The sequence below is a fragment of the Malaclemys terrapin genome (genome assembly GCF_027887155.1).
Source record: "Malaclemys terrapin pileata isolate rMalTer1 chromosome 20 unlocalized genomic scaffold, rMalTer1.hap1 SUPER_20_unloc_1, whole genome shotgun sequence".
Taxonomy (NCBI): Eukaryota; Metazoa; Chordata; order Testudines; family Emydidae; genus Malaclemys; species Malaclemys terrapin.
Genome location: NW_026530188.1, coordinates 988,533 through 1,122,172, shown reverse-complemented (window position 1 = coordinate 1,122,172; position 133,640 = coordinate 988,533). Strand labels below are relative to the sequence as shown.

The window sequence follows — 133,640 nt, the reverse complement described above, 5'->3', positions numbered from 1 at the left end:
GACTACACAGATGGCAGATTACTTGTCCCAGCTGCCACAGGTTTTACAGCCCAGGCTTTCACCTGGTTTTTACATAATCCCAGGACTCCAGGAGCTGGAGATTTAAGAGAAAACACACCAATTACTGCACAGAATGAGATCTGCTGTACTAACCTGCAGTTCACACCAGGCTACCTCGACCCACGTCTCTGTGTCGAGCCCTTTGAAGACAGTTTTAAAGGCCCCTCGACCCAACTCGATATCGAATTTCAGGAAGCGGCCGCTGGGCGAGGTCGCCACTGCTTTCATCTCCGCCTCCTCTTCGATCTCCTTCTTGGTCTTCTCCTTGGAGGCCTCCGAAATCGCCTTGGAACCCAGCTCATTCCGGGCCTCCTGCCCCAGCATGCTGGCAGAGAGCTGGTCCACTCGGCGACTGCCCGCGGCCAGCTGCTCCCGCTCATCCCTGGGAGACGGCTCAGCGGTTCTGTCCTCCTCCATGATCTCCACGCTCTTGCGGAAGAACCGCTTCCGTTCCGTGGTGCCCCCAGAGGCCGGGGCGCCGGCGGGTTCCATGATCAAAGCGGCTTCGATGGTTGGGATCCTGCCCTCCAGAGAAACTCCATCAGGTTTTTCCGGATCCTCCGTGCTGGCCGGCTCGCCGGAATCTGTAGCCATTGGTACCTTTCGCCTGTGTCCTCCCTCCTCACACCCGGCAGGACGTTACTAGGACTTACTTCCTCTCAGAGCATCCCCATAGCAACCTGAAAGGAGACGGGGGGTGGGGGGGGCAAGAATAGGATTGTTTCAGAAGGTAAATCACGAAGCAGCCACCAGAAGTGCAAAATCTCTGGGGGCTTTTCTCCCCCAGCCCCCAGCCAGCGAAGGAACGAACCGGGGAGTCGCTCGGCAATACTAACCCGGCTCCCTGCCCGAGATGAAGGCCATCACTGTGCTGTATGCAGCGTTCCCCACCCGCACCCCGACGGAAACCACAGCCCCCTCATGGTACAGGGTCACCGAATCGATACCAAGGTCTTTTGTTCCATGGGGCACCATACAGGGCCTTGTGGCACCGGACAAGCCCTGACAGACCTGGGGGCCCCTCTGCGCCAGATGCTGGACAAACCCATAGCAAGAGATGGCCCAGGCCCAGAAGAACAAACAAAAGGTGGGAGGGGAAACTGAGGCACAAAGGCGGAAAGTAGTATGCCCCACGCATCAGCAGTGGAGCCAGAAAGAGAAACTTCCAGTCCCTCATAACTCAGTAAATGTCTCTTCCCTCTGGATTTGCTAAAATGCGCTGGCTCAGACATGCCGGCCTCTTAGCTTGGAAGTTCTCGTGGCCGAGGGGCTGTATTTATTTTCTGTCTTGAGCACATTATGGGTCTTTAATTAATCATTTCTAACCAAGCCCCGTGAAACCTGGGTTTCCAGCCAAGAGGACAGCACAACCACTGCAATACGCAAGGGTCTGGATGCGGTTTTGGACGTTTGAATTTTTAAAGAGCTCCCACGCACGCGTAAATTTCGCTGCTCAATGAAAGTGCATTTAATCACTGAGAACGCCGGAGCAAGGAAATGTGAAATGGAGAGATGAATTAATGGACTCCACTCTGATCTCTACGGATACCGCTGCAGTGTCAAGGGAGTGAACACTGCGTTACGCCAACGCCCCGACAGGAACACCAGGCTCACTTCTAGGGGCTGCCTTTTGAAAGGATCCCAGAGCTGGGGATAGAACCCATGAGTCTCGGTTCCCAGTCCCACCCTGCTCAAACCACTAGACACCACCCCTTTCCCAGAGCTGGGGATACAACCCAAGAGTCCTGCTCCCACCCCCCTGCCCTAACCACTAGACCCCACTCCCCTTCCAGAGCCAAGGATAAAACCGAGAAGTCCTGGCTCCCAGCTCCCCCGCTCTAACCACCAGCCACCACTCCTCTCCCAGAGCCAGGGAGAGAACCCAGGAGTCCTGGCTCCCAGCCCCCTGCTCTAATCACTAGACCCCACTCCCCTCCCAGAGCCGGGGAGAGAACCCAGGAGTCCTGGCTCCCACACACACACCCCCGCTCTAACCACTAGACCCCACTCCCCTCCCAGCACCAAGGATAAAACCCAGGAATCCTGGCTCCCAGCCCCCCCACTCTAACCACTAGACCCCACTCCCCTCACAGCACCAAGGATAAAACCCAGGAGTCCTGGCTCCCAGCCCCCTGCTCTAACCACTAGACCCCACTCCTCTCCCAGCACCAAGGATAAAACCCAGGAGTCTGGCTCCCAGCCCCCCTGCTCTAACCACTAGACCCCACTCCCCTCCCAGTACCAAGGATAAAACCCAGGAGTCCTGGCTCCCAGCCCCCCCGCTCTAACCACTAGACCCCACTCCCCTCCCAGCACCAAGGATAAAACCCAGGAGTCCTGGCTCCCAGCCCCCTGCTCTAACCACTAGACCCCACTCCCCTCCCAGCACCAAGGATAAAACCCAGCCCCCCCGCTCTAACCACTAGACCCCACTCCCCTCCCAGCACCAAGGATAAAACCCAGGAGTCCTGGCTCCCAGCCCCCTGCTCTAACCACTAGAGCCCACTCCCCTCCCAGCACCAAGGATAAAACCCAGGAGTCCTGGCTCCCAGCCCCCCCGCTCTAACCACTAGAGCCCACTCCCCTCCCAGCACCAAGGATAAAACCCAGGAGTCCTGGCTCCGAGGTAACAGAAATAATTTCCCTGGTTTGTGTTACACAGGAGATCATCAGACTAAGGCTCTAATGGTTCCTCAAGGTCTTAAAATCTGTGAATCTACTTAGCTGCCACGTGCCCCGGAAGCCACCCCTTGCACTCTGGAGCCAAGTGCTCCAATGGGGGGGGGTGTTTTGCAGCTACGATTCACTTCTGAAATTTCCCAGGCCAGGGCCCACGCTGCCACCTTATCAGCGCGGATCCCGGCAACTTAGGAAAGGGGGTCAGTGTCAGCGCAGGAGGCACTACACTCCAACCGCTGAGCACGGCACGGGCCCCGACAGCAGCCCCCTGCCACCGAGAAGCCAGGCACGGAGACCCCTGCTGCACCAATTCCGCTATGTACACAGGGTGAAATTAAGAAAGAGGAAGCGTAGGACTGACGATCAGGGAAATTGGCTCGCAGCAAGAGCTGCTCTGACTGTGGAAAGTGCTCTCATGGGACACTTACGACGACTCAGATTGCAAAGTTTCATTCTGTGTTCATATAGCCTCTCGCCGAACAGGGCCCAACAGGGGTTACTGCAATCCTTACTCATATGACCGTACCACAAAAGTCAGCTGAATACCCCCTCCAGAATTCGCTACTACTCCTTATAACGACACTGAATAGTCTCGATAGCCACATAAGTGTCCGGTCTCTTTTCTGAACCTCAGCACTTTCCTGTGGCAAGGAGTTCCACAGTCATGTGCTGCGTGGAAGAAGTCTTTTTGCCACCTTTCATGTCTCTTCTGGTGTTAGGACACACAGGGAGAGCAGAAGCTCTATGCCTACCTTCCATATCCCAGTCATAATTTCATCTCCTTTTATCATGCCCCTTCTTATTCGTAGGCAAGGAGGCCAGAAGGAAAAACTGACACCGTCTAGTCTGATCTCCTGTACAACACAGGTCCCTGAACTTCCCCAGACTAATTCGTGCTTGAACTACAGTCGATTTTTCCAAAAAACACCCCATCTTGAATTTAATATTGCCACCATGACCCCTGGGAAGTTGTCCCAGTGGTTAATTACCCTCCCTGGTAAAAATTCCTGTAGTAATAGCCAGCCCCCAGCCCAAAGCGCTTACAACCTTGTCACCGACTCCCAGGTCGGGCCTACTCTTGGCCCCGTGCGGTCCGTGGGGGGTGCCCCTTTCAGTGAGACAGCCCTTCTCGGGGGTCCACTCTCCCACTTCGTCACAACCCTAAACTGGAGAACCAGTCTGAATTCAATCAGGCGGAATTACTGTAAAGACAAGTGCAAAGTACTACCAAGTAAATCCACCACGGTCAGGCCGCAGTACTGCAGAAAAGGGCCCGGGGGTTTTACTGGGTCGTAAATTGAACATGTGTTAACAGTGTGATGCAAACAAGGGAAACGTCATCCTGGGACGTACGAACAGGAGAGTCGCACGGATGCCATGGGGAGTAATTGTCCCGCTCGACTCAGGCCTCAGCTGGAGTCCAGTGCCCAGTTTACGGCACTGCACCTTCAGAGAGATGTGAACGAATTGGAGTCCAGAGGCAAGCAACAAAAACAATCAGCGGCTTAGAAAACACGAGGCCAGGTAGCGAGCACTGGGCCTGCTGGGCCCAGAGAGGTGAAGCGGGGAGGAGGGACACAATAAGGATCTTCAAAGATGGAGAATGAGAAGGGGACAGTGATCAGGAGTATCCCCGTTTCCACGGCATTGTTAGCAGGCGGGAAGACGAACTAAGGGACCGAACTAGGGCTTTTTGTCATCTTCTATTTCTTTACAATCTGCAACTGCCCCCACCCTCCCCTGCCTCAGGCCTCTTCTCTGCTGGGAACATGCATCATGTTCGAAATCAGGGGAACTTCGGGGGGCCCAGGACCAGCAGGCCTCTATTTAAACATGGCTGTCCCTGAGAAATCCTGGGAGTGCAGGCCTGGCAGGGACCTCGAGGTCACCTGGTCCAGTCCCCTGCACTGAGGCAGGACTACGTGTTATCGAGCCCATCCGCGACAGGGGTTTGTCCAACCTGCACTTAACAACCTCCAGTGATGGAGACTCCACCACCTCCGTAGGGAATTTGTTCTTGTGCTTAGCTACCCTGACAGTCAGGAAGTTTTTCTTAGTGTCCAACCTAAATCTCCCCTGCTGCTATTTAAACCCATTGCTTCTTGTCCTGTCCTCAGCGGATAAGGAGAACAATTTATCACCCTCCTCTTTAAAACCACCTTTTATGACTTAAAAACTGTCAACATGTCCCCCCTCAGTCTTCTCTTCTCCAGATTAAACAACCCCCCCCCCCCCGATTTTTTTTTTATCTTACCAGTCGGAAGTCATGTTTTCTAGACCTTTCATCATTTGTGCTGCTCTCCTCTGGACTGTCCCCAGCGTGTCCACATCTTTCCCAAAGCGGGGTGCTCACAACTGGCCACAGTTCTGCAGCTGAGGTCTCATCAGTGCTGAGTAGAGCAGAAGAATTACGTCGCGTGTCTTGCTTACAACACTCTTGCTAAAACAACCCAGGATGATGTTCACTTTTTTTTTTTTTTTGGCAACAGTATTATATTGTTGACTTATATTTAGCTTGTGGTCCACTATCACCCCCAGATCCTTTTCCACGGGACTCCTTCCTAGGCAGTCATTACCCATTTTGTGTGTGTGACTGATTGTTCCTTCCGAAGTGGAGCGCTTTGCATTTCTCCTTATTGAATTTCATCCTATTTACTGCCGACCATTTCTCCAGTTTGTCCAGATCATTTTGAATTCTAATCCTGTCCTCCAAAGCGCTTGCCACCCCTCCCAGCTTGGTATCGTCCGCAAACTCTATCAGTGTACTCTACTCCGTTATCCAAATCACACATGAAGATATTGAACAGAACCGGACCCAGGACAGATTCCCTTGCCCACATTAAAGACAAAAGCACTGGTACCTCACGGGGGGGGGGGGTGGGGTTCTACTTCAGTGGAATTGCCCACATGCCAACAGACTGAAAATGAGGAAATACGTCCAACGGGGAACTACAGCACCATGCAATGAAACAGAAGAGCACAATTTCCACAAAAGGCCTTGACTTCAAAGGGCCACCCCATTCCACCGGTGGCAACGACAAAAAAATTCCAGCCCGGTGGTTTTCAACTTAGATGTATTTTATTATTCACACTGAAGTAGTTCAGCTGAGATCAGGGTCTCATTTGGCCAGGAACTGGACCAACACACAAGAAGATTATAAACTCTTCAGAGCCAGAGCAGGGCACATTTGTACAGCTTCTCACACAACGGGGACCCTGGCCTGGCTGGCCTTGTCCCACTACTGCAGTATAATTGTTCACCGAGTCAGACATGACCACTGGGATCCTCTCCTCGGACCACCGGTAGCCCAGAATTCACGCCTGGTTGAACCAGAGCAGATCTTTGAGAAAAAAACCACCCCATCTTCATTCAAAAATGGCCAGTGATGGAGAACCCAGCACAGCCTTTGATAAGGTGTTCCAGGCATGAATTCCCCGCCCTGTGAAAAAGGTGAACCTTAAACTACATCACAAGCTCATCTTTCTTCTCTTAGCTCAATCCTCATACACAGAGCAGTGACCAAAAATAAATATATCCGGGATATCACCTCCCTGAGGGAGGAAAAGATATACCACAACACAGAGAGACAAGGAGCCAGAAAGCACACCAGCCAACTTCATCTGGCTAGAAAGATCCAAGCTCTGCTAATGATGTGGGAGGGTGGGGAGGAGGGGGAAGACAACAACAATAACAACACAGGACTCATAGGTTTTAAGACCACAATGCACTGCTATGATCATCTACTCCGACCTCACGTATAACTAAACTTGACAGAATTCCTTTTTTATTAAAATTATTATTTTGACGGATATCATGGGTGTTCATTTTAAGCATTGTTTTCCTATTTTCATCTATTTAAATTTGCAAAGTTGTGCAAATTTATGCATTTTAAGCATTTTTTCCCTATATTTATCGATTTAAATTTTCACAGTTGCTGGAAATTAATGGGGGAGGGGCCAGACAATAATTATTTAATGACAGTAGATGTTGAAATTCAAAAAGTCAACACTTGATAGCCATTAGAATGCAAGCTGTGAACAACACCCGTCAAAATACATAAAGTAAATATGCGTAAATCAAAGTTCTCAAGCAGCATTTGTCTTACTTTGCCTATCGGTACGTTTCGATTACTAGCTTCCTGGGTGTGCATGTGGCCAGAGAAATCGATGTCTAAAAACACTTACTGATAAAAATCTAAGCCTTCCAAGACTACATATAGCATAGGCCATAGCAACTCATCCAGATTAGAGTGGGGTTCTCGTGCTCTGAGAAAAGCAGTGTGATCCATTGGGTAGGGGACAGGATCGGAGACAGCTACACGCAACAGGCCAGTGACAGAACCCAGGAGTACAGTACGGTGCTGTAGCCACTTCGCGCTGTAGTCAAACGAGATATAGACTCCCATCTGGGAACAAAGATTGTAGGCCGTATTGGTGGGATGGGGGACTCTCCCCTGGGAAGCTGTGACTCTGAAAAAGACTTGGGGGTCATGGTGGAGAATCAGCAGAACATGAGCTCCCAAAAAGGCAAATACGATCCCGGGATGTATAAACCGGGGAATCTCGAGTAGCAACAGGGAGGTTCTATGACCTCTGGATTTGGCCCTGGTGTGAATCTTGTGTCCAGTTCTGGTGTCCGTGATTCAAGAAGGATGTTGGCAAATTGGGGAGGGTTCAGAGAAGAGCCATGAAGATGATTCAAGAGGGAGACTCCAGGGACTGAATCTATTTAGTTTAACCAAGAGAAGGTTAAAGGTAGACCCGACTGCAGTCTAAGTATCTCCACAGGGAACAAATATTTAATAACGGGCTCTTCAATCTAGCACTCAAAGGTCTAACACAATCCAATGGCTGGAAGTTGAAGCTAGACAAAGTCAGACTAGAGAGAAGATGTGCATTTTTAACAGCGAGGGGACTTCACCATTGGAACAGATTACCAAGGCTAACCGGAGAAGATATACTCAAGTAGAACACTGCATTCTCAAAACACACACACACAAAAGGCACAGCACCTCACAAAACCACCCTGCAGACAGGAACATCTGAAATATACTGAATGGAAAACCAAAGCAAATGAAAGCCATTCTATCAAATGCTAGGCACAGGAACAAATGGGGGGGGGGGGGGCAAGAGAGAACACCACAAAAATGCTCTAAACATTTGCAGGGAAGAAATTCTAATTATTCCGCACAGCGCTTCAAAATGCAACACATTGTTATTATCAACCACCATGGCAAACGGAACAGACGACAGGGAAAATGTGTTATCTGCCAAGGCCAACAATAAAAGATGGGGTTGAAAAAAGAACTAGCTACGTTCAGGGAGGGCAGGTCCATCAATGGCTATTAGCTCTGCGTATCCCGAGCCTCTGAGCCGGAAGCTGGGAATGGGCGACAGGGGATGGATCACTCAATGATTGTTCTGCTCATTCCCTCTGAAGCACCTGGCACTGGCCATTGTCAGAAGACAGGATGCGGGGCTAGATGGACCATTGGTCTGACCCAGTCTGGCCGTTCTTATGGTGCTGAAATGATACACAAACAGATGTCGGCACACACCACATGCTCAACTGCTTGGCCTTCAAGCCAAACCAAGCTGTACGGAACTCTCTCTAAGTGACAAGTCACCCAGTTCAAAGACAAACAATCGCCATTTGGATTTTACCACGTTGGTCCTCATCTTGCTTGGTCACTATTATTTCTAAACATCCAGGAATCACGAGCCTGCATTACACACAAGAGAACAACACCAGTCCCTTCAAAATCCACCCTATCCTACAGTGATGAGTAAGTCCTCACAGTCAATCTACCACATACCACCATCAGTTAGACCCAAAGGACAAACTCGAGATAAGATGACTGACTGGATTTCTTTTTAAGCCATGCTCTAGTTCAAAAGGAATTCTTGTGGGGAAGGTCTATGGCCTGCGTTATACAGGTGAGACGAGGTGATCTTGGAACCGAGGAGTCTACAAATTTACAAAGAGGTCACCACTCAGAAGCAAAACAGTGACGAATCCAAGAATTCACATGGCAAATGAAATGCCAACTGCTACGACTTCGTGTTTAAAGGGCTAGCCCCAGGTCCTTGAGTCCTTCCCATGGCTGAACAATCAAAAGCCATGGACTGCATCAGCACAACAGGGTTTTGACTACAAGCTGTCATTTCTGGCAAAGTCAAAAGGTTCTTACAGACTAAGCCATTTTCTTTCACTTTAAACAAACATTTCAGCCTGGATAAAGGCAGAGAGACATCAGTGCCCATTTGTTTTAACAGTGCTCCTCAAAATGAGGTGCTTTTTGTAAGTCAGAAATACATCATGTGGGCATGTTTCTCAAATAGGAACAGCAACATTCACCAGTACTTGGGGGGACATTTCTCCACATAGGGAAAGTGAGGTCGAGATGTACTTTTTGTACACGGGTTGGGAATTGAAGCTAGACAAATTCTGACTGGGAACAAGCCGCTAATTTTGAACAATTAGCGGAATTAACCATTAGACCAATTTAACAAGGGGCATAGTGGAGTCTTTATCACTGACAATTTTTAAATCAAGATGGGATGCTTTTCTCAAAGCTCTGCTCTTGTTCAGCCAGAAATTCATTCAGGGAGTTCTCTGACCTGGGTTAGACAGGAGGTCACACCTGCGTAAGGACACCTTACACTGGTCTCCCTCGTTCCATTTCTTGTATGCTGATATAACCACATCCACCCTAAGGGCGGTGCACCACTTTAACCCTCCCAGTATACTTAGGTATAGTTAAAGCGGGGTAACTTGAACGTGTGAACAGGACCTTATACATTCAGGAAGTTGTATTCAGTCCCAGTTTGGGGAGGGGGGGAGGGTGAAGCACAGAGAGATTAAGTGATTTGGCCAAAATAACAGAGCTCATCAGTGGCAGAAAGAGAACCCAGGCGTCCTGGCTCCCAATGCTACTGACCTAAACACCGTACCATTACTCTTATGAATTTGTATAGGGAGACTGCCTGGGGCCCTAAGCATGGATCTAGATCCCATCTTGCTGAGCACTGTACAAACACATAATGAAAAGATCTAAATAACACTCCCCCCTCCTCCAAGTTAGGGACAGAACCCAGGAGTCCTGACTCCCACCTCCCCCGTGCTCTAACCCATTAGAACGCACACCCACCCCAGAGCCAAGGATTGAACCCAGGAGTCCTGACTCCCAGCCTCTACCTTGCCGCTCTAACCACTAGATCCCACTCCCTTCACAGAGCCAGGGATAGAACCCAGGAGGCCAGGTCCTCAGCTCTAATTGACTAGATACCCACCGCAGAGTTAGGGATGGAACTCAGGTGTCACGGCTCCCACACCCCCACCTCAAACCCACTGGACCCACTCCCCTCCCAGAGCCAGGAGTAGAATCCACTCCCCACAACACTACTAAATCCCACCCAAATTCTGAACCTTCCCTTCTTTAACGACAAGATTGTATCAATTTTCTGCAAAGGTTTTTTTCCCTTCTTTAGAAAACATGCCATGACCCAAATGAAACCCCCCGCAAAATATAAAAAAGTTCACAAAGGACTTGGTCAAATCCTTCCTCTTAATTCCCCTTTACGTCCCCGTGAGTATGATTCCCACTAACGCTACCATCACATTGGAAACCTCACCTTGCCAGCCCTTTCCAAGGGAACTTACCCGACGTTCCTCCCCCAGTCAACCCTGCCTGCTGGGAGATACAGGGGCTGTTCTCTGGACAGTCAAAAGCACGCGCACAGAAAAACAAAAAAGGCTGACTAGCAATTTCCCCTCCTCCTTTTCGAGGTGTCTGAGCTTGTGATTAACAGAGCACTGACACAGCCAGCTACATGCAATGCAAATAACTTCTGCTTTCACTTTTCGAGCAACCTATCGCTCACCATCGCTTGGTAGAGCAGAGGTCCAGAAGAGCCCATTGATCCTCTAGTGAGTCTGACTTCCTGTATAGCACAAGCCATGTCCCCCCTGTCCTGTACCCGATCCCCATGGGAACCTACCGCTAATGACGGAAATACAGGGGAAGAGGACGGTTGCTCCAGGCACCAGAGCGCTGGGCTGGCGCGTTGAAGCCACAGCCTTCCCACCTAACTCGAGGCGAGCGGTAATGACAGAGCCGCCTACAGTTTTTGTACTGGTGTAACTATTAGACACAATGGTCCCAGGTCCCTGCCTGGGGCTGTGAGCTGCTACCATAAGGCACCTAGTATAAAACATACAACGCTCAGCACAATGGGGTCCTGGTCGATCCCTGGGGTGCTGAGCTGCTACCGTAATACATCTAATATATAAAATACAGCGCCCAGCACAATAGAGTCCTGGTCCAGGACTTGCCACTCTCTTTACTCTGCTACCGTAATACATCTAATATATAAAATACAGCGCCCAGCACAATAGAGTCCTGGTCCAGGACTTGGGCTCTCAGGTTCTACTGTAATACACCTAACATATAATGTACAGCGCCCAGCGCAACGGGATCCTGGTCCAGGGCTGAGACGCTGAGCTGATACCGTAATACCTCCAATATATAATGGACAAAACCTAACATCATAGGGTCCTGGTGCAGGATGGGGGTTCTGAGCTGATACCGTAATACACCTAATAACAACATACAGCAACCAGCACAATGGAGGACAGGGCCCCTCAGGTACTACCATAATACACCTAATAAATAATGACAGGCTTGTCTACACACAACAGCTGTACCTGTTTAACTATAGTTCAAGCAGTACTACTCCTGCCCCTATGGTGGATGTGGCTATATCAGTACAAACGGATGGGAAGGGACCAGTATAAGGCATCTCTACACCAGTAGAACAGCTTCCCTGTACTGGTATAACACTTACGCAATTGTCACACACACACACACACACACACACACACACACAGCATCCGCTCAATATTCATTTATTTCTTTGCACTAACACATTTGTATTCCTGGTTTCAAATTCTTTCCATCTTGGTCATCTGATATGTGGCTGTCACCCCTACTGGCGAAGCTACTTTACCCAGACTCCCCGCAGCACTGCACAAACCACAATACCTTCCCGGCTTCCCGCTGCGTCTTTCCAAGGCCGGCGGCTACCAAGCAACCGAAATTCCAAGCCGTGGGAGATTTCGTCTTCACTAACGTGACCCAGATACCGACATCTGTGGAGTCCTGACCTCACCACTGGCAACAAGAAATAAAACGGGGGACCACAAGGATGACCTCAATCAGCTGTTTTTTACAGGACAGGATTTGCACAACTTAAGGGACCCAAAAAAAAAAAAAAAAAAAGAACAACCCAAAAGCAAACACGTAAGACAAATATCACTGCGAGAATAAAGAACGCCTGGCACTTTAAATCTTTTATGCAGAAGCAAGAAATAGACAAATCAATTTCTTTTCTGCGGTACGACACAGCTTAATTGTAAAGCAAGCCTCGTTCTTACAAAACCCTGTCCCCTAAAAATCTAGCAGGGATCCCCTACACAAACCCTGGCATGGGAGCATGGTATACATTACAAGAGGAAGGCACAGTTACAAAGAACGGTTCCAAGCAGCCATTCATAAACCGGTATTTCGTTTCACAGATCAGCTGAGCAGGGAATTGCAATCCACTTCCTTCACCCCCAAAATAAATCTACGTGAACGACAAACCCGAGCGAAAGGAAATTGTTTTTAAACAAGAAAACCCCACCTCCCCAGATCAGATGAATCCGGGTTGCTATAAAAACATTTAAAAATTCCAAGGAGGTGGAGGAAGAAAGCTACCAAGCCCCCCACGAAAGGTCTCACAAAAAGCTGCAGAATGAGGCACAATAGGGTACAGCCAGCGAAAGACAGAAACCACATTACAAAAAACGAGGTGTGGGGGGAGTTAACTCTCCAGCCAGTGACTCCGTGGCAACGTTTAGAGGCAGGGGTTAGAAAATTGAAGCAAAAAGTCTTTCCCTCCCTCCCCACCACCGTAAGGGTAACACCAGATTTCCACAGGCATCTCCCGGCAAATAACGCACCTACACACACCATCAATAAATACACCTGTTTCCCCAACACACGCTAAATAAGTATCCTTCACCAATAGCGTGCACACACTCACACACTAATGAATCATCCTGCAAACACATCCCACCCACCCACCCCAGCTCACAAATGGAGACCCATAAAGCCGCCACCCCCCACCCCAAATCCCTGGCTGTATCCGTTTGGCCCCAATTTCTAACCACGTTCAGCAGAAAGAGAAGCATTGCAGACAGCATGGAGTCCCATGCACAATGCACCCCCCAGACTACACACACCCACCCCTCCTCCCCTTTCCCTCACGAACCCCCCCTCCCTCCTACCAAGATTGCAGGACTTCAATTACATCCTTAAGGGGGTGGACTGCTCCATCCCTCCATCTCTGTGCCCAGGCTCCCCCCAACAAGGCAGCCAAAGGAGGGGCAGTGCATCTGGGGAGAAGACCCCCCCACCCACCCACACAGACACACTCTTCCTCCCAAGGAAGAACTTCCGGGGGACAGCAAAACCAGTCTGCCGAGCAGGTGAAGAAGCAATTCTTTCTCCTCCACCCTCTGTCTGGGCTGTGCGATTGGCAGCAGAGCCTTTGCCACAGAGGAAGGAGTTTGTAGGTGGGGTGGACCATCTGCCCCAGCCCAGGGGGAGAAGGATGGAGATGGGGAGGGGGGGGGAGATAAAGGCAGATTACCCGGATGTCTCCTCCCTCGGGGAGAATTGGGCTGTGATACCTCAGCAGTGTCAAACCTCTGCAAAGTTAAGAGAGAATCTGTCAATAGCTACTTTCCCCGGGTGCATTTAACTCAGCCCGCTAATGCTTTATGGGCATGGCGAGATGCCAAAGTGTGAGAGGCGCACACACGCGCACACAACAGGATTCCCAGACCCTTGGTAGCCACGCACACAACACCCCATCGGCTCCCACTCACACACACAACCTGATTCAGTGCACAGCTCCGCACATGCTTGACACCGGTACTGAGGGGAGCGTCTAAGAGCCAGGGTTGTGCAAGGGACTGTGCACACACGTAACAAAAAGATGTACAGTGTGCATTCCCTCCCAGATGTAGGGAAAAGAACCCAGGAGTCCTGCTCCCAGCCCCCACCCCCCATTCTAACCCACTAGACCCCATTCCCCTCCCAGAGCTGGGGAGAGAACCCAGGAGTCCTGCTCCCAGCCCCCACCCCCCGTTCTAACCCACCAGACCTCACTCCCCTCCCAGAGCTGAAGATGGAACCCAGGAGTCCTGGCTCCCAGCCCCCCCCCCGCTCTAACCACTAGACCCCACTCCCCTCCCAGAGCCGGGGAGAGAACCCAGGCGTCCTGGCTCCCAGGCCCCTCCCCAACAGCTCTAAATTCCCAGGGTCTCCCTATTGTTCTGACCATCAGCTACTATGCCCCAGGCAACACCTTGCCACTTGCAACCCTACACCCCTCTCTCCTGTTGTTCCCACAACCTACACCCCACCGCCAACCGCCAGGGACACATGGTCCCATCATATTGATTCCTGCATACGTGGAGCTGGGGGGCAGTTCTCTTCATTCACCCCCTCCAAATAATTGCCCACAGCTTCTGACCCTCCACCCAATCCTCCCCAGACACGTGTGCCCCCACTTCTTCCTTCCCCACCCCCTCCCTGCACCCCAATTCCCTCCCAGGCCCCTCCCCATCCCAATTACCCCCTCCCTCCATTTATCCCACTCCCTCCCTCATTCAGCCCCTTTATTCCACTCTCTTCCTCCCCCACGTACCCCATTCCCCTTCCTCATTCACCCTAAATCCCCCATGTCCCCCCCATTCACCCTCCTCCATAGGCCTTGTTTCCCCTCCCCCATTTACCCCATTCCCATCTGCATGTGACCCTGTTTACCCATTCCCCACCATTTACCCATCTTTCCGGGAATCCCGGTACCCCATGATGTCACTGTCACCCCCTCACCCCCCTTCCCCTCCATCCTCTTTCCCGCTTCCCCTCCCCCACTCACCCCCCACCCCTTTCTCCATTCACCCCGTCCCCCACTCACCCCCTCCATCCTCTTCCCCCTCAGTCACCCCAACCCCTTTCCCCATTCACCCCCTCCCCCACTCACCCCCTCCATCCTCTTCCCCCCACTCCTTTCCTCATTCACCCCCTCCCCCACTCATCCCCTCCATCCTCTTCCCCCCCACTCCTTTCCTCATTCACCCCTCCCCCACTCATCCCCTCCATCCTCTTCCCCCCCACTCCTTTCCTCATTCACCCCCTCCCCCACTCATCCCCTCCATCCTCTTCCCCCCCACTCCTTTCCTCATTCACCCCCTCCCCCACTCATCCCCTCCATCCTCTTCCCCCCCACTCCTTTCCTCATTCACCCCCTCCCCCACTCATCCCCTCCATCCTCTTCCCCCCCACTCCTTTCCTCATTCACCCCCTCCCCCACTCATCCCCTCCATCCTCTTCCCCCCCACTCCTTTCCTCATTCACCCCCTCCCCCACTCATCCCCTCCATCCTCTTCCCCCCCACTCACCCCCATCCCTTTCCTCATTCACCCCCTCCCCCACTCATCCCCTCCATCCTCTTCCCCCCACTCCTTTCCTCATTCACCCCCTCCCCCACTCATCCCCTCCATCCTCTTCCCCCCCACTCCTTTCCTCATTCACCCCCTCCCCCACTCATCCCCTCCATCCTCTTCCCCCCCACTCCTTTCCTCATTCACCCCTCCCCCACTCATCCCCTCCATCCTCTTCCCCCCCACTCACCCCCATCCCTTTCCTCATTCACCCCCTCCCCCACTCATCCCCTCCATCCTCTTCCCCCCACTCCTTTCCTCATTCACCCCTCCCCCACTCATCCCCTCCATCCTCTTCCCCCCCCCACTCACCCCCATCCCTTTCCTCATTCACCCCCTCGCCCACTCACCCCCACCCTTCCCCCACAGGCAAGGGAGGGGCGAAGGGAGGGGGAGAGGGGGAAGGCGCGAGACGCACCGTCTCCGGCACGAGGCGCCCCTGGGCAGGGGAGGGGGGAGCGGGCGCGTGCTCCCCGAGCTGTTGCGAGCTCGAGACTCATTGGTCCAGCCGCGGCTCCCCTCTCCCGGCCCCCCCCTCACCGTCTGAGCGCAAAGCCTCGTGGGAGTTGTAGTCTTCCATGGACTCTGTAGGGGAGAGGGGCTCAGGGACTCGCTTCAGGCAGCCATTTTGCCAGCCCTGTGAAATAGGGGGGAGGGGGAGGGGCCCCTTACACTCCCAGGGGCCCCCCCTCCACACACACACACACACACACACACAGGGCCTGTTACTGCATCTGGCGTGCTACGTAGCGCCACCGTAAGGGGGAGGGGCACAACAAGCCAACTCACGTCAAGGGGGCAGCCCAAGATGGCCGCCAGCCGGTGCCAATTCACTCCCCACGCAGCATGGCTGCCAACCAACATGGCCAGATGGTTCAGCCACCCCAACCTGCAGGCATGGCCATATTTGCTCCACGCCCAACATGGCTGCCAAGATCAGACAACCCACCGGCATGACCAACATGGCTGACAACCAACATGGCCTGAGTGGCCAATTCACTGCTCACCCAACATGGCTGCCAACTGACACAGCTGATCAGAGTGGCCAACCCACAAGCCCAACCAACATGGCCACTTGGTTCAGCCAACCCAGTCACAGTCATCCACTAATTCACTCCCACCTCATCCTCCACGTGGCTTTATGGAGAGGCCGAGTATGGCCAATTCACTCCTCACCCAACATGGCTGCCAACCAACATGGCTTCCACGAGCAGCCAACCTACCAGCATGGCCAATTTGCTCCCCATCCAGGATGGATCTTGAGAGCCCAGTCCAGACCCCAAGTGCTGATCCAGGACGAAGTAAACCTAGGCCGTTCCTTGACAGGTCTTTGACCAACTATGTGGATTCCACAACACGCCTTGGAAACCATTTCCAGCGCTTAGCTCCCCTTCAAGTTAGAAAGTTTTTCTTGATCTCTAGCCCCAATCTCCCTTTCTCCAGATGAAGCCCCTTACTTCTGCCGTCAGCAGACATGGCCTCTCCAAAACAGCCCTTCGCAGTGGTCTCCCACACCCCTCCAGTCTGCTCTCCAGACTAAACATGCCCAGTTTCTAACCTAGCCAGGTACTCCGCATTTTGTACTTGTGTGTGTGAATTTTCCATCCTAAGTGAAGTTCTTTGCACTTCTCTTCACCGACTCTCCTCTTGCGGAGTTCAGACTGATTCTCCAAATTGGCGAGGTTGTTTTGAATTCAAATCCTGTCCTCCAGAGTGCTGGCAACCTACCCCAGCCTGGTGTCACCGGCATGTCTAACAAGACCACTCTCCACTCTATTCTCCAAGTCATTCATGACAGTGTTGAACAGCACCAGGCCCAGGACTGACCCCTGCAGGACCCCACTAGAGATGCCCTCCCAGTTTGGCAGGGAATCCTTGATAACAACACTTCCAGGCCAGTCTTTCCACCAGTTATGCACATCAGGCCCACATCTCCCGAGTTGTCTCCATTCTCCGCCCCGGGGGGACAAGTTCAAGGGCATCCCGGGATGTGCTACGCCCCGGCCTTTACAGGGTCCCTACGCTTTTCCCAAGAGCTGGCTATGTGTTTTCTCCCCGTGTGCTCCCAAGCATCAGACAGAGGCTGTAGCCCCACTAATCCAGCTTGGATCTCTTCAGTTCCAAGTTCCAGTGTGTGTCACAAAGTTCGCACTCCGCTTCCCTGATGAAAGACTGTCTCTTCCAGTCCGTCACACTGAGTTCAGGCTGGGCTTTAGGGTCCGACTCAGCCAGGTGGAGGGGTGCTACCAGACTTGTCCTAAGGAGAGAGGCCAGGCTGATGGGGGGGGGGGGGCAATCGTACTGGGGTCCTGGACTCAGGGGCTGCCCCAAAATGTCTTAATGGAGATGAAATGACAGGACAGAGCCCCAGCAAATGATGTACCAGAGGCCCAAATTTCTCTCCCTGCCTCCAGCCCCACACACTCCCCCTCCACCCTGCTGCCCCCACACCCAGCTCCAAGTTCTCCCCCAGACAGGCGATCACCACCCCACCAGAGGCCAGGCAGATCTGGGATCTCCAGACCCCCTCCTCCTCCCCTGCATCTCTGCTGCCCCAGGAAGCACTGACAGTTCAGACCCTTCTGGTGCCCCCTGGCTCTGGTTTGCCCCAGGGGTTGCTGGTGCCCACCGGAAGGACCGCAAAGGTGTGTGTGTGTGGGGGGGTGTTAAAGCAGATACATGGGGTCGCAGCGCCACTCAAATTTGGTCTGGCCACCCCCTGTAATTGGGCCAAATAGGAAGGGTATCTAGGACAAATTTCCAGGTGTGTGTATGTGGGTGTCCCCTGCCTCCCTCCCATTGCATCCCTGCCTAGGTGAGATCCATCCCAATTGTGTCTTGCTTTCCCCCCATCCCCAGAGTAGGACTCAACCCAGTGGAGCGATAGAAAGTGGGTGGAGATTGCCCATTCTTCCAACACTGGTATCCCACCGCATCCACCAGAGTCGTCCCTTTGTGGAATGGTAGCCATGTATCCGGGGCCTCACAGGCCCTGCAAAGGAGAAACCAGATCTGTGACATGTGTCATTGACCCAGACACACCAAGCCTGGGACAGAGAGGGGTCAAACAGCATGGAGGGCGAACTCTCTGGAATAGCCACCCTTGTACCAGTGCCCATTTCCCAGGGAGCAATTCTGCCAAGACCACCTGCCATCCTGACCCGGGCAAGACCCAAGCGAACAGACCCCAGAGAGCCATAGGGAGGAAGATGCGGGTTTTGTTACGATTCCAGTTAGAACCGTCTATCGTCCATTATCATTTGCGTCATGGTATCACCTACAAACCCCATGCGAGATCAGGGACCCCCGTTGTGCCGGGCTCTGCACGGACCCCCCCAGACTGCGATGTGGGCGGCACTGAATCGGGGAAAGAGGGGGAAGTCCCCAGAAGGGGCTGGGAAATGATCTAGCCTGAGCCCCTCGCTGCAGTGTTTGCAACACAGGGCAGCGCCCCACGGGAGCCCGGCGGGGTCTCCGGCCCCAGGGCGGGAGAGCCGGACTCGAACTCGCGGCCCGAGCGCGGAGCCACCGATCGATCGACGAGCCCGGCGTGCGATTGTTGACGGCGGCCGGGGGGGGAATCGATGCTCTCCGCGCTCCGTTCCTGCCGCCCGCCCTGGCACCCCCTGTCATGGCGGCGCCCAGGGAGGAGACACGTGGCCTGTTCGGCCAGGGGGTCCGGGCGGTGCTGGGCAACTGGGCCGCGCTGCAGGTGAGAGCGGCGGGGGGGGAGCGGAGGGACCAGGCCCCCTATAGACCATCTCCCCCACCCTATAGAAACACGCAGAAAGGGGCAGGCCCCCTATAAACCTCCCATACCCTCCAGAAACACACAGAAGGGGAAGGAACTCCCTATAGATTCAGCTGACGCTATAGAAGGGGTCAAGGCCCCCGATAAATCCTCCCGCACCCTATAGAAAGATGCAGAAAGGGCAAGGGCCCTCCAGACCCTATAGAAATGTAGAGAGATTGCTAGGTCACCCTAGAAACACCGCCCGGCTCTATAGAAAACTAGAGAAAGGGGCAGGTCCCCTATAGACATTCCCTCCAGAAACAGAGATGGCAGGGTCCTGTATAGAAACAGGTCTCAAGGGCCCCTGTAGAACCCCCCCTGTCCCTACAGAAACACACCGCAAAGGTGAGGTCCCCTATAGGAATTCTCCCTCCCTGTCTCTATAGGAACACAGGGGGGTGGGGAGGCCCCCCCTAGTCCCCGCCCCCAAGCCCTGCCACAGAAACACAGCAAGGTCCCGTCTAGAACGGCCGGCGTGCCGGAGCCGAGCGATCCCACGCCCCGTTCGCAGGCGCGGGGCGCAGACGTTGTCTCTTCTCTCCCCGGTGCAGATCGCGGTGGAGCATGGCTTCGGCGGGGCGCACGGCCGGGAGAAGGCCGAGTGGATGGTGGGAGCGGTGGAGCAGTATTTCCACAGCAACGGTGAGACCCACCGACCGACGGGGCGGCTGAGCAGCGCCTGGCACCACGGCCCCCCCGAGATCACGGGGTCTAGTAGTTAGAGCAGGGGGCTGGCAGCCAGGACTCCTGGGTTCTCACCCCAGCTCTGGGAGGGGAGTGGGGGCTGGTGGTTAGAGCGGTGGGCTGGGAGCCAGGACTCCTGGGTTCTCACCCCAGCTCTGGGAGGGGAGTGGGGGCTGGTGGTTAGAGCAGGGGGGGCTGGGAGCCAGGACTCCTGGGTTCTCACCCCAGCTCTGGGAGGGGAGTGGGGGCTGGTGGTTAGAGCGGTGGGGTGGGGAGGGGCCTTGGAGTCTGCCCCCGATCCCAGAATCCTTCACTCCTTTTCTAGGCTAGAGGGTCCCGAAAGTCCACCCCCCCCCCACCCCAGCTCTGAGCTGCCTTCTCTCTGCAGCGTCCCTGGAGCCGGACGAGGTGGAGGATTTCCTCGCCGAGGTGCTGAACAACGAATTTGACACCATCATTGAGGATGGCAGCTTGGCTGAGGTATCCTGGTCGTGTGTCCTAGCCCCCGTAGCGCATGGCAGGAGGCGACTCCACCCATCTCTCAACTCTGCCCCGGGGGACTCTGGGAGGGGCGGAGCATGTGGGGGGGGGGTCGCCCTGCCCTGGGGGATTCTTGGAAGGAGGGGGGGACCCCCCGGCCTTTGATCCCATCTCTTCCCCCCCGCCAGGTGAGCCAGCAGCTCCAGTCGCTCTTTGCCCGTTGCCAGCGTGGCGAGGGGCCGGCCCTGACGGAAGCCATCGCCCGGCTCACGCGGCGGCAGCAGGAGGTGGGCAGGGCAGCCGCCCAGGCCCGACCGGCGGAGGGGAGCAGCAGCGAGGAGGAGGAAGAGGAGAGGCCAGAGGAGGTACGAGCTGCGGGGCCCGGAGCAGGGCCAGCTCTGCCATGGGGGGGGCAGGAACCCCCCCCCCCCACTATCCCCCCTGGAGCAGCTGGGATGGGAGCCAGGACATGTGACTGGCAGAGCCTGTGGGGCTGATCGGGGGGGGGGGGGGAATCGGGGAGTGGCAGAGCCCGTGGGGCTGATCGGGGGGGGGGGATCGGGGGCTGGCAGAGCCTGTGGGGCTGATCTTGGGGGGGGGTGGAGGTGAGGGTCTGGCTGGGCTCAGTCTTGGGGGGGCATTTTAGGGGGGATCCCAGCTCTGACTCCTGCACCCCGTCCCTGCAGGTGATGGACTGCAGCAGCCCCGGCCCCCCCCCGGACCCTCCCCCCGCAGAGGATGGCTGGACAGTTGTACGGAAGAAAAAGAAATGAGGAGGGACCCCCCCCCCCATGGCACGAGGGGGCTTCGCCGCAGGGATCTGGTCAGGGGAATAAACCTGGTGTAGCCACAATGTGTTGCTATGGCAACAGCTGGGGGGGAATCCCTGGAGTGGAGGGAGAGTGTTAGTCTGGTGGGGGGGGGGAGCCAGCGCCCCCAGAGGGGATGTGCCCCATTCCCTGCCCCCCTGAGGCAGCCAGTCCATGCCCTAGGGCCAGATGGGAGCTGGTGCCCCCTAGAGGGGATGGACCCCCCTCCCGCCCCATTCCCTGCCCCCCTGAACCAGCCAGTCCCCGCCCTGGGGCCGGGTGGGAGCTGGCACCCCCTCCCCCCCCATTCCCCGCACTTTGGTTGAAAATGAAACGACGGGAAGAAAAGGAAACCTGTATTACGAAATCCGCTGACGGAGCTTTAACAACGCCCGGCTCCCAAGGACGCTAGAAAATCTCGGGGGGGAAGTGGGGCGCCCCTGTGGATGCGAGGCCGCCCCCTAGTGGCCAGCCACTGCATGTCAGCAACAATAAAATAATGTCTGCTAAGCGTGTCCATCCCTGGCGAGCGGCGTGAGACGAGTGGATAGGACGGGAGGGAGCCGGCCCGTAGATCCCGCGGGGGGGGGGGGGGGGTTACACCGGTACCGGGTCGGCCTGTACTTGTGGGGGAGGGACAGGCCCCATTCCCTGCCCCCCGAGTCAGCCAGTCCCCGCCCAGGGGAGGGATGGGAGCCGGTGCCCCCTGGGGGGGCTTGCCAGGAGCCCAGACGTCCGGGGCCAAGCGCTGAGGCGATGCCCCGCGAGGGGGTGTCTCAAAGTGCCTGAGGACCGTTCAAGTATCGTTCGTTGGGGGGGGTCAGGTCCAGTCCAGCCCCCCGGCGCCGTCAGGTGCCCTCGGCCCCCTCCTCGGCCTCGGGGATGGGCCCGGGGGAGGCAGGCGGCTCCCCCCGCCCAGCCCGGCCCAGGGCCTCCATCCAGCGGCGCTGCAGCCCCTCGGACTCGGCGCTGAACTGCCAGCGCAGGTGGCTCTGGTGGATGGCGAACGCGTGACGCCGGTCGAGCCGCGGCCCCACGTCCGGGGCCCTCACCTCGAAGCCGATCAGCGGGAGGCTGCGCTGGGCCTTCACGTCCTGGGGGGCGGAGAGACGGGGTCAGGGGAGGGGGGCAGAGCTGGGCTGGGCTAGCAGGGGCTGCGGGGCGGGCGTGGGGGGCACGGGCTGCGGGGCGGGCGTGGGGGGCACTGGCAGGGGCTGTGGGGCGGGCGTGTGGGGCACGGGCAGCGGCTGCGGGTCAGGCGTGGGGGGCAGGGGCTGCGGGTCGGGCGTGGGGGGCACTGGCAGGGGCTGCGGGTCGGGCGTGGGGGGCACTGGCAGGGGCTGCGGGTCGGGCGTGGGGGGCACTGGCAGGGGCTGCGGGTCGGCCGGGGGGCACTGGCAGGGGCTGCGGGGCGGGCGTGGGGGGCACGGGCAGCGGCTGCGGGGCGGGCGTGGGGGGCACGGGCAGCGGCTGCGGGGCGGGCGTGGGGGGCACGGGCTGCGGGGCGGGCGTGGGGGGCACTGGCAGGGGCTGCGGGTCGGCCGGGGGGGCACTGGCAGGGGCTGTGGGGCGGGCGTGGGGGGCACGGGCAGCGGCTGCGGGGCGGGCGTGGGGGGCAGGGGCTGCAGATCGGGCGTGGGGGGCACGGGCAGCGGCTGCGGGGCGGGCGTGGGGGGCACGGGCAGGGGTTGCGGGTCGGCCGGGGGGGCACTGGCAGGGGCTGCGGGGCGGGCGTGGGGGGCACGGGCAGCGGCTGCGGGGCGGGCGTGGGGGGCATGGGCTGCGGGTCGGCCGTGGGGGGCACTGGCAGGGGCTGCGGGTCGGCCGGGGGGGCACTGGCAGGGGCTGTGGGGCGGGCGTGGGGGGCACGGGCAGCGGCTGCGGGTCGGGCGTGGGGGGCAGGGGCTGCGGGTCGGGCGTGGGGGGCACTGGCAGGGGCTGTGGGGCGGGGGAGGTGGCAGAGCAGGCAGGGCTGGGGGGCAGGGCCCTACCTGGGGGGCCCCGTAGACGTAGAGCACCAGGGGCTCGCTCTGCGGGACGACGAACCAGCCTCTGTGCCAGGCCTTGGCACCCGGCTCCATGTAGTGCAGGAAGCTGCAGATGACGCTGCGCTCGGCCGCCTCCGACGCCTGCTTCTGTGGGGGCAGAAACAGCCAGTGGGGGCCGCGGGTTCGCTGCCAGGGGGTGGGGGCTCACCTCGAGGATGGAGCAGCGTGAGGCTGGGAGGGAGCTGTGGGGCGCGGCGGGGTGGGGGGCCGGGGGGGACTCACCTCGAGGATGGAGTGGCAGGGGGCTGGGGGGGAGCTCGGGGGCACGGCAGGGGGGCGGAGGGAGCTGGGGGGGGACTCACCTCGAGGATGGAGCGGGGGTGGGGGGGGAGCCAGGGGGGACTCACCTCGAGGATGGAGCGGCGGCGGGGCTGGGAGGGAGCTGGGAGGCCTGGGGTAGGGAGCTGGGGGGGGACTCACCTCGAGGATGGAGCGGTGGCGGGGCTGGGAGGGAGTGGTGGGGTGGGGGGTTGGGGGGGACTCACCTCGAAGATGGAGCGGTGGTGGGGCTGGGAGGGAGCCGGGGGGCGGGATGGGAGGCCTGGGGCAGGGAGCTGGGGGGGGACTCACCTCGAAGATGGAGCGGTGGCGGGGCTGGGAGGGAGCCGGGGGGCGGGATGGGAGGCCTGGGGCAGGGAGCTGGGGGGGGACTCACCTCGAGGATGGAGCGGCGGCGGGGTGGGGGACCGGGGGTCCCGGGGGGGCCGTGCAGCGCAGCAAAGCAGCCCCCGCAGACCCGGTTGGGCCGGTTGTTGTCGTAGAGAAGCCGGGCCCGGAACTCGGAGCATTTCCCGCAGACCACCTGGGGGGTCGGGGGGGAGCATGAGACCGGGGGGGACCCTGAGGCGGGTACAGCCCAGCCAGGGGGCCCCGGGCCCCTCCCCCAGGCCAGCCCCCCCATCCCGTTCCCAGCCCCCGGACTCACGCGGCCGCAGGCCCGGCAGTGGTGGCGGCGTCTGGTGAGGGCGGCGAAGGGCTCCTGGCACCGCATGCAGAGCGTCACCTCCTTCTCCCGGATCGGCGTCGGCGCCCGGCGCCCCAGCTCCCGGCCCTGCACGGGGACAGCGTCACGGGGGCCTCGCCAGCGCACACTGGTCCCGCCCGCGCATGCGCACCCCCAGGTCCCACCCTTGCACATGCACACTGGTCCCACCTTCACACGTGCACACACAGGTCCTGCCCTCGCACACGCACCCCCACGTCCCACCCTCGCACGCACACCCCCAGGTCTCGCCCTCGCACACACACACCCAGGTCCTGCCCTTGCACATGCACACACAGGTCACACCTCCGCGTGCACAAGTCCCGCCCTCGCACGTGTGCACACAGGTCCTGCCCTTGCACCCCCAGGTCCCGCCCACACTCAGCCATCCACACACGCACACAGAGCCGCACGGACACACGTATACACGCGTGTGCGCTCACCGGCGATCCAGCCCAGGGCTCTTCCTCTTCCCGGGGGGCAGCTCCCACCGGCATCTGCTCCAGCTTCAGGATCGTGGCCCGAATTGCCTGGGGGGCAGGGGAATGAGAAGGGGAGGGAGGTGCCCCTTCCCCAGCAGCTCCCCTCCGCCCGTCCCCCCGGAGCCCAGGACCCTCCCCACTGATGGGGGGGCAGGAGAGAGGTGACCCTGAGCTGAATTCCCCCCTACCCCCCCGGATCGACCCCATGCTGGGGCAAGGGGGACGGTCCCAAAGCCCCCCACGTACCTGGATCCAGTCATGTTTCTCCTCCTCCGTCCTAAAGGGCAGAAACAGGAACACGGGGGGCGTTAATGGGGGGTGGGGTAGACGGGGGGGGAGGGGATAACCAGGCTGTGGAGGGAGGCAGAGGGGACACCAGGCTGGGGGGGACCGTGCGGAGATACCAGGCGGGAGGGCAGGGGGGATGCCAGGCGGGGTGGAGACTGGGGGCAGATACCGGGAGGAGGGGCGGGGGGGGAGATGATGCAGGGGGGGGACTCCCAGGGGAGCAGGGGGGATATCGGGGCGGGAGACGAGGCAGGGTGGTGGGGGAAAACCAGGGAGAGGCAGGGGGGATATTGTGGGGCACAGGGGGGATACCGGGGGGGTGAGATGAGGCAGGGTGGTGGGGGAAAACCAGGGAGAGGCAGGGGGGATATTGGGGGGCACAGGGGGGATACCAGGGGGGTGAGATGAGGCAGGGTGGCGGGGGAAAACCGGGGAGAGGCAGGGGGAATATCGGGGGGCACAGGGGGGATACCGGGGGGGCAGAGGGGATATCGCGGGGGGTCTCCCTACCTCGCCTGCAGCTCCAGCGAACGCTGCTTCCCAGACACCAGAAAGGTCCGGGGCAGGTTGACGCCACTGGACTCCTTCACCTGCGGGACAGAGATGCTGGGACGGGAGCGGCTGGGTCAGAAACCCCCCACCGACCCCCCCTGATCCGGGGAGCAGGATACCGGGGCAGTGGGGCCCAGGGAAGGGGGGATACTGGGGGGCAGAGGGGCCCAGGGGAGGGGGGGATAGAGGGGCAGAGGGGCCCGGGGGCGGGGATGCTGGGGCAGAGGGGCCCAGGGGAGAAGGACCTGGTGGAGGGGGGATATTGGGGGACAGGGGCCCGGGAGAGGGGGATACCGGAGCACAAGGACCCAGGGGAGGGGGGGATACCAGGGGACAGGGGCCCGGGGGAGGGGAGATGCCGGGCAGAGGGGCCTGGGGCGGGTACAGGGGCCCAGGGGTCCGGGGAGGGGGGTACCAGGGCAGGGGGATCCGGGGGGATAGAGGGGCCTGGGGAGGGGGGGATGCCGGGGCAGAGGGGCCTGGGGCAGGGGGGGATAGAGGGGCACAGGGGCCTGGGGGAGGGGGGGGATGCCGGGACAGAGGGGCCCAGGGGTCTGGGGAGGGGGGGTACCAGGGCAGGGGGATCCAGGGGCCTGGGGGAGGGGGGGATGCCGGGGCAGAGGGGCCTGGGGCAGGGGGGGATAGAGGGGCAGAGGGGCCCGGGGGCGGGGGGGGATGCTGGGGCAGAGGGGCCCAGGGGCGGGGGGGGATGCTGGGGCAGAGGGGCCCAGGGGAGAAGGACCTGGTGGAGGGGGGATATTGGGGGACAGGGGCCTGGGGAGGGGGGGATGCCGGGGCAGAGGGGCCTGGGGCAGGGGGGGATAGAGGGGCACAGGGGCCTGGGGGCGGGGGGGGGATGCCGGGACAGAGGGGCCCAGGGGTCTGGGGAGGGGGGTACCAGGGCAGGGGGATCCAGGGGGTACCAAGGCAGGGGGATCCAGGGGGATCCAGGGGCCTGGGGGAGGGGGGGATGCCCAGGCAGAGGGGCCTGGGGCAGGGGGGGATAGAGGGGCACAGGGGCCCGGGGGCGGGGGGGGATGCTGGGGCCCAGGGGGGAGGGACCTGGGGGAGGGGGATCCGGGGGGATCCAGGGGCCCGGGGGAGGGGAGATGCCGGGGCAGAGGGGCCTGGGGCAGGGGGGGATAGAGGGGCACAGGGGCCTGGGGGCGGGGGGGGATGCCGGGGCAGAGGGGCCCAGGGGCCCAGGGGGGGGATGCCGGGGCAGAGGGGCCTGGGGGAGGGGGATCCAGGGGGATACAGGGGTCAGGGGGCGGGGGGGGGCCGTGCTCCCCACGAACCTCCATCCCCTCCACGTCGATCCGGGCCCGGACCCCGAACTTCTGGCCGAGGAGGCGAAGTTTCGGGACGCAGCACAAGAGCCGGTCGTTGAACTGGGGAGAAGGGGGTAGAGAGGGAGTAAGAGGTCACCCAGCCCCCCCCCAACCACCCAGGGGTCAGAGGTCAGCCACCCCCCCAACCACCATGGGGTCAGAGGTCACCCAGCCCCCCCCAACCACCATGGGGTCAGAGGTCAGCCAGCCCCCCCCCCAACCACCCAGGGGTCAGAGGCCCCCTCCCAGCCCCAGGCAGCCTGCCCAGGGGTCTCTCACCAGGATCAGGTACCGGTCCTGCGTGGTCCCGTTCTTGGCCGACAGCTTGAGGATGTGGCCTTCCTTAATGAGCTCGTTAGTGGGGCTAACGATGTCCTCCTCCCCGCCCAGCAGCTCGTACACCTTCAGCAAGGAGTGCATCCGTTCCTGGGGGCGAGAACAGGGGTCGGTCCTGACCCACAGCCCAGCAGCCGCCCTGCCCCCCAGCTGGCATCTCGGGGCCAGGAGATCCTCCTGTGCGGCGTTATGTTCCCAGCCGCCCCGCCCCAGAGGTGGCTGCATCTCACGAGCCGAGCCGTCCCCCTGCAGCGTTGTGTGTGGCTGTTCTCAGCTGCCCCGCCCCAGAGGTGGCTGCATCTCAGTGCTGGACAAGCCGTCCCCGTGGTACCCAGTCATCTCCCTACGCAGCCCTGCCCCGTTCCCCGCAGCACAGCGCCCCCTAGCGCCCGGGCCGGGACTTGCACTCGGACCCCATCATACCATTTTGCAGATGGCGGCGTTCGAATGCTCCGCTGCTGTCGCGATCAGCTGCAGGGACTCTGCGATCGGGGCAGAGAGACGGGGTGAGTCCAGGAGAGAGGCCCCCACCCAGACACCCCCAGAGCCTCCTGCCCAGCCCCCCGAAACACCCCCAGAGCCCCCCACCCAGCCTGCCCCCCCAGAGTCCCCCATCCATCCCCCCAGATACCCCCGCCCAGACACCCCCAGAGCCTCCTGCCCAGCCCCCCGAAACACCCCCAGAACCCCCCACCCAGCCTCCCACCCAGACACCCCCAGAGCCTCCTGCCCAGCCCCCCGAAACACCCCCAGAACCCCCCACCCAGCCTCCCACCCAGACACCCCCAGAGCCTCCTGCCCAGCCCCCCGAAACACCCCCAGAGCCCCCCACCCAGCCTGCCCCCCCAGAGTCCCCCATCCATCCCCCCAGATACCCCCGCCCAGACACCCCCAGAGCCTCCTGCCCAGCCCCCCGAAACACCCCCAGAACCCCCCACCCAGCCTCCCACCCAGACACCCCCAGAGCCTCCTGCCCAGCCCCCCGAAACACCCCCAGAACCCCCCACCCAGCCTCCCACCCAGACACCCCCAGAGCCTCCTGCCCAGCCCCCCGAAACACCCCCAGAGCCCCCCACCTAGCCTGCCCCCCCAGAGTCCCCCATCCATCCCCCCAGATACCCCCGCCCAGACACCCCCAGAGCCTCCTGCCCAGCCCCCCGAAACACCCCCAGAGCCCCCCACCCAGCCTGCCCCCCCAGAGTCCCCCATCCATCCCCCCAGATACCCCCACCCAGACACCCCCAGAGCCTCCTGCCCAGCCCCCCGAAACACCCCCAGAGCCCCCCACCCAGCCTGCCCCCCCAGAGTCCCCCATCCATCCCCCCAGATACCCCCGCCCAGACACCCCCAGAGCCTCCTGCCCAGCCCCCCGAAACACCCCCAGAACCCCCCACCCAGCCTCCCACCCAGACACCCTCAGAGCCCCCCGCCCAGCCTGCCCCCCACAGACACCCACAGAGCCCCCCCATCCAGGCTGCCCCCCGATACCCACAGAGCCCCCAGGCTCCGGACACCGACAGAGCCCACCCGCCAGCCCCCAGCCCAGCCTGCCCCCCACAGACACCCACAGAGCCCCCAGGCTCTGGACACCGACAGAGCCCACCCGCCAGCCCCCAGCCCAGCCTGCCCCTCAGACACCCCAGCGCCCCACTCACTCTCTGCGTCCCGGCTGTCCGGGGCGCCGGGGGGCAGGCGCTGCAGATAATCTTTGAGCAGAAGCTCGTAACGGGGGATCCTCTGGACGGGTTCCAGCATGTGGTGCTGCAGGGTGAGATTCCCGCAGGCCTCCTCCATCTGCAAAGGGGGGCTGTGAGCCCAGATGCCTGGGTTCCCTCCCCGGCTCCAGGAGGGAAGTGGGGGCTGGTGGGTTAGAGCGGGGGGGGGGGGGGGCTGGGAGCCAGGACTCCTGGGTTCTCTCCCTGGCTCTGGGAGGGGAGTGGGGTCCACTGGGTTAGAGCAGAGGGGCTGGGAGCCTGGACGCCTGGGTTCCTCACCTGGATCTGGTGGACGATCAGCTTGAAGTGGGCGGATCGCTCCATCCAGGTGTTGACGAGCTCCATGGCGCGGTCGAAGTTCTTGACATACTCCCCGTACATCTTGAGAAACGGCGCCAGCTTCTGCAGTATGTCCCCGATGCGGGGGTGCCTGTCCCTGGGGGGGCATGGGGGGGATCAGAGCTGGCACCCCATGTCCCAGTCCCCACTCCCCGGAGCCAGCCAGTCCCCCATGCGGCGTTATGTACGGCGGTTCCCCAGCCGCCCCACCCCAGAGATGGCTGCATCTCGGCGATGTCTCACCCCCCGTCCCGTAGCTCACTCACCATTCCTGCATGCGCTTCTCCAGCTCCGGCAGCAGGAACTGCTGATGGAAACAGTAGATGGAGCAGATGTTGGAGAAAATCCCCATCACCACGTCACCAGGGAAAGAGCTTCTGCTGCGCGCTTCCTCCAGGAGACGGGCACAGAACACCTGCGGGGGGGAACCAGTGAGCACCACCAGCCCCCTCCCCTCCTCGAGCCGGGAGAGAACCCAGGAGTCCGGACTCCCAGCCCCCCCTGCTCTAACCCACCAGCCCCCGCTCCCCTCCTAGAGCCGGGAGAGAACCCAGGTGTCCTGGCTCCCAGCCTCCCCTGCTCTAACCCACCAGCCCCCACTCCCCTCCCAGAGCCGGGAGAGAACCCAGGTGTCCTGGCTCCCAGCCCCCCCCCCTGCTCTAACCCACCAGCCCCCACTCCCCTCCTAGAGCCGGGAGAGAACCCAGGTGTCCTGGCTCCCAGCCCCCTCCCCCGCTCTAACCACTAGACCCCCTCCCCTCCCAGAGCTGGGGAGAACCCAGGAGTCCTGGTTCCCAGCCCCCCAGTTCCTGGTACCTGATCCAGCAGGTGCAGCCGGGCGACGTAAGCCTTTTCTGTCTGCAGCAGCTCATTGGCGATGTGGAAGGCTTTTTGGGGGGCTGGGAGCTGGGGGTGCAGAGGGGGAGAGAGAGCTATCAACCCCATACATCCCTGCCCCAAGCCTCTGCCCCCCATGTTCCCACCTCACACACAGAGACCTGCCCTGCTCCAAGCCCCCACCACCAGCTCTCTCCCCTGGCAGTCAGGGGTGGGAGCTGTGGGAGCCATGGGGCGGGGCAGGGGATTGAGCGGGGGTGCTCTCCCCTGGCGGTCAGAGCTGGGTGCTGGGGGACACCGTGGGGCAGGGAGCAGGGCAGGGGGGCTCTGCCCCGCCAGTGGGGCCAGGCGCTGGGGGGCGCTGGATATCTCAGATCTCACCTCTGGCGCATTGTCTCCCTCGCCCTGGGGGGGTGCCGTGCCCGGCCCCAGCTCCCCGTCGTCCCCGCTCCCCTCGTCCAGGTCGCTGTCCACCTCGGAGTCAGGGCAGGGGGGGGACCCCGGGACGCCCGGCCCCTCGTCCCCCCCAAAGCCCAGCTCCTCGCTGGTGGAGGGGGAGCTGATGCTGTCAAAGCCGCTGTCCCGGTTGGCTAGTTTCCCGTTGGGGGCCAGGGGAGGCAGGCAGGGGGCCTGGTCCCCCCGCCCGGCTGACCCCAAGTCTTCCCCCCCCGGCAGATCCAAGAGCACCAGCAACTTGGGGGTTACATCAGCAGCGCCGGCCTCCCCAGGGCTCGGGGGATCCGGGCTGGGGGTGGGGGGTGGCTGCTCCGGGGTCAGGATTAGAGGGTCCCTGCGGGAGGAAGGGAAACTGAGTCAGGACTCCTGGGTTCTCTGAGAGGGGAGCGGGGTCTGGTGGGTTGGAGCGGTGGTGGGGGGGAGCCCAGACTCCTGGGTTCGCTGGGAGGGTGAGGGGTCTGGTGGGTTGGAGCGGGCGTGGAGGGAGCCCGGCCTCCTGGGTTTTCTGGGAGGGGGAGGGGGAGGGGTCTGGTGGGTTGGAGCGGGGGTGGGGGGAGCCCGGACTCCTGGGTTCTCTGGGAGGGGAGCACTCACCTCTCAAACTTCTCAATGAGGGACAAGACAGCCGTGGAGCCAGCTCCATCCTGGCTCTCAGGGCGCAGCGTTGGGGGGCTCCGGGGGCCCAGGCGGGGGTTGGCCGGGAGGGGGCGCGAGGGGGGTGGAGGGATGGGGGGAGGGGGCCGCAGGGAATGGGTGCTCTGGAGGTGACCTGGCTTGGGAGGAACTGGAAAAGGAAAGTAAGGAAAGGGTTAATGTGACCCCCCCAGCCTCTGCCCCAGCCCCCTCCCCCCAATACCCTACCCCCAATGTCCCCCCAGCCCCTGCCCCAGCCCCTGCCCCCTCCCCCAATGCCCCGCTCCCAATGTCCCCACAGCACGTCCCCCAGCCCCCTCCCCCCAATACCCCACCCCCAATGCCTCCCAGCACCTGCCCCAGCCCCCCGCCCCCACGCTGTGGGACTCACGCTGTGGTTTGGGGCCTGGGGCCCGCCTGGGCAGGGCGGTTCGGGGCTCCCCCCCGTCGCTGGGGGGCCCGGGGTCCGAGCGGAGGCACTGGGCAGTCTCTGGACGCCAGGGTTCGCGTCGCGGCTCCAGGGACAGACTCTTCACCAGCAACCGGGAGCCCTGGCCCAGGGGGCCTGGAAGAGAGAAGGGGGGTGGCTGGGTTGGAGGGGGCTGGGAGGGTCCTTCTGCCCCCCATCCCCTGCCCCAAGTATGCCCTGCCCATCCCCCACCAGTGCCCCCCCCGCAATTCCCCCTCCCCCATCTCTCCACAGCCCCCCGGCCCCTTAGCGGGGTCCCCCCCCCCGTAGGTTCCAACCCCCTCCAGCTGCTGCTGAGCTCCCCTCCCCCACCCACGGCGCACCCCTCGCCCACCCGGGGGAGACAAAGGTCAAAGGAGCAGAGAAGAAAACGTCTGAGCTTTAGGAAGGGTGGAAAAGGGGACCCAGGCGTCCGGGCTCCCAGCCCTTCCCCCCCCCTCTAACCCACCAGACTCCCCCTCCCTTCCCAGAGCTGGGGAGAGAACCCAGGAGTCCTGTTTCCCAGCCCCCCCTGTTCTAACCACCAGCCCCCACTCCCCTCCCAGAGCCGGGGAGAGAACCCAGGAGTCCTGGCTCCCAGCCCCCACAGGGGCACTCACCCCCACTGCTCTCAGCGCTGGGACCGGGGCAGGAAGGGGGAAGTTGGGGGACGGGGGGCTGGGATCCCAGATCTTAGCAACGGCCCTGCCCAGGAGACACAAACAGGCGGGATCCTGCCGGGCCGGAGCACAGCTTAAGGTGGAGGGAACCGGGCGCCAGCCCTGGGGGGGACTGGCTGGGGCAGGGGGGCGGGGAATGGGGCACGGGCCTGTCCCCTCTGGGGGGCGCCGGCTCCCATCCAGCCATGGGGTGGGGGGGCCTGGCTGGGTTCTATCCTGGGTTTTCTGTGCAACCAAATTTCTCTGTGCCTCAGTTTCCTTTCTCTATTCAGGCTGGCAGGTGAGGTATTGTCTGTCCGTGCTGGTGCCCCTCACACCCAACCCGCAGCCCGTCAGCCCGGCCCTGCTGGTGCCCCTCACTCCCGACCCGCAGCCCTACCTGGTATCCTGATGCCACCTTAACTCCACCGGGTGTTGGCAGTGACTTCACCCACCTGGCTGCCTAGTAAGAACCTTGTCAGCCTTGGCACCGCCCCACCCGCCTGTGCCTGAGGGTGTGGGGGAGAGACAGGGCTCAGAGAACCCCGCCCCCCGCCAGCGCCCCTCACTCCCGACCCGCAGCCCCTGCCAGCCCAGCCCTGCCCCCCCCCAGCTCTGCCGGTGCCCCTCACTCCCGACCCGCAGCCCCTGCTAGCCCAGCCCTGCCCCCCTCCACCCCTGCCGGTGCCCCTCACTCCCGACCCGCAGCCCCTGCCAGCCCAGCCCTGCCCCCCCACAGCTCTGCCGGTGCCCCTCACTCCCGACCCGCAGCCCCCTGCTAGCCCTGCCCCCCACCACCCCTGCCGGTGCCCCCGCTCCCGACCCGCAGCCCCTGCTAGCCCAGCCCTGCCCCCCCACAGCTGTGCTGGTGCCCCCCACTCCCCCAGCCCCCCCCCGTCTAGCTGCTCCCTGTACAGCAGTGACTTGAGGGGGTTAATGAACATCATCAGCCAGAAATGGGGGGGGGGCAGGAGGTTGGGGCAGGATATGATGCCCTGGGGATGGGCTCCTGGGGGGGAGCGGGGGCAGCAGGACAGGAGAGGCGTCTGTCAAGATTGCCCAGGACTGTAGAGTGGGGGGGGGGGGATGCAGGGGGTTGTGGGTAATATGCAAATATCACCACTGCAGCCTGAACCACAAATCTGAGCCATTCCATCTCAGCCCCTCCCCCAGCCGAACCCAGGCGTCCGGGCTCCCAGCCCCCCCCCCCCCCCCGCTCTAACCGCTAGCCCCAGCTCCCCTCCCAGAGCCAGGAGAGAACCCAGGAGTCCGGGCTCCCAGCCCCCTCCGCTCTAACCACCAGCCCCCACTCCCCTCCCAGAGCCGGGGAGAGAACCCAGGAGTCCTGGCTCCCAGCCCCCGCTGCTCTAACCACCAGCCCCCACTTCCCTCCCAGAGCCGGGGAGAGAACCCAGGCGTCCTGGCTCCCAGCCCCCTGCTCTAACCACCAGCCCCCAAACCCCCCCCCTCCGAGCCAGGGAGAGAACCCAGGAGTCCTGACCAAGCTTCCTCTGAACAATCACGGGTCTCTCGCATCCCGAATCAGCTGAGCCCTTTGGGAACAACAACATTGTGGTTGTTTTGTTTTGCTGGAAACGTGTCGCAAGAGGAGGGCGCCGCAGCCAGACAGACCCTGAGCCGAGCTCATCCCCTCCCGCTGGGTCCGCACTGCGGGACCGACACACACAGACACAGACACAGACAGACATAGACACCCCCCCTCCCGTGAGTCTTTATTCCAGACCTGGTAAAGCTGCCCTTAGGCCAGTCCTTGCACTCCTCTGTGACTCAGTTTCCCCTCCCACCTCTGTCTTTGGGGCAGGAATTGTCAGGCCCTGATCAGTCAGGGGATTTGTGCAGCACCTGGCATGACAGGGGGTTGATCTCGGTCAAGTGGGGAGTGAGGCTGGGAGCCCGGACTCCTGGGTTCTCTCCCCGCTCTGGGAGGGGTGGGGGGTCATAGAGCCTTTCCCCCAGCAATGAGACAGGGTCTCAGACCAGGGGCTGCCCACCCAGCACCCTGGGACCCTTCCACCGCCAGCCGTCCAGGGCAAGGAGCCGCTCTCCTGCCCTGTGCCCAGAGGCAGGACTGACTGGGTGGGGGCAGGGCAGAGTCCAAGGGAAGAGACAAATATCGAAAACCCGGGGGCTGAACGTCACCTGTCACCAAAAACTGCAGCACAAGGCACCCAAGTTTGGCATTGTCCATCCCGGCTGCCCCTGCTCTAACCCCTAGACCCCACTCCCTTCCCGGAGCCAGGGAGAGAACCCAGGAGTCCTAGCTCCCAGCCCCTCCTGCTCTAACCACCAGCCCCCACTCCCCTCCCAGAGCCGGGGAGAGAACCCAGGTGTCCTGGCTCCCAGCCCCCCTGCTCTGACCCACCAGCCCCCATCCCCTTCCCACAGCTGGGGAGGGAACCCAGGAGTCCTGGCTCCCAGCCCCCCCGGCTCTGACCCACCAGCCCCCACCCCCCTCCCACAGCTGGGGAAGGAACCCAGGAGTCCGGGCTCCCAGTCCCCTCCCCCACTTGACAAAGAAATCACCCCCCCACAGGTTCCCCCTGAATGCAGAAGATGCCCCCCCCCTTACCGGCTCGGTGCCCGCCGGCCCCGCTCTCCAGGTGGTAAGAGAACCGCGTGGCCTTGAACTGCTGGGCGAAGGATCCGGCTTGCTCCAGGCTGGGGATCCCGATCATACTGGCCCTCTGCATGTCTGCACCCCTCCCTCCCCCCTCTCTGGGCCTCAATGCCCCCCAAGAGCTGGTCCCAGGCCCCCCCGAGCCCCGGGGAGGTCGGGCCACATCGTCAGCCAGGGGCGGCCGATCCCCACCCGGAGGCTGGCAAGAGAGCGGAGGGCGAGTCTCCTTGGCCAGGGGGGCGCAGGGGCCTGCTCCCCCCGTCAGCGCGGGGCTGGAGCCATGGCGACGGCTGGGGGGCTGTTTTCTCCAAGGCTGGGGTGGGGTGCCTGGCTTGCCGCAAAATCCGCTACCCCCGTATCCGCCCACGAACCCCGAGCGAGGAGTGGGGGGAAACAGCCAGCCCACGGGAGATTTCCATCCACGCCGGCTGAGCCACGCAGCAAGGCCTCGGGCGGCCCCCGTCCAAAACAAACTCCAGGGGTTCCTCCGGGGCCGGGGGGCCGCGCTGCAGCCGTGGCAAGAGGCAGCCACTTCCCCAGCTCTGGTTTTGCCAAACCCCGACCTCTTCGCTCCCGGGAGGGTTTCGTCGGTTGCCAAGCGCTGATTTCGTGTGGGCTGCGCTGGAAACCGTTCCCAGCCAGATGCAACCTCCTCCTCGACTCCACAAGCGGGTCTCGCTCGCTGCCCCGGAGAACGGCCACAGCGCCCGGACGGCCGACTCCTGCCTCGGAAATTCTCCCCTCCGCTCTGCTCCTTGGAGGTTTCACATCAGTGGTAACCACCCATCTCCTCCAGGGAGAGGTCGCTAGCTGTGAGCCGGGCTTCACCCCTTTTTGTAGTCGGGCGCTGATTTATTTTCCGTCGCTTGGAAGGAAGATCAAAACCGGCTGGCAGCTCCGAATTCTTGTTTCGTGCCTTTAAACTCCCGTTTTCAGCTCCGGGCGCTTCCCAGTCATGAACGCCGATTTCTGGCGTCCTACGTTTCAAACCAGTCGGGATTTCTTGCCTCGTAAGCGTCAGCCTGGTTGTAAAGTCCCAAGTCACAAACGAGCCGTAAAGGCTGATGTTTGGTTTCAGTTCACTCGTAGACTCTGATCTCTGCCTTCGAAAGCATCAGACCAATTGTCAACTGGGGTTTCTTGGTTTCAAACCAGGTGTGAGCTCCGGTTCCTAAGTTCCAAACCAGGTGTGAGCTCCACTGTGTTGGTTTAAAACTAGGTGTCGGCTCCTGTTTCTAGCTTCGGACCCAGCTGTAAGGGCCGGGGCCTTGCTTAGCAGAGCCTGCGTTTCCGAGGGGTTATTGTCTAACAAAAGAGCCAACCTGGACGTTCGGCCGTTTCTTGGAAATCAGACTGGCTGGCTATTTGAAGCAGGGAACTCCACCTCTGGGAGGCCAGGGGGTTTTCTCCCAAGGAGAGGGGGGGAAACCTTCTCTGAAATCTGCTGCTAACTCCAGCCCACGGCTTCTTTCCCTGCCTGCACATGGTAAGGGGAAAAAAATTCCTCCTGCTCTGGGATAAAATGCTTCAAACCACAACAGATGGGAACAATGGGGGGAGGATTTAAAGGCACAGAGCCAGGCGCTGGAAAGAAACCACACGCGGCGAGGAACGCCCATCGATTACACACACGCCAGACTTGTCTTCGCTGCCACTCGGGCCTGGTGGGCCCCGTCGAAGGCTTCCCGGCTGGGCCCCCGTGCCCCGAGTCGCCAGCTGCCGGAGCATTGCCCGCCTGGCCACTTATACGGAGGGGAGGGGACTGGACTGAGTGGGAGCTGGGGAGAGACCCCAGGCGTCCTGGCTCCCAGCCCCCCCTGCTCTAACCACCAGCCCCCACTCCCCTCCCAGAGCCGGGGAGCAGGGGTTTCTGGGAGCCAGGACGCCTGGGTTCTCTCCCTGGCTGGGGGAGGGCAGTGGGTCTGTGAGCCCGGACTCCTGGGTTCTCCCCTGGCTGGGGGAAGGCAGTGGGGCTGTGAGCCCGGACTCCTGGGTTCTCTCCTGGCTGGGGGAGGGCAGTGGGGCTGGGAGCCCGGATTCCTGGGTTCTCCCCTGGCTGGGGGGGGGGGCAGTGGGGCTGGGAACCCGGACTCCTGGGTTCTCTCCCTGGCTGGGGGGGGCAGTGGGGCTGGGAGCCCGGACTCCTGGGTTCTCCCCTGGCTGAGGGGGGGGGCAGTGGGGCTGGGAGCCCGGACTCCTGGGTTCTCCCCTGGCTGGGGGAGGGCAGTGGGGCTGGGAGCCCGGACTCCTGGGTTCTCTCCTGGCTGGGGGGGGGGGGGGGGCAGTGGGGCTGGGAGCCCGGACTCCTGGGTTCTCCCCTGGCTGGGGGAGGGCAGTGGGGCTGGGAGCCCGGACTCCTGGGTTCTCTCCTGGCTGGGGGGGGAGGGCAGTGGGGCTGGGAGCCCGGACTCCTGGGTTCTCTCCTGGCTGGGGGGGGGAGGGCAGTGGGGCTGGGAGCCCGGACTCCTGGGTTCTCTCCTGGCTAGGGGGGGGGATCTTTGTTTCCGGGGCTTGGCAGGGCTGGGGAGGGGCCCCGCGGGTTTGCGGGGGACGCGCGGCCCCGCTGCACATTTGCACCATTTCACCCCGTGCAATTGTCCCAGCCCCCCCGCACCCCCCCGCAGCCGGAAATCGCAGCCGCGGTTTGCAAAGAGCCGCAACAACGGGGGAGGGGAGGGACGCGCGCGCGTGCACGAGACCCCGCCCACCGCGCGGGCGCACGAGGGGAAACCAGGAAGCGCCCCTGTGTCGTGAGCGCGCCACGTGGGTTCCAGCTGGTGCCCTGGAAGTGAAACTGCGACAGGCAGGAAAGGGGGCGAGGTGGGGGGCTGGATCTGGGGGGAGGGGGCTGCCGAGGGGGGCTGGATCTGGGGGGTGGGGGGCATACAGAGAGGGGGAGGGGTTGGATCTAGGGGGAGGGGGCTGCAGAGGGGGGCTGGATCTAGGGGGAGGGGGGCATACAGAAAGGGGGAGGGGTTGGATCTAGGGGGAGGGGGGCATGCAGAGAGGGAGAGGGGTTGGATCTAGGGGGAGGGGGGCATGCAGAGAGGGGGAGGGGTTGGATCTAGGGGGAGGGGGCTGCAGAGGGGGGCTGGATCTAGGGGGAGGGGGGCATACAGAGAGGGGGAGGGGTTGGATCTAGGGGGAGGGGGCTGCAGAGGAGGGCTGGATCTGGGGGGTGGGGGGCATGTAGAGAAGGGGAGGGGTTGGATCTAGGGGGAGGGGGCTGCAGAGGAAGGCTGGATCTGGGGGGTGGGGAGCATGTAGAGAGGGGGAGGGATGCAGAAGCTCTGGGAGCAAGATCAGAGGGGAGGCTGGATCTATGGGGAGAGGCAGGGATCTACCCCTATGCCTGTGTCTGGGATTCCCCTGGATTCTCTTCTCAATACTGTACCCTATAGGGATGGTTGTGTGATTGATCCTGAGGTGTCAGAGCCAGGAGAGAACCCAGGAGTCCTGGCTCCCAGCCCCCCCTGCTCTAACCACCAGCCCCCACTCCCCTCCCAGAGCTGCTCTCCAGCCCCCTGTAAACAGTAATTTCTTCCCAGGTGCTGCTCAGTGGAGACGACCCTGCGACCCGCTGCGGAACCATGACCCGGCCCAGTAAGTCCCAGCGCCGGGGACCAGCCCCAGTTCCAGCCTGGACCAGCCTCCAGCCCCCAAAATTATAACATCCCCTTAACTCTGTCCCCTTCTCCACAGAACACACTACAGCTGCGAAGAAACACCCACGCAAGGTGAGCCCCAGGACTCCTGGGTTCTTTCCCCGGCTCTGGGAGGGCAGTGGGGTCTGGTGGTTAGACCAGGGGGGGGGCTGGGAGCCAGGACTCCTGGGTTCTCTCCCTGGCTCTGGGAGGGGAATGGGGGCTGGTGGGTTAGAGCAGGGGGGGCTGGGAGCCAGGACTCCTGGGTTCTCTCCCCGGCTCTGGGAGGGGAGTGGGGGCTGGTGGTTAGAGCGGGGGGGGGGCTGGGAGCCAGGACTCCTGGGTTCTCTCCGCGGGGAGAGGACACGGGAGGGCAACTTGCTCTCTGTTGTGTGGTTATTAACAAGCTCTCCCTTTTACCCAGAGGAAGGAAGCAAAGGGTCATGGGAGAAAAGACCCAGGAGTGCCTCAGCTGTTGGGTTTCAAGGAATATGCGAAGAAGGAAGCTGAATTAAAGCAGAAAAGGGTAGGAGTGGGGGATGGGGGGAGCCCGGATGCCTGGGTTCTCTCCCCGGCTCTGGGAGGCTGAAGTCTGGCTGTGTCTCCAGGTGGCGGAGCTGAGGGCGCGGCAGGAGCAGGCCCGGCTCAAGGAGACCAGCCAGCGCCGCAGCCTGGAGTCCCTGCAGCAGGACGCCCTCCGCAAGCAGCGGGATTTCGAGCAGAAGGTAACGCAGCCCCGTCCCACACAGCCCCTCGGCTCCCAGACCGGCCTCCTGGGTTCTCCCCCAGCTCTGGGAGGGGAGCGGGGGCTGGTGGTTAGGGCTGGGAGCCAGGACTCCTGGGTTCTCTCCCCGGCTCTGGAAGGGCAGCGGGGGCTGATGGTTAGGGCTGGGAGCCAGGACTCCTGGGTTCTCTCTCCTCCCCCCCCCCCACTGTTTCATCCCCTCTCTCCACAGGAGGCCGGGCTGCAGCAGCTGCAGGGGCACCCACGGCTGGAGAAGGAGGGGTCCCGCAGGGCCTACTACCGTGAGTTCAGGAAGGTGGGTGTGAGCCGAATGGAGGGAGACCCCCATTCCCCTCCGTGGCGCTCAGTGGGGCCGGGCCATGGAGGGGACCCCCCACTCACTTCCTCCCCTGCTCCCCGCAGGTGATCCAGGCAGCTGACGTGGTCCTCGAGGTGCTGGATGCCCGAGACCCCCAGGGCTGTCGCTGTCCCCAGGTGGAGGAGGCCGTGCTGCAGGCCGGGGGCAACAAGAAACTGGTGCTGGTGTTAAATAAAATCGGTGGGTGTGTGGCGGGGGAAGCCGGATGCCTAGTTCTCCCCTCGGCTCTGGGATGGGAGTGAGGGCTGGTGGTTAGAGCGGGGGGGGCTGGGAGCCAGGACTCCTGGGTTCTCTCCCTGGCTCTGGGAGGGGAGTGGGGGCTAGTGGTTAGAGCATGGGGGGGCTGGGAGCCAGGACTCCAGGATTCTCTCCCCGGCTCTGCCTTCTCTTGGGCAAGTCCTGTGGTGCCTCAGTTTCCCTCGCTGGGGGTGTGAGCTGGGCTCCTAAGGGAGGAGGAGGGAAGCAGAAATGCTGGGTTAACCCTTCGTGCTCCTGCCCATCCCAGACCTGGTGTCCAAGGAGGTGGTGGCCGGGTGGCTGAAGTACCTGAGGAACGAACTCCCGACTGTGGCCTTCAAAGCCTCCACCCAGCAACAGAGCCAGCACCTGGTGAGGGGGGGGCGGCAAATGGGGCCTGGGACCTTTCCCCAATCTTGGCTTCTGGGATGGGAGGGGAGTGGGGGCTAGTGGCAGGGTACTGGGAGCCTGGATTCTCCCCCTGGCTCTGGGAGGGGAGTGGGGGCTGGGAGCCAGGACTCCTGGGTTCTCTCCCTGGCTCTGGGTGGGGAGTGCGGGCTGGTGGTTACAGTAGCGGTGGGGGGGGGCTGGGAGCCAGGACGCCTGCGTTCTCTCCCTGGCTCTGGGAGAGGAGTGGGGGCTGGTGGTTAGAGCAGCGGGGGCTGGGAGCCAGGACTCCTGGGTTCTCTCCCTGGCTCTGGGAGGGGAGTGGGGGCTGGTGGGTGAGAGTGGGGGCAGGGCTGGGAGCCCGAACCGCCTGGGTTCTCTCCCTGGCTCAGGGAGGGGAGTGGGGTGGGGGCTGGTGGGTGAGAGTGGGGGCGGGGCTGGGAGCCAGGACGCTTGGGTTCTCTCCCCCGCTCTGCAGGGGCGGGCAGGGTGGGGATGGATAGAACTGTGTGAGCCTTGTCCTGATCTGTTTGCTGCTCTCCCGCCCCCCTCAGCAACAGAGCAAGGTGCCTGTGGCCAAGGCCTCCTCCGAGCTGCTGGCCAGTGGGGCGTGCGTGGGGGCCGACTGCCTGCTGAAGGTGCTGGCCAACTACAGTCGTAGCCAGGATCTCAAGACAGCCATCAGTGTGGGGGTCGTAGGTGAGAGACACTGGCCCTTCGCTGCGGGGGACCAGGACGCCTGGGTTTTCCGCCCGGCTCGGGGAGGGCAGTGGGGGCTGGTGGTTAGAGAGGGGGGGCTGGGAGCCAGGACTCCTGGGTTCTCTCCCTGGCTCTGGGAGGGGAGTGGGGGCTGGTGGATTAGAGCAGGAGGGGCTGGGAGCCAGGACTCCTGGGTTTTCCGCCCGGCTCTGGGAGAGGAGGAGGCTCCAGTGGTTAGAGTGGCGGGGTGGGCTGGGAGCCAGGACGCCTGGGTTCTCTCTCTGACTCGTGTCCCCCGTGCTCTTGTTCCAGGATTCCCCAACGTTGGCAAAAGCAGCCTGATTAATAGCCTGAAGCGGAGCCGGGCCTGCAGCGTGGGGGCTACGCCCGGCGTCACCAAGTAAGCCCTCCTGCCCCACGCTGGGGTTTGGGGTCTCCCCGGCGCTGCCCTGCTCCTCGGCTGATGCCCCCTTGCTCCCCCCAGGTGCCTGCAGGAGGTCCAGCTTGACCGGCACGTCAAGCTCCTGGACTGCCCCGGCCTGGTCATGGCGACCGCGGCCACAGACGCCGCCCTGGTGCTGCGCAGCTGCCTCAAGGTGGAGCAGGTGGCCGACCCGGTGACGCCCGTGGACGCCATCTTGAGACGCTGCTCCAAGGAGCAGGTACAGGAGGGGGGCGGTTGGTGGAGCGCTCAGTGGGGCGATGGCACCACCAGCGGGGCCAATGCCGTCAACCAGGGGACAGGCCCTGAGAAGCGTCAGATCTGAACTCACCGGCCCGGGGCCCAAAGGAGCTCCAGTCTATTGAACCCCAGCCTTGAGGGTCCTGGGAGGACCCGTCCTGAGCTCCCGCTTTCCTGCCACAGCAGACATGGGGCTCCCAGCCCCCCCGTTTTCTCCCCAGTCTCCCCCCCACAGCTCCTTCTGGAGCAATGAGGAGAAGCAGCGCTGGTCTTTGAAGACCGGGGAGAATTGATTGTTCACCTGGGGCAGGTGGAGAGGCCTTAGGTCGGTGGCAGAGGCCATATGGTGGAGAGTGGGGGTCCCTGTCTCTCCGTTGGTCTGTTCTCACCTCCACGCACTCCTCACGTGGTCACCATCCCAACAGTTGAGTGTTAACGGGCAGGTTGTTGGCTCTTCCCTGGGTCGCTGGCTCCTCCATCGTCCACTCCAGCTCTTCCGTTCGTAGGTGTCGCTTCCAGCCAGTTCTTCACAGGGCTGGTTCCAACCCAGACGGTTTAGACTCGAAGCCCAGCCCCTCTCTTCCTTGTCCCAGGAAGGAAACGAACACTTCCTTCCCAAGGGACGAGATTGCTCATGGACGCCTTTCGGGTAGGCGGCCTGCTGCCATTTTCCGACTAAGAACGTCGATTAGACGAGAGCAGAATGGTTCACGGGCTCATCGGTGTTTCTTCCAGTTTGTCAAACTCAGTTACTGAGGCCTCACCCTCCCTGACTGAACTGACCTCGACCTCGTTATCTCCAGACTGAGTCTTGCCTGCATTTATACCGGCCTCTGGGCATTTCCACCACATGCGTCTGACGAAGCGGGATTCACCCACGAACGCTTATGCTGCAATATGTCGGTTAGTCTTAAAGGTGCCACAGGACCCTCTGTTGCTTTTTACAGATCCAGTCTAACACAGCTCCCCCTCGGCTACTCAATTACTGAGGTTTCCCTTTGATAAGTTCTAGTATTCCCGCTAGCCAGCGAAATGAAACGATGAATAGAATCTCGGGAGGAAGGGCTCAGAACGAGACGACTTTATCCACTGCGATCATCCAGATCAACACAGGCCAGAAAACCTCCCCAAACTAATTCCTGGAGCCGAGCGTTTCGGAGAACCTCTCCGCGTGCCTGAGAAACCACCAGCCATGGAGACCCCACCACGCTGCTGGGAAATTGTTCCGGACTCTCCTCGTTACGAATCTGTCCAGTTTCACTTGCCAGCCTGCGGATCGTGTTAGACCAGACTGAAGAGCTCGTTAGTAGCTCTTTGGGTACCTCCGGGGGTTCCTACAGACTGGGGTCAAGTCGCCCCTTAACCGTCTCTCAAGCGAAGTAGACCGAGCTCCTTGCGTTTCTCACTCCCGGGCCGGTGTTCGAACCCTTGACTTTTTCTCATGGCTCTTCCCTGACCCGTCTCCAGTTGAGCAGCAGGGTCCTGCAATGGGCGGGTGGGGGCCGCAGCGTGGGGGTGTCCGAGGGAAGGTGGAGAGGGAGACGCGACCGTGGAAGCGAAGAGGGAGGAGAGGGAAGTGGTTTGATGGGCGTGTCTGGCTGCTCCCCACCCCAGATCATGCAGCACTACGGTGTGCCGGCTTACCGGGACGTCACGGAGTTCCTAGCGCACCTCGCCCGGAGAAAGGGGAAACTGAGGAAAGGAGGCGTGCCCGATCACGAGAAGGCTGCCAAAGCTGTGCTGAGTGACTGGATGAGGTGGGTGGGGAAGGGGCAGAAAGGGGGCGGGGGGCACCAGCCCTAATCTGGCACCAGGGCAGGGGACTGGCTGGCTGGGGGGGTGGGGAATGGGACCCTTTAAGAGCCCCAGTTCTTTCTCCTTCCAGTGGGAAGATCAGCTATTTCACGCACCCCCCAGAGACCCACACGCTGCCCACCCACATCAGCGCCGAGATCGTCACGGAGATGGGCAAGGCCTTTGACTTCGAGGCGCTGGAGCAAGGCAACCAGGAGGCTTTGTCTGGTAACCTGTTACACCCCGCTCCCCTCCCAGAGCCAGGAGAGAACCCAGGAGTCCTGGCTCTCAGCCCCCCCTGCTCTAACCACCAGCCCCCACTCCCTTCCCAGAGCCAGGAAAGAACCCAGGAGTCCTGGCTCCCAGCCCCCCTGCTCTAACCCATCAGCCCCCACTCTCCTCCCAGAGCCAGGAGAGAACCCAGGAGTCTTGGCTCCCAGCCCCCCTGCCTTAACCACCAGCCCCCGCTCCCCTCCCAGAGCCAGGAGAAAACCCAGGAGTCCTGGCTCCCAGCCGTGCTATGTGCCCTTTGGGGGGCAGTACCACTTTCTCCCCCGGAGGTGGGTGGGATCAGAGCATCTGCTTACGGTGCCCGCTCTGTGTCCGTTCCTGCCCAGACCTCCCGTCGGTTCCCGTGGGCATCGGCCTCGTCCCCGCCGGCCTCACCAGTGTGGCCGGGGCAGAGATGGAGGAAGAGGAGACATCGGGAGAGGAAGAAACAGCCATGGACGAAGACAGAGATCTGGAGGTATGGAGGGAGGGGAAAAGCATGGCCCCTAAGCCCCACCCCCTACACCACAAGCTCCGCCCACACCGGCATCCCAAAATTGTCCTCCTGAGAGGCTGAAGCTTCAAAGACCCACCCCTTCTTGGTGCCAACAGGAGACTCCTCCTCCTAGCTCATTTGCATAATAGGCCCCACCCCATTTGAGGGATGAGCTCAGGCTCTCTGCAGCCTCAGGCAAGCAGTGATCCCCTTTCAACCCTTTTCTCCCCAGCCGTTGGAGCTAGAAACGTCATTTTCTTTTGATCTGAACGCTGAGATTGTGGAGTAGGAAGCCCAGTGCCAGGCCCGTGCCCAGCCTCACTCTCCTCTTTCTCCCTGCAGCTCGGCCCCATGACGGTGGAACTGAAGGCTAAGAACAAAGCAGCCGCTGCCGTGGAGAAACCTGTTCCCAGAGCCCCCAGCCTGGAGGAGATCTCAGCCCTAGACCCCCTGCACCAAGGGCAGGGGCTGCGGGCCGCTAGCAGGAGGCGGAAGAAGCAGCAGAAAAGAGCAGGTTGGCGGAGGGGTGCTTAGGGATTCGTCGTGGGGGCATCTAGGGAAGGCAGCCGTCCAGACCGAGCGATAAGAGACGGTCCCTGCCCAAAGGGCTCAGCCTAGAAATGGATGGTAGAGAGGGGAAACTGAGGCACACAGAGGGGACTTGGCCAAGGTCCAAGGCAGAGCCAGGAAGAGAACCCAGGCGTCCTGGCTCCCAACCCCCCCTGCTCTAACTACCAGCCCTCCTCCCCTCCCAGAGCTGGGGAGAGAGAACCCAGCCTCCCAGCCTCCCCTGCTCTAACCCACCAGACCCCACTCCCCTCCCAGAGCCAGGAGAGGACCCAGGCGTCCTGTGTACTAGGCCATGTTGTCCCTTAGCTAGGGCTAGTGAACTGTCAATCAGGACTCCTGGGTTCTATTCCCAGCTCTACCGCTTCTCTTTGTGCCTCAGTTTCCCGCCCCACCCTGGCAGGCTGTTTGGAGCTGCGTTTCATGGCAGGGCAGCTCCCCGCTCCCCCTTTGCGATTGTGCTCTGCTGGCCGGGGCGTGCGGGTCTCACCAATGGGGGGATTCTCACTGCAGCTGGTTTCTCCCCCCCACAGAGAAAATCGCCAGCAAACTCTCCGCCACGCTGACGGCCGCCATGAACTTCGGCGCGGCGGGCGACTAGGCGCGGCAGTGGCAGCCCCCGTGAGCCCTACACTCCAGCTACCTCGGGGCCGATCGCCTCTCCTGGCTGGCGGGGGGCGGCCCGCGGAGACGAGACCAGAGCTGCCACTATCGAAAAGTCAGGCTCCTTTTATTTCCAGCTAAAAGCCCTAGCGCGACCCGTCTCCAATAAAACATCACACGCAGTCTCCCCGGCCTGTGTCTCACTCAGACCCGTGCAGGCTGGGGAGAGAACCCAGGAGTCCTGGCTCCCAGCCCTCCCTGCTCTAACCCACCAGCCCCCACTCCCCTCCCAGAGTCGGGGAGAGGAGCCAGGCGTCCAGGCTCCCGGCTCGGGGGAACATTCACGCAGGAGGGAGCCGATCCCAGGTTGGGTTCAGCAGGATGGCACGTGCCGCCGGCGACCGAGCTCTTCTCCTTCGGGCGCAGCTGGCTTTTGGGGGGGGTCTCGCAGGGACGGCCGGCGCCGGAGCTCATAGCAGCACAGCTGGGGAAGAGACGTTCAGGCTGGTCAAAGCAGGGGAGCCAGGACTCCTGGGTTCTCTCCCTGGCTCTGGGAGGGAAGTGGGGGCTGGTGGTTAGAGCAGGGGGGCTGGGAGCCAGGACTCCTGGGTTCTCTCCCCGGCTCTGGGAGGGGCGGTGGGGGTTGGTGGTTAGAGCAGGGGGGCTGGGAGCCAGGACTCCTGGGTTCTCTCCAGGGCTGTGGGAGGGGCGGTGGGGGTTGGTGGTTAGAGCAGGGGGGCTGGGAGCCAGGACTCCTGGGTTCTCTCCCTGGCTCTGGGAGGGGAGGGGGTCTGGTGGTTAGAGCAGGGGGGGCTGGGAGCCAGGACTCCTGGGTTCTCTCCCCGGCTCTGGGAGGGGAGGGGGTCTGGTGGTTAGAGCAGGGGGGGCTGGGAGCCAGGACTCCTGGGTTCTCTCCCCGGCTCTGGGAGGGGAGGGGGTCTGGTGGTTAGAGCAGGGGGGGCTGGGAGCCAGGACTCCTGGGTTCTCTCCCCGGCTCTGGGAGGGGAGTGGAGGCTGGGAGCCAGGACTCGAGGGGGTGTCTGTGAGGCTGGGGCGTGAATGGGGGTGTAAGTTGCACTCACCCCGTCCAGCGGCACAGGAACGGTGTGCGTCTCTGATTCCCGTCGGCCGGGGCGTCTCTGCGGCCGGGCGCGCTGGCGGGCCGGGGAGCGGCTCCGGGGGCTGCTGGTGCTGTGCTCCTCCGCTGGCCCCACAACAGGGAGGTTTGGGTTATGGGGGCTCCTCGCTCCCGACTGGGGACCCCAGGGCACCAGGCACCGCGCAAACCCATCTGCCACTCCCCTTCCAGAGCCAGGAGGGAACCCAGGCGTTCTGGCTGCCAACCCGCCTGCTCTAATCCACCAGCCCCCACTCCCCTCCCACAGCCAGGAGAGAACCCAGGCATCCTGGCTCCCAGCCCCGCCCACGTAGCCCCCCCAGCGCAGTGGGTCGCTCACCCCAGGGAGCTCCTTGTTCGGGCCGGGAAAGGGGCTCCGGGAAGCCCGAGCTGGCAAAGTCGGCACTGCCCTGGCTGGGGTCCGGACCCCGCTGGGCCAGCAGGCGCTCTGCATGAGAGAGAGGGCAGTGGTTAGTACATGCCCCACCCCTTCCTAGCCCTGCCCATACAGCCATGCTCCGCCCTCTTCCATAGCTCCGCCTGCTTGTCCACGCCCACTGAGCCTTAGCCCCGCCCACTCAGGGGTGCCCTGCCCATATTGTCATGCCCACTGCATTCGCACAGGGACTGTCCCCCATTCTCCGCCCCCTTCTCTAGCCCCACCCCCATACCTGTCTCCTGCAGGATGTGCTGCATCTGGGCCTGGGTCTCCTGCAGCCCCCGCAGCACCTCCCGGCTCTGCTGGGCCACGTCACGGTAGGTGAGGACGTAATAGGTCAGGACGGCCAGCCCGGCGCCAGCACACAGCCTGCGGCATAGCCCCACCCAGCTGGCAAGGGCCTCCTGGCAGAGGGGGACCTGTCAGAGCGAGGACCCCGGCTCTCCGCCCAGAGAACCCTGGTGTCCGGGTTCCCAACCCCAGTGTCCGGCCTCCCCCACTCTAATCCACCAGAGCCTACTCCCCTCCCAGAGCCGGGGAGAGAACCCAGGAGTCCTGGCTCCCAGCCCCCACTGCTCTAACCACCAGCCCCCACTCCCCTCCCAGAGCCGGGGAGAGAACCCAGGAGTCCTGGCTCCCAGCCCCCACTGCTCTAACCACCAGCCCCCACTCCCCTCCCAGAGCCGGGGAGAGAAGCCAGGAGTCCTGGCTCCCAGCCCCCCCTGCTCTAACCCACCAGCCCCCACTCCCCTCCTAGAGCCGGGGACAGAACCCAGACGTCCAGGGGCCCAGCCACGCCCACGTCCCACCACCAGAGCTGGGATGGCAGATCCCCAAGGAGCAGGAATCCAATCTCCCCACCCTGGCTAGAGACCCAGTGACTGCTGAGCCCGGGGGTGTGTGGGTGGGGGGTGTCTGAAGGAGGGGTCTCCCCAGCAGAGGGTGTCCGGGGGGAGTGGGGCGGTGCTGGCCGGTACCGTTGGGTCTGAGCCGGCCTCCATGTTCTCCAAGACGAGTCCACTGACCACACGCTCCAAGTAGACATTGCCCCCAACCAGGCCCAGCAGGACCAACCTCGGGCAGAAGAGAAAGGGGATCACAGGAGGGGACAAGCCCGAGCCCCATTCCCCGCCCCCCTGAGCCAGCCAGTCCCTGCCCCATTCCCCACCCCCTTCGCCAGCCAGTCCCTGCCCTGGGGCCGATGGGAGCCGGCGCCCCCCAGAGGGGACAGGCCCCAGCCCCATTCCCTGCCCCCCTGAGCTGCCAGTCCCTGCCCTGGGGCCGATGGGAGCCGGCGCCCCCCAGAGGGGACAGGCCCCATATCCCATTCCCCGCCCCTACCTGGCCCCAGCGGTGCGCTGGCTGGAGGTGAGCAGCAGGGCGGTGCTGCCGGTCAGCAGGTGGTAGAGGAAGGAGCCCAGGGCTTGGGACTCCCCCACCAGGAAGTGATGCAGGAAGCTGAGGCGGTTCACGATCTCGGCAAAGGCCAGGCGTTGCCGGCCGGCCACCTCCTGCATGTCCTGAAAAGCCTCCCGGACACCTGCCGGGAGCCAGGGGCTGTCAGCACCAGTGGCTCCCAGCCCCCCTGCTCTAACCACCAGCCCCCACTCCCCTCCCAGAGCCAACAGAGAACCCAGGAGTCCTGGCTCCCAGCCCCCCCTGCTCTAACCACCAGCCCCCACTCCCCTCCCAGTGCCGGGGAGAGAACCCAGGAGTCCTGGCTCTCAGCCCCCCCTGCTCTAACCACCAGCCCCCACTCCCCTCCCAGAGCCAGCAGAGAACCCAGGAGTCCTGGCTCCCAGCCCCCCTGCTCTAACCACCAGCCCCCACTCCCCTCCCAGAGCCGGGGAGAGACCCCAGGAGTCCTGGCTCCCAGCCCCCCTGCTCTAACCACCAGCCCCTGCTCCCCTCCCAGAGGTGGGGAGAGAACCCAGGCATCCTGGCTCCCAGCCCCCCCTGCTCTAACCACTAGACCCCACTCCCCTCCCAGAGCCGGGGAGAGAACCCAGGAGTCCTAGCTCCCAGCCCCCCCGCTCTAACCACTAGACCCCACTCCCCTCCCAGAGCCCTGGCGAGAACCCAGGAGTCCAGGCTCCCAGCCCACCCTGCTCTCACCCACCAGCCCCCACTCCCCTCCCACAGCCGGGGAGAGAACCCAGGTGTCCCGGCTCCCAGCCCCCCTGCTCTAACCACTAGACCCCACTCCCCTCCCAGAGCCCTGGCGAGAACCCAGGAGTCCTGGCTCCCAGCTCCCCCTGCTCTAACCACCAGCCCCCACTCCCCTCCCAGAGGTGGGGAGAGAACCCAGGCGTCCTGGCTCCCAGGGGCTGGGGTTACCCCTGGAGGAGTCCTGCAGGGTCTGTCTCAGCAGCTCCCCATGGCGGAGGATTTCCTCTTGGGATCGCAGGGTGGCCTCTTGCGCCTGCGCTGTCTGCTCCGCCAGCTGCTTGGTCTCTTCCAGCCGCTCGGCTACGCCCTCCGAACTGGCTACCAGCCTGGGGGGGACGGGGGGTCAGCACCATAGCGGGGCCTTGATCCTGCCACATGCCCCCAACCCAGGCAGTCTGCTACTTGGCCACAGAGGCAGCACCGCCCATTAGCTCCCCGTCTGTGAGCAACGGGCTCAGGCTCTCTGCAGACTCAGGCAGTCTCGGGTCGCACCTCTGTGAGCGACGGGCTGAGGCTCTTGGCAGGGCCAAGCACGAGGGCTAGAAACGTCCCTGGTGTTTTCTGCCTGAGAGCTGAGATTCCGGCCCAATCACTCGACTCCCGGTGCCAGGACCTGGGAGCTCGTAGGCCCTCGTGGAGCCCTAGACACTGATGAACTCCGCAGACCTGGGCTGGAGACCGACCTCCACTCCAGGCCCCAAAACATGCAGGCCAGGCCCCGCTACACATGAAGCCCCTGCCCCATGGATGCTCCCCCACACAGCCCCTTCCCATCCAAATCTGCTTGAAAAGATGTAGGGAAAGGCTCTGTAGCCACACCCCATGCAGCCCCCCCCCCCCCCCACAGCCCCCCAGGTCTCCCCCCACATGGAGCTCCTCCCCCAGTCTGCCCCCCCAACAGCCCCCTCCCACCTAATATCCTTCTTTGTTTTGGGAATGGGGGACTCAGCCCCCGGCGTCTCTGCCAGCATCGGGGGGCTGTCGGGGTGGGACCGGGGGGTGCGGGGGAGAGAGTATCTGTCCTGCTAGAGACTCAACCAACTCAGCTGAGGCTGGCGGCCGGCGCCCCCTCGAGGGGACCCCCCCCTCACCTGTGCACCGTGCTGTCGGCTCGCCGCTGCCAGGCCTCGCTGCGCAGGAGGTAGCAGATGCTGTGGGCGTGGGTGAAGAACTCAGTGTAGACCCCGAAGGCCACTGGGTCCATGTGCTGGGTGCAGGCCCGGACGGAGCTGTCGGCCTCGCAGCGCGGGAAGGGCCGGCCCGACCTGGCCAAGGGACAGCGGGGAGCTTAGCCAGGAAGCCCTGGCCCCCATCCCTGGGGATAACACCCAGGTATCCTGGCTCCCAGCCCCCCCGTGGGGCTAGACCCCAGGTGCCCCCCCGTGGGGCTAGACCTCAGGTGCCCCAGCTCCGAGCCCCTCCCCCCAGTGGGCATAGGACCCGGGTGTCCCGGCTCCCAGCCCTGCCCCACTCCATGGGGCTAGGACCCAGGTGTCCCGGCTCCCAGCAGGGATAGGACCCAGGTGTCCCAGGCCCCAGTGGGGTTGGGCCCCAGGCGTCCGGGTGTCACCTCTGCAGGTGGCAGTGGGCGAAGGCCAGGGCGATGCGGCTCTGTTGCTCCTCGCCCAGCTGCTGACAGCCCATGTCCAGCCTGCCCAGGGCCCCCGCCCAGCAGGCCCCCAGCTGCGGGTGCTGGGCCAGCATCTGGGCCTCCTGCAGCCGGGCACGGCCCTGGGCCAGCAGCCCTGGGTCTGGGGGGCCCAGTCCCTGGGGGGCAGGGCAGAGGCAGAGCAGGAGGAGAAGAGCTGGGGGCAGCCCCATGGGGCAGGGGCAGGGGCTGCAGGGAAGGTCAGGCACTGGGTAGAGTCAGGGAAAAGGGTCAGTGGGCGGGGCCACTGGGGATTAAACACTATGTGGGCGGGGCCACTGGGGGGCTACACCCCTTCTCGTTGGGGGCGGGGTCACTGGAGTCATGCTCCTCCCATTGGGGGCAGGGCCACAGGGGTTAAACCACTTATGGTGATAGAGTCAGTGGGGTTAACCCCTTCTTATTGGGGGTGGGCCATTGAGGTCACGCCCCGCCCATTGGGGGCGGGTCACTTGGGGTTACACCTTCTCATTGGGGCAGGGCCTGTGAGACCTCTATGGAATCCAGCGCATGGGAGACGCCCCCCCCTTTTCCTGGTGCAGATGGTACATTCTGTCTCCGCTTTTCCCTTTCCCCCGCCGGCCTCCGTAGCGCTCAGGGGCTGGCCCCTCCCTTTGCAGCAGGCGGGGTTGGGTTACAAAGGCCTGTGGCAGCCACGCGCTGGCTGCCTGGCCCGTGGCGCTTCAGCGCCATCTAGTGGCCGGGAGGGAGAGCCGGCTTGTTGTCTGCTGGCGGGCAGGAAGCTAAGCAGGGCCAGGCGAGTTCACGGCCTGGAGGGGAGACGTGGCTGCACCCCGTGGCCATGCGCCACGTGTCAGAGCAGTGCACCACGCTGGACGTGTGCAGTGGCCCCACAGGAGCACACGCACGAACTCTGGCGTCCAGGGCAGATTCCAGCCCCTCCCCAAAACCGTCCACTGCTGCTGGGGGGGTTCCAGGCAGAGCTGGGAGCCAGGACTCCTGGGTTCTCTCCCTGGCTTGGGGGGGAGCCAGGGTTATAGAATCTCAGGATGGAAAGGGACCTCAGGAGGGTCTAGTCCAACCCTCTGCTCAAAGCAGGACCAATCCCCAGACAGATTTTTACCCAAGATCCCTAAATGGCCCCCTCAAGGATTGAACTCACCACCCTGGGTTGAGCTGGCCCATGCTCTGTTCTCTGCTCTCTTACAGCGCTTCTAGCTACCTTAAATCTGTGTTTTAGCCTTCGTGGGAATTCCACCTTCAATTGCACGCTGGCGCGCTGGGCCCTTACACCGGTGAGCTGGCCCCTGGGGTAATACCCCGTGAAAGCTTTCAGCTGTGTGTGCACCTGACGGTGATCTTCCCCCTGAACCCCCTGGGCCGCTTGCCAGCTAAGGAATCCCACCTTCAGCCAGCGCTGCCCCGCTGGGAAAACCCCCTTCAAGCCACGATTCTCCTAGAACTGCAGTTAGAATAGACTTTACAAATTCGATTTCCTACACCCCATTGTGTGTGTGTGGGGGACAGAACATGCTGAACGGATGAATAACACACAATTACATGGGAGAAAAATCCACCTTCCATCAATAACCCAGCTCCATTCCACCTTCAGTCACCACATTGCCCTGGGGAAGGAAATCCAACTTAATTTAAAGATTCATGTCCATTAACTGGGAGGTGGGATCCACCATGATTCAGCAAGCCTGTGGGCAGGGGGAGACTCCACCTTTAATCCACAACCCACGGCAGGTCGGGAGGATTCCACCTTAAATCCACATGGTGGGGAGGGAGAATTCCCTGTGAAATCCACGAACTGCAGGCAACAGGGAAAGGGACTAGTCCACGTTAAATCCACGATTGGAGGGGGGAGAGGGAGGATTCCACCTTAAATCCACGATTGGAGGGGGGAGAGGGACGATGCCACCTTAAATCCATGATCCGTGGGGGACAGGAAGAGGGAGGATTCCACCTTAAATCCACGATTGGAGGGGGGAGAGGGACGATGCCACCTTAAATCCACAAGCCGTGTCCTACCCCAGTGGGGGGTCAGTCTCAGCGACCATGGGGCAGCCCCCACCCTGCCCAGTGGCTGGGCCACGCCCCCTGGCCTCACGCCTCCAGCGGATGGGGGACCACGAAGGTGCTGTAGGCCCCGCCCAGCAGGGCCTCCACGTCGCTGCCCTTCACCAGCCAGCAGGGGGCCTGGTGGGCCGGCAGGGGCGAGTCCTTCAGCAGCTTGGTGACGCGCGTGGCCGGGACCGTGGCCCCCCCTCTCTGCAGCCGGGCGGGCCGCTCCCCGGCGCCCGGCTGCAGTCGGATGTCAGCGTTCTGGAACTGGCCTGCAGGGGGCGAGAGGGGACATGGGGTGAATGGTGGGAGCCCCGCTGGTGGCAGGACCAGGGGGGAGGGGAGAGGGCCCAGAGCCCCTTACCCAGCAGCCCGTGGGCCTGGGCCGAGAGCCCGCTGCCGTCCAGCACGTAGAAGCCCAGGTGGTCTCTCTGCAGGGGGCTTGGGTGGCTGTACCGATGGCGCTGGACCACGAACTCCAGCCCGGCGCCCAGCTGCAGCGTCATGTTGGTGCCCGGCCCCACCCGCACGCCCAGGCCGGGGCGGCTGACCCAGGCCGGGCGGCCGAAGGGCAGATCCAGGGCCCCCTCCCCCTGTAGCGCCACGCCCCAGAGCGTCACGGTGATCACATAGCGGAGCCGGGGAGGCCCCACCCGCACCGTGATGGCGTCTAAGTAGGTGCGTGGCCGATCCGCCGAGCCCGACCGTGGCGGGGCGCCAACCAGGTGGCCGTGGACTGACAGCCCTGGGGGAGAGAGCACAGGCCATGCCGCCGTCACTGAGTAGTCAGGGATCCCCGTCTCCTCCCCATCACTCGACCCACGGTACCCATGGCACCACAGCTGCTCCGGGATCTTCGCCACTGGAGCAGCGGAGAGAACCCAGGAGTCCTGGCCCCCAGACCCCACTCCCCTCCCAGAGCCGGGGAGAACCTGAGAGTCCAGGCTCCCAACCCCCCTATGCTAACCACTAGACCCCACTCCCCTCCCAGAGCCAGGGCGAGAACCCAGGAGTCCTGGCCTCCAGCCCCCCTGCTCTAACCACTAGACCCCACTCCCCTCCCAGAGCCGGGGAGAACCCAGGCGTCCTGGGGTGCTGAGATGCGGGGTGGGGGTCTCACCGCTGGGGGGGTCAGTCACCAGCTGGAGCACGTCTCCTGGGTGCCCATCCAGGGTAAAGCACAGGGTCTCAGGGGAGCCAGGCAGTCGTGCCACGAAGTGAGGGTCTCCGTCCACTGCAAGGCAGAGCAAGGGGTGGAATAAGGGGGGGGGGGAAGGAAGCAGGCTGTATTCCCACCCCCCATCACCTGGGTGTCTGCGCAGCCTTACCTGAGGAGGAGAAAGTGAAGAACTTGGCACTAGCCAAGTCTGCCACGCCAGCTGGGGATGGGGGGAGAGAAGAGAGGGTTATAGCCAGTTGGGTGATGGAGCATTCCCCGCCCCCCCCCCCCATCTTCTTCTCTCTCCAGAGCACCATGGGCACGGCTGGCCAGGCTGGTGCAGCCCAGAGTGACCACAACGGGCAGCGGCTGAGAGCCCACAGGAAACTGCTGAGTCTCCCCCCTGCCCTCACCCAGGCCCAGATCTGAAACATACCTGTGTCGCTGTCCTGTTCCTCTAACAAGTCTGGAAGGGAAAGGCAGAGTCAGGGTGGGCGTGCAAGGCCGACTGGCAGTCAATGGTGAAGCTGGCTCGCTTAGTGTGAGGGGGCTGGATGCCAGCACCGTGCCCCCCCCCCCCCGGCTCCAGGCCACTCATGGTGGCTGCAGGATGTCAGCGATCAGTTTAAAAAAAGATGAAGTTTCTAGCTCTCACGGTTGGGGAGAAAAGGTGGAAAATGGGATCAGTGCCTGCCTGAGTCTGCAGAGAGCCTGAGCCAATTGCTCAGTGATGTGCTGGAGGGTTGGGGCGTCATCTCAGAGCCCCAGCCCTTAATCCCTGCCTTGCCCCTTCAGGCTTCCGTGCAGCTGTGTCTGGCGGGGAAAAGGACCTGCCCAATTGGTTTGAGCATTGGCCTGCTAAACCCAGGATTGTGAGTTCAATCCATTTAGGGATCTGGGGCAAAAATCTGTCTGGGAATTGGTCCTGCCTTGAGCAGGGGGTTGGACTAGATCCCTCCTGAGGTCCCTTCCAACCCTGAGATTCTAGGATTCTAATTCTCAGCAGGTCTTGCTCCCAGGCCCCAGGAACCACAACTCCCAGAAATCCTGGTCTTAAAGAGCTAGGCTGAGCGGGATTTCCCTTAAAGGGCCAGTGCGCCGGTAACCCGTCCCCACCAACCTGCCTGGCTAGCCCACCCAGGGGAGGGCGCGTGGGCCTGGGTGTGGGGTTACCTGAGTAGTCTTCATAATCCAGGACACCTGTAGGGAGAGAGAGCCAGAATAAACATCCATGCAATTGGGGTGGGGGGGAAGATTCCTGGGCTTTGGGGGGAATCCCGGCGAGTGGGGCGGGGGCAGCGTGGGGAGCAGGGGAGGGATCCTGGCCATGGGAGAGGTGGGCGGCGTGGAGAGCACGCATGGCTTGGGGACCACGGGCTGGGGGAGGGATCGGAGAGGGATCCCAGCGGGTGGGGAGGGGGCAGCGTGGGGAGCACAGGCCGGGGGGGGAATCGGAGAGGGATCCTGGCAGTGGGGCAGGGATAGCATGGGGAGCAGGGGAGGGATCCCGGCCACGGGAGAGGTGGGCGGCGTGGAGAGCATGCATGGCTTGGGGAGCACGGGCTGGTGGACATCGGGGGGGCTCCTGTCTATGGGGCAGGCGGGAGGGGACGGGATCCCCACCCTTCTCTCCTTTGGCCGCCACAAAGCTGTACACGGCCGGCGGGTGGAGGGACTCCACGAATTCCTCAGCCACGTCCTTTGCTGACAGCAGCTCTGACTCTGCCGGCAGCAGAAGCAGCCACTGGCTGAGGTCGGCAGCAGGTGGGATGGAGCCCGTGGCGCCCGGCGTGCCGCGGGGGCCCTTGGACTCTGCCCTTGGGGTGGTGGCATTGGGCCCCGGGCTGGTGGCAGCCGTGCTGTTGCCAGTCCAGGTGTCTGTGACAGTCTGGGCCGTGGGAGCTGCTGTTCCCCACGAGAAGGGGGCCCTCTCTGTTCTGGGATGTGGCTGGCGCTTGGTGGCCGGCTGCAGGGGCATCTCCTGCTGGCTGGAGGGAGGTGCCGTAGCTGACCCTGGGCTCGGCAGCGGATGAGCCGTGGCCCTGGGGTTCCCAGCTTGGGGTGCTCTTCCGGGTGTGGCTCTGGCTGCTTTGGTGACACCGTGGGCCGTGGGAGGAGCTGGCGATGCCGTGGCGGTGCCAGGTGCCAGCATGGCTCGGGCTAGTTTGGAGGTGCCCTGGGACGTGGCAGATGCTCCTGGGACGGGCGTGGCTCTGGCTAGGTTGGGGAGGGCTGTAGCAGCTTTGGTGGCACCGTCAGGGAGCGAGGTGGATGTGGCCCCCGGAGCAAGCGTGACTCTGGAAGCTTTGGTGGCACGATGGGCCACGGTGGTGGTCAGGGGTGTGCCAGGAGCTCCTGGCGTGGCCCGAGCCGTGGTATTCTCCTCCTCCTCCGGCTTGACCACCACCAGCGAGGTGACGGGCGTGACGAAGTTATACTTCAGTGAGAGGTTGGTGGCCTTTTCGGTGAGCAGACGGCGCGCGGCGGTGTCGTTGGAGTGGAACCGGGCCCGGAGCAGCTCCTGGATGGTGAAGTAGGCCCAGAGGCGCTGGACGAATCGCCCGATCTGCCCCAGATCCGGAGAGCAGCCGAACGGGGCGGCCTCCGTGGCGTTGGCTGAGATATCGTTCTCCAGCTTCAGCTGCCCGGCCTGCCCGTGGCCCGCGGCCTTGACGTGCAGCTCAGTGGCCCCCGGGGCCAGCCGCCCGGCCACCACCAGCTCGGCGCCCTGGAAGTAGTGGGGGAAGAGGGTGCGGGTGAGGTCGGCGCCGTCGCGGTAGGACAAGGCCACATCGTATAGCAGCGGGCTGGCGATCTCGTCATAAAAGCCAGCGAGCTGCAGGGTGGCGTCAGCGTCCTCGTAGATGCGCCGGGCCACGCCCCGGTTCTCAAGTGCCAGGCACCGCAGCAGCCCGTAGTCGGCGTCGTCCCCGAAGGCCAGGCCGAACAGCGAGACGGAGCCGCCCAGGGCCTGCCGGGCGTTGGCCAGGATGCGAGTGCCTGAGGTCACGCCCGCCGTGGGCTCCCCGTCCGTCAGGAAGATGAGCAGTGGGATCCGCCTGGGGGACGGCTCCGGCGTGCTCTGGGTCAGCACCGAGGCCGCCTCCAGCAGGGCTTTGTTGATGTCGGTCCCTGAGGAGGGGAAAGGCAGAAGAATCCTGATTTGCAGCCTTCCATTGAATCCCCCTCCCAGAGCCGGGGAGAGAACCCAGGAGTCCTGGCTCCCAGCCCCCCCCTGCTCTAACCACTAGACCCCACTCCCTTCCCAAAGCCGGGGAGAGAACCCAGGAGTCCTGGCTCCCAGCCCCCCCCTGCTCTAACCACTAGACCCCACTCCCTTCCCAGAGCCGGAGAGAGAACCCAGGAGTCCTGGCTCCCAGCCCCCCCCCTGCTCTAACCACTAGACCCCACTCCCTTCCCAAAGCCGGGGAGAGAACCCAGGAGTCCTGGCTCCCAGCCCCCCTGCTCTGACCCCTGCCCCCCCTGCCACCCCAGTGACTCACATCCATCGGCTTCCATCCTGTGGACGTACTCCTTGGCACTGCGAACGTTGTGGGCCGTGGCCAGGATGGACCGCCCGGCCTTCCACACGTGGACGGTGTCGGAGAAAGTGACGATGTTGAAGCAGTCGTCCGGGTGAAGGTCGCTCAGTATAATGTGCATGGCCTTCTTGGTCTGGGGGCAGAAACGCAGCATGGGGGAGTTCTGGGGGGTGTGGAGGTGAGGGGCAGGGCAGGACGGGGTGGATTTCAGCGAGGGTTTAGACGGCGAAAGGGCGGCACCAATTGGTCTGGCTCTGTCGTTTTGTTTCATCGTGGGATTGTGGGGTGGCGTTACGTGTGCTATGGGATACACAACCACACACTGATGTGTGTCGGGGACTAGAATTCTACCTAGCGAGAGAATTGGCCGTGTACCAGTACACGTTACAGAAAATGGGAGACCCGATGTACATTGTATTTAGAGAGTCACACCTCATCGGTAGCTATCAAATCCCCATATAATGATATACATTACAACGGGATAGTCATCTTTTATTTGTATAGCTGGGTGTAGAGCTACAATGATAGCTCTGGACATATTTAATAATAACTATATTACAATGGGATATTCTCACATATATATGTGGCTATGGAGCCACAATTACATCTACACGGGTATCTATAATGCTGTAAAAAGAACAGGAGTACTTGTGGTACCTTAGAGACTAACACGTTTATTAGAGCATAAGCTTTCGTGGGCTACAGCCCACTTCTTCGGATGCATATAGAATGGAACATATATTGAGGAGATATATATACACACATACAGAGAGCATGAACAGGTGGGAGTTGTCTTACCAACTCTGAGAGGCCAATTAAGTAAGAGGAAAAAAAACTTTTGAAGTGATAATCAAGCTAGCCCAGTACAGACAGTGTGATAAGAAGTGTGAGAATACTTACAAGGGGAGATAGAGTCAATGTTTGTAATGGCTCAGCCATTCCCAGTCCTTATTCAAACCGGAGTTGATTGTGTCTAGTTTGCATATCAATTCCAGCTCAGCAGTCTCTCGTTGGAGTCTGTTTTTGAAGTTTTTCTGTTGTAAGATAGCCACCCGCAGGTCTGTCACTGAATGACCAGACAGGTTAAAGTGTTCTCCCACTGGTTTTTGAGTATTAGGATTCCTGATGTCAGATTTGTGTCCATTAATTCTTTTGTGTAGAGACTGTCCGGTTTGGCCAATGTACATGGCAGAGGGGCATTGCTGGCACATGATGGCATAAACAGACTCCAAGGAGAGACTGCTGAGCTGGAATTGATATGCAAACGAGATACAATCCTCTCTGTCCCCCCAGCTCAGCTCTCCCGGATGCCCCCTCCCCACTGGTCTGGTCTATGGGCGATCTCCCCCTGGCATCTCCACCCTCTCACCTGCTTCATCTTGGTGCCGTGCATGGAGCCGCTGATGTCGATGACAAACACCACGTTCTTCTGCACGGGGGGCAGGCCGCGGGGGGCAAAGTAGTGAACGAAGTAGCCGTTGTAGATCTGCCGGAGAGGGAAGGGCGCGGGGCCAAGGGGTGAGGGTGCGGCTGCCCAGGGCACAGGACACCCATCATGTGCTGGCGTGGTGGCGTGGGGAACCCATGGGACAGGCAGTGGGTGCCTGGGTGTGGGAGCTGTATGCACCCTTCTGCCTGGGCATCCATCCCTCCCCATGCACACCCCTTCCCTCCTCCCCCCACCTCATCCATCCATCCCCCGCACACACCGTCCTCTCCCTGCCTCCTCCTACACACCCCATCCCTTCTCCTACACACCCCATCCATCCATCCCCCCTATGCTCCATCCCTGCCTCCATCCATCCATCCATCCTTCCCTTCCCCCCCCGCAAGCCCGTCCCTCGACCCCCACTTGTGTCTATCTGCCTCCCTCCCCTGTGGGCTGTTCCCTGTTCCCTATTCCCTGGCCCTCATCCCCTCCCCACCCCCTTCTCCCCCAGCCGTGAGATCTCAGCTCCAGCCACCCCTCACCTGCACGTCTCCAGCCACATCTGGCATGGCCACGTCATACTGTACCACGAAGTCCCCCAGGATGCCCGAGCTGGAGAACGCCACCTGTTCCTGCGGGGTCGGGGTGAAGACAACCCAAGCGCAGTGGCTCCCCTTCTCCACCCGGGTGGACGGCGGCACATCGGCGTCCCCTGCAGAGAAGCTGTGGTAATCAGGGCTGGATGGAGGCTGGGAGACAGGGACCCCGTGGCACACAGTCCCCTGCCCTTAGAGTTCTCTCTGCAGACCTGACAAACTCATTCCACCAGCCCCAGCCCGTCTCGATCAATGTCCTGGAAGGAACCAGAAAATCCTCACTGGTGAAATGCCAAGACTCGGGGGGTGGGAAATAGGGAAGGGGCCGGGTCACGGATACAGAGCAAGCCGGGTGGCTCCAGGGAAACGCATCCCTCTGGGAACAAGGCACGCTGGCCGGCCTTACAGGCGGGGGTCTCTCTCCTGGAAAGCAGCAACCTTGTGGGTCGTGGGGGAGAATCAGCAGAAGAGGAACTCCCAGTGCGGCGCTGGGGCCCACGAGAACGATACAAGGGGTAGGGAGCCGGCCTGAGAGCAAGGGACTCCCGGAGCTCAATCCAGTTCACGTAACAAAGAGAAGGCGAAGGGGTGCTGTGATCCCCGCTACAAGCCCCTACACGGGGCACAAATCATAGAATCTCAGGGTTGGAAGGGACCTCAGGAGGGATCTAGTCCAACCCCCTGCTCAAAGCAGGGCCAAGCCCCAGACAGAGTTTTACCCCAGTTCCCTAAATGGCCCCTCAAGGATTGAGCTCACAACCCTGGGTTTAGCAGGCCAACGCTCAAACCACTGAGCTATCCCTCCCGCAAATATTTAACGACAGGCTCTTCGGTCCAGCAGAGGGAGGGCTAACCCGATCCAACCGCTGGACGCTGAAGCTAGACAAATTCAGAGAGGTCAGGTGTCCGTTTTAACAGTGAGAGTCAATAACCATTGGACCAGGTTCCCAAGAGTGGTGCTGGATTCTCCAGCACGGGTGACTTTTCCATCAAGACAGGATGTCTTTCACACAAGCCGTGCTCTAGGCATGACTTGGGGCAGCTCTCTGGTGTGTTACAAAGGAGGTCACAACAATCCCGTCTGGCCTCGAGATCTGCGACTCGTATTTCACGCGAGGTGACTACAGAAAGCTCCTACCTCGTCAGGCCACGGGACCGTTGCGAGACATTCCAGCGGGTAACAGTTAAGGGCCAATATGTTCCTACTGAAAGCAGGTTGGCTGGGCTTGGAGGAGAAATGTACCAGCAAAGAGCCTTGTTACTCATCAGCCAATTGACCTGTCTTGCTCCCTCCCAAAATTATCCCTGGCAAACTCAGAGGTACCACATCACAGGCTCAGAGCCTCCCCCGCCTAGCCGACCTGGGGGGAAACCCCACTTGATTAGCTAGGAGAGGGAGCGACCCAGATTGGGATTTCCGGATCCAGGTTGGTACCCACTTGTTTCCATCACTGGGTCTATTTCAGTCTTGAGTCCTACTTTAATGAGCCGTTTTCTAGAAGTGCCCACAAGTGCTCTGCGTTACACGGGGGTGGGGTGGGGGGGAGCGACTGAGGGGCCGAGGATTGGGGATTTCGGGGGCACTCAGGGAGTGGGTGCCCTATTGTTAAGCTGCCGGGCGCCGCGAAGTTAGGGCTGGCCCAGCCCAGAGGGGAGTGCTGGAGTGGCTACCAGCAGAAAGATTCCCTCTTGCTAGAGTGACTTGTATCTTGAGTAACCGGGGAACAGTCACAAACACGCCAGGGCTCTCGGGCCACTGAACAGCAGCAGAATCCCGGCTTTCAGGTTAAAAAAAGAAAAGAAAAGAAGAAGAAGAGTAAGTTTCTAGGCCACGGGGTTGGGGAGAAAAGATGAAAAACGTGACAGATGCACCAATGCCTGCCTGAGTGTGCAGAGAGCCTGAGCCGACCGCTCGCAGAGGTGTGAACCGTGTGTACCTCGCAAGGCGTTGGTGAGCAGGCGGCTGGTGCGGAGGGGCAGCACGTGGACGTAGGCGATGCCGGTGCGCTCCGAGATGCTCACCTCCACGGTGAGGTTCCCCACCACCTGCTGGGGACGCACGCTCACGGCGTGCTGGTACTTGCCCAGGTGCCGCTGCAGCAGCTCCTCGTAGCTCAGCTCGAAGGACACCTGGCTTCCGGCCGCTACGCTGGCAGAGACCCGGAACTTCTCCGTCTCCCGAACCCTGGGAAGGGGCCAAGCCAGGGATAGAACCCAGGAGTCCTGGCTCCCGGGCCCCGACCCTCCTCCCCACCCAGAGCTGGGGAGAGAACCCAGGAGTCCTGGCTCCCGGGCCCCGACCCTCCTCCCCACCCAGAGCTGGGGAGAGAACCCAGCACCCCGCTCTAACCACTAGGTGCCGGGGTCTCACCTAGTGCCAACATGAGCCGCTGTCTGGCCCTGTCTCCGGGCCTCGTCGTACATCTTCTTGGCTTGATGCTTCTCTTTCACCTCGGCCACATAGAGTTTATTGTTGATGGTGCTAGGATGGAAGAGAGGGGGATTATGGGACATGGCCTGAAATCTGCCAGATAGCAGCAGACACAGTGGGGGTGGGTCTCCTTGATCAGACCTGGTTCTGGGGACCCTCCGTCCCCATCCCCACCCCTCCATCCCTCTCCATCCCCTCCCTTCATCCACCCACCCCACCCCTCCCTCCATCCACCCATCCATCCATCCACCCATCCCCACCCCTCCCTCTATCTCTCCATCCCCACACACCCCTCTATTTATCTCACTCACACTCTCCTCCATTGCTCTGTCCCTTCCAGCCCCCCTCCATCCCCGGATCCCACGGGAACGCGTTTCCAAACCCCCTTCCCCTGCCATCCCCGAGGTGTGGGGGTGTGGCCAGAGGAGTTGCACGGCCGGGACCCATCCCGGTCTCACATGGTGAAGTTGGAGATGAAGGCGGAGCTGGGCAGGTCTAGGTCGAAGATGGCTTCCTTGGGCTCGGCGTGGGGGTTGCTCAGGTCGGTCCGAACACGGGTGGAGGCGTAGCGGGACACGATGGTGGAGCGGACGGAGAAGCTGGTCATGGTGAGCTGGGCACAGAAGCAGGGATGTGTAGGTGGTGTCTCCAGAAACCTTGCCCTGCCCATGGCTGAAAGGGGGTGTGCCCGGAGGGCCCTGTCCAGAGCTGGCGTCCTGGCTCCCAGACACCGCCCCGTGCCCCTGTTCTAATGCACAGGAACTAAACATTCATTCTTTTTAGTGAAATCAAAGCTGAAATTCTCCCGCCGCCCCATGACTCTGGAAGCAGGCCCTGCCCCATTTTCCTAGCAAAATCCACCCGGCCCCCGACAGATCGCCCTGCGCTGCTGCAAAAGGGGGAGAGTCCCGGCTGCACTGGCCCTGGGCTCTGGGTCGGAGTCTGGGCTCACCCAGCGAAGCACATGAGCGGCTGGAGCCCGGCTTCGCTCCAACGGAGACCCAGCGCCTCTGCCAGCAGGAAACAGACCAGACGCCAGCTGGGGTCCAGCTCCACGGTCAGTGGGGCCAGACCCCAGCCGGGGTCCATCGGCCGTCGCTCCGTGGAGTCAGTGGGGCCAGACCCCAGCCGGGGTCCATCAGCCGTCGCTCCGTGGAGTCAGTGGGGCCAGACCCCCAGCCGGGGTCCATCGGCCGTCGCTCCGTGGAGTCAGTGGGGCCAGACCCCCACTGGGGTCCATCAGCCAGAGCTCCATGGAGTCAGTGGGGCCAGACCCCCAGCCGGGGTCCATCGGCCGTCGCTCCGTGGAGTCAGCGGGGCCAGACCCCCAGCCGGGGTCCATCGGCCGTCGCTCCGTGGAGTCAGCGGGGCCAGACCCCCAGCCGGGGTCCATCGGCCGTCGCTCCGTGGAGTCAGCGGGGCCAGACCCCAGCCGGGGTCCATCGGCCGTCGCTCCGTGGAGTCAGCGGGGCCAGACCCCAGCCGGGGTCCATCGGCCGTCGCTCCGTGGAGTCAGCGGGGCCAGACCCCAGCCGGGGTCCATCGGCCGTCGCTCCGTGGAGTCAGCGGGGCCAGACCCCAGCCGGGGTCCATCGGCCGTCGCTCCGTGGAGTCAGCGGGGCCAGACCCCCAGCTATACATGCCTTCTCTTTCCGTTGGCAGAACTCAGTGGTTTTAATTTTTATTGGCTCTTTTCTCTCCTCCGCCCAGCCTCAGCATTGCACACCCATAGTACGGTCGCACCAGAAGGTCTCGATTAGGATCAGCCTTAGCTGCGCTAGGTGCTGGATAAACAGACCGAAAGATCCAGCGTCTGCCTTACAATCTAGAGACAAGTGACCCAGCCCAACTGATGCAGACTATAACCACAGCTGTTGCAATAAGAAGAGTTTTGACTAGGGGAGGAGATGGGATCAGAGTGGTTAGATGACTAGATTGGAATCAGGACTCCTGGGTTCTCTCCCCAGCTCGGGGAGGGGAGTGGGGGCTGGTGGGTTAGAGTGGGGGGGGGCTCGGAGCCAGGACTCCTGGGTTCTCTCCCAGCTCTGGGAGGGGAGTGGGGGCTGGTGGTTAGAGCAGGGGGGGCTGGGAGCCAGGACTCCTGGGTTCTCTCCCTGGCTCTGGGAGGGGAGTGGGGGCTGGTGGGTTAGAGCAGGGGGGGCTGGGAGCCAGGATGCCTGGGTTCTCTCCCCGGCTCTGGGAGGGGAGTGGGGGCTAGCGGTTAGAGCGGGGGGGACTGGGAGCCAGGACTCCTGGGTTCTCTCCCCGGCTCTCGGAGGGGAGTGGGGGCTAGCGGTTAGAGCGGGGGGGGACTGGGAGCCAGGACTCCTGGGTTCTCTCCCCGGCTCTGGGAGGGAAGTGGGGGCTAGCGGTTAGAGCAGAGAACGTGTGGTACAATTGCGATTTGGAGATGAGAAACAACGTCAGGGCTCCTGGGTTTCACGTCTTCTGCTGTAGCCACCAGACCCCAAAACGCAGCAAGGGGGTAAAAAGCCTCAGCCTCACCTCTGGGATATGGGGGTGCCCGGTGCTGGGTGCAGGCTGCAGGCACAGTAGGAGAGCAAGGGAAAAGAGCAGCGGCTGTCTCAGCATTGGCATGATGAGTCCCCGCAGCGCCGCCGAGAAGCACCAACCTCTGAGATCTCTTTTTTGGACGCACTTTTTAAAGCTTCACGGGTTTTTTTCCCCCCCGCACCTCTCAATGTAGCATTCATGCGGACACAAGCTGGGATTGTCCGCCCCTCGGAGGCTGGAGGGAGGCCAGGCCTTCGCTCTCCCCTCCGTAAGATGAAACGAAAACAAAATGTTCAGGCGAGTCCGTGCCCTGGGTTAAAAAGGACAAAAATGCGAGGGAGCCCGCGGCAGGTCAGTGGAAAAGGAGCTGGCCCTGCGTGCCTGGCTGGGCTGAGGATGGGTCCGGTTCAAGGGTTGCAGGTGTGAAGGATTTCCTCCGAGGAGCCCCGGGGATTTCACACCAGTTAGATCCCCGTGATCCATGAGGGCCTTTCTTCCCATGGGGCCAGACGGGATGGCTGGGATCATCCAGTCTGCCCTCCCGCACAGCCCAGGCCAGAGGACTGCCCCCCACAAAGGTTGGATGACTGGGGGAAAGGGTTGGGGGCCCTTCTTCTCTAGAGGGCGCCAGCCCCCATCAAGCCCTACGGCGGGGACTGGCTGGCTCAGGGAGGTGGGGAATGGGGCCTTTCCCCTCTAGGGCGCCGGCTCCCATCCAGCCCCAGGACAGGGGGCCAGTTCCTGGAGACCCTCCAAGTTCACGAGCCAGAGGACGTCAGAATTGCCGGGGTTACTTCTTGCGACGCTGATTTCCAAAAGAGGCAAAGGGAGAAAACTCCCGGCGTTGTGATTCACGCGAGATTCTGGGTTTGGCTGCAATGGAGGGGGGGGAGCCATGCAGCTCTGGCTAGGTCGGTCCAGAGAGCTAACCATGCTAACCACCCAGCCCAGAGGAGGCGCCGGGATCCGGTGGCTGGCGGGGCTGGAGTGGAAGCCAGGACATGTGGGTTCTGTTCCTGGCTCTTGTCCTTCCACTCTCTGGGTCACTGGGGAGAGAACCCAGGAGTCTGGGCCCCCAGTTTCCCGCTCCTCTAACCACTAGACCCCACTCCCATAGCCAGCTTCCAATCCCGCCCCCTTCCTCGGGGGTCTGGATTGGGACAGGAGCAAAGTGGAGGTGAAGGGCTATCAGTTTCTCAGAGCATCCCACACACAGCTCCTCTCTTTGGAGTAACCAGCCCCCGGACAGATGGGCGACCGTGATTCCCAAGTGCCTGCCGAGTGGGGTGGGCTGGGCCAGTCTTGCTGGATTTGGTCCAATTTCTCAGGGCTGCATTCAGCATCACCCAGCCGAGGCCCTGGCCCCTTCGAGCAGCTCTCTGGGCCTTCCCCTCCACGCTGGCCAGCCCCCCAGCTCTGATGCCCATTGTAAACTGAGGCACGGGGCTTCTGTGGCAGAACTGGGAACTGGGCGCTGTCCCAGGCTAGATCGTAAGCTCTTTGGGACAGCGACTGTCGTTAATTGTCTGTGCAGTGCCCGGCGTGACAGGGCCCCGATCCTGGTCAGGGGGTGTCTGTGCAGCACCGTGCCTGGCGTAACAGGGGCCCCGAGCTCAGGTGGGGGCATTTCTACCATAACAACAACAAGGTCTTTTTAAAACAATCTAAAGCCAGGGCATTACTTTTTGTAGGACCCTCACAAACAAATCTCTCTACGGAGAAAGAAACAAACTAGAGGATTTTTACCAGGGAGGGCTGTTAATCATCGGAAGAACTCACCTAGGGACAGGGTGGATTGCCCGTCTCTTGATGTCTTTTAATCAGGACTGGGTGTGGAAGATCCATCAGAAGCAATGGGCGCTATCCCAGGATAAACGCTGGACATTCTCCGGCCCGTGTCACCCAGGTCAGATTCAAAGATCTCCGTGACTCCTTGCAGTGTTGAGATCCCCTCCAGAGCTGCACCGATCCCTCGAGGTGGTGGAAGCTAAGCAAGGAAATAAACAAATTCGGAGCCAGGGCCTTTCTTGGCCCGGCACGGCTGTTTACAGCAGCCTCTGCCAAAGAGGGAGAGGGCCAAGGCTCAGTGAAAAGGCTTCTTCTTTCTTTTTGAAAAAGTCAAAATAACAAAACCAAGGATTCTGGAGCCACAAAAAAGAGGGAATTGGAAAGAAGCTGAAGGAACCTGGAAGGGACGACCCGGACGCATGAAAGAAATTAGTCATTGACAGGGAAAATGTGATGCCTGTGCTGGTGTCTTGGTTATTTATACGAGCGGAGGGCTTGGAATTCACCCCAGACCAGAGCCGTGCAGGCTGAAAATACCCAGTTTTTAGTCCCAGGGGGCTGGTGACCAAACATTTTGCATTTCCATGGCACAAACTCCAGCAGAAATCAGGCTCCCATCATGCCAGGCGCTGCCCAGACCCCGACCGAGATCAGGGGCCCCCCATGGTGCCAGGCGCTGCACAGATGCCCGTCACCAACAGGTGCCCCTTGTGCCAGGTACAACTGAGATTGGTGCCCTCACTGTGCCCGACGCTGCACAGATCCCAAACGAAAGTAGAGCCTGATCATGCCTGTCACTGTACATGCGCACACTAAGAGACAGTCCCAAACCTGACCACCTAAATAGCCAAAGGCTATTTTCAACCCATTGGACAGGTGGGGAAACTGAGGCACATGGAGACACTCCTCCCGATCTTCTGGATCCCCTTGCAGATCACCCGTCAGCCTTCTGATAACTCTCTCTGCTGGGGTCAGGGAGGGGAGAGGCAAGGGGGGGTGATCCTCACGGGAGCGGCCCATGCCAGGGGATCCAACGGAAGGCGGAGCAAAGGCCCATGCCACCTGCGCCTGGGGGCTGGAGAACGCCGCCCGTCGGGGGTTTGGCTGAGCCGGCTCCCAGCTCGGCGGATCCTGACCTGGTTTGGTTTCGGTCGCTCCTTATTTCGCTTGCCCACCGGCTGCGGCGGCTGGCACCAGCAGAGGCAGTGGGTGGCCTTTCCCGTCAAAGCTGCAACATGCAGCCCCGACAGGGTCGATCAGCCCAGCTGTGCGAGGTGAGGCTGGGAGCCAGGACGCCTGGGTTCTCTCCCCGGCTCTGGGAGGGGGAATGGGGTCTGGTGGTTAGAGCAGGGGGGGCTGGGAGCCAGGACGTCTGGGTTCTCTCCCCGGCTCTGGGAGGGGGAGTGGGGGCTGGTGGTTAGAGCAGGGGACCTGGGAGCCAGGACTCCTGGGTTCTCTCCCCGGCTCTGGGAGGGGAATGGGGGCTGGTGGGTTAGACCCAGGGGGGCTGGGAGCCAGGACTCCTTGGTGTCTGTGCTCTGGGGCACATCCTGCCCCAGTGGTTTCCCCAGGAATTGAAATTAGGGGGGGTGTTTGAATTTACGGGGGGGGGGGGGGGGGGGGGGCAAGGCCAATGAGGGGTGACACTGTGAGAGTGAAGGTGGTCTGTATGGCACCATCTAAAAACTGAAAAATGTTTCATGACCATTAGATTTAACTCATGTTTTAAAATCATCACAGAAATTAAAGTTGGCTACTCAATCCTTCTATGAAGCACTACGTCTACATCCTTCTTGGTTTCTTGTTATAATTTTGCACAACTCTGTTAATGAACTTCTCGAATGCAATGCGTTCATGTTTGGTGGCTTCTCGTGTATCTGGTACTTCCATTCCTTCAGTTGATATGCTCATTAGTTCATTCACATGATCAGGCAGAAGGCGACGTCTTTCAGAACACACAATTCTATTCAGTGATGAAAAAGAACGCTCACCTGTAGCTGTTGTGAGTGGGAGGAGCAAGAGATGAATTCTTACTTCTTTCATCCCAGGAAACCTAGCACAGAGATCGGGTCGAGCCACTAGTGATGATAAAAAAGAAGTTGAAGTCAAATCTTCATTCATTTGTCGTATGATATTCCACTCTGTGTTCAAATTCTCGATTCTGTCCTGAGCACATGGCAGCCCCATTGCTGGAAGTGCCGCACTCCACTCAACTGTCGGTGTTTTATAGGACAGGGATCTGTAAAAGCTACGTAGAGGTGAGTAGAATCTAGAAGTCGCTGTTGTAGATTTGTAAGAATCAAGTCTGTACTTTTTCAGTTGTCTTAACAAACACTTCTTGTCTTCTTCACTTAAGGATTCAATATAAATGCCTTCATTAGTCAACTTCTGGACTGAAGTCTTTGCTTCTTCCAGTACTTTTACAACGGATAGCTCTCTGATTGATCCAAATGTAGCTTCTATTGCTGGACAAAGATGTACTACTGTTGTAGCAGATGCCTGGATGGCCTTGTTTAATGACCCAAGTGGTTTCAACAGTAGACTTACAAGAGAGAGAGAATGGCAATAGTCTTCTCTGAACATAGTAGCAAAAGTAACCCACCAGCCTCACTCCTTAGATCCATCCCATCTTGGGAGATACTTTCCAAATCCAGTAATAACGGCTGGAGTAATTTTAAGACAACAGCCAAGGATTCGCTCAGGAGAAAGCCAGAGGGTTTTCCCAGGTTGGACTAATTTGAACTTCAGTCCCAGGGTATCTTCTATATTTTCCAAGATATTCAGTCTTTTTGGACTCTTGCTGAAAAAAGAATATAATGAAGACATTAAGTTTATAGCTTTTTTAATATCTTTTGAAGATTTTGCAGCTCGTACTAGTGCTAGTTGGAGTAGGTGGCCTCTGCAGTGCGTATAGGAGAGATTAGGGTTACACTTTTCTCTGAGCAAAGCTTGTACTCCACCATGTCTTCCAGAGAAGTTTGCAGCTTCATCAAATGCACAAGCAGCCATCTGTTTGGGGTCCAATTGACAAGCATTGAACTCTTCTCAGATGTGGGTTGTCACAGACGCAGCTGATGTGTCTTCTATAACTTGAACATCTAGAAATGCATCTACTGGCCTACCACTGACATCAAGATAACGTACACAATGACTTAATTCTTGATGCCCATTTGCATCGGTGCATTCATTAGCCATGTATGCAAATATTTTGAATATGGTGAGAGAGTTGGTCACTTTTTCAACTGTTGAGTCTTTCACTGTTGCACCGCATGCTTCTAGCCAGTCAGTTGAGTTTCTTGCAGAAAGATAGTGAGCATTTGCTGGTCTTGTTCGGAACCAGTGACAATGCACTTAACATTGGCCTCCAGTTTTGTAGTGTGTGGTGTCTCTTGCTTAAATAGAAAGTAGGATGCCACAGCCATGTTTATTCACATGAACTGTGTTGTGTCTCCAGCATTCTTAACAGCCTCATTAAGTACTTCTGAAATTGGCTTTGAAAGTGGGCTTGTAAGGCTTTCTGCATGTTGATGCAGTCCAGAGGCCGGGTGTTTTGCAGCCTTTTCACGTAGTTTGTCAGCATTGGCTTTGCTGATCGGTTTGACAAACCAAGCTCCTCCACTTTTACCAATTATAGCATTGGGAAGCTTTCTTCTTCGTAAGCTTTTTTGCAAGAGGTGCACCAGTAGCCACCTTTTGTAACTTCAATAAATGGGAACACTTTGACCGACAAACATCGGGAACCGCTTTAGGTTTTGGAGACACTGTTTCTTCAGTCGGTAGCTGTATTTGTGCTTCGGGCTGGTCGGATGTAGATATACCACTTGAACCTTCAGATGACATGTTGATATATTCTTGGTTCTTGATGAGTTCTTCACCTTGGTTAGTTTTTGAGGCCTTTGAGTGGAAAAATTGTTGTATTGTTTTTTGTCTTTTCATTTTCACTTTGACCTGCAACATATAAAAGAGATATGAATAAAGTAAATGTTTTGTTAGGATAATGCAAATTTAACATAAGGATAATGCAAGTTACAGCAAAACACATAACAGGTCTAGATTTCTAAAAATATATATATATATTTTTAAATGTATTTAATTTAAATTGACTTTTGAAAAGTAAGTCATCATGGGATAAGAGGAAAGGTCCTCTCATGCATCAGTAACTGGTTAAAAGATGGGAAACAAAGGGTAGGAATCAATGATCAGTTTTCAGAATGGAGAGAGGTAAATAGTGGTGTCCCTGAGGAATCGGTACTAACACCATTACTGTTCAACGTATTCGTAAATGATCTGGAAAAATGGGTAAACAGTGAGGTGGCAAAATTTGCAGATGATACAAAACTATTCAAGATAGTTAAGTCCCAGGCAGACTGCGAAGAGCTACACAAGGATCTCTCAAAACTGGGTGACAGCAACAAAATGGCAGATGAAATTCAATGTTGATAAATGCAAAGTAATGCACATTGGAAAACAATCCCAACTATACATACAAAATGATGGAGTCTGAATTAGCTGTTACCACTCAAGAAAGAGATCTTGGAGTCATTGTTGATAGTTCTCTGAACACATCCACTCAATGTGCAGCGGCAGTCAAAAAAGCAAACAGAACGTTGGGAATCATTAAGAAAGGGATAGATAATAAGACAGAAAATATCATATTGCCTCTATATAAATCCATGGTACATGCACACCTTGAATGCTGCGTGCAGATCAGGTCACCCCATCCCAAAAAAGATATATTGGACTTGGAAAAGATACAGAGATGGGCAACTAAAATGGTTAGGGGTATGAAACAGGAGGAGAGATTAAAATGACTGGGAATTTTCAGCTTAGAAAAGAGATGACTAAGGGGGGATATGATAGAGGTCTATAAAATCATGACTGGTGTGGAGAAAGTGAATAAGGAAATGTTATTTAATCCTTCACATAACACAAGAACTAGCAGTCACCCAATGAAATTAATAGGTAGCAGGTTTTAAAAAAACAAAAGGAAGTACGTCTTCACACAACATAAAGTCAACCCGTGGAACTCTTTGGCGGGGATGCTGTGAAGACCAAAACTATAACAGGATTAAAAAGAGAACTAGATAAATTCCCGGAGAATAGGTCCATCAGCGGCTAATAGCCAGGATGGGCAGGGATACAACACCATGCTCTGAGTGTCCCTAGCCTGTTTGCCAGGAGCTGGGAATGGGCGACAGGGGATGGATCACCAGTTCTGTTCATTCCCTCTGAAGCACCTGGCCTTGACCACTGTCGGAAGACAGGACACTGGGCTATAGGCACCATTGGTCTGACCCAGTAGGACCATGCTTATGTAAAAATTAATTACAATAATAAAAACCTTTAGTACAGAAACTCCCCAACATAATGACCTGTCAAGATAGCAACGATGTGAGATAACAACCTTGGCAAATAATGCATTTAAAAAATCTTGGCCTACTAGGAAACATATTTATATCAGTTTCCATTCCCAGTCACAAATCTAGCATTCTGGAGCAAAGTCACTAAAATATAGTCCAACAAACAAACGTTTATTTAACGTGCCCCTCACTTTTCCCTCCACCGCACCCCACTCACCAGTGTTGTCCTTAGTCAGTGGAGACTCCGAGTTCAGAGGTGCTTTCCCGTGAGTTCACCTCCCAGGTGGGGGGCAAGAAGGCACCTTGCTCGTTCCTCCAGCTGCTCACTGTTCGCTCTGGCCACGGCTGTTCGTTGTGCCACCGTTCACTCCATCGCTCTGTGGCCAATGGCCCTGCGCCATCACCTGCTGCTGCCACCTGCCCCGTGACCTCTGCGAGTTGGTCTCTTGAGGTTCCACCAGCTCTCAGTGATTTCAGCTGAGCTCTCGGGGAGAACCTCGTGTCACGGAGTATCGGGGGACTCAGGGCCCTGCACCCCCGGCTTCCTGCGATTCACTGCGACTCTCAGCCAGCCAGTAAAGCAGAAGGTTTATTTGGATGACAGGAATGCAGTCCAAGACAGGTCTTGCAGGCACAGACAACAGGACCCCCTCAGTTAGGTCCATCTTGGGGTCCCAGGGCATCCCAGCCCCAGCCCCCCTTGGGAGGTCAGAGCCATCTCTGCCTCCCAGCCATCTCTCCAGCCTCCTTCCCCCACTCTGGCTTCAGCGACCCCTCCCACAGCCTTTGTTCAGTTTCCCTGGCCAAGGTATCACCTGGCCTTCAACCTCTTCCTGGGTTCTCATGTTACACACTCAGGTATGCGCCCTCGGGCAGTCTACCATCCCGCAATGCAGACTATTCCAGCCACACTCCCCTGTCAGCATTCACAGACCACAGTGAGAACAGGCCCAGTTCGTCACATCTCTCCCCACTTCGAGACCGAACTGAGCAGGGTCACTTTAGCCAGTGACCCGGGGAAGTTCGAACCTACCCCCGTTCCCATGGATGCCCCCGCATCCCTCCCATTTCTTGGTGAGAATTACACCAGGCCCCTTCAGTTTCACGCCCCCCCTTAGGTCGGGGGTGCTTGATGGCACTCGCAGTTCGCATGTGGGAAGGTTTATGCGGCCTGTGCCCTTTCCCCACCCCCATACCTCTGGGGCTCCAACTGGGCTGTGGTCTTCTCCCAGCGCTCCAGTTTGGAGGTCTGTGCTTTGGGCTCTCTTGGTTTAGAGCCGCCCTTTTAACCTTGGCCACCCTCCGGAAACTATGCTGGGCAAGGGTCCTAAAGCTGTTTTCCCCTTGTCCCAGGCCTTCCTCCCCCTCTGACAGGGGTCACAGGATCCGCAGTACTGTCGGACAGTAACAAAGACCCCAGGCCAGTAAAAGCTCCGTAGCAGCCTCTGCTGGGTACGCCAGGTTCCCTGGTGCCCTGAGAGGGGGATGTCATGGGCCCGGCACAGCAGCTGGCGGCGATACTTCTGGGGTACCACCAGCTGCCTCCTGATCCCCCCTGACTCCATTTCCCCTGGGGGAGCCCATTCTCGGTACAGGAACCCCTTCTCCCACAGGAACCTTTTCCGGCCACCTCGTCCCATGGTCTGTACCGCATTGAGGTCGGCTAGGTCCCTTATCTTCCACAAGGAGGGGTCTCTCTGTAACTCGGCCTGGAACTCAGCAGCTGGGACAGGGATGGCCACCTGCTCTTCCTCGCCCGCTGGGCCTGAAGCTGCAGCCTCCCTGAGCCGTGTCCCTGGGCGTTCCCTCCCCACCAGGTTAGGGTCCTGCGCCTCAGGCAAGGCACCCCCCCCAAGGCCAGGGCGCAGTGCCCCTCGCCGGCTCTGACTGCGGGTCACAACCAGTGCCTTTTGGGGGTGCTTGGCCAGTTCTCCAGGTCCCCCCCCATCAATACCTCAGTGGGCAAATACGGGTGTACCCCCACATCCTTGGGGCCCTCCTTGGCCCCCCACTTCAGGTGTACCCTTGCCACGGGCACTTTGACTGGTGTTCCGCCCACCCCCGTCAGGGTCAGGTAGGTGTTGGGCACCACCTGATCTGGGGCCACCACCTCGGGCCGGGCCAGCGTCACCTCTGCGCCCGTATCCCAGTATCCATTGACCTTCCTCCCATCCACCTCCAGGGGAACAAGGTACTCTCTCCGGAGGGACAGCCCCGCGCCCACCGTATAAACCAAAAACCCTGAGTCTGGAGCATCCAGCCCCCTAGAGGAGCTGGCCTGGAGCTCTCCTCCCTCCTTAGCAGGTGGTACTCTGCCAGCCCCCCTTTCCTGGGAATGCTGCCTTTCGCCGGGCTGGGTCTCTACCCAGTCAACCCTCTGTGGGTTCGGTCTGCTCAGTCTGTCCCTGAGCCTAGGGCACTGGGCCCGTATGTGGCCCTTTTGGCCACAGTGGTAGCAGCCCATGTCCCATGGGTCCCCCCGGGTGGGTCGGATGGTCCTGACGCCGGATGTTCCCCTCTGATGGGGTTTTTCTGTATTTTCCCACGGGGAGGTCCCATGGTGACTCTCTCTCTGCGTTGTGGTGGGACTGTTCCTTTGGGACTCCTCCCTTTTATCTCCTGACCGGCTCTTTACGAACTCATCGGCCAGCCGGCCTGCCTGTCGCGGGTTCTCTGGCTTTCTGTCCACCAACCACAGCCTCAGGTCGGATGGGCACCGCTCATACAGTTGCTCCAGTACCAGCAGTTTAATCAGGTCCTCCTTCGTCTGGGCCCCACCAGCCCACTTGCTGGCGTATCTTTCCATGCGGGCGGCTAGTTGCAGATATGAGATCTCAGGGGTTTTATCTTGACTCCGGAACCTTTCCCGGTACATTTCAGGAGTCAGCCCAAACTCACGTAGCAGGGCCTTTTTTAATAGTTCGTAGTCCCCTTTCTCTGCCTCTCCCAGTTGGCGGTACAATGCCACGGATTTGGGGTCCAGTAAGGGGGTAAGGACCCGGAGTCTGTCCGCGGGATCAACCCGGTGCAGCTCGCAGGCCGTCTCAAAGGCCTCCAGGAAGTCATCCATGTCCTCCCCCTCCTTGTATGGGGCCATGACGCACTTATCAAAGCTCCGTGCAGTCCTGGGTCCCCCCTCACTCACCGCAGCCGGGGGTTCGCTGCCCTTCAATCTCGCCAGTTCCAGGTCATGCTGACGCTGTCTCTCATTCTCCTGTCTCTGTCTCTCTTTCTCCTCCCGTTCACGCTGATGCTGTCTCTCTTCACGCTGATGCTGTCTCTCTTTCTCCTCCCGTTCATGCTGACGCTGTCTCTCTTCATGCTGTCTCTGTCGTTCACGATCCTCCAGCTCTCTCAGTTTTAGCTCTTTCTCCCATTCCAGCCAATTCCGCTCCCCGGATGCCGAACGTCGCCGGGAGGATCCTCTGCTGGCCGGCGAGCTTCACCGGGAGGGTCCCCTGCTGGCCGGGGGGGTCACGGCACCTTCGGTATTTGCTGGGCTCCTCCCCACCCTTCCCTTAGGCATAGGAAGGAGGGGTCTCGGGAAGCCCTCAGCAGCCGGCTGACCACTCCCAGCTGGGACAGACACTGGTGCCTGCGCTGCATTTGCCAGGCTGCTTCCCTGAGACACAGGGATCAGTTCATTCGCGCGATCTTCCGCCTCCAGCCGGGCAATGAGCTGTTCTTTGGTGAGCCTCCCAATGCGCAGCCGCCTCTCCTTGCACAGCTCCACCAGGTCGCTCTTAAGCCGCTTGGCATACATCTTCCTGCTGGCCACTCACCGGCCTGTGTGCTCACAGCTCCCCACAGTTCCCAGGGGGACCCCTAGTGTGCCAGCCCTTCTCGAGGTCACCGCCTCTCTGCCAGGGTCGAGCTGCAGACTCCTCCGCCCCTGGGACCACTCGCTGCGACCCACCCCGGGGGACCCTGTTACTGCAAAAGTCCTTCTCGCTGGTCACACACTCCCAGGGGTAATAACCGTCTCTCTCCCACTCTTCAGCAGGCCTGGTCCCCGTCAATCCCCCTTCGTTTTACTGCTCCCCAGTCACTTACTGCAGGAAGCGCCGTCCACGGGGTGCAGTAGATCCCGCCGCTGCCACCAGTTGTCACGGAGTATCGGGGGACTCAGGGCCCTGCACCCCCAGCTTCCTGCGATTCACTGCGACTCTCAGCCAGCCAGTAAAGCAGAAGGTTTATTTGGATGACAGGAATGCAGTCCAAGACAGGTCTTGCAGGCACAGACAACAGGACCCCCTCAGTTAGGTCCATCTTGGGGTCCCAGGGCATCCCAGCCCCAGCCCCCCTTGGGAGGTCAGAGCCATCTCTGCCTCCCAGCCATCTCTCCAGCCTCCTTCCCCCACTCTGGCTTCAGCGACCCCTCCCACAGCCTTTGTTCAGTTCCCGGGCAAAGGTGTCACCTGGCCTTCAACCTCTTCCTGGGTTCTCATGTTACACACTCAGGTATGCGCCCTCAGGCAGTCTACCATCCCGCAATGCAGACTATTCCATCCACACTCCCCTGTCAGCATTCACAGACCACAGTGAGAACAGGCCCAGTTCGTCACACCTCGCTGCTAGTGAGATCTGGGGCGTCTCTTCCACAGAAACACTGTCCCACAGCAGGTCTAAGCACTTGGACCGGATTATCAGTGATTTCAGCTGCAGTGGTCACTGACCAGAACAAAAGACGATCTATGGAGCCTAACCGGCTCTGTCTTTAAACAGTGCAGAGGGGCAGGTCCCCACCCTCTCTCTTGATGCCCTCAATCAGCACAGGCCAAGTACAGGTCTACTGCCCTTTACTCCTACAATAGGAACAACATTTCTCCCCCCCCACCCTCCGCCTTCAAGTGATCTGTAGCCCAACCCCAGCCAAAATCTATCCCTTGGGCAGCACCGCTCGGTCTGCGGGATACCCGGGTAGATTAGGGGTGAATGTAAATACAGCCTTTCCCCCCAGCCCATCCGTAGCGGTCAGGGAGGGCTCACGCAGACGTTGCTGAGACGCTTCGGTCGGCCGACGGCGCCGACACCAGAGCTGCGGACGCAGCCAGGCCGGGTGTGGGCGCCTCTCCCAGCGACACGCATTGGCGTGGTAAGGCCGGTCTGAATGTCGCCCTTGCACGACGCTGGCATGTCACTAGGTCACACACCCGGGGGGGGCAGGGAAATCCCTGGCCCCGATCGGTGTCACCTCAGTGTCCCCCTGAAGCTGCTGTGGGGGCGGGGCCCAGGGCTGCGGACCCAGGAGACCGGGTCCTGGGGGTCCTGCAGCTGCAATGGGGCGTGCTGGCGGGGGTACGTGTGGGCGTGGCCTGTAGGGGGCGGGCCAGGGAGGGCGCCCACGTGCCCACCGTGACTGCAAACCAACCGCCATCGTGCGGGCGCAGTTGTTTAAACCCGAGGGGGCGGGGCTGGGAGTGGTGCAAAACGGGGCGGGGCTGGGAGGGGGAGCGGCCATTCGCAGCACGAGGCCGGGGGCGGGGCTGGGGGGAGCCCGAGGCATTGGGGGTGTCCCAGAGGAACAGGGCTGGGGAACCCCTGTGGGGGGAGGGGGAGCTCGTGGGGGGAGGGGTGCACCAGGCATTGGGGGTGTCCCAGAGGAACAGGGCTGGGGAACCCCTGCGGGGCTGGGGGCGCCCCTGGGATGGGGGGCCAGGCAGTGAGGACCTTGAGCCCCCCCCAAAGTGCCACCTCAGCCCCCCCCCCCCCCCAAGTGCCACCTCAGCTCCTCCCCCGTCCCTGGGACCGTCCTCCCCCCATGCCCCACTCCTCACCCCTCTGCCCCCAGCCGCTCCCCACCGGGGCCAGATGGGAGCCGGCACCCCCTAGTGGGGAAAGGCCCCAGGCCCCATTCCCTTAGCCAGCTCTCCCTCCTCGCAAAGAGAGTCTGGCACCCAAACCCCTTCCCTACCCCCACGCTCCGCTCCGCTCCCGCCTCGGCCCAGGTGGACAACGTGGCCCGGGAAGAGGACGACGCGCTGACCCAGACCCAGACCCCCAGCCAGGTGCAGCGCAACTTGGAGAGAGTCTCGGGGCTCAAGTGGATCAGAAGGTAGGGGGGTCTCTGTGGCTCCTGGGGGCCTGTTCTTCCCCCAGGGCAGCCCCCTCCCTTGGGGTGACACAGCTTGTCCTCCCGCTGCAGCTGAGTAAATTGATGCAATTCCAGCTGGTCAAGGATTAGAAGAAAATCCCCATCAGACTGGCAAGTAAGATGCCTGCTAGGTCAGTGGGTCTCAAACTTTTTGTCTGGTGACCCCTTTCACACAGCAAGTCTCTGAGTGCCACCCCCCTACCAAATTAAACACACTTTTTAATATATTTAACGCCATTACAAATGCTGGAGCCAAGCAGGGTTTGGGGGGGAGGGTGACAGCTCCCGACCCCCCATGTAATAACCTGAGGGGTCCCGACCCCCCGTTTGAGGACTGCTGTGCTAGATGGTCATGGAGTTGGGGGGGGGGTTCCACAGCCCCCTTCAGGTTAGCAGAGGGGCTCCCCGAGGCCACTTCTCTTCCCCACTCAGTCTGAACCCAGGTCTCTGACGCAGCAGAGTCAGGATTCAGCAAGGTGCTTTTCACACGGCACGTGCCACATCTACGCGCTTGGATGAGCTTTTCTGTAGTCACGGCCCTGCGCTCCCTTCCCAGAGCCGGGGAGAGAACCCAGGAGTCCTGACTCACAGCCCCCCCTGCCCTAACCCCTAGACCCCACTCCCCTCCCCGAGCTGCAGATGGAACCCAGGGGTCCTGATTTCCCAGGCACCTGCAAGGGTTGAAACCTTCAGAGCCCCGACTTGAATCCCCATGAGGCAGGTTATGGGATCCCCAGGAGGAGGACGGGGTGTCTGATGGGGAGGTGGCTGTCAACTCCAGACCCCTGGGTTCCATTTCCGGTTCTGCCACTACCTGCCAGCAGGGGGTGCTAGGAGCCATCGGAAAGGCTGTAACAGGGCTCCCCCGCTTCCCCCTTGTAGGTGTTCTGAAGAATCCCATCAAAGACTGCAAAGAGGTCTACTCCGAGATCACTAACCTAGCCAGCAGGACCCTCGGGCAGGTGACGCTCTTCCGGGGCAGTGCCAGGCGCTAGGGGGCACCCTGCTGCATGAGGGACCATCTTTCAACTGAGCGATCTTTACACATAGTTCAGAGCCGTTATGTTTGCCTTGCGGTGGTGGGTCGGTCTTGGCTACTTTATGTTGTAGCCCTTTCCTCTTGCCACTCCCCTCCTAATGTCAGAAATAGAACCCAGGCATCCTGGTTCCCAGCCCCCTTGTTCTACCCATTAAACTTCACTTACCTCTTTGTCAGGGATAAAACCTGACTCCCAGATCTCCTTGCTCTAGCCCCTAGACGTCACTCCCTTCCCAATGTCCGAGAGAGAACATAAGAACGGCCAGACTGGGCCAGACCAATGGTCCATCTAGCCCAGTGTCCTGTCTTCCGACAGTGGCCAGTGCCAGGTGCCCCAGAGGGAACGAACAGAACTGGTGATCCATCCCCTGTCGCCCATTCCCAGCTCCTGGCAAACAGAGGCTAGGGACACCGTCCCCGCCCAGCCTGGCTAGTAGCCACTGAAAGAGAGAACTGAGGAGTCCTGGCTCTCTGCACCCCCTCCTCTAATCACGAGACTCCGCTCCCCATCCCACGCCTCTGTGCAGTTAACCCCCCCCCAGGTGTTTGGGCTGCAACTGGTGGAGATAGACAACAAGCATCACATCTACATCCTGGTGAGCAACCTGCCGCGCCTGGATGGGGAGAACCTGAAACAGTAAGGGAGGGAGGGAGGCTGTCACAGATCCCCCCCCCCCCCCCGTCTTGGAAGGCTTCCAAGCCCTCAAGGGTTAATCCCTGCCATTAGGCTCCACCCACCCAATCCCAGGGCTGATCCCTGTCTGCGCCCATCCTTGCATTTTGGTCCCCTGCCCCCTAGTGGCCAGACGGCTGCCTTGCGGTGTCCATGCCAGGCTGGAGGTCTGCTGGGAGGTCTAGAGGCTATCCCCCGCTCTAATGGTTACAGCAAGGGAGGCAGGACTCCTGGGTTAAAAAAAAGGGGGGGGGGGCTGGGGGTGGAAGAAAAAACAAAAGCAAACCAAGAGCCACTGGAGCATAGGGAAAATTGGTGGGGGCTGAGCACCCACCGGCAGCTCCCCGCCCCGCCCCCCTGCCCCAGCTCGCCTCCGCTCCGCCTCCTGCTTCTCCCCCCTCCCTCCAGCACTTGTGCCGCCATACAGCTGATTAGCGCAAGCCTGGGAGGGAGGAGGAGGAATGTGGCGTGCTTGGGGAAGAGGCAGGGCCAGGGAAGGGATTTGGGGAGGGATCCAATGGGATGGGGGGGGCTGGAGGCGGGGCAAGGGCGGGAATTTGGGGAGGGATCCAATGGGGGAGGGAGGAGGCGGAGTTGGGGTGCGAGCCCTCTGCGCCGGTGGGCAAAATATCGGGACAATTCGTGTCCCAACCGAACAAGTAAATATCGGGACAGTCCCAGTAAAATCGGGACGTCTGGTCACCCTACCTGGGTTCTATCCCCCGCTCGGGGAGGGGAGTGGGGTCTAGTAGTTAGAGTGCGGGAGGCTGGGAGCTAGGACGCCAGGGTTCTTTTTCCAGCTCTGGAGGGTTTGAGCGGAGTCTTTGCTCTGCCATTAAACCCCTTACCTCCTTGTCCAGATCCCAGTCCTCCGCAGAGATCCCCAGGTGAGTGACGCCCCCCTTGTGCATTGCACGGACCATCGCACGGCCAAGCTGGACTTCCTCATCGTCCTCAGCTTCATCTTCATGAAGGGCAATGGTGCTAAGGAGTGTAAGCCCCGCCCCTTCCCTGTGGGCCCCGCCTCCTGACGGACAGGCTCTCTCTGCCCTTTCAGCTGATGTGTGCAGGTTGAACCCAGGTAGGTGTGGAGTCTGGGATACCAGGGATTAATCTCCTCCCCCTCTGGGCACCAGCCAGCCAATGGAGGGGCTTGCAGAGCCGGGGTGTGGCAGCAGGGGGGCTGTGCACCCCGAGGCCCGGCCCCTTTAACACATTCCTATCCCCAACCCTTCCAGAAACAGACACGAGGTCTTTGGGGATGTCAGGGAGTTGGTGACTGTGGAATTTGTCCAGCAAAAGTAAGTTTGGGCTTGTCAGGGAGGGGAGTGGTTAGAGCGAGGTGGGGGGAGCCAGGACTCCTGGGTTCTGTGGCCGGCTCTGGGACGGGAGTGGGGGCTGGTGGGATAGGGGAGGTGAAGGGCTGGCGGTGAGTCCTGGCTCTCACTCACCATAGGGGAGCTTTGGGCCTGTCCGAGGTGCTGTGGTGGGTCGGGTGGCTGCTCTGTGAGCCCGGGGGTGGGCGGTTTGAATCCCGCGTGGCTGGCGGAGCCCAGAGCCTGGCCCTTTATACCCTGCCGCAGAGAACCTTGCTGCCCTGCCACACAGGTGGTTGGTTCCCTGTGCCCGCAGGTGTCAGGGACACACACAGCCTGGGCTGGCCCTTTACCCTTCTCTGGCGACTGGCGAGATCAAGCGAGCCATTTTCCTGAGGGGGAGGGGTAGAGTGGGAAGCCCCAAGACCTTTGGGAAAGGGAGGGGCGCATGGAGTTGCAATGGGGGAGGTGGAGACGGGGCCCCTCAGGGACTGCAGGGAAACTGAGGCACAAGGAAAGGCGTAGTGGGCCAGCTAGAACCCAGGTGTCCGGAACCCAGTGGTGTACCCACTCTACCATGCTGGGAGCTGGTTACTGGGGTCAGATGGAGGAAGTGGGGCTGAGTGGTGGGGGGTGAGCCCCGAGGGAGGATGTGGGCAGGGTTATGTATGAAGATTTGATGGTCGCTGATCCCCGTGCCCCGACCCCTCAGGTACCTGGAGTACAGCCCCATGCCCAGCACGGACCTGGCCAAGTTCGAGCCCCAATGGGGGCTGCGGGCCACCAAGGAGACCTCCAAGATGCAGATCCTACACTTGGTTGCCAAGGTACGTGCTTGCGGGGGCTAGCCCCAGGGGCTGAGGTTCAGGTGCTGGGGGTCACTCAGAGGGCCATGGGGCTGTGGATAGGACGACGAGGGCTAAAACCCCAGGGGGGATAGTCCTTGGGCAACCAAGGGGGCTGAGGTTTGGGGGCAGTCGACTGTGCCCCCTAAGGGCTGCTGGTGCCCATGTGGGCTCGGGGGGGGGGGAGCAGTCCCAGCCCCCGTTCCGGCCTCTGCCCGTCAGATCCAGAGCAAGGACCCCACTGCCTGGACCGGGCGGCAGCTGCAGAGGCCCTGTCCTGCAACACTAGTGCCCCTGGAGCCGCTGGTGGGGCCAGCCAGGGGGCACGCAGGAGGAAGCAGTCAGCCTCGGCCACTTCACCCATCCACCCCACAGCGCCTTGTGAACCAGCGGCCCCGGGAGCAGGGGCCTCTGCCCACGCTGAGCCCAGCGCCCAAGGATCCCCTGGGACACTGCCTTTGCCCTCCTGATTCCAGTGCCCCCTGGCACAGCTGCAGAGACCCCTCCTCGCCTTTCTGGGGCTTGTGCAAACCCCTCCCTCCCATCCTCTCCACAGAGGGGCCCAGAGGTGACCTCTGACCCTTGTAATTCACCCAACATTACTTTCACATAAAGCCCCTCCCCTGTTAGCAGTGGGGGTCAATTCTGTTACTCGGGGGGCCCCAGATCTTAGCATTGCACAGCAGAGTGGGTCGGGAACCTGCCAGTGGGGCTGTGTCTGCCGCTGCTGCGTTCCTCCCCGTGAGAGTAATGCCCCATGGCGATCACGGAGCCTTGCTGCGTGATTAGCTCCCCCTTGCCGAGCAATTGGCTCAGGCTCTCTGCAGACTCAGGCAGCCTTGCTCGGGGCAGCACCCCCTTGCCAAGCGACTGGCTCAGGCTCGCTGTGGGCTAGAAACCAATTAAAAGCCAAGGTCATGCGGAAATCCGTGTCTCCAGGAGCCGGGGCCAGAGGCCCCAGTCTAGCTTCACCACCCTCCTGGGGAGAACAGCACCAACTACACAGCCGTGGCAAAGGAGAGAACCGGCTTTAATGGGCAGGAGCAGTTAATAGTGGGGGGGCACCGTGCCCAGTGCTTCCTCAGGCTCCCGCGTCACGTCGACATTCTGCAACGAGATCCGGGAGGCACAGGGTTACGCAGGCCTTGCTGGCTGGAGCTGGGCCTGGTCCCATGGCTTTGAGAGCGTGGGGGTTTCCCCTCCCTACCCCTGATCATTTAGATTGTTCTCTGGGGCAGGGGCTGTCTCATTAGGGCTGTGTGATGCCTGGAGCCCTGATCTCAGGCAGGGGTGTCTGTGATGGACCCCTGCTGTCAGGTTGGGTGTCAGGTGCACCCCCAGGATGTTAATGGGGTTAGCACAGGTTACACACGGAGTTTAGTGGCTGTGTAGTGGGATGGGGGGCAGGAAGGGGGTACAGCCTGGTTAAGGGGGGCTGAATTGACTACACCTGCACCCCAAGCTGTGAGAACTGCCAGACCAAGATCTTCCAAGCAGGGCCATTTGGTGGGCTCCAGTAGTGCTGGTAAGGGGGGGCAGGTGCTGAGATGGGGGTGGCAGGGGGGAGATAGAGGAAATGGTTGGGGGGATGCAGATCTGCTTCCCCCTCCCAAGGTGGGGGAGGGTTGGAGGGGACAGCAGAAGCTGGGATCCAGGCGTGGAGGGTGTTAATTTCACATGGGCTTTTGTCAGTTTCCTGGTGTCCCTCAGTGCGATCAGGACTGGGAGAGTGCACTGGCCTAGCCCCCCAACTTGGGGGCAGGGGAGGAAGCCACTCACCTGGGGGCGCTCCCGGTGCGTGTTCACGGCCTCCACGTTGAGGAAAATGGACTCCACTTGACAACCTGCCAGCACCCCATAAAGGAGAAGGCCCCTAGATTAGAGCAGAGAGATCCATGCGCCCCCCTTTCCTCCCTGGGGCAGGGCGTATAACTGGGTCTGGTCCCCAAGGTTTTGGGGGGGGACCTGCCAGTAGGACACGAACGGACCCAGAGGGATCTGGCACCTGTCTGAGGGCAGCGGGACCAGCCCGTGGTGGATGGAGATGCACTCACCGTATGCCACGGGGGTCAGTTTGAGCACAGTGTGAAGTGGGCATTTCAGATAGGGCAGCTCCTCTGTGGGGAGAGAAGAGGGCAGTTAGATGGGGGAGTTTTGGGGTGCACAGGATTCAGCCCATGGGACACACTGTTCCCCATATTCACCACTTTTATGTGGTGGTTATATTTTGTATAAAGCATGCCTCATGAGGTATACTTTGAAAAGTCATAATCCGCTGAACATCGTTGTCCTGTTACAATGTTGTATCAACATTGTATAGGGAGTTATGAGATTTGGCTATATGATTGTTACTGATGTGTTATAATTCTGGGCAATACTCACAAGCCAATTTCCCAGGGACAGAGAGACACTGGCCAGCGAAGTGTTAAAGCCATGTCCTGTCTCATTGGACATTCAGCAGAAGGGGAGAAGGGCTAGACAAAGGCATGGACAGTTGATCTAAAGGACAGTTTGCAGAGTATGCCATGGAACCCATGAGCCGGCAGGGACTTTTTCAGTGAAAAGGGTCAGGATATAAGAAGAGTGGCTCCCTCTGCTCCCCCATCTCTACACACGGGATCAAAAACCCATCAGTGAACTGGGAGGACTGGTCCGAACTGGATGGCTTTCCCCTTAGCAGGGACCGCTGAAAGTTATGGGGTGAGAGACCTTTTGCTTGGTAAAGTTTACGAGTTAGCTGGTGCTTTTATCCTGGTAGCCAGTTCTGACTCTTGTGCCTGTGTGACTGGACAGCTCTCCTGCTCTCGTTAATGCCCTTGTTTTAACGGTTTAAAGCCAGCGTGGCGGGGGCGCTCTCCTCAGGTTAACAAAGGCAGGGGCGAGTTCGTTACCCGTTGATGGAACGACTGACGTTTGCACTGTTCAGGGGGGTCCTGAGCAGCGTGAGCCGCACATTTCTGGGGTGCAAGGCTGGGACTGAGGGATGCACAAGTGTCGCCCTGTATCTGTTTGTGAGCGGCTGGGAGAGCATGCGTGGCCCTTTGCTGGGGGGCCGGGGCATGGGCCTGGAGCGGCTGCTTGCCACTAGCAGAGCAGTGAGAGACGTTCGGGGCTGGAGAATTAAGGGGAGAGGCAGAAAAGGTCAGAGACTCGCCAAAGAACATAAAAGGGAAGCACATTGTCTGGGTCCCAAACCTTATTAGACCGAGCGGGATTTGGACCAAGCAGTTTCTCTCACCCCCTGGACGTTGCAGGTACGTTACTGTCCTTCATACGCAGGCTTCCCCCTTAAGCTTGGGGCCAGTCTCCTCAGTTCAAGTCTCGATCTTCCCCGTGTTCCTGCTGCTTCCAGCGTAGGCGGGGAGGAGAAAGGCCAGAGCATGATGCCCCTGTCCTCTGTTTTCTACCCTCAGTCCCTGGGCCTGGCAAACACCAGCCCAGACGTGTCAGAGAAGAGCAATCCCCCAGCGTGATGCCCTCTGACATCACTGTAAATCCCTTGCTCACAGCCCCCTTGCTGAGGTAGGGTCGTTGAGCGCCCGCCTGGGTGTGGGTCACCGGAGAACCGGCAGTGGCCGACCCCCAGACTTACAGCATATTTCAATAAGTCTCAACCTCTTCCACGTTAACGAGGTACATATTTGGACCGAACGATGGGGTTCAGCACATCATGACCTTTCCTCGGATACCTTACACGGCCATCTATGAACGATAGATATGGGGGTTACAGCTAGAGCGGTAGGGGGCTGGGAGGAGGTAGCTGGGGGGGGTACCTGCGCTCTTGTCCAGGAAGTAGGCCAGCAGGCAGCGCATGACGGCCTGATGGCAGATCACCAGCACATTCTCCTGCCGCTCCAGCTCCATGATGACGGGCTCCAGCCGCTGCACCAGGTCCTCGTATGACTGGGGACAATTGTGGAGGGGGGGCTGATGCCAATGAGAGAGACGCTGCCTCCCTCCTCCTCCTCCGCCCCCGGCACAGGTTAACAATCATCACCCAAATCTGCCCATAGATTCTCCAGTGGCAGGAAGTTCCATGGGATCATTGTGCGTGTGAAAAAACTTGCCCCCCTGCATCATGGGGCAGGGAATTCCACAGGCTAAGTGTGTTGCCAAATTCATTCCCTTTAGGAATACCCCCCGGCAGGAGACCCATCACTAAACTCCTGGGACCACTTGCTGGCAAGAAGTTCCACAGTCTGAGTGTGCTGCTAAATTCATCCCCCCTGGAAATACACAGTGGCAGTGAGTTCCAAAGGTTATTTATGTCTGTCACTATAATTTGCCTCCAAGATCATGTGGCAGGGAGTTTCCTGGGTTACTGACAAGTGAATCCCCCGCCCCCTTCATCCCACTCCAGTCAGGGTGTAGGGCACCCCCCTTACCTCCCCTTTGGGATATCGGTATCGGTACTTGTCTTGATCACGCAGGGCAAACTCCTCCGGGTGATGGGCCTGGATCTCCTCATAGGACATCTCCTCACAGACGCCCTGAAACACCCCACGCCGTTACACAGGGGTGGCCGGACGCTCAGGTTTCATCCCCACCTCTGAGAGGGAAGGGGGGGATCTAGTGGGTTAGAGCAGGGATGGGGGGCCCGGACACCTGGGTTCTCACCGCGTCAATCTCGTTCAGCGCCTTCCACTGCTCGTAGGGCACATGCAGGGCCTCGGCCGTCTGGATCGTCCGCTTCATGTGGCTGGTCCACACCTTGAGCTCCCGGATGTTCTGGCTCTCGATGAAGCCGGCCAGGGCGGAGGCAAACTAGGGGGGTGGAGAGGGGGTGACCCCCGTCCCCCAGCCAGGGAGGCACTGGCTCCCCTCCCTGTGTCGCTGCTTCTGGAATGGGAGAGCCCTGATCCCCTGGCAGCAACTGCCCCATCCTAGTCCCCCAAACCTGCTTGCTATGGGCCCCCTCCTCCATACCCACTTGCTATGGGGGTACAGTTTTCCAGCCCCCCCAAACGTTTGCACTCTGGGGGTGCCACTGTCATCCAATCCCCACCCCCAAGTCTCCTCTTTGCAATGGGCGCCAGTGCCAGCCCCCGATCCCTGCCCCACCTGCTTGCCGCGGGGGGAGAGCCCCGAGGCGCCCCCAGGCCCCGCCCCCACCTGCTTGCTGTGGGGGGAGAATCCTAGAATCTCAGGGTTGGAAGGGACCTCAGGAGGGATCTAGTCCCACCCCCTGCTCAAAGCAGGACCAATCCCCAGACAGATTTTTGCCCCAGATCCCTAAATGGCCCCCTCAAGGATTGAACTCACCACCCTGAGTTTAGCAGGCCAACGCTCAAACCACTGAGCTCTCCCTCCGCCAAGCCCCAAATCGCCCCCGTGCCCTGCCCCCACCTGCTTGCCGCGGGGGGAGAGCCCCGAGTCGCCCCCGTGCCCCGCCCCCACCTGCTTGCCGCGGGGGGAGAGCCCCGAGTCGCCCCCGTGCCCCGCCCCCACCTGCTTGCCACGGGGGGAGAGCCCCGAGTCGCCCCCGATGCGCCCCTGCAGGTTGTGCCGGCTCTCGCCGTGCCGGGTCAGGTAGATGGCGCGCGGCGTGACGTGGATGTTCATCAGGTAGTACACGGTGCGGCTCTGCACGTGGTCCTGCACCCGGTTCACCAGGTACCGCAGCCCCACGTTGAAGATCTTGATGTAGGACAGGGCGCTGGGGGGGGATGAGCAGGGGGTCAGGACGCCTGGGTCCCAGGTCTGGGAGGGCAGTGGGGGGGGGCTGGGAGCCAGGACTCCTGGGTTCACTCCCTGGCTCTGGGAGGGGAGTGGGGTCTAGTGGTTAGAGCAGGGGGGGCTGGGAGCCAGGACTCCTGGGTTCTCTCCCTGACTCTGGGAGGGGAGTGGGGGGGTCTGGGAGCCAGGACGCCTGGGTTCTCGCCCCGCTCGGAGCGGAAGGGGGGTCTCACCTGTCCAGCTTGTCGTCCAGGGGCTGGTAGTGGAGCTGGTAGCACTCGATGCGCTTGAGGAAATCCTCCACCACCTCCTCCCGGTTACAGTCCTTGTAGTCCGGACTGCTCAGCTTCACTTGCTGCAGGGGGGACACCAGGGAGATGGGCCCGGAGTTGAGGGGTGCGCCCCCCCCACGTGTGTGTGTGTGTGGGGGGACACCCCGGCCGCCCGCCTCCCCCCCGGGGTGTGTGTGTGTGGGGGGACACCCCGGTCGCCCGCCTCCCCCCCGGGGTGTGTGTGTTGGGGGGGGACACCCCGGTCGCCCGCCTCCCCCCCGGGATGTGTGTGTTGGGGGGGGGACACCCCGGTCGCCCGCCTCCCCCCCCCGGGGTGTGTGTGTTGGGGGGGGGGGACACCCCGGTCGCCCGCCTCCCCCCCCGGGGTGTGTGTGTTGGGGGGGGGACACCCCGGCCGCCCGCCTCCCCCCCGGGGTGTGTGTGTGTGTGGGGGGGGACACCCCGGGCCGCCCGCCTCCCCCCCGTGTGTGTGTGTGTGGGGGGGGACACACCCTGGGCCGCCCGCCTCCCTCCCCGGGTGTGTGTGTTTGTGGGGGGACACCCCGGGCCACCCACATCCCCCTGTTTGTGGGGCAGGGGGGGCACTGAGACAGCCAGGTCCCCGGGGGGTGTTTCTCTCACTGTGATGTTCTCCTCGATGATATCCGGGTCGTCGCAGATGGACTCGATGAAAAACACCTGGGGGGGGTGTTAAGGTGGGTCTGACAGTGACTGCCGATCCCAGTGCTGCGCACTTCCCCCTTCAGTGCCCCCAGCACCCCCCCAGTGCTGTGCCTTACCCCCCTGCAGTGCCCCCAGCTAGACACCGGCCCTCCCAGCGCTGCACTCTTCCCCACAGCAGTCCTCAGAGCGCTGCGAGCTTCCCCCAGCCAAGGCCCCCAAAGTACTGCGGACTTCCACTGCAGCAGTGCCTTGGGCCAGAACGATGCCCCCCCACACACACCCGCACTCCCTTCACCTTGTAGCCATGGTCGCTGGCGAACTGCAGGATCATGTTCCGTCGCTCCCGTGTCGTGTTGGTGGCGTCAAACACCTGAACATAGGAGCAGGCATGAGACCGGGGTAGATGGGCCCATGGGTCTGGCTGGGGGGAGGCAGGGGGAGGGGCCCTCTTACCGCGACCTGTCCCTCCTCCCGGCTCAGGTAAATGTGGACGTCTTTCAGAGCGGCCAGAGCGCACTGCCTGGGGGCGAGGGGAGGGGAGGGGTGAGACCCTTACACATACCCCACCCCTCCCCCAGGCTGTGCTGCAAACTTCCCCCCAGCAGTGCCCCCAGCTGGAGTCACCCCCAGCGCTGTGAGCTTCCCCCCAGCAGTGCCCCCAAGCGGGATCACCCCCAGCGCCGCAAGCTTCCCCCCAGCAGTGCCCCAGCTGGGGTCACTCCCTCACCTGCGAATGTGCATCGCCTCCTGGTTATCTGGCCGGAAGAACTCGTAGTTCTGGTAGGTCTGCACGGCCTCACGCCGGTACTGCCCCACGTTGAACACTGCGGGGAGAGTGGGGGGTGGGCTGGGGTCCCCGTGCCCCTCCCCACAGCTCCCTGGGATATCCTCCCCCAACAGACACCCACCCTGTCCCCACAATCGGAGACCTGCCCCCCCCCGAGATCTCTGTCCCTGCCAGCTCCATGGACTCCAGCTGCCCTGGTCCCCCGCCCCGCCCCTCACCTCACCCTTGGTGGGGATCCCAATCCAGTTCAGGTAGTGGGTCAGCTTCTTGGAGATATAGGTCTTCCCACGGGCTGGCAGCCCCACTAGGATCACCATCGTGGGTGAATTGGTAAACTGAGGCACAGCGGCTGTTGTGTGGGGGAGAACAGACACCGTTAGTGATAGGGGGCTAGAAGCCAGACCCCCAAACCAAGCTGCACCCTCATATCCCCCCACCCTGGGGCTAGAACCCCCTAGAGGGGACAGGCCCCATGCCCCACTCACACCCCCTGCGCTGGTGCAGCCGGTTGCTGGCATGCGGGATCCACACTTTCTGCAGCGGTGTCTGGGTGAGCTCCCCCACCTCCGACATCCTGCCCCGCTGGGAGCTCAGCAGGCGTCTCAGCCCCACAGGATGCCCCTTGCCCTGGGACCAGCCGGTCCCACCCTCTGGGCAGCTTGCCGGGGGCGGGGGGAGAGACAGGACACCGAGATCACTGACCCCCCATGTTGTGTACACTGCAGATAACACTGATCCCCGCCCCCCCCCGAACCAGCCAGTCCCTGCCCTGGGGCCGGGTGGGAGCCGGCGCTCCCCAGAGGGGAGAGGCCCCTGCCCCACTCCCCACCCCCCTGAGCCAGCCAGTCCCTGCCCTGGGGCCGGATGGGAGCCGGCGCCCCCCAGAGGGGACAGGCCCCTGCCCCATTCCCTGCCCCCCATAGCTCTGACTCTGTGCCTGTCCAGACAGTGGGTCCCCTGTCCCCTGCCTCCAATCCCCCCGCCCGTTCCCCGTGCTGATCAGCCACGTGCCCTGGAGCCCTGCCAGCGCGCCAGGCGCAGGACCGAAGGCTGATGCCCCCTCACAGAGGGAGGCCGGAGATCAGGGAGGATGTTCCCCCGCCGAGCGCAGAAGGGGGTAGGGGACGCTTTCCCCAGGCTCTCCGAATCCCCTGCCAGTCTGGGGCCCTGGCAGGCCAACTCCAGACCCACCCCAGGTGTAAATCTTCCAGCACCATCACATCAAGAGCGGAGCAGACTGGGGGAGGTCGGGGAAGGGCCGGATCCCAGCAAAGGACCCCCCGGAGGAAATTGGGGGGGGGTCTTGGAATTTTCCCTATCTAGGGGACAGCCAAGCAGCCTCACACCTAAGCAGGACTAATGCCAAGGATGTGGCTGGGTACATTAAAAAGGACCAGGCTTTACTCGCTCTAACCAGCAGATCCTGCTCCCCTCCCCGAGCCAAGGAGAGAACCCAGGCGTCCTGGCGCCCATCCCCCCTGCTCTAACCACTAGACCCCACTCCCCTCCCAGAGCCGGGGAGAGAACTCAGGAGTCCTGGCTCCCATCCCCCCTGCTCTAACCACTAGACCCCACTCCCCTCCCAAAGCCAGGGAGAGAACCCAGGAGTCCTGGCTGCCAGCCCCCCAACCACTAGACACGACTCAGGGCAAGGGTACTTTGTCAAGCTCTTTGCTTCCTTACCTGGTATCTTAGTTGGCTTTTGCTCCATGGCTCAGGGCTTGGGGGGGGTCAAGTGGGTTAGAGAAGGGGGGGCTGGGAGTCAGGCTCCTGGGGCATGGGGGGCACTGGGGAGTGTCGGTAGGAGGGCTTGGTCAGCCCCACATCGACTCAGCGGAAGCAAAACAAATCAGGGAGCTGTTCCAAAGAGACCCATGTGCCCCTCTAGAAAGGTCACAGCTAATATTACACCTGGCATGGGAGTAAGGGGGGCCTGGTGGTTAGAGCAGGGGCTGGGAACCAGGATGCCTGGGTTCTCTCCCCGGCTTGGAGCAGGGGGGGAGGGGTAGTGTGACCAGATGTCCTGATTTTATAAAGACAGTCCTGATATTTGGGGCTTTTTCTTATATAGGCTCCTATTACCCCCCCCGTCCCTGATTTTTCACACTTGCTGTCTGGTCACCCTGGGGGGGGGGGGGTATTAGGAAGGTCATAGGATTGCCTGGGTCCTGCCCCCCCCCCCCGCGAGTGTATCATTCTCCCCCTGCCCCCATCAGACACAAAACCCTCCCCCTCTTCAGCCCAGGTGCCCCTGAACCCCAGCACAGGTAACTGTATTGGCTCCTCCCCTTTTCCACACCTCTCACGGGTGTGTTGGGGAGGAGAGATACGAATGACTGGGGGGGGGGGGGGGAGGAGTTCCCGGGTGCTCCAGCCCAACCAGGGGGCGCTTTGGGGAGGGGGGGGGCAGCACAGGCATAGACTGCAGGAGACAATCCCCCTGCTCTAACCACCAGCCCCCACTCCCCTCCCAGAGCTGGGGAGAGAACCCAGGAGTCCTGGATCCCAGACCCCCCTGCTCTAACCCACCAGCCCCCCCTCCCCTCCCAGAGCCAGGAGAGAACCCAGGAGTCCTGGCTCCCAGCCCCCCCTACTCTAACCACCAGCCCCCCCTCCCCTCCCAGAGCCGGGGAGAGAACCCAGGAGTCCTGGCTCCCAGCCCCCCCCTGCTCTAACCACCAGCCCCCCCTCCTCTCCCAGAGCCGGGGAGAGAACCCAGGAGTCCTGGCTCCCAGCCTCCCCTGCTCTAACCTACCAGCCCCCACTCCCCTCCCAGAGCCAGGAGAGAACCCAGGAGTCCTGGCTCCCAGCCCCCCCCTGCTCTAACCCACCAGCCCCCCCTCCCCTCCCAGAGCCAGGAGAGAACCCAGGAGTCCTGGCTCCCAGCCCCCCCCTGCTCTAACCCACCAGCCCCCCCTCCCCTCCCAGAGCCAGGAGAGAACCCAGGAGTCCTGGCTCCCAGCCCCCCCTACTCTAACCACCAGCCCCCCCTCCCCTCCCAGAGCCGGGGAGAGAACCCAGGAGTCCTGGCTCCCAGCCCCCCCTGCTCTAACCACCAGCCCCCCCTCCCCTCCCCTCCCCTCCTCGAGCCAGGGAGAGAACCCAGGAGTCCTGGCTCCCAGGTCTCCATTGGGGGGGTGACTATTTCATTTGACATGGGGGGGGGGGGGGCTGTTTGGCTATTTGCCAGTATCCAAGATGGCTGCCAACGGGCGTTATTAAGGGCAACGCAGCTCCGTTGCCAGCGTCGAACATGGCCGCTAAAGCTTCCCCCATCATCCAGGGCGATCACGTGACGAACTCTCAGCGTCCCTTCCCCCGTGTGACCCGGCAGAACCAGATCAGCTGGTGTTTGCCTCCCGCCCCGCTTCCTGCGGGGTAACCAGGGCCTGGGGGCGGGGGGGCGGTCTGGGATTGGGGGGCAGGGGGGGCTGGGTTCGTGGGGGGTCTGGGATCGGGGGAGCAGGGGGGGCTGGGTTCTTGGGGGAGGTGGGGGGTCTGGGATCGGGGGGGCAGGGGGGGCTGGGTTCTTGGGGGAGGTGGGGGGTCTGGGATCGGGGGAGCAGGGGGGGCTGGGTTCTTGGGGGAGGTGGGGGGTCTGGGTTCGTGGGGGCAGGTGGGGCAGGAGGGGGCATCTGGGATTGGGGGGGCAAGGGGGGCTGGGTTCGTGGGGGCAATGGGAAGGTGGGGCTGGGCTGTGAGGTTGGGATTGTGGGGTCAGCGGGTCTGGGAGATGGATTTGGGGGATGGGGGGCAAGGCGAATGCTGTGGGGCAGGGGGCACCCAGATAGTAACATAGTGGTGGGGGTGGGGGACTCGGGGAGGAGTGAGGGGGCTGGGGCACAGTGGCAGGCGGGGGGATTTGGGGGGCCATGAGGCTGTGTATAGGGAGGACAGTGGGGGATTTTGGGGGGCAGGGCGATCCTGGGGGGCAGTGGGGTTGAGGGAGCTGGGTGGGGGGCAGACAGCTGGGCATGAGGGGCTGGAGCATAGCCTCATGCTCCTCTCACCCCCTGCCCCTCCCCCCACTCTTCAGCTGCCTGTTGGTCGGAGCCGGGAGGGGCCCCCCAGAATCCACCGCTCCTGCAGCATGGCGCAGCAACGCGGGGTGAACAGTCTGCGCTTCAACCAGGACCAGAGTAAGCAGCACCCCCTGAACCCCGCCTCTGCGCCCTGGGGGGAGAACCCAGGCGTCCGGGACCCTGCCCCCTCCCCTGCTCTAACACCAAACCCCACTCCCCTCCCAGAGCCAGGGGAGAACCTAGGCGTCCGGGACCCTGCCCCTTCCCCTGCTCTAACCACCAAACCCCACTCCCCTCCCAGAGCCAGGGGAGAAGCCAGGCGTCCGGGACCCTGCCCCTTCCCCTGCTCTAACCACCAAACCCCACTCCCCTCCCAGAGCCAGGGGGAGAACCCAGGCGTCCGGGAAGCCCCCTCCCCTGCGGTGGGCTGGGGTTTAATCCGCTCTCTGCCGCTCCTTCCAGGCTGTTTCTGCTGCGCGATGGAGTCTGGGGTGCGAATCTACAATGTGGAGCCGCTCATGGAGAAAGGGCACCTGGGTAAGGATGTGGGGAGGGCAGGGAATGGGGGGCCTGGCTGGCTCGGGGGGGGGGCATTGGAAATGGCATTGGACTGCACCCCGATTTTCTACCCCCCCAGATCACGAGCAGGTGGGCAGCGTGGCCCTGGTTGAGATGCTGCATCGATCCAACCTCTTGGCCATTGTAGGGGGAGGAGGGAACCCCAAATTCTCAGAGATCTCAGGTATGTATCCCGGGGGGGGGACTGGGAGCCAGGACTCCTGGGTTCTCTCCCCAGCTCTGGGAGGGGTGGGGGGGTTGTGGGGGTAGCACTGTCTGCTCTCACCCATGTCGCACCCCGGCAGTGCTGATTTGGGACGATGCCCGCGAGGGGAAAGGTGGCAAAGACAAGCTGGTTCTGGAATTCACCTTCACCAAACCTGCCCTGGCCGTGCGCATGAGACATGACAAGTGAGTGTGAACCCAGGCGTCCGGCCTCCCAACCCCCCTCCCCGAATCACCAGCCCCCACTCCCCTCCCAGAGCTGGGGAGAGAACCCAGGCGTCCGGGCTCCAACCTTCCTCCTCCCCTGCTCTAATCACTAGCCCCCACTCCCCTCCCAGAGCTGGTGACAGAACCCAGGAGTCATAGAATCTCAGGGTTGGAAGGGACCTCAGGAGGTATCTAGTCCAACCCCCTGCTCAAGGCAGGACCAATCCCCAGCTAAATCATCCCAGCCAGGGCTTCGTCAAGCCGGGCCTTAAAAACTTCCAAGGAAGGAGATTCCACCACCTCCCTAGGGACCCATTCCAGTGTTTCACCACCCTCCTAGTGAAATAGTGTTTCCTAATATCCAACCTAAACCTCCCCCATTGCAACGTGAGACCATCGCTCCTTGTTCTGTCATCTGCCACCACTGAGAGCAGCCGAGCTCCATCCATCAGGTGGTTGAAAGCTGCTATCAAATCCCCCCTCATTCTTCTCTTCTGCAGACTGAATAACCCCAGTTCCCTCAGCCTCTCCTCATAAGTCATGTGCCCCAGTCCCCTAATCATTTTTGTTACCCTCCGCTAGACTCTCTCCAATTTGTCCACATCCCTTCTGTAGTGGAGGGACAAAACTGGACACAATACTCCAGGTGTGGCCTCACCAGTGCCGAATAGAGGGGAACGATCACATCCCTCGATCTGCTGGCAATGCCCTTACTAATGCAGCCCAATGTGCCGTTAGCCTTCTTGGCAACAAGGGCACACTGCTGACTCATATCCAGCTTCTCGTCCACTGTGACCCCCAGGTCCTTTTCTGCAGAACTGCTACCTAGCCACTCGGTCCCTAGTCTGTAGCAGTGTGTGGGATTCTTCCGTCCTAAGAGTCCTGGCTCCCAGCCCCTCCCCTCCCCGCGCTAACCACTAGACCCCACTCCCCTCCCCTCGCCAGGAGAGAACCCAGGTGTCCGGGCTCTTGTGTTTCAGGATCATCATTGTGCTGAGGAACCGTATTTATGTTTATTCCTTCCCGGAGAACCCCACCAAGCTCTTCGAGTTCGACACGCGGGACAACCCCAAAGGTACAGACCCCCCAGCATGACGCCGCCGCCCCCCCCCCCCCCGCGGCGCCCCCTGCCCAGCCTGGCACCCCCCAGCCTCCTGCTCTCCCCCCCAGGGCTCTGCGATCTCTGTCCCAGTCTGGAGAAACAGCTGCTGGTGTTCCCTGGGCACAAGTGTGGCAGCCTGCAGCTGGTGGTGAGTGGGGGGGCACGAGGGGGAGCGGGATCCATTTCCCTTTCCTGCAGAGGCGAGGGGCAGCACGGGGTGGCCAGGAGGGGGGTCACTGTGAGGCTGTGGGGGGCAGATGTGGGGGGCAGGGCACACCAGGGCAGCCCGGTCTCAGCCCCACCCCCACCCCCAGGACCTGTCGAGCACCCAGCCGGGCACCTCCTCGGCACCGTTCACCATCAACGCCCACCAGGGCGAGATCGCCTGCGTCTCCCTCAACCAGCCGGGCACGGTGGTGGCGTCGGCTTCCCGCCAGGGCACCCTCATCCGCCTCTTCGACACCCAGAGCAAGGAGAAGCTGGTGGAGCTGCGCCGGGGCACGGACCCGGCCACGCTGTACTGGTGAGAGCCCTGGCATGGACCCCCCCGGGCACAGACCCCTCCCCCAGGCACGGACCCCCCTGGGCACTGCCCCCTCCACCCTGTACTGGTGAGAGCCCCGGGCACTGCCCCCTGGGCATGGACCTCCCTGGCCCTGCCCCCGGGCACGGACCCCCCCCAGCACAGATCTCCCTAGCACAGACCCCGCCAGCCTGTACTGGTGTGAACCCCGGCACTGCCCCCTGGGCACAGACCCCCCCCCCGACCCTGCCATGGACCCCCCCAGCACTGCCCCCTCTCCCAGGCACAGACCCCACCACGGACCCCCCCGGCACTGCCCCCTCCACCCTGTATGGTGAGAGCCCCTGCCACAAACCCCCCCGGCACTGCCCCCTCCCCCAGACCCCCCTGTGCACTGCTCCCTCCACCCAGTACTGGTGACAGTCCCGGGCACGGACCCCCCCCTGGCATTGCCCCCTGGGCATGGACCCCCCCCGCACTGCCCCCTCCATCCTGTACTGGTGAGAGCCCCGGGCACGGACCCCCCCAGCATCCCCTGGGGGGGCATTGTTGGGGGGGAGCCCTGCCAGGGGGAGCACGCGGCGCTCGGTAACCCCCCCCCCCCACCCCAATCTCCACAGCATCAACTTCAGCCACGACTCGTCGTTTCTCTGCGCGTCGAGCGACAAGGGGACGGTTCATGTCTTCGCCCTCAAGGACACGCGCCTCAACCGCCGCTCCGCGTAGGTACCCCCCTCGAGCCCCCCTGCTGCTCGTGTAGGTACCCCCCTCGAGCCGCCCCGCGTAGGTACCCCCCGCCACCCCTCAACCGCCGCTCCGCGTAGGTACCCCCCTCGAGCCGCCCCGCGTAGGTACCCCCCGCCGCCCCTCAACCGCCGCTCCACGTAGGTACCTCCCTCAAGCCCCCCCGCCCCATAGGTACCCCCCCGCCGCCCCTCAACTGCCACTCCATGTAGGTACCCCCCCGCTGCGCCTCAACCACTGCTCTGTGTAGGTACCCCCCTCGAGTCCCCCCGCCGCCCTGCTCCGCGTAGGTAACCTCCTGCGACCCCCCCCGCTGTGCCTCAACACGCTCCTCATAGGTACCCCCCCCAGGTTCCCCTCCAACCGCTCAGATACCCCCCGGGGCCCCCCCACCCACTGCTCAGGTGCCCCCACTGCCCCCTGATGCGTCTCTCCCCAGGCTGGCACGCGTGGGCAAGGTGGGCCCGGTGATCGGCCAGTACGTGGACTCGCAGTGGAGCCTGGCCAGCTTCACAGTGCCAGCGGAGTCGGCCTGCGTCTGTGCCTTCGGCCGCAGCTCCGCCAAGACCGTCAACTCCGTCATTGGTCAGTGGGGGCGGGGTGGGGGGGTGGTAGGGTAGGGGTCTCTCTCCCCTATCTCACACCCGTGTCCGTCCCCCCCTGCAGCGATCTGCGTGGACGGCACCTTCCACAAATACGTCTTCACGCCCGACGGCAACTGCAACCGCGAGGCCTTTGATGTCTACCTGGACATCTGCGACGATGACGACTTCTGAGGCTCCTGGGGCCAGCCCCCCCTCCCCCCCCGGCCAGAATCACACGTGGGGGAGGGGGGGCACTGTTCATGGACTTCTAGCTATGGGAACATTAAACTCCAGCTGTGAGATTCCCCACCCCTCCCGCTCTCACCTGGCACCGAGATGCAGCCTCCTCTGGGGTGGGGCAACAGCTGTACATAACACTGCACTGGAAGGGCTCACGCTGCACGGAGCTGCAGCTCAGTTTGAAACAGCTGGGGCGTGTCGGGAATTGAATCCAGACCCCCTGCTTTCACACCCAACTGCCTGGAAGGTAAAAAGCCTGGCTTTTACCCTCTACTGCTCCTCCCTTTGCCTAGTGGCACAGACACACCCCACCCTCAGTCGCATTGTAATACGCTGTAAACTCCCCCCCCCCCCTTCACCGCTTGTGTATGGTTATGATATTTTGTACAAAGTATGCCGTGTTTGGTATCATTTGAAAAGCCATAATTCGCTGAACATCATTGTCCTGTTACAATGTGTGTATCAACGTCAGAGAGGGAGTTAGGAGATTTTGCTCTATGACTGTTACTGAAACATATTGTGAGTCTGGAAACCATCCGCAGACTAACCCCTTAGACATAACTACAAGACCATGAACAGAAGGCCCAGATGTCAGCCCTGGAGGACTCTGAGAGCGGCTAAATAGCTCCTATGCCCCAGAGCCGGTGACATCACTTGCCTCACCCCCCCTTACACCATGGAACAAGAGCATAGGGAAGACAAAGCAATCCCCCTGGAGCCTATGGGAGGGGCTGGGCCTAACAAGACAGCGTTCTCATTAGCCAGAAGTACGACGGGGGGGGGGGGGGGGGGGGGGAAACGCGTTCGCTGGGAGAGTTACTGCCCTGGTGAAGATTAGGAACAAGCTTGTGATTTTCCCTTTGTCACCACCGTTGAGCTGCGCCCGTGCCCCATAAGCGCTTAAAAGCGTTTCCTAGTTAATCGGCACCGGTGGGTTTGTGGCTGCGGGTTCGGGAGCTGCTGGGGGCTCTGTTAAAGTGACGCCCGTAGGACCTCGTGCTGCTCTGGCAGTAGGCAAACGGGACAAGACGGCACCTTGCTGGGGGGCGAAGGGTCTGCGGGTGGCGCTCCCTGGCCCATGGCTGAGGCGAGCAGCGATTAAAGGGGGCACAATGGCACACGTGTCATGAACCTTGTATTGCAGTAATCAACCCGAAAAGCAAAGACAGCGAGCGCCTGTCGTCCGCCCGCGGCAGGTGCCCCATCGAGGGGAAAGGCTCATATCCCATCCCACATCGCATTGTGTCCACGGAGCCTGGCCCCCGGCCTACTTATTGTAGGTCCTACACTAACAAAAACGGAGGGCCATATTCCTCTGGTCCTGCCGGCCATCTGGAGTTTAGCAGAGCACACGCCAGGATTTATAAAGGAGCCTTTAACTTGCACCTGCTCCACAGAGTCAGCCCCCACCCCCCCTTGGGGGGAGAAATGGCTCCGAGCCCAGGGGCTGGTAATGTTAATGCAGCTGGTCCCAGGTTTATTGGGGGGGGGGTAGAAATGGATGACCCCCCCCCCACACACACACATACCTGTGATCCTCACTGCCTGCTGGGGGAGTGGGGGAGGGCTGGAGCAGAAAGGGTCTTGTCTCATGCCTGGGGGGGGTGGAGATCAAGGGGGCTAGCCCTCGAGGAGGTGTGGGGATAGATCCCAGTGAATGCAGTGGGTGGGATGGACCCAACCCCCAGTGGATGGGGGGGGGGGAAGAGAAAGCCCTTTCTTACTGCTGGTGAGTTGTTTGGCACAGCTGTAGCCCTTTAAGAGAGTGGGTTGGTCCATCATGGAGGGAGCGTGGGGGGGGATCTGAACACTCCCCCCCTTGCCTGTAGCGCAGGGCTCAGAGCCCAGTGGCCGGGTCCTCCCCGAACTTCATGCGGTGAGCCAGGGCCTTGGCTGGCAGCAGGGTCTGGGGCAGGGAGAGAACAGAGGTCAGAATGGAAAAGGCTGGCCTACCCCCCCGCCCTGGACAATGGAACCGCCCGCCCCCCCCGGCAATAATGGAATGTCCCAGCCCCCATGCACACGCCCCCCACTCTCCGGAGAGAATGGAACAGTCCCTGGAAGCGCCCATTGCCCACTGCTACATAAGGGAATGTGCTGCCCCAGGAACTAAATCCGCCCCCCCCCCCCGCAGTAGTTTATCCCACCCTAAGGCATGACACAGTCAGGGAAAATGGATCATCCCAGCCAGCAGTAATTCCGCCCCCCCCCCCGCAGTCAGCAGAGAATGGACCCAGCCACCGCCTGCAGATGGGGGACCCTAGCGACCAGTGACGGAGAAGCCCAGCCCGAAGTGGCAGTTCCTCCCCCCCCCCCAAGAACATGGAATAGTCCCGTGCAGAGTATACTCCTCCCGGCACCACAATGGACCATCCCACCCCAGGAATCACATGATCACTGGCGAGAAGGGATTGGTGCACTCCCCCGTTGCCAGGGAATGGGACAGTCCAATTCCTTCAAAACAATGGAATGCCCCACCCAGGAAATTACCCCCCATTGGGGGGGGCACACATGGCATCAGACCATTCCATTATCTTATGCACTGGGGGGGGGGTTTCCTCCTGGGGCTGGAATATTCCATTACAGCAGGGGTGGAGGTGGGACAGGTGTGTGACTTGCTCATGGGGGGATGTTCCATTCTAGCAATGGGACGGGGGAGTGTTATTCCCAAAGTTGGGACGCTCCATTATGGCAACGAAGGCAGGGGGAGGAACATCCCAGCCCCAAGAATTAACCCATTCAGCCCCAGCCAATCAGCAACCGCCCCCCCCCATCTGCCCCCTGCCCCCACCCCTCACGTAGGCAGGGGTAGAGGGGAACCCTGACCAGCCTGGAGGGGGGGCTGTGTCATGTGACCATGAAGGGAGGCATGGCTTACCGGGTGATGGACGTATGATTGACAGGTGTAGCACCAGACCGACAGGTCGGCGTAACTCAGCACCAGGGGGTGGCCGGAAACCGAGCCGTGAGCCAACATGTGCTGATTGACGTAACGCCCGCAGAGCACCTGGGGAGAGAAAGGGTTAACGGCCGCAGGGGCTGCGGGTCAGGAGTGAGGGGCACCGGCAGGGCTGGGGGGGTCGGGAGTGAGGGGCACAGGCAGGGCTGGGGAGGGTGGGGGGCTGTGGGGTCGGGAGTGAGGGGCACCGGCAGGGCTGGGAGGGCAGGGGGCTGCGGGTCGGGAGTGAGGGGAATCGGCAGGGCTGGGCTGGCAGGGGGCTGCGGGTCGGGAGTGAGGGGCACCGGCAGGGTGGGCTGGCAGGGGGCTGCGGGTCGGGAGTGAGGGGCACCGGCAGGGCTGGGGGGTTATGGGGCTGCGGGTCGGGAGTGAGGGGCATCGGCAGGGCTGGGCTGGCAGGGGGCTGCGGGTCGGGAGTGAGGGGCACCGGCAGGGCTGGGGAGGGCGGGGGGCTGCGGGGTCGGGAGTGAGGGGCACCGGCAGGGCTGGGCTGGCAGGGGCTGCGGGTCGGGAGTGAGGGGCACCGGCAGGGTGGGCTGGCAGGGGGCTGCGGGTCGGGAGTGAGGGGCACCGGCAGGGTGGGCTGGCAGGGGGCTGCGGGTCGGGAGCGAGGGGCACCGTCTCACCCGGTAACAGTCCAGGCAGACCCAGTTCTCGGCCTGGCTGCCGCACTCCTCACACGGCGCCAGCACGTCCAGCCCGACCGGGGGAAGGGGCTGGAGCGAGTCCAGGTGGGGACACCAAGGCAGAGGGGTCACGGCGTAGAGCGTCCCCTGCAGAGACACGAGGGAGACAAGGATCAAACCCAGGCGTCCAGGCTCTCGGTCCCCCTGCTCTAACCCACCAGCCCCCCTCCCCTCCCAGAGCCGAGGAGAGAACCCAGGCGTCCTGGCCCCCAGCGCAGCAGCAAATGGGAGCACTCATCGGGGGGGGGGGGGGGAGGCAGGCTGGGAAATGGGGTGGGGGGGGGGTACAGAGGGAAGCAGAGACTCCGGCGAGGAGGGTGGGTGCGTAGGGGAGGGCCCAGCCGGGGGGTGGGCAGCACTGAGGATTAAGGAAACGGGGGGGGGAGGGGGCGTCAGGGCTCACCGTGTCTGCGAACTCCACCCCCAGGCTGACGGAGGGGGAGGGGAGCAGGGCGGCTGCTTCGTCCAGGAGGCTGGGGGGGTCCTGGGAGAGAAAAGACCCATGAGCTGAGACACCCCGCCCCGATCCCCAGGCGACTCCCATCCCCCACCCCAGGGCATCCAGTGCAGACCACCCCCCCCTTAATAGATCCTCCCCCCCACCACCCCCACCGCCCTACCTCTGACACCTTTGAAGCTGGAGGCTCCTCCCCTCCAGGGGAAGCCCCGCCCAGCAGGGCGGAGTCAGGGCTCAGCTGGGCTCCCAGCCTCAGGATGTCATCGTCTGAGCCCTCAGAGACGGGGGGGCTCTCGGACCCCCCTGAGGGATCCTCTGGTGGGGAGTCCTCCCGGATGGGGCCCGGCTGCCCGGATCGGGGCCTTGAGTCCTCCCGGCTCGGCACTGCGGGAGATGGAGATTACGTAGCCAGCACCCCGGGGCAGGGGCAGGGCCGGGCGCTGCGCAGGGGGCGCTCTCCCCCACCAGGCAGGGCTTGGTGCTGGGAGGGGGGGCCACGCTGGGGGGGGCTCGGCTCTGGGAGGGGTGCTGGGGGTGCCGCGCTGTGAGGGGCTCGGCGCTGGGGAGGGGGGAGGGGCAGGCACACTTACCGCCAGTCGCAGGCAGGCCCAGTATCTGCGGTGCTCGGCGCTGGGGGGGCTCGGCGCTGGGGGTGGGGGCCGTGCGGTGAGGGGCTCGGCACTGGGGAGGCCGCTGGGGGGGGGGGGGGGCACACGGGGGGGGGCAGGCAGGCACACTTACCGTCCAGTTGCAGGCAGGCCCAGTATCTGCAGTGCTCGGCGCTGGGGGGGCTCGGCGCTGGGGGTGGGGGGCCGCGCTGTGAGGGGCTCGGCACTGGGGAGGCCGCTGGGGGGGGAGCCACACGGGGGGGGCAGGCAGGCAGACTTACCGTCCAGTCGCAGGCAGGCCCAGTATCTGCGGTGCTCGGCGCTCGCCCGGGCCAGCGAGTGCAGGGCGCTAGGGTGTGGCGTTTGCAGGCGCCCCAGCTCGGGCAGCGGGTCCCCCAGCAGGGTCCGGGTGCACATGGTCATGGACTCGGAGATCGACACCAAGTTGTAGCCTCCCTGAAGGGGGGAGAAGAGAGCTGGGTTTGGGGGCGTCCGTCTGTCCAGCCCCACCCTCGGCGCAGCACCAAGAGACACCGGGCCTCGACCCCGGCCACATCCCTGCCCTGCCCGGAGCTGGGCTGGCGTCTCCCGGCCCTGATTCGCGACCGGGAGCCACCGACGTCAGGGGCGAATCGCTTGGAACTGGCCGGCAAAACGGGCGTCAGGAAAACCCAGCTCGGCCAAGAACGGGGACTCGGCAGGTCACCGCGGGGCGCCCAGCACGGGCCGGGGTCAGCCCAACGTCGCCCAGCCCGGCACCGACGGCACCTCCCTGCCTGGCGTCTCGTCGGCTCAGCCCAGGCCAGATACAGCTCCCGGCCATACAGAGAGGAGAAAACCGCGTATTCAACACGGGATCACTTAGCGAGTCCTGTTTAATAAATGCTTATTAAAAAGTGGATATTTACTATTAAATTATAGCACATAGCTAACTACCTTATTAATTACTTTAATATAGAACGTTACATTTAATGTGATTTAACGTATCTATAATATACAGTAACAATAGTAACGTTAAACATCCTATTGTTATTTCATACATCGTCGTTTTTCTATTGACTATAAAATATACATAGTAAATGTATTACAAATCTAGAACAGATACTAACTTTAACAGCTGTCTTGTTTAGTTCACAATCTATAATTCAGCGGTTATATTGTTTTATTCAGTATATATTATATAGTAGCTAAAATGATATAGTACAATTTATCTTTACTACAATTAATTTTAGATCTCTATTTAATATACAATCAGTATTAGACAGAACGATTTCATATATCTCACCACATTATATAATCACATATGTATTTAATATATTATATCTTAAAAGTAAGACCGTAAAATTGATATTTAATACATTATTAAAATAGAGATTTATATACTTTATAGTAAATAAAATATATTTAATATTAAGTATATTAAGTATCTAGGATATATTTAATGTATTATTGTTCAAGTTTATCGCAAAGAAAAATTCTTTTAATGATCATTTTGTTCACATTTAAATATAATAAAAAGATTTCTCAAATCCATAATATTAAATTATTAATCAGAACATTCAATATTAGATAGATGGTAGTAATCATATGACTACATTTGATGACTGTTAAGGCTAGACTGGATATTAACTCTAGATCACAGTCAATGACATGTTAAAGAAGATTCTAATTCAGATGAACTGACAGGTTAATAGTATCTGAAAGCCACGGAGCAGCAACACCAGTTGAATCAATAATAAAGTGATTGAGGCAAATATTAAATCTCACGTCCATCAGCCGCACGCCCGGGCTGGGGTTCAGCTGTTCTGCCCCGGACGGGATTTGCTTTCCCCGGGACCCCAGAAATTTCAGATTTTCGTCCCGTTTCAGAGCCAGGTTTCCCCTCCCCGGGAGAGTTGGTCGTTTCCCGCAGACTTGGCTCCCCCAGCACCTTAGCGCCTCGGGACGTCCCTGGAGGCTTTGCGGGGAATTGGCACCAGCAGGCAGCCGGGTGAAGCGTTAACTGAGCACCCGGGCCCCGCCCCCGCCGGAGTTAACACCCCCCAGCCAGCGTGGCCCGGCATCCGTCCGCCCTCTTTAGCTCTAGGCTTTGCCCCATTCCCCGCCCCCCTGAGCCAGCCAGTCCCTGCCCTGGGTCGGGTGGGAGCCGGCACCCCCCATAGGGGATAAGCCCTGCCCCACTCCCTGACCCCCCTCAGCCAGCCAGCGCCCCCCAGAGGGGACAGGCCCCTACCCCACATACCTCCAGTACCAGCACGACCCGGCCTCCTGCCAGCCCCAGCAGGAGGTGGGTCATGTGGGCGTAGCCCTCGGGGCTCACCAGGTAGCCCCCCAGCGGGTCCCCACGGGCGGCGTCAAACCCAGCCGACACCAGAACCAGCTCTGGAGCGAACTGCAGAGAGAGAGAATGAGAAGCTGAGACCCCCCACCCCCGGCCAGTGGACCCAGGCATCCGGGCTCAGCCCCCCCACCCCCTCACCCCCCAGCCCCTGCCAGCGGATCTAGGCATCCGGGCTCCCCCCTCCCCTCCCCTGCCGGCGCTGGGAGAGAACCCAGGTGTCCGGGCGCACCTGGTAGGCGACGGGCAGCACCAGGCGGTGGAAGGCGGCCAGGTACTCGGCGTCGCCCATGCGGGGGCCGTTCCAGGGCACGTTGAGGGTGAAGCCACGGCCCGGCCCCTTCCCCACCCGGTCGGCATCGGCGTCCTCAGAGGTGGGGAAGAAGGTGCCGTGGTCGTAACGGTGCAGAGAGACGTACAGCACGCTGGGGGGGACGGCGGGGTTAGTCCTGCTCGGACCCTGTCCCCCAGCCCCCCCCCCCTCCTCCTCGCCCACCTGCATCGCCCTGGCCCCTCCCCCTCCCCCTCCCCCACTTGCATTGCTGCCCCCCCCCGACTGCCCCATCACCACCCCTCCCCTACCTGCATCGCCACCTGCTGCCGCCCCTCCCCCACCTGCATCGCCGCCCCGCTGACACCATCACCTCCCCACTCCACCCCCCAGCAGCCTCCCCACCAGAGGACAAGGTACCTCGGATCTTCCTCAAACATGTGCTGGGTACCGTTGCCATGGTGAACATCCCAGTCCAGGATCATCACCCTGACAACGAGGAGAAGGGATGATGAGGATGGAACCCAGGAGTCCTGGCTCCCAGCCCCCTCCCGCTCTAACCACCAGCCCCCACCCCCCTCCCAGAGCCAGGGAGAGAACCCAGGAGTCCTGGTTCCCAGCCCCCCTGCTCTAACCACCAGCCCCCACTTCCCTCCCAGAGCCAGGGAGAGAACCCAGGAGCCCTGGCTCCCAGCCCCCCTGCTCTAACCACCAGCCCCCACTTCCCTCCCAGACCCAGGGAGAGAACCCAGGAGTCCTGGCTCCCAGCCCCCCTGCTCTAACCACCAGCCCCCACTCCCCTCCCAGACCCAGGGAGAGAACCCAGGGGGCATCCAGACCCCCAGCTGCCCCGCAGTGTAACCTCCAGCCCCCGCTCACCTCATGGGCCGTCCCACCAGGCGCTGCGCGAACCGAGCTGCCAGGGCGACCGAATTGAAGAAGCAGAAGCCACAGGCTGTGTTGGACTCGGCGTGATGCCCGGGAGGCCGGACAATGGCCACGGCGTTCTGCACCTAGAGCCGGGCACAGAGCACACCGGGGGTGAGACGGTGCCGAGATGGAGCCACCTCTGGGGCGGGGCAGCTGGGGAACAGCCGCACAGAACAGTGCCCGGCGAGCCCTCCCCGAGCGGACAGGTGCAGCCACCTCTGGGGAAGGACCCTCTGGAACGGAAAGCAAAGTCTCATCTCCAAGTGAAGACACAAGGAGACGGAACGAAAACCCCTTAATGAGGATTTGGCTGAACGCCGGGGTTCACATTCTGAGTCTTGGGGGGGCAACGGGAGGGGGGAAGGGCAGGGGAGAGTGTGCCCCCTGGTACTCCCTCCCCCTCCCAGTGCCTGGCCCCGACTGCCAGGGGAGAGCCCCCAGCCCCGCTCCCCTCACCTCGCCCTCCAGCACGGCTCGCACGGCGTTGAAGGCAGAGCCGGCTGCCAGCCGGGCGCACTCGTAGGAGCTGGCGCAGATGTAGATGGAGTTGTACTGGTCCCCCTGGCGGTGCAGCTCCCGCGGCTTCATGCCAGCTGTGGCCTTCACCGTCTGCACGTACGCCAGGCTGCAAGGCAGGCAGAGAACCCAGGAGTCCGGGCACCCAGCCCCCCCCCGCTCTAACCACCAGCCCACAGTCCCCTCCCGGAGACAGGGAGAGAACCCAGGCGTCCGGGCTTCCAGCCCCACCTGCTCTAACCACCAGACCCACTCCCCTCCCAGAGCCAGGGACAGAACCCAGGCGTCCGGGCTGCCCCTCCCCCATTACCTGTGGCACATTCTCAGCTCTTCTTCCTCAGCGCTGCGGGCCGGGATGCGGCGGCATCGCTCCGTGAGCCGGAGCTCCCCGTGGCGCTGGAAGATGCGGGACACCCGCTGGGGCAGCTCCGGGTGCTGGCTGTGGGGCGGGGGGAAGGGAAAGACTCAGAGCCCAGACACCTGGCTCCCAGCCCCCCCCTGCTCTAACCACCAGCCCCCATTTCCCTCCCAGAGCCGGGGAGAGAACCCAGGAGTCCTGTCTCCCAGTCCCCCTGCTCTAACCCACCAGCCCCCACTCCCCTCCCAGAGCCAGGGAGAGAACCCAGGAGTCCGGGCTGTACCTGTCCCACATGTTGTAATGCTCCGTCATGCGTTCGTCATACACCAGGCCGGTGCGGGCAGCTGGGAGGGGTCTTGGCACCTCACGGGGGTCTGGGGGGGTCGTGGGGGCTGGCTCCTCTTCCACATCCTCTGGGGGGGTGTCGGCCTCTGGGGGGGGGGGGGGAGGAGTGAGATCAGAGCCAATCCCCTGAGCTATGGGGGGTGATATCAAATTGGGGGGCCCAGTGGGAGTTTGAGGGCAGGGTATAGCAGGGGGATGGTGTTGTGGGGCTCCTGGCTTGGAGTCGGAAGCTGGGGGGCCAGGGGACCTCCAAAGAGGTTGTGGGGGCAGGAGAGGGTACCCCACAGGGGCTGGGATGGGGCATCTCAGAGGAGCTGACAGACCCTGGAGGGGTTGGGGGTGAGCAGGGGGCCCCCCGGGGGCCAGAACTCACCCCCTCTCCGCAGGCTCCGCCAGTATTTCTCGTGGATCGCGAGCGTCCTGGACACGGAGCTCAGAGCGCTGGGGAAGGGGAGCAGCCCAGAGTCAGTGGGGTGCAAACGTGGGGCCACCCCACCCCCACCCGGACCCCACTCACCTGCGACAGGGGGCAACAGGCGGCTCCAGCCGGGGACAGGGGTCCCCCAGGAGAGTCCTCAGGGCCGCACAGACCCCCTCGGCCAGGGAGCTCAGATTGTAGCCACCCTGGGGACGGGGGGAAAACGGGTCAACAGCACCCCCGGCCCTGAGCTGCAGCCACCTCTGGGGCGGGTGGCTGGGGAACAGCCACATATAACGCCGCCTGGGGCTGAGCTGCAGCCACCTCTGGGGCGGGGTGGCTGGAGAACAGCCACATATAACACCGCCCGGGGCTGAGCTGCAGTCAGTTCTGGGGGGGAAGCCTGTGCCGTGGGTCAGCTCCACACTCACCTCCAAAGACAGCAGCACCTTGCCTCCCGCCAGGGCCATGAGCAGATGAGTCAGGTGAGCAAAGCACGCGGCCGACGCAGCCATCTCACCCTAGGCACAGACGCAAAGATCAGTTTACCAGGCTCTCTCCCCGCCCCACAGTGGGGCCCCCCACCCAGCCCCCTAGACCGGCCGCTGCCCTTTGAAACGAGCCCCAGGCCCCCTGCTTAGCCCCTGGGGCGCCCCCTGAGGGCAGCGCTGTGAAACGCGGCGGGATGGGGCGGCACTTACCTTGGGGTCCCCGAGCACAGAGTCGAACCCGGCGGCCACCAGAACCAGCTGGGGTTGGAACTGAGAAGAGAACAGAGGAGATCGCAGCCCGGAGCCAGCACGCCCCGGATCGTGGCCAGCGCCCCCCAGAGGGGACGGGCCCTGCCCCATTCTCACCCCCTGAGCCAGCCCCCTGCCCTGGGGCCGGGTGGGAGCCGGCGCCCCCCAGAGGGGACAGGCCCCTGCCCCCACGTACCTCAAAGGCCACTGGCAGTAAGACATGTAAAAAGGCAGCGAGATAATCCCCGTCCCTCATTCCCACCTAGACAGAGAGACGCAGACCAGTTAGATGGGTCTGTGGGAGGTCAAATGCAGCCACTTCTGGGTTGGGGCGGCTGGGAAATGGCCGCACATAACACCTCCCAGGGACGGCTCAGCCCCCACGCAGCCCCCGCCCTGGGCAGGGCACCTACCGCGTTCCACGGCACGTTAATGTTGAATCCCTCTCCGCGGCCCTGCCCCACGGCAGGGCTGTCAGAAGCCGGAAGGTGGGGCCAGAACCTCCCCTGCTCGTAGCGATGGACGGAGAAATAGAGAACGCTGCAGAGAGAGGGGGCAGATGGGGGGCAGTGACTGGTACCCCTCACTCCCGACCCGCAACCCATACCCCTCCTCCCGAGCTCTGCTGGTGCCCCTCACTCCCGACCCCTGCGCCCCCCCAGCTCTGCCAGTGCCCCTCATTCCTGACCCGCAGGCCCCTGCCCCCCTCCCAGCTCTGCCAGTGCCCCTCACTCCCGACCCGCAGCCCCCTGCCCCCCCCCCAGCTCTGCCGCTGCCCCTCACTCCCGACCCGCAGCCCCCTGCCCCCACCCCCAGCTCTGCCAGTGCCCCTCACTCCTGACCCGCAGCCCCTGCTAGCCCAGCCCTAGGTTCCCCTGGCTCCAAGCGCCTGGGACCGACCTGGGATCCTCCTCGAAGAGGAACTGGGTGCCCTGCCCATGGTGAACGTCCCAGTCGACGATCAGGACTCTGGAAGGAAACGAGACTCTCGTGACGGGGGTTGCTCGTTAGTGGGTCTCAGCACCAGCCCCCCCGGGCCACGGACACCCTGGCTCTAGGCTCCCCCTGCTCTGACCACCAGTCCCTCACCGTTCCACTCCCAGTTTTTGCCGGGCATATCTGGCCCCGATGGCCAGGTGATTGAACATGCAGTAACCATCCATCTTATCTCGGTGGGCGTGGTGTCCTGGCGGCCTGGAATGGAGACAAACAGGGTTAGCGGAAGGCTCGCTTGATGCTGAGATGCAGCCACTTCTGGGGTGGGGCAGCTGGGGAACAGCCGCATATAACACCGCACAGGTACGGCTCGCCCAGCGTGGAGATGCAGCTGTTCTCCGGCTTCCCTGCCCCAGAGGTGGCTGCAGCTTGTCGTCGTCCTGTTAAATTCAGCTCATGTCACGAGCCGGATCTCGGCACATGCTGCCTGGGTGATTTTTCCCACGGAGAAGGAGAAAGATGAAGACTGGGGAGGGACCCCGGCTAAAACCCTCGTAACCCAGTGTGACGAACTGGGACTGTTCTTGCTGGGGTGTGGGAATGCTGACAGGGGAGTGTGACTAGGATGGTCTGCATCGGAGGATGGGAGTCGGCCCGAGGGAACATACCTGAGCTTGTAACATGAGAACCCAGGAGGGGGTTGGAGGTCAGGTGACTCCGGGGCCCGGGAAACTGAACAAAGGCTGTGGGAGGGGTCGCTGAAAGGAGAGGGCTGGAAGCAGGCTGGAGAGATGGCTGGGAGGCAGAGATTGCTCTGACCTCCCAAGGGGGGCTGGGATGCCCTGGGATGCCCTGGGACCCCAAGCTGGACCTAACTGAGGGGGGCCCTGTTGTCTGTGCCTGCAAGACCTGTCTTGGACTGTATTCCTGTCATCCAAATAAACCTTCTGCTTTACTGGCTGGCTGAGAGTCATGGTGAATCGCAGGAAGCCGGGGGTGCAGGGCCCTGAGTCCCCCAATACTCCGTGACAACTGGTGGTAGCGGTGGGATCTACTGCACCCTGTGGACGGCGCTTCCTGCAGTAAGTGACTGGGGAGCAGTAAAACGAAGGGGGATTGACGGGGACCAGGCCTGCTGAAGAGTGGGAGAGAGACGGTTATTACCCCTGGGAGTGTGTGACCAGCGAGAAGGACTTTTGCAGTAACAGGGTCCCCCGGGGGGATCACAGCGAGTGGTCCCAGGAGCGGAGGAGTCTGCAGCTCGACCCTGGCAGAGAGGCGGTGACCTCGAGAAGGGCTGGCACACTAGGGGTCCCCCTGGGAACTGTGGGGAGCTGTGAGCACACAGGCCGGTGAGTGGCCAGCAGGAAGATGTATGCCAAGCGGCTTAAGAGCGACCTGGTGGAGCTGTGCAAGCAGAGGCGGCTGCGCATTGGGAGGCTCACCAAAGAACAGCTCATTGCCCAGCTGGAGGCGGAAGATCGCGCGAATGAACTGATCCCTGTGTCTCAGGGAAGCAGCCTGGCAAATGCAGCGCAGGCACCAGTGTCTGTCCCAGCTGGGAGTGGTCAGCCGGCTGCTGAGGGCTTCCCGAGACCCCTCCTTCCTATGCCTAGGGGAAGGGTGGGGAGGAGCCCAGCAAATACCGAAGGCGCCGTGACCCCCCCGGCCAGCAGGGGACCCTCCCGGCGAACCTCGCCGTCCAGCAGAGGATCCTCCCGGCGACGTTCGGCATCCGTGGAGCGGAATTGGCTGGAATGGGAGAAAGAGCTAAAACTGAGAGAGCTGGAGGATCATGAACGACAGAGACAGCATGAAGAGAGACAGCGTCAGCATGAACGGGAGGAGAAAGAGAGACAGCATCAGCGTGAAGAGAGACAGAGACAGCATGAACGGGAGGAGAATGAGAGACAGAGACAGCATGAAGAGAGACAGAGACAGGAGAATGAGAGACAGCGTCAGCATGACCTGGAACTGGCGAGATTGAAGGGCAGCGAACCCCCGGCTGCGGTGAGTGAGGGGGGACCCAGGACTGCACGGAGCTTTGATAAGTGCATCATGGCCCCATACAAGGAGGGGGAGGACATGGATGACTTCCTGGAGGCCTTTGAGACGGCCTGCGAGCTGCACCTGGTTGATCCCGCGGACAGACTCCGGGTCCTTACCCCCTTACTGGACCCCAAAGCCGTGGCATTGTACCGCCAACTGGGAGAGGCAGGGAAAGGGGACTACGAACTATTCAAAAAGGCCCTGCTACGAGAGTTTGGGCTGACTCCTGAGATGTACCGGGAAAGGTTCCGGAGTCAAGATAAAACCCCTGAGATCTCATATCTGTAACTAGCCGTCCGCATGGAAAGATACGCCAGCAAGTGGGCTGGTGGGGCCCAGACGAAGGAGGACCTGATTAAACTGCTGGTACTGGAGCAACTGTATGAGCGGTGCCCATCCGACCTGAGGCTGTGGTTGGTGGACAGAAAGCCAGAGAACCCGCGACACGCCGGGCAGCTGGCTGATGAGTTTGTAAAGAGCCGGTCAGGGGGTGGCAGGGAGGATCCCCAAAGGAACAGGCCCGCCGCGATGCAGAGAGAGAGTCACCCTGGGACCTCCCAAAGGGGGAATATGGGGAATCCCCTCCCACGGGGAATGCCCAGCATCAGGGACAACCGACCGGCTCGAGGGGACCCACGGGACCTGAGCTGCTATTACTGCGGCCGAAGAGGCCACGTTCGGGCCCAGTGCCCCAAGCTCAAGGACAGACTGAGCAGACCGAACCCGCACCGGGTTAACTTGGTAGAGGCCCAGACGGACGAGGGGCTGGCTTCCCACGCAAGAGGGGCTGGCAGCTTATCAACTGCTCAAGAGAGAGAAGGGCCCCCGGCCAGCTTCTCTGGGGGGCCAGATGCTCCGGATTCAAAGTTCTCCGTTTACAGGGTTGGCGCGGGGCTGTCCCTGCGGAGCGAGTGCCTTGTTCCCCTGGAGGTGGATGGGAAGAAAGTTTATGGATACTGGGACACGGGCGCAGAGGTGACACTGGCCCGGCCCGAGGTGGTGGCCCCAGATCGGGTGGTGCCCAACACCTTCCTGACCCTGACCGGGGTGGGCGGGACCCCATTCAAGGTTCCCGTAGCGAGGGTACACCTGAAATGGGGGGCCAAGGAGGGCCCCAAGGACGTGGGAGTGCACCACCATTTGCCCACTGAGGTGTTGATGGGGGGGGACCTAGAGGACTGGCCAAGCAACCCCCAAAGGGCACTGGTTGTGACCCGCAGTCAGAGCCGGCGAGGGGCCCTGCGCCCTGGCCGTGTGGGGGGTGCCTTGCCTGAGGCGCAGGACCCTAACCTGGTGGGGAGGGAACGCCCAGAGACACGGCTCAGGGAGGCTGCAGCTTCGGACCCAGCGGGCGAGAAAGAGCAGGTGGCCATCCCTGTCCCAGCTGCTGAGTTCCAGGCCGAGTTGCAGAGAGATCCCTCCTTGCGGAAGATAAGGGACCTGGCCGACCTCAATGCGGTACAGACCATGGGACGAGGTGGCCGGAAAAGGTTCCTGTGGGAGAAGGGGTTCCTGTACCGAGAATGGGCTCCCCCAGGGAAAATGGAGTCAGGGGGGATCAGGAGGCAGCTGGTGGTACCCCAGAAGTATCGCCGCCAGCTGCTGTGCCGGGCCCATGACATTCCCCTCTCAGGGCACCAGGGAACCTGGCGTACCCAGCAGAGGCTGCTACGGAGCTTTTACTGGCCTGGGGTCTTTGTTACTGTCCGACAGTACTGCGGATCCTGTGACCCCTGTCAGAGGGGGAGGAAAGCCTGGGACAAGGGGAAAACAGCTTTAGGACCCTTGCCCAGCATAAAGGATCCTTTCCAGAGGGTGGCCAAGGTTAAAAGGGCGGCTCTAAACCAAGAGAGCCCAAAGCACAGACCTCCAGACTGGAGCGCTGGGAGAAGACCACAGCCCAGTTGGAACCCCAGAGGTATGGGGGTGGGAAAAGGGCACAGGCCGCATAAACCTTCCCACATGCGAACTGCGAGTGCCATCAAGCACCCCGACCTAAGGGGGGGCGTGAAACTGAAGGGGCCTGGTGTAATTCTCACCCAGGAATGGGAGGGATGCCGGGGCATCCATGGGAACGGGGGTAGGTTCGAACTTCCCCAGGTCACTGGCTAAAGTGACCCTGCTCAGTTCGGTCTCGAAGGGGGGAGAGATGTGACGAACTGGGACTGTTCTTGCTGGGGTGTGGGAATGCTGACAGGGGAGTGTGACTAGGATGGTCTGCATCGGAGGATGGGAGTCGGCCCGAGGGAACATACCTGAGCTTGTAACATGAGAACCCAGGAGGGGGTTGGAGGTCAGGTGACTCCGGGGCCCGGGAAACTGAACAAAGGCTGTGGGAGGGGTCGCTGAAAGGAGAGGGCTGGAAGCAGGCTGGAGAGATGGCTGTGAGGCAGAGATTGCTCTGACCTCCCAAGGGGGGCTGGGATGCCCTGGGACCCCAAGCTGGACCTAACTGAGGGGGGCCCTGTTGTCTGTGCCTGCAAGACCTGTCTTGGACTGTATTCCTGTCATCCAAATAAACCTTCTGCTTTACTGGCTGGCTGAGAGTCATGGTGAATCGCAGGAAGCCGGGGGTGCAGGGCCCTGAGTCCCCCCATGCTCCATGACACCCAGCGCGGCCTGGGGCAGCTCTAGGAGGTGGGGGGCGGAGAATGTGAAGGGCTCATCTAGGGACTGGGGAATGGGGGGGTTCTGGGCTGGCTGAGACAGGAGGGGGACTGGGATTAAGGCAGATTTGAGGACTGGGGGGCAGGTTTGAGCCCCGGGGCAGCTGAGATCAGGGACAAGGCCCCGCGGGACAAAGGACCAAGCAGAGACTAGCCCAGGGGTCGGCCGCCTTTCCGAAGCGCTGGGCCGAGTCTGCGTTTACTCACTCGGGTTTATGGTTTCGCGAGCTGGTCGTACAGGTGATCGTTTTCAGAAGGGCTCGGTCTAGGTCTAGATTATAGAACTAAACTATTGTATGTCAAGTAAATAAGGCTTTTAAAAAGTTTAAGAAGCTTCATTTCAAATTAAATTAAAATGCAGAGCCCCCCGGAGCGGGGGCCAGTGCGAGTGCCACTGAAAGTCCGCTCGCGGGCCGCCTTTGGCACCCGGGATAGACGAAGATCCTGGGACTGGAGCCAAGCAGCGTCTGGCCAGGCTCTGGGCTGGTGCGAGGATCTGACAGGGCCAGGGGCAGGGCCGGGGGCTGGGCCGAGTGGGGGCTTGAGCCAGGCGGGGACTGGGCGGGGGCTTGTCTAGGGGTGGGGGCCAGGGGCTGGATGGCGGCAGGGAGCAGGGCCAGGGTCAGGGGGCGGCGCTGCGGGCTGGGTAGGGCTGGGGCCGGGGGGGCTGGTTGCTGCGGGGATGGGGCCAAGGCTGGGCAGGGGCGGGGCACAGGGGTGGGGCTCTGCTGGAGGCGGGGCCAGAGAGAGGGTGGGGGCTGGAGGCGGGGCGGGGCTGGGGCCCCTCTGGGGTGAGGCTCACGGGCCGTGCGAACACCCAGGGGCCCGGCCCAGGCATCAGCACTAAATGCTGGCGTCCAATCACAGAGGCCGGGTCATCGGAGGCGAGAATTCAAACCGGGCAACACAAATTGAGGATCCGGGAATCAACCACTCTCGGTGATTGGCCTCGGCCGAGAGGGCAGAGCAGGGGGGCTGGGGGCTCCTCCCTCTCGGCCGAGGCCAATCACCGAGAGTGGTTGATTCCCGGATCCTCAATTTGTGTTGCCCGGTTTGAATTCTCGCCTCCGAGACCCCTGCACCCCCCCCCCCCACTTCCTACCGGACCAACGCCAGCCCGTTGCGCAGCTCCCCGCTCTGCACCTTCTCCAGCAGCCGCAGGACACAGCCGCCAGCCAACCGGGCGCCGCAGTACAAACCCTGGGGCAGGAGACACGGAGAGCGGGGCTGGGACCCAGAGACAGCGCTGCGGGCCTGTCCATCAGCCCTCCCAGAGCCGGGAGAACCCAGGAGTCCTGGCTCCCAGCCCGCCCTGCTCTAACCCACCAGCCCCCACTCCCCTCCCAGAGCCGGGGAGAGAACCCAGGAGTCCTGGCTCCCAGCCCCCCCTGCTCTAACCCACCAGCCCCCACTCCCCTCCCAGAGCCGGGAGAGAACCCAGGAGTCCTGGCTCCCAGCCCGCCCTGCTCTAACCCACCAGCCCCCACTCCCCTCCCAGAGCCGGGGAGAGAACCCAGGAGTCCTGGCTCCCAGCCCCCCCGCTCTAACCACTAGACCCCACTCCCCTGCCAGGAACAGGACCCAGACGTCCGAGCCTTCCCTCGCTGGCCGGCAGGTGCTCACCGGGTGCAGGAAGACAGAGTCATACGTCTCCGATAGGGCCTTGAGCTCCTGCTCGCTCATCTGCTCCGTCGACTTCATCAGCTCCACGTACTCCTGGCTGAGAGAGAGAACTCCTCACTCCCGACCCGCAGCCCCCCTCCCTGCCGGCGCCCCTCACTCCCGACCCGCAGCCCCTGGCCCTGCTGGCGCCCCTCACTCCCGACCCGCAGCCCCCCTCCCCGCCGGCACCCCTCACTCCTGACCCGCAGCCCCCCTCCCCGCCGGCGCCCCTCACTCCCGACCCGCAGCCCCCCTCCCCGCCGGCGCCCCTCACTCCCAACCCGCAGCCCCCCCTCCCCGCTGGCGCCCCTCACTTCCGACCCGCAGCCCCCCTCCCCGCCGGCGCCCCTCACTCCCGACCCGCAGCCCCTGGCCCTGCTGGCGCCCCTCACTCCCGACCCGCAGCCCCCCTCCCCGCCGGCACCCCTCACTCCCGACCCGCAGCCCCCCTCCCCGCCGGCGCCCCTCACTCCCGACCCGCAGCCCCCCTCCCCGCCGGCGCCCCTCACTCCCGACCCGCAGCCCCCCTCCCCGCCGGCGCCCCTCACTCCCGACCCGCAGCCTCCCTCCCCGCCGGCGCCTCTCACTCCCGACCCGCAGCCCCTGTTAGCCCAGCCCCAGGGTCCTCCCTTCCATGAATACCTGTGGGCTAGCAGAATCTCTTCCTCGGTAGCCAGCCGGGCCTGTGAGGAAAGGAAGGAATTGTAGCCGGAATTCGCAAACCACTAAAGGGGAGACTGCGGGGGAGGGTAGAAACAGCTGGTCTCTGACCCCCCGTGCCCATGGGGAAAGGGCCCCGGGACTGGGGATGGAACCCAGGAGTCCTGGTGCCCAGCCCCTCCCCCGTCTCACCTCCACCGGGACACAGCGCTCCCATAGGCCGCATTGCAGCAACTTTCCCTTGACGGCCGCGAGTCTCTCCGGGCGCTCGGGGAAGCTGGGAATGAAACGACAAAGGGGGAGAAGATGGATTGGGGCAGGGGCTGCGGGTCGGGAGTGAGGGGCACCGGCAGGGCTGGGGGGGCAGGGGCTATGGGTTGGGAGTGAGGGGCACCAGCAGGGCTGCGGGGCAGGGCTGGGCTAGCAGGGGCTGCGGGTTGGGAGTGAGGGGCACCAGCAGAGCTGGGGGGGTGCAGGGCTGGGGGGGCAGGGGCTGCGGGTTGGGAGTGAGGGGCACCAGCAGAGCTCGGGGGTGGCAGGGCTGGGCTAGCAGGGGCTGCGGGTCGGGAGTGAGGGGCACCGGCAGGGCTGCGGGGCAGGGCTGGGCTAGCAGGGGCTGTGGGTCGCGAGTGAGGGGCACCGGCAGGGCTGGACGGACAGGGCTGGGGGGGCAGGGCTGGACTAGCAGGGGGGTGAGGTATTTTATCTCTTCCCATTAAGACTTTAACCCCCCAAGGCTAAGAGTTGGGGGATTGGGATTAGAGTCAGATTACGGAGGCGAGGGGATTACAGAGAAAGGGGCGGAACAGGGTTAAGGACGGCGAGGCGATTACAGATGAGCGGGAAGGATGAGGTCCAAAGTTTGAGATGGGGAATTCGGGGGGGATGGGCTGTGGCTCCCACAGGGTTTTTGGGATCTGCCCCCGGAGGGGCGGCTAATAGAGCCGGACCAGGGGGATCTGGGACCCGCCCCTCAGGTACCTGTCGTCCCACAGGCAGTGGAACTCCGTGAGCCGCTCGTCAAAGGCCAGACCTGTCCCCTCGGGCACCGCCGCCTCCACGCTCAGATCCTGGGGCAGGAGCAAACACAGTGAACCCAGGCATCCGGGCACCCACCCCCGGCACTACAACTCATCCACCAGCCCCCACTCCCAGCCCCCCCCGCTCCAACCACCAGCCCCCCACTCCCCTCCCAGAGCCGGGGAGAGAACCCAGGAGTCCTGGCTCCCAGCCCCCCTGCTCTAACCACCAGCCCCCACTCCCCTCCCAGAGCCGGGGAGAGAACCCAGGAGTCCTGGCTCCCAGCCCCCCCTGCTCTAACCACCAGCCCCCACTCCTCTCCCAGAGCCGGGGAGAGAACCCAGGAGTCCTGGCTCCCAGCCCCCCCTGCTCTAACCACCAGCCCCCACTCCTCTCCCAGAGCCGGGGAGAGAACCCAGGAGTCCTGGCTCCCAGCCCCCCCTGCTCTAACCCACCAGTCCCCACTCCCCTCCCAGAGCCGGGGAGAGAACCCAGGCGTCCTGGCTCCCAGCCCCCCTGCTCTAACCACCAGCCCCCACTTCCCTCCCAGAGCTGGGGAGAGAACCCAGGAGTCCTGGCTCCCTGCCCCCCCTACGCTAACCCACCAGCCCCCACTCCCCTCCCAGAGCCAGGCAAAGAACCCAGGAGTCCTGGATCCCAGCCCCCCTGCTCTAACCACCAGCCCCCACTCCCCTCCCAGACCCAGGGAGAGAACCCAGGCGTCCGGGTGTCCCACCTACCAGGCGCTGCAGCCCCGATTCCAGCTCCTCTGCCTCTTTGTTCATCCTCTGGGCTCGGCCGCGGCGTTTGGTTTCGGGGAGCCCGGGGCTGCGACGGGGCTGGGGGCCCCTCCGGCCCCCCCGCTTCTGGGGGGAACACATGGGGCAGAGAGGAGGGGGTGACACAGACATCCCCATCCCCCCATGGACAACAGCCCCAACACCCCCCACCCCCTTGGCCACTTGCAGGCACACCGCCCTCTCCCACCCAGAAACGCCCCCCCACTCCCTAAGCCCCATCCCCATAGCCAAGGGCCACACCCACTCGGGGCCCCGCCCCCTGGACAAGAGCCCCGCCCCTTCCGCCAAGCCCCGCCCCCTTGTGCAAGAGCCCCGCCCCTTCCGCCAAGCCCCGCCCCCGCCCGACTCACCATGGCCACGTGCGCTGAGGGGGCGGGTCACTTTGCCGCTGGGAGGGGGGAGCGGGGTCCTGGGGGCGGCGCCATCGCTGGGCGGCTCTGGGGGCGGCAGGAGGCAAAGCGCGTTAAAGCCGGATCGGAACCGGAGCCGAACCGGAGCGGCCGGGCGGGGGGGGGGCTGCGGGCCGGGAGTGGGGCGCACCATCTCACCTGGCTCCTGTGGCACCTCCCCCCTCCAGGGCCGTCAGATGGTCTCTTCCAGCCAGGCGCTGCCTGATGCTGTCACCCAGCCCTGCCCGCCCTACTGGGAGAGACCATTGGCACTTGAGCAGGGGGGGTGGTGGTCTGGAAGGGACCATTGACAGACGGAGGGGGGGTGTGTGGGAAGGACCATTCGCTCTGAACATGGCGGGGCCTGGGAGAAACCATTCACACTGAATGTCAGGGGATGCTGGGAGAGACCATTGGCACTGAGCAGGGGGGGGGAGGTTGGTAGGGACCATTCCCTCTATCTTCATTGGCCACGTCTTTGGGGAATCCCCCCATGACCTCTCTCACCCTGTGACCTTTAAGTCTCTTGACCCCTCCCCCATCTTGCTCCCGAGACCTTTCACCCCCGCCCTCGGTTCTCCTTTGACCTCGTCCCCTTGGAGGAGCTGGTCCCGCATGGCCTTGCCCAGGGACGCTCGCCTGATGCCAAGATGCAGCCACCTCTGGGGCAGGGCGGGTGGGGAACAGCCGCACATAACGCTGCACAGGGATGACGCGCTGAGGGCTTTGCACCAGCAGGTGGCGCTGGGCCTGCCCTGAGGCAGCAATGGGACTGGGATAAATAGCCCAGACCCGTGACAGGTGTCTGTCCTGCCGCCCCTTGGTGGAGGCCCCCAGCCCTGCGCTCTGCCTGGGGCAGCATCCAGGATCGGGCCCCATCTCCAGTTCCCAGCCCTACCCCTCCTCTGCATCCAGGTCCCTTGAAATCCTGTTCCCAGCTCCCCGCCTGGCCAGCCCTCCGCTTGGGGGCCGCTCTCTCCCCTTAGCTCCTCCCCGGGCCCTGACCCGTGGGGCAGATAACCCCGCTCCTGCCCCCTTTGATCGTTCAGAGGCGTGGGAAGTGGGAGAGCCAGAGATGGGGCTGATATGTGGGGTGGGACTCTGGCTCCCCTGCTCTAACCACCAGCCCCCACTCCACTCCCAGAGCTGGGAAGAGAACCCAGGAGTCCTGGCTCCCAGCCCCTCCCCTGCTCTGACCCACCAGAGCCAAGGAGAGAACCCAGGCGTCCTGGCTCCCACCCCCCCTGCTCTAACCACCAGCCCCCACTTCCCTCCCAGAGCCAGGAGAGAACCCAGGAGTCCTGGCTCCCAGTCCCTCCCCTGCTCTGCTCTGACCCACCAGCCCCCACTCCCCTCCCAGAGGTGGGAAGAGAACCCAGGAGTCCTGGCTCCCAGCCCCTCCCCTGCTCTAACCACCAGCCCCCACTCCACTCCCAGAGCCAGGGAGAGAACCCAGGAGTCCTGGCTCTCTGACCCACCAGCCCCCACTTCCCTCCCAGAGCCAGGGAGAACCCAGGAGTCCTGGCTCCCAGCTCTTCCCCCCTCCCCCAACCACTGGACCCCACTCCCCTCCACCAGCCCTGTTTCTGTACACAAAACAATACTTTGGGGGGCAGGGATTTAAACATCCCATAAAATTGGATCCATCCTGACACCCCCCCCCACTGTCTCCCTCACATTCCCACAACCCAACCCCCACATTCCTCTTCCTTGCACCCCACATTCTGAGCTTTGGGGAGCAAATTTTTTGCTCTTTACCGGGGCATGAGCGAACGCCTAGGATCACCGCAAACCATCCACAGAGAACCTCCCTGAAGCACCCCAATAAAAAAGGACACCCCTAAAGTGGAGCATGAACCCCAAAGAGCTTGAACACTAATCCAGTCCCCCAAGCCACAGCCCCCTGCAGCCCCCCATGCTACTCAAAACCAGCTGAGTTGGGGGTGCAGGTAGAAGCTGGCACCCCCAAAATTGAACTGTGAACCCCAATCGTTAAAGACCAATCCAGCCTCCTCCCAAACCACAGGCCCCCCCAGCCGCAGTGCTCAACACAACTACAATAATTTGGGGCTGTTTCTGGATGGACAACCCTGCACCCCCAAACTGAGCCCCAACTTCACCCCGGAGGCATTAAAACGCAGGGACACGCGAGTCATTACAAGAAATATATAATATATTTTAAAATGCGGTTTCCATATATTTTTTTAACCCACAATATATTGGGGTGCCAGAAGGGAGAGTAAAAACGGGGGGTCCTATCGCAGCCAGTGCTGGATCATGGGGACACGGGTTCATTTTGGGGACCACAAGGGGCGAAGGGTGTAGGGGGAGCCCCCTGTGTGAGGATTTGGGGGTGCTGAAGGGGAAACCCAGGCACAGGGGAGGGTAGAAATGAGGGGGTCATTCCTTCGAAAGTGGCCGGGTGGATGGAGGGAGGGACAGATGGGGGTCTAGGGGGGGATGGACGGGTGCGTGTGTATGGGGGGGCGATGGGACAGACGGGGGGGTGGCCCCAATCCTTGCGGCTACTGAGCTGAGGAGAATGCCCCTGTACCCCAACACTCTGCCCCCTCTGTCCCAATCCCCGACTCTGTGGCTGGGGGGGGGCAACCCCCCGAACAGTTGTACCCCAATATCCCCCCAGCTGCTCCCTCTTTCCGGCTCAGCCTCCTTCCCCGAGGGGCCCCCCATCACCCCAGCGAGGTGCCTGCCCCCGGGGAGGCGTGGGGGGGGTGGTAGGCGGCTGGGGGGGGCCCGAGGAGGTGGGTGGAGGGGGAGAAGGGGAGCAGGTGGCTGGACAGGACCATGGGGCTCAGGGCGTAGAGGGAGCTGGGGTCCTCGCCCAGGGGGGAGAGCAGTTCGAGTGGGGTGGGGGGCCCAGCCCCCCCCTCGCCCGGAGCCGCCCCCCGGCGTTTCTTGCCCTTGCCGGAGACTTTGCGGTTGCGGGTCTGGATGCCGTCTTTCCGCATCGTCAGGGGGCGATTGACCTGCAGGGGGGAAGGGGAGATGGATGGAACCCAGGCATCCGGGGTCCACCACCCTAATCACTAGACCCCTCCCTTCCCTCCCGGAGCCAGGGAGGGAACCCAGGAGTCCTGGCTCCCAGCCCCCACCACTGCCCATGCTCCCACCCCCAAGCCTCCTCCCCTCCCCGCGCCGGTCCCCCCACCCTACCCACTAGACCCCCCTCCCCTCTGTGAGCTGGGCAGAGAACCCAGGTGTCCGGCTCACATTGTGCAGTTTGTAGTAGAGGCCGCAGGCGTTGCAGACGGGCTCCCCGCTGGCGTTGCGGCGCCAGAGGGTGGTGGTGGTCGTCTGGCAGTTGCTGCACTGGGTACCCGCTCGTTTGCTGACGATCTGGGGGAAGAGACGGGGGGGTGGGTGGGCGCAGAGCGACGGGTCTGGCCCCTGCGCCCAGGAGATGGGGGCAGGGCATCGCAGGGGTGTCATGGAAGCGGAATGGGATGTTGGGGGGGGGGCTGGGGCATGTCATGGGAGTAGAAGGGGGCATCTCATGAGAGCAGAACATGTTGGGGGAGGCTTGGCCAGGGGGCCTGGAGGTGTCAGGGGACGGGAGCGGAGGGGGGATCTCATGGGAGGGGAAGGGGGTGTCGGGGGGTCTCATGGGAGCGGAACATGTCGGGGGGCTGGGGCGGAGGCCTGGGGGTGTCGGGGGTCTCATGGGAGGGGAAGGGGGTGTCGGGGGCAGGGGGAGTCTCATGGGAGTGGAACGTGTCGGGGGGCTGGGGCGGGGGCCTGGGGGTGTCGGGCGAGGGGGGGTCTCATGGGAGCGGAACATGTCGGGGGGCTGGGGCGGGGGGCATGGGGGTGTCAGGGGAAGGGGGGTCTCATGGGAGGGGAAGGGGATGTCGGGAGTGGGGGGAGTCTCATGGGAGCGGAACATGTCGGGGGGCTGGGGCGGGGGGCCTGGGGGTGTCAGGGGAAGGGGGGTCTCATGGGAGGGGAAGGGGATGTCGGGGGTCTCATGGGAGCGGAACATGTCAGGGGTCTGGGGCGGGGGGCCTGAGGGGGTCTCACAGGGGCAGCAGGGGGTCTGGGGGAAAGGTGGGTCTCAGGGGGATCCCAGAGAAGTTGGGGGGGGGGGGGGAGTTCCCCACTCACCAGGCGTTTCTTGGGCCGGATGAGCGGCCGGTTCTGCCCGTTCATCTTGTGGTACAGCCCGCAGGCGTTACACAGGTAGTGCCCGGTGCCGTCCCGGCGCCACAGGGGGGTGGCCGTGGCCCCGCAGTTCACGCACTCCCGCGCCTCTGAGTGATGGGACAGGGAAACTGAGTCAGCGACGGGGCCTCTCCCCCCAGAGGTGCCGCCCCCCCCACGCCTCCCAGCCCGCAGGAAGCTCTCACCGCATGGGGACAGCTGCAGTGGCCCCCTGAGTTTGGGGGAGTACCCAGCCGTCAGGGGGCTCCCGCTGGGCTGGTAGAACCCGAACTCCGGGGTCCCGGTGTAGGCGGGGTGGGGGGCCCCGGCAGGGGACCCCAACGTCAGCAGCTCGGTGGTGGAGGGGCTCGTCGGCTCCGTCTTCAGCATCTCCAGGAACTTGGGGCTGCCCTTGTCCTCGGGGGGCTGCTCCTTGGGCGAGGGGGGGCTGTAGGAGGAGGAGGAGGGCGGAGCCGGATAGAGGGGGACCCCGGTCTGGGGCTTGCCGTAGGAGACGGGGGTCCAGCCGGCCGTGGCGTATGGGTGCCCGTCCACCCACTGCAGCCCATTGAGGAGGGGGTACACGGGGCGCGCTGCAGGAGGTGGAAAAGGAGAGGAGAGGGGTTAGTGGAGGGGCGTCGGGGGCACATGGAAGGAACCCACAGCTGCCACGGGGACACAAAACCCGTCGCCATGGCGAGGCCGGGGCCATGGCAACCATGGGATGAGGCCATGGGGAACCACGGCAGGAGAAACCCCGACAAGGGGCGGGCACCACGGCGACCACGACAACCCCACACAATGGGATAGCAATGGCACTGTTGCCATGCCAACCAGGCAGGCGGCAGGCCATGCCCACTCCCTCCCCACAGGAGCCCTGGGGACACCACAGGCAGCCACGCAACCATGGCCCCAGTAGCCGTGGCAACCACACAGCCTGCGGTAACGGTGCCCTCTGTGGGTGGCCCCAGGCGATGCCCCTCCGAGGAGCCCTGCGGTGGGCGGGCAGGCTCTGGCCACCTACCCGGCGTGCTGCGGTAGGACTCCGATGTCCGGGAGAAGTAGGTAGCGAGGGCCCCGGGGTCCCCGCCCTCGGCTCCGTGGAAGAAGACCGCGGATTCATCGGCCGGCGGCAGGAGGGGGGGCTCCAGGAAATGGGGGGTCATCTCCTGCCCCCCCAGGGTGGCAAAATCCATCCCAGGCACAAGAGCTCCGGACCTAGATGGGGAATTTACATGGGGGACAAGACACAGGGTGTCAGGACTCCTGGGTTCTCTCCCTGGCTCCGGGAGGGGAGTGGAGGGGAGCCAGGACTCCTGGGTTCCACCCCTGTCTTGGGGAGGGGAGTGAGGTCTGGTGGTCAGAGACGCAGCCAAGAGCAAAGCAAAGTTTAAAGAGGAGGCAACGCCGGCCGGTCTCCCCCAGCACCCAGCGACCGCGAGCGGCCGGCCCTCCCCCTGGACCGTCAAGGACACGTTCCCGGGGGGGAGAAGCCCGTTCTTGAGAGAGGCCACGTGTGAAAACGGCTGTTTGTTAGCGTGCAAACGCACCGATTCCACGTGCGAATTGGGCCAGGCCGGGGGGAGGCCGCTGGCTGCCGTGTTTTGCCAGGCGAACGGTTTATACAGAGTTACCGGTTGGCATCTCGAGGGCAGGGCCGTGCACGCACCAGCCAGGTCACCATTCTCACCACGGCAGGGGCTGGGGGACGAAACCCACCCGCCCGACCCCAACTTCGGGGGGCACTGAGAGACGCAGGGGAGCCCCGGCCAGACCGAGGGCACGAGCACAAGGACCGGGCCAGGGTGGAGCGAGAGGCCCTGGGGCCACGAGGGGAAACGTGGGGCTTATGGGACTGAAAACAATGGGTCTGTCCCTCCCCCGATGCCTGAGCTTACCCTTCCCTTCCTGCATGGCCCCCCTCCCTTCACCCCCATCCCTCCCTCCATCCAGCCCCCACACCCCCCCATCCATCCCTCCCTCCATCCCACCCTCCTTTCCTACATGGCCCTCCATCCCTCCCTGAACGCCCCCCTTCCTCCCTCCACCTCCCCTTCATCCCTCCATCCCTCCCTCCCTGCATCCCTCCATCTACCCCCCACACCCCCCTCCATCCCTCCCTCCATCCTCCCCATCCATCCCACCCTCCTTTCCTACATGGCCCTCCATCCCTCCCTGAACGCCCCCCCTTCCTCCCTCCACCTCCCCTTCATCCTCCATCCCTCCCTCCCTGCATCCCTCCATCTACCCCCCACACCCCCCTCCATCCCTCCCTCCATCCTCCCCATCCATCCCACCCTCCTTTCCTACATGGCCCTCCATCCCTCCCTGAACGCCCCCCCTTCCTCCCTCCACCTCCCCTTCATCCCTCCATCCCTGCATCCCTCCATCTACCCCCCACACCCCCCTCCATCCCTCCCTCCATCCTCCCCATCCATCCCACCCCTTCCTCCCTCCTTTCCTACATGGCCCTCCATCCCTCCCTCCCTGCATCCCTCCATCCAGCCCCCACACCCCCCTCCATCCCTGCATTCCTCCATCCAGCCCCCACACCCCCCATCCATTCCTCCCTCCATCCTCCCCATCCATCCCACCCCTCCCTCCCTCCTTTCCTACATGGCCCTCCATCCCTCCCTGAACACCCCCCCTCCCTCCCTTCATCCGCCTCCCCTTCATCCCTCCAGCCCCTCCCTCCATGCTCATCCCTCCCTCCTTTCCTACACGCCCCATCCATCCCCCATCCACACCCCTCCCTACCTAGCCCTCCATCCCCTCCACCCCCCTTGTTTCCCCATCCCCACCTCTGTCTCCAGCCAGCCAGGCAGGCCCGGGGACCCCACCCCTATATATGGCTAAGGGAGGGTTACCCCGGAAGGCGCTGCCCCTGCCCCGACCAATCTCTGCATCTCTCTGTCTATCTCCCCCCATCTCTCCTTCTCAGAAGTGGTGCCTCCAGCCCGGCCGGGGAGGCCCCTTTTCTCCCGGCCCTATCCGCCCCCCGATCTCGCACGCAGCCCCCCAGCGGCCGCCAGGGCCTGGCCCCGCTGTGAACCCAGGAGTCCTGCCCCCCCTCCCCTCCCCTCCCCAGGGACTGAACCCAGGAGTCCTGCCCCCCCACTCCCCTTCCCTCCCCAGGGACTGAACCCAGGAGTCCTGGCTGCAGGGGCGGGGGGAAGAGGGTGGCGCAGTGCAGAGGAAGTCGGCACCATCTCAAAACTGATTTCAAAAGCTGCCCTTGCCTCATCCCTGCCAACGCAGCAGAGATGGGGCAGATAACACGGGGCGGGGGCAGCGAACTAACCACCCCACAATGGAGGGGGGCTGGGAGCCTGGGTTCTCTCCAGCTCTGGGAGGGGAGGGGGTCGACTGGGGTTAGAACGGGGGGCTGGGAGCCAGGTCGCCTGGGTTCTCTCCGGCTCTGGGAGGGGAGGGGGGGTCGACTGGGGTTAGAATGGGGGGCTGGGAGCCAGGTCGCCTGGGTTCTCTCCCGGCTCTGGGTGGGGAGGGGGTTCGACTGGGGTTAGAACTGGGGGCTGGGAGCCAGGTTGCCTGGGTTCTCTCCGGCTCTGGGAGGGGAGGGGGGTCGACTGGGGTTAGAACGGGGGGCTGGGAGCCAGGTCGCCTGGGTTCTCTCCCGGCTCTGGGAGGGGAGGGGGTTCGACTGGGGTTAGAACGGGGGGCTGGGAGCCAGGTCGCCTGGGTTCTCTCCCGGGCTCTACGTAAAGGTCGGTCAGGGGGTGTATTTCCCCACCCCACTCTGTGCCCTGTTCTTCTCACGTTGTGAATTTTGTTGCTCTTTTAATCTCCTGTCCATTCGTAAATCACAATTCAACCCAGCCCTGCTCCCACCACCCAACACACTCCCAGCCCCCCCACCGCACAAATGCACCCCCTTCGCCGCTACTTAACCATCCCCACGGTGCCACCCCACCACGATCGACACACACACAAACCACTGCCCCGAAACAACGCACAATCCCAGACCACGAGGACACACACCCAGCAGAGCTCAGCCTCGCCAGCAGGGGCATCAGGGATGGATGGACACACACACACACACACACACACACACACACACACACACACACACACACACACACACACACACACACTCTCTCTCTCTCTCTCTCTCTCTCTCTCTCTCTCTCTCTCTCTCTCTACAAAGACAGGCAAAGAAATCCAGACCAAATCACAACTCCCTCTGCGACACACAAGCACTCTCCAAAATACCACACCCTAGAAAAACACACAAACACCCCACAAAGCCAACACTCAGCACCCCCAGAACAACAGACTCACATGTTGGACAACACACGCAGAGAAATACATCCCGAAAAAGCCTCCCCACCCAGCCACAACACGCTGCTAACCCACGGATACGACACACACAAGCTAACAAGCCAACACAAACCCCTGCCACACAAACAACTAAGACATACACACCCACCAAACAACCACAACAGCCCACACAGACATGCCAAATCAACACAAACAACACATCAAGTCACAGCCACCGAAACTATCGCCCGCCACATGAAACACACCGCACAGGCAGTCCCAAACAGCGCACCCTCCCCCGGCCCCACCACCACAGCCCAAACCACACACAGCATAAACAACACACACAAAAACACACAGATGCACCTTCAGTACTACAAAAACACAGCCCAGCCCCACACAAAGAGACACAACCCAGAGAGAGACACCCCTCAACACAACTGCAAAGACACACAACCCAAACACAGACCCCACCACATCCCGGAGACAGACACACAAAGACACACAACCCAAGGGGACATCCTCTCACCACCACTACACAAAGACAAACAACCCAACCACCATCACAACCCAACCCCCCTGAACACTACAAAAACACAGTCACACACACACAACCCATGGGGAAACACCCTCAACACCACCGCAAAGACAGACGCACAGCACCACAACCCGAATGTGCAACCAAAGGCACGCACCCTGAATGCGACAAAAACTCCACCCAAAGACACACACACAACCCCTCGACACCGCCGCAAAGACAGACCCACCACCACAACCCAAAACCCACCCCCCATGACAGACACACTCCAAACTCCCCCTGCGCACCCCCCCATCACCCCCACTTCCATCTCCTTGGGCCATTTTCACATCCAGCTCCAGGATGGCCCCTGCCCCCGATCTCTGCGTTGTGTGGGTGTGTACCAGGCCGGAGGGGGAGGAAATCGGACGTGTGGGGCCCAACGATTATACAGCCCTTATCGGGATTAGGGCCTCAGATAAGAAATAGCCGGGAGATAATTTTTATCTCCCTTGCCTTGACGGGCAGCTCACACGGCAGTCACAGATTTGCCCCGATGCGGCTCAGTGGGTAGAACAATGTGTATTGTAACCCCCCCCCACCCCAGAACGGGGACGACATCCCCTCGCCCCCCCCGATTTACCTCGCGAAGGCTTCGAAAGAACCCAGGCGTCCAGGAGGCTGAGAGGAGAGAACGGAAGGTAAATTGCTGATCCTCTGGGGTATTGCGCAGAGGAGTGGGGTCGGGGGGGGGGGGGAATGTCTCGAGATGGGGGTGGTCCTCCCCCCCCCCCCCCGGACGTCTCCAGACAAGGGTTCCCCCCCGATCCCCGCACGACCAGCCGGGGGGGAACTCAAACGGGGGGTGGGAACCCCGACATTAACCTGCAACGGACCCGCTGGGACCTGCCAGTCTTCTCACCCCTTTTCCTAGTGCGATCCGTCCGTCTGCCCCGCCCCCCCACCCGTCCCCCCACCACACCCCGCCATCCCCCACGCCCTATCCACCCATCTCCCCCCCGTGCCCCCTGACACCTCCACCCCGCCATCTGCCCCCCCACTCCCCTGGCACCCCCACCCCGCCATCTGCCCCACCACCACCCTCCTGTGCCCCCTGACACCCCCTGTGCCCCCTGTTCCCAGTGCCCCTGGCACCCCCGCCAGCCCTCCTCCGTTCCCAGTGCCCCCTGGCCCTCCCCGCCAACCCTCCTCCATTCCCAGTGCCCCCTGGCACCCCGCACCAGCCCTCCTCCGTTCCCAGTGCCCCCTGGCACCCCGCACCAGCCCTCCTCCGTTCCCAGTGCCCCCTGGCCCTCCCCGCCAGCCCTCCTCCATTCCCAGTGCCCCCTGGCACCCCCGCCAGCCCCCCTCCATTCCCAGTGCCCCCTGGCACCCCGCACCAGCCCTCCTCCGTTCCCAGTGCCCCCTGGCACCCCCGGCCAGCCCTCCTCCGTTCCCAGTGCCCCCTGGCACCCCCGGCCAGCCCCCCTCCATTTCCAGTGTCCCCTGGCGCCCCCGCCAGCCCTCCTCCATTCCCAGTGCCCCCTGGCACCCCCCCGCCAGCCCTCCTCCGTTCCCAATGTCCCCTGGCACCCCCGCCAGCCCCCCTCCATTCCCAGTGCCCCCTGGCACCCCGCACCAGCCCTCCTCCGTTCCCAGTGCCCCCTGGCACCCCCGGCCAGCCCCCCTCCATTTCCAGTGTCCCCTGGCGCCCCCGCCAGCCCTCCTCCATTCCCAGTGCCCCCTGGCACCCCCCGCCAGCCCTCCTCCGTTCCCAATGTCCCCTGGCACCCCCGCCAGCCCCCCTCCATTCCCAGTGCCCCCTGGCACCCCGCACCAGCCCTCCTCCGTTCCCAGTGCCCCCTGGCACCCCCGGCCAGCCCCCCTCCATTTCCAGTGTCCCCTGGCGCCCCCGCCAGCCCTCCTCCGTTCCCAGTGCCCCCTGGCACCCCCCGCCAGCCCTCCTCCGTTCCCAATGTCCCCTGGCACCCCCGCCAGCCCCCCTCCATTCCCAGTGCCCCCGGCACCCCGCACCAGCCCTCCTCCATTCCCAGTGCCCCTGGCACCCCGCACCAGCCCTCCTCCATTCCCAGTACCCCCTGGCACCCCGCACCAGCCCCCCATTCCCAATGCCCCCGGCACCCCCGCCAGCCCTCTGTTCCTAATGCCCTCTGCCCCCCCCCCCGCCAGCCCCCCTCCGTTCCCAGTGCCCCTTGGCCCCCCCCGCCAGCCCTCCTCCGTTCCCACTGCCCCCTGGCGCCCGCGCCAGCCCTCCGTTTGCAGTTCCTCTGTACCCTTCCATCCCGTCCCGATTCGCTCTGCCCGTTGGCCTCTCTCCACAACTCCCCCAAACCGGACGCCGCCCGTCCCCCGCCGGCCTCGGCTTGACACTCACCTAGAGCTGGGCAAGAAATTTGGGGGGGCCCCCACATGCGGTGCCAGGTGGACCCTTGGCAAATTTCGAGGGGGGGTTTGAAGCACAGCGAGCTCCCCAGATCTAGCCGGCCGTGGGTCCGCCCCAACTTGCTGGGTGGCTCCGAGAGACAGAGAACAGGAGGGGGGGGGGCAGAGACGCTAAAAATGACACAGCAGCCCAGGCTGGTGAGGTCCCGCCTTCTGAGACGGGACGGGCTCTCGTGGGGCACAGAGGGGGGGGAGAGAGCAGCTGGGGGTCTCCTGCCCCCCACCCTGGAGAACTCAATTACCCCCCAATGTGCAGCAGAGAGAGACAACCAGCCCCCCAAACTCTCTCTAGTGTAGAAGGAGATGGGTCTAGTGGTTCGGGGGGTGGGGGGGGGAGCCAGAACTCCTGGGTTGTCTCGGAGGGGAGTGGGGGTCTATTGGGTAGAGGGGAGGGGCTGGAAGCCAGGACTCCTGGGTTCTCTGGGAGGAGACTGGGCCTTAGGGGGCGGGGTGGGGGGGGGCGCTGGGAGGCAGGACGCCCTGTTCTCTGCTTGGCTCAGTGGGAGGAGGCAAGTAAACATTGGAGGGAGGGTTGGGAGTTTTGGGGTCTTGGTGCTGTACCCCCACGCTCGTCCAGGGGGAGGGGAGGCAGCGATGGATACATGGGGGGGACGGCAACTGGTCTATCATCACTCAGCATTCCTAGAGATTTCACATGTGGGGCAGATCGCAGATGGCGCCCCCCAGAGGGGACAGGCCCTGTGCCCCATTCCCCGCCCTCCCCGAGCCAGCCAGTCCCCGCCCTGGGGCCGGATGAAACCTGGTGCCCCCCAGAGGGGACAGGCCCCAGCCCCATTCCCCGCCCTCCCCGAGCCAGCCAGGCCCTGCCCTGGGGCCGGATGAGACCCGGTGCCCCCCAGAGGAGACAGGCCCCAGCCCCATTCCCTGCCCCACTAACCGCCCGGCCAGTTTGGGGCCTGGGGAGGTGATGGCAGCAGGCCTGGAAGTCCCCGATAAGCCCTTATCTGATGCCAGGGTCAGGAGCTGGCGGTTGGCGGATTCTTGGTGACGGGGCCTGGAACAACCCACGCCATAGTGTTGGGGCGGGCAGCGCAGGGGGCAAGGTGGGGAATAACAGACCTGGGGGGGGGAGGCGTCCCCAGGTCCCCCAATGCGTCTGGGGTGCGAGGGCCACAGTCTTCCTGGCCTGTTCACTCCCCTCCCTCTGCTAATGTTCCAGAGCTGGGGAAAGAACCCAGGAGTCCTGGCTCACAGCCCCCCCCCCCCCCCCCCCCGCTCTAACCGCTAGACCCCACTCCCCTCCCAGAGCCAGGGAGAGAACCCAGGAGTCATGGCTCCCAACCCCCCTCCCCGCTCTAACCCACCAGATCCCACCCCCCTTCCAGAGCCGGGGAGAGAACCCAGGAGTCCTGGCCCCCTGCTCTAACCACCAGCCCCCACTCCCCTCCCAGAGCCGGGAAGAGAACCCAGGAGTCCTGGCCCCCAGCCCCCCCTGCTCTAACCACTAGACCCCACTGCGGCTGTAGCTGGGGGCGTCCCTGCGACACTGGCTGATAGAAACTGATGCAGATTCTGTGTCAGGATGAACCCCCTGGCCCTGCGCACAGGCCGGGGGGGTGAGTCTAACCCAGACTTCAGGGGAAGCCAGCGACCGATTCTCTGAAAAACACCCGCTTATCTCCCAGCGCCAGATAAAGGGGAAGGAGCTGAGCAAGAGAGAGAGATGAGTCCAAACCCAGCCCCACGGTGCCCCTCACTCCCCACCCGCAGCCCCTGCCCTCCCCACCCTCCAACCCATCCCCGCGGTGCCCCTCACTCCCCACCCGCAGCCCCTGCCCTCCCCACCCTCCAACAGCCCCGCGGTGCCCCTCACTCCCCACCCGCAGCCCCTGCAATTCCAGCCCTGGGACAGCTCTCTCAGCACTATAGATTCTTGAGCATCAAGCAGAGATCAGTGTCATTAGGTTAGTAAATACAGTAGGACCTACATTAAGCACAGCAGGTTCATAACATAAGGCTTGTTGTAATAAGATTGTAATGGACCAGGCTGGGGGGACCCTAACGCCCCCTGCTGGAGAGGAGAGGCTCTGAAAACTCCTCTGCGTGTCATGCTTCCTATACTGCTACCCAGTAGCGGAGAGTCTCCGTGCACTCACCCTCTTTCCCCGAGACGGAGCTCAGCTCCCGGATGATTCTAATCTCGCCCCTGGTTGTTCCGGTGCATCTCCACCCACACATCAGGCGACAACTTCCAGATGCCACGGCCAATCCTTTCCAAATTTCCTGGGGACGCTCCGGGCACCGGCGGGCAGGAGTCTGTGGATTTGGGGAGGGGGAGGACATTAGAAAATGGGGGGATACACGGGGAGCCCCCACCTGGCATCCGGTCAGCACAGCCCCAATTTTAGCACCTTGGCCATTGAGTGGAGATGAAAGAGCCCCCGGGGGATGAGGCAGAAAGTGACCCCGTCTCTAGGCCAGCTCCCCAAGGAAGCATAACCTGGGGACCCCTGGAACGACTGACCCCTCAGAGAAGGGTGGTGGAAATGGGGGGAGAACGGGGGACCCTGCTCTGGGGAGATGGGGGGGCACTCAGCTTAGGGGATTAGAGGGAGTCTGTGAATTAGAGGGGGTGGGGGGATGGAGGGGGACACAGAGCCCCCGGGGGTGCAGTGAACTTGCCACGAACCACGAGACTGGCTAGAAAAGCTCCTTAGTCCATCTAGGCCGACTTCCCAAATAGCCCAGGCTAGTGAATTTCACCGAGGGTCCTCCGCACCAAGCCCATGGACTTGGCTAAAGCCCCTTCCGGAAAGGATCCGGCCCGGATCTGACCCCACGGGAGTTGGGGAATCCACCGTGTCCCTGGGCGGTTTGTTCCAAAGGCTCATTACCCGCGCCGGGAAATGTTGGGTCTGCGTTTCAGCTGGGCTCCTGCCTTTCGCAGGGAGATTAATAACCTCGTTAGTGCCCGGGATTCTCTCCCTGGGAAGGGGTTTATACATCAGAACCAAGCCAGTCCTTGATCGGTCGGGGTGTGGGCAGCACCTGGCCCGACGGGGGGGCCCTGATCGCGGGCGGGGTGTGGGCAGCGCCCGGCCCGACGGGGGGGCCCTGATCGCGGGCGGGGTGTGGGCAGCGCCCGGCCCGACGGGGGGGCCCTGATCGCGGGCGGGGTGTGGGCAGCGCCCGGAATGACAAGACCCCGATCTCACAATCAAAGTTTACTGCGGGAACCTTAAACTATCTGGCATGTCCTCATTTCTTTTTTAAAACGTAACTAAGCTCTTTGCCTGGTCTTTCCTAGATTGTTTTATTTCCTTATTGACAGGGGAACAATTCTGCAGCTTACCGAACTCTGCACGGGTCTAAGCTAGCAAGGATGAGAGAGAAGGAAAGATTCTGCTCGGGGAACAGAGGGTGCACTGAAGGACGACACAATGACTGAAAGATCACTCGAAAGGAGGAGTTTCCACCCTCCTGGCTCCTTTTCTGGGGATCTCGGCTTCCCTGACTCCACGGTAGTTCTCTTCTCCATTTGCACCTTCTCCCCCCCACAAACCCCGGTCCAACTCCCGCTTCCACTCCCGGATCGACCTCGCCAAGCTAAAATCCGGCCCTCTCCTGGCTGTCTAGGCAGCTCCTCGCCTCCCCCGCCACCCAACCCAGCTTGCCTGTCGCCATCGACGCGGGCCTCCCTCCCACGTGCGGACTCCGTGCAAATCTTGTGGTTGCCGCCCGACGTCCTCAAGTTCTAGCTTTTCCTCTCCATTCAGCCAGCCGACCGCTCACCCCACCCCACCGCATTGTCCGTGCGATCTTGTCCAGAATGGGGGCTCCCCCCCCCCGAGATCCTCCTCTGAGCCCGTTTCTCTGTCCACGTTGCCCCTAAGAAGAGAAGAACAGCCATGCTGGGTCAGTCCAATCGCTAGCCTGGGGTCCTGTCTGCCGACAGCAGCCAACACCAGATGCTTCAGAGGGAACGAAGAGTGACCCATCCCATCGCCCAGTCCCAGCTAGTGGCAGGCAGAGGTTTAGGGACACCCAGAGCATGGGGTAGCGGCCTGGCCAATAGCCACTGATGGACCTATCCGCCATGAACGGATCTAGTGCCATTTCCAACCCTTGCAGCCCCCCACTGACGCCCCCTTCTCTGGCACATCAAACATAAGCTGTCTGGACAATGAGAAGGAGGTTTTTTTAACCACATGAGGAACACAAAGGATCCCAAGAATGGTATTAGTCCATTCCTTGATGCACATGGTAGACTTACCAATACTAGCACAGAACAGGCAGACACGGTCAATAAATATTTCTGTTCTGCGTAAAAAAACCCATTCGGACGAGTGATGACAAC

The 133,640-nt window shown here is 62.0% G+C and overlaps 11 protein-coding genes across 19 annotated transcripts in view; 4 read left to right on the top strand and 7 right to left on the bottom strand.

The window, feature by feature from the left end:
- Window positions 1-13,726, bottom strand: part of WNK3 (WNK lysine deficient protein kinase 3) — a 58,199-nt gene extending 44,473 nt beyond the window's left edge. For 2 of the 4 annotated variants that reach the window (XM_054014765.1, XM_054014768.1), the window contains exons 1-2: window positions 4,994-5,059; window positions 154-740 (exon numbers count right to left, since the gene is read on the bottom strand). In XM_054014765.1, the coding sequence (XP_053870740.1) occupies window positions 154-654 (501 nt within the window). In that variant the 5' untranslated portion in view covers window positions 655-740; window positions 4,994-5,059. Of the gene's footprint in view, window positions 1-153; window positions 741-4,993; window positions 5,060-13,069; window positions 13,151-13,681 lie in introns of those variants that run through there. The other 2 variants (XM_054014767.1, XM_054014766.1) reach the window with 2 other exon arrangements.
- Window positions 13,727-18,909: 5,183 nt separating this feature from the next.
- Window positions 18,910-21,571, top strand: TSR2 (TSR2 ribosome maturation factor). The gene is made up of 5 exons (XM_054014841.1): window positions 18,910-19,007; window positions 19,640-19,730; window positions 20,161-20,252; window positions 20,441-20,617; window positions 20,939-21,571. The coding sequence occupies exons 1-5, from the start codon at window positions 18,927-18,929 to the stop codon at window positions 21,023-21,025; spliced, it is 528 nt and encodes a 175-aa protein (XP_053870816.1). The 5' UTR covers window positions 18,910-18,926; the 3' UTR covers window positions 21,026-21,571.
- FGD1 (FYVE, RhoGEF and PH domain containing 1) lies at window positions 21,405-34,878 on the bottom strand. Its single transcript, XM_054014836.1, has 18 exons — window positions 34,758-34,878; window positions 31,452-31,625; window positions 31,022-31,211; window positions 30,353-30,761; window positions 29,951-30,040; window positions 29,401-29,549; window positions 29,075-29,231; window positions 28,736-28,874; window positions 27,504-27,562; window positions 27,024-27,170; window positions 26,712-26,804; window positions 25,372-25,451; window positions 24,820-24,850; window positions 24,535-24,621; window positions 24,035-24,160; window positions 23,765-23,911; window positions 23,053-23,196; window positions 21,405-22,155 (listed from the first exon to the last, which is right to left on the bottom strand). Exons 1-18 carry the CDS (start codon window positions 34,876-34,878, stop codon window positions 21,910-21,912), a joined length of 2,589 nt encoding a protein of 862 aa, XP_053870811.1. The 3' UTR covers window positions 21,405-21,909.
- Window positions 34,879-36,198: 1,320 nt separating this feature from the next.
- GNL3L (G protein nucleolar 3 like) lies at window positions 36,199-45,472 on the top strand. 3 transcript variants are annotated; one of them, XM_054014837.1, is made up of 16 exons: window positions 36,199-36,291; window positions 38,354-38,408; window positions 38,508-38,542; window positions 38,874-38,975; window positions 39,058-39,174; window positions 39,406-39,489; window positions 39,597-39,732; window positions 40,058-40,161; window positions 40,731-40,875; window positions 41,188-41,275; window positions 41,360-41,537; window positions 43,172-43,314; window positions 43,443-43,579; window positions 43,969-44,099; window positions 44,460-44,631; window positions 45,218-45,472. In XM_054014837.1, exons 1-16 carry the CDS (start codon window positions 36,289-36,291, stop codon window positions 45,283-45,285), a joined length of 1,698 nt encoding a protein of 565 aa, XP_053870812.1. In that variant the 5' UTR covers window positions 36,199-36,288; the 3' UTR covers window positions 45,286-45,472. The 3 variants fall into 3 exon arrangements, with proteins under 3 accessions (XP_053870812.1, XP_053870813.1, XP_053870814.1); XM_054014838.1 differs by lacking the exon at window positions 36,199-36,291 and adding an exon at window positions 37,533-37,608; XM_054014839.1 differs by lacking the exon at window positions 36,199-36,291 and adding an exon at window positions 37,580-37,625.
- LOC128829429 (uncharacterized) lies at window positions 45,399-51,122 on the bottom strand. Its single transcript, XM_054014840.1, has 9 exons — window positions 50,583-51,122; window positions 50,104-50,277; window positions 49,181-49,338; window positions 48,185-48,383; window positions 47,821-47,917; window positions 47,076-47,247; window positions 46,745-46,852; window positions 46,370-46,491; window positions 45,399-45,771 (listed from the first exon to the last, which is right to left on the bottom strand). The coding sequence occupies exons 1-9, from the start codon at window positions 50,831-50,833 to the stop codon at window positions 45,661-45,663; spliced, it is 1,392 nt and encodes a 463-aa protein (XP_053870815.1). The 5' UTR covers window positions 50,834-51,122; the 3' UTR covers window positions 45,399-45,660.
- Window positions 51,123-52,084: 962 nt separating this feature from the next.
- ITIH6 (inter-alpha-trypsin inhibitor heavy chain family member 6) lies at window positions 52,085-66,483 on the bottom strand. Of its 2 annotated transcripts, XM_054014745.1 has the most exons (15): window positions 66,139-66,483; window positions 64,351-64,669; window positions 62,304-62,458; window positions 61,786-61,896; window positions 61,352-61,599; window positions 59,361-59,530; window positions 58,759-58,875; window positions 57,351-57,522; window positions 55,471-56,979; window positions 55,021-55,047; window positions 54,284-54,313; window positions 54,017-54,067; window positions 53,809-53,922; window positions 53,053-53,433; window positions 52,085-52,960 (listed from the first exon to the last, which is right to left on the bottom strand). In XM_054014745.1, exons 2-15 carry the CDS (start codon window positions 64,441-64,443, stop codon window positions 52,731-52,733), a joined length of 3,408 nt encoding a protein of 1,135 aa, XP_053870720.1. In that variant the 5' UTR covers window positions 64,444-64,669; window positions 66,139-66,483; the 3' UTR covers window positions 52,085-52,730. The 2 variants fall into 2 exon arrangements, with proteins under 2 accessions (XP_053870720.1, XP_053870721.1); XM_054014746.1 differs by lacking the exon at window positions 66,139-66,483 and having other exon boundaries at window positions 64,351-64,696.
- Window positions 66,484-66,810: 327 nt separating this feature from the next.
- Window positions 66,811-81,944, top strand: TRO (trophinin). Its single transcript, XM_054014753.1, is given in 13 exon segments — window positions 66,811-66,864; window positions 77,456-77,537; window positions 77,540-77,562; window positions 77,653-77,716; window positions 78,484-78,563; window positions 79,183-79,277; window positions 80,230-80,316; window positions 80,318-80,394; window positions 80,473-80,479; window positions 80,552-80,614; window positions 81,342-81,456; window positions 81,697-81,727; window positions 81,730-81,944. Coding segments are annotated over 13 exon segments (993 nt in total).
- Window positions 81,945-82,487: 543 nt separating this feature from the next.
- PFKFB1 (6-phosphofructo-2-kinase/fructose-2,6-biphosphatase 1) lies at window positions 82,488-90,744 on the bottom strand. 3 transcript variants are annotated; one of them, XM_054014748.1, is made up of 14 exons: window positions 90,577-90,744; window positions 89,117-89,242; window positions 88,834-88,930; window positions 88,560-88,626; window positions 88,402-88,476; window positions 88,065-88,121; window positions 87,384-87,505; window positions 86,923-87,130; window positions 86,092-86,238; window positions 85,860-85,964; window positions 85,248-85,377; window positions 83,529-83,591; window positions 83,254-83,318; window positions 82,488-82,581 (listed from the first exon to the last, which is right to left on the bottom strand). In XM_054014748.1, exons 1-14 carry the CDS (start codon window positions 90,602-90,604, stop codon window positions 82,522-82,524), a joined length of 1,350 nt encoding a protein of 449 aa, XP_053870723.1. In that variant the 5' UTR covers window positions 90,605-90,744; the 3' UTR covers window positions 82,488-82,521. The 3 variants fall into 3 exon arrangements, with proteins under 3 accessions (XP_053870723.1, XP_053870722.1, XP_053870724.1); XM_054014747.1 differs by lacking the exon at window positions 90,577-90,744 and adding an exon at window positions 89,379-89,509; XM_054014749.1 differs by lacking the exon at window positions 90,577-90,744 and adding an exon at window positions 89,458-89,495.
- Window positions 90,745-92,190: 1,446 nt separating this feature from the next.
- WDR45 (WD repeat domain 45) lies at window positions 92,191-97,533 on the top strand. Its single transcript, XM_054014844.1, has 11 exons — window positions 92,191-92,271; window positions 92,930-93,032; window positions 93,378-93,452; window positions 93,553-93,657; window positions 93,779-93,884; window positions 94,886-94,980; window positions 95,076-95,155; window positions 95,322-95,530; window positions 96,151-96,252; window positions 96,714-96,859; window positions 96,941-97,533. Exons 2-11 carry the CDS (start codon window positions 92,984-92,986, stop codon window positions 97,048-97,050), a joined length of 1,077 nt encoding a protein of 358 aa, XP_053870819.1. The 5' UTR covers window positions 92,191-92,271; window positions 92,930-92,983; the 3' UTR covers window positions 97,051-97,533.
- A 682-nt stretch (window positions 97,534-98,215) lies between these two features.
- On the bottom strand, window positions 98,216-118,152 carry HDAC6 (histone deacetylase 6). Its single transcript, XM_054014843.1, has 29 exons — window positions 118,066-118,152; window positions 117,868-117,954; window positions 117,458-117,583; window positions 116,679-116,767; window positions 115,890-115,974; window positions 115,680-115,720; window positions 114,999-115,095; window positions 114,478-114,575; window positions 108,814-108,918; window positions 108,625-108,693; window positions 108,138-108,264; window positions 107,921-107,986; window positions 107,686-107,745; window positions 107,416-107,505; window positions 107,084-107,190; window positions 106,940-107,007; window positions 106,505-106,652; window positions 106,174-106,302; window positions 105,804-105,972; window positions 105,297-105,430; window positions 104,838-104,906; window positions 104,379-104,571; window positions 104,051-104,200; window positions 102,090-102,264; window positions 101,364-101,584; window positions 101,147-101,227; window positions 100,684-100,830; window positions 99,977-100,105; window positions 98,216-99,004 (listed from the first exon to the last, which is right to left on the bottom strand). Exons 2-29 carry the CDS (start codon window positions 117,868-117,870, stop codon window positions 98,936-98,938), a joined length of 3,045 nt encoding a protein of 1,014 aa, XP_053870818.1. The 5' UTR covers window positions 117,871-117,954; window positions 118,066-118,152; the 3' UTR covers window positions 98,216-98,935.
- A 1,906-nt stretch (window positions 118,153-120,058) lies between these two features.
- On the bottom strand, window positions 120,059-128,946 carry GATA1 (GATA binding protein 1). The gene is made up of 7 exons (XM_054014752.1): window positions 128,894-128,946; window positions 127,503-127,712; window positions 123,089-123,282; window positions 122,271-122,657; window positions 122,029-122,174; window positions 121,138-121,263; window positions 120,059-120,893 (listed from the first exon to the last, which is right to left on the bottom strand). The coding sequence occupies exons 1-7, from the start codon at window positions 128,944-128,946 to the stop codon at window positions 120,597-120,599; spliced, it is 1,413 nt and encodes a 470-aa protein (XP_053870727.1). The 3' UTR covers window positions 120,059-120,596.
- Window positions 128,947-133,640: the final 4,694 nt, after the last annotated feature.

Coding starts and splice junctions, on each gene's coding strand:
- TSR2 (XM_054014841.1), top strand. CDS start 18,927: ATGGCGGCGCCCAGGGAGGAGACACGTGGCCTGTTCGGCCAGGGGGTC. Junction 19,008..19,639: donor GCAACTGGGCCGCGCTGCAG/GTGAGAGCGGCG, acceptor TCCCCGGTGCAG/ATCGCGGTGGAGCATGGCTT. Junction 20,618..20,938: donor AAGAGGAGAGGCCAGAGGAG/GTACGAGCTGCG, acceptor CCGTCCCTGCAG/GTGATGGACTGCAGCAGCCC.
- FGD1 (XM_054014836.1), bottom strand. CDS start 34,878: ATGCAGAGGGCCAGTATGATCGGGATCCCCAGCCTGGAGCAAGCCGGA. Junction 26,805..27,023: donor AGGACCGGTACCTGATCCTG/GTGAGAGACCCC, acceptor CCTTCTCCCCAG/TTCAACGACCGGCTCTTGTG. Junction 25,452..26,711: donor TCGACGTGGAGGGGATGGAG/GTTCGTGGGGAG, acceptor TCTGTCCCGCAG/GTGAAGGAGTCCAGTGGCGT.
- GNL3L (XM_054014837.1), top strand. Junction 41,276..41,359: donor GCTACGCCCGGCGTCACCAA/GTAAGCCCTCCT, acceptor TGCTCCCCCCAG/GTGCCTGCAGGAGGTCCAGC. Junction 43,580..43,968: donor CAACCAGGAGGCTTTGTCTG/GTAACCTGTTAC, acceptor GTTCCTGCCCAG/ACCTCCCGTCGGTTCCCGTG.
- LOC128829429 (XM_054014840.1), bottom strand. CDS start 50,833: ATGGGGCTGCCCCCAGCTCTTCTCCTCCTGCTCTGCCTCTGCCCTGCC. Junction 47,918..48,184: donor CAGCGCACCGCTGGGGCCAG/GTAGGGGCGGGG, acceptor CTTCTGCCCGAG/GTTGGTCCTGCTGGGCCTGG. Junction 46,853..47,075: donor GCACATCCTGCAGGAGACAG/GTATGGGGGTGG, acceptor TCTCTCATGCAG/AGCGCCTGCTGGCCCAGCGG.
- ITIH6 (XM_054014745.1), bottom strand. CDS start 64,443: ATGCCAATGCTGAGACAGCCGCTGCTCTTTTCCCTTGCTCTCCTACTG. Junction 62,459..64,350: donor GGCACCCCCATATCCCAGAG/GTGAGGCTGAGG, acceptor TTCTGTGCCCAG/CTCACCATGACCAGCTTCTC. Junction 61,897..62,303: donor TTCATCTCCAACTTCACCAT/GTGAGACCGGGA, acceptor CTTCCATCCTAG/CACCATCAACAATAAACTCT.
- PFKFB1 (XM_054014747.1), bottom strand. CDS start 89,466: ATGTCGGAGGTGGGGGAGCTCACCCAGACACCGCTGCAGAAAGTGTGG. Junction 88,931..89,116: donor GATTGGGATCCCCACCAAGG/GTGAGGTGAGGG, acceptor CTCTCCCCGCAG/TGTTCAACGTGGGGCAGTAC. Junction 83,319..83,528: donor ACTGACCCCCGTGGCATACG/GTGAGTGCATCT, acceptor GGGTGCTGGCAG/GTTGTCAAGTGGAGTCCATT.
- WDR45 (XM_054014844.1), top strand. CDS start 92,984: ATGGCGCAGCAACGCGGGGTGAACAGTCTGCGCTTCAACCAGGACCAG. Junction 93,658..93,778: donor CAAATTCTCAGAGATCTCAG/GTATGTATCCCG, acceptor GCACCCCGGCAG/TGCTGATTTGGGACGATGCC. Junction 95,531..96,150: donor GACCCGGCCACGCTGTACTG/GTGAGAGCCCTG, acceptor CAATCTCCACAG/CATCAACTTCAGCCACGACT.
- HDAC6 (XM_054014843.1), bottom strand. Junction 115,975..116,678: donor CACTGCCTGTGGGACGACAG/GTACCTGAGGGG, acceptor TTTCATTCCCAG/CTTCCCCGAGCGCCCGGAGA. Junction 107,008..107,083: donor CCTGTTGCCCCCTGTCGCAG/GTGAGTGGGGTC, acceptor CCCCTTCCCCAG/CGCTCTGAGCTCCGTGTCCA.
- GATA1 (XM_054014752.1), bottom strand. CDS start 128,946: ATGGAGGAGGGCTGGTGCGGGGTGCCAGGGGCACTGGGAATGGAGGAG. Junction 127,713..128,893: donor CTGGGAATGGAGGAGGGCTG/GTGCGGGGTGCC, acceptor CCCCCGTTTGAG/TTCCCCCCCGGCTGGTCGTG. Junction 122,175..122,270: donor ACTGCAGCTGTCCCCATGCG/GTGAGAGCTTCC, acceptor CCCATCACTCAG/AGGCGCGGGAGTGCGTGAAC.